The following is a 144,179-nucleotide window of genomic DNA, read 5'->3' on the forward strand; positions in this document are numbered from 1 at the left end:
TTGATTAAACAAAATCATTTTTAGAAAGTTTGGTTTCCTGTTTCCCATATCCAGAAACTAAGTCAGTGTAGCTAGATGATCTCATCTATACACTACATACATACATACATGCGTGCACGCGCGCGCACACACACACACACACACACACACAAATATATGCACATTATATAAACATATTTTTTTTCGGAGCTGGGGACTGAACCCAGGGCCTTGCGCTTGCTAGGCAAGCACTCTACCACTGAATTAAATCCCCAACCCTATATAGACATTTTTATATACTATAATGGCACTTTATCTTAAACATTAAAGTTTTTCTTTTATGCACAGGTAAAAACAGTCTAACAGCATTATTTTCTACTTGTCATGAAACAAGTGCACCTTCAACTAAAAAACCTGAGCTCAATTTTTGTCAGTAGTAACTGCTTTACAGAACATAATTCCAGTTTCGATAGAAAAACTGCTTACCAACATTTGTAATATCCAAACCAAATTTGCAATCTCACCCAGATGTATAAATGTGCCTGGCACCTGAACCATAAAGAAGTCCATTAATAATGGATGAGTATATTAAAGAAATTGGTCATTGCTCTGGATAATACTATTAGGTTAAGCATGATGTGTGCTTTTATAGAACTTTTTCTGCTACAAACAACACTGTTAGTAAAGGAAGACCCAAACCTATCACTTTAGCTAATTCCAAACAAAGCTATTCTGTGTACACTGCAGTAGCACATAGTTTAAAAACTTACTCACTGCCTCTTTTTCACACATATTGAAACACCTCAATGCTCTATGAAAAACAGCAAAGTTATTGCACCACCAGAAATACACAGTACAATATCTAACTTCATTTCAGTAGAGCATGAGACTTAATCTCAGGGTCAAGGGCACCAATTATAAAAGGAATTAAACACTGTAACTAGTCCAAACAAAAGACACACTATCCAGGTCCTTTATTTACAAGTCATAAGCCTAATTGGGCAGGTTTACAGCTATACTAACCTATTTCCATGCCATAATGTCCCTTGTTACTTGCTGTTTTTCCAGGCCACATGCTCAGGGTCCATCTCCTCACATGGTGGCTTCCTCCTCCCTTGGTCCCCTCTCTTGTTCCCCCTTCTCCTCTCTCTTGAGACCCTCCACTCCATCCTCAAGTCCCACCTTTCTTCTTCTACTGCCTAATCACAGACTCTATCTATTTTTGATGAGTTAAACTAAGAAGCAAAGTTTACAAAGCATCACTTGGGGTACTTGAGGATCTGTTCCTCAGGACTTCCAGATCTTGGGAGCCAGTATGTAGGGAGCATTTAAAGACAAGCAGCACCAGGCCAACCCCACCAATAACTTTTCCTTATCTGACCAATAACCATCAACATCTTTACCTAATACACAGCCCATACAGATATTTTCAGATCCTAGCACCCATAGCTATGGCTTCTGGTAAAATGTAAGTACGTGTCACATTCTTACAAACTCAAGACAAAGTGTGCAGATTATCCAGTGTTTTCACAACAGTCCACTATTTAATCTGCAAGAATTTAAGGGTCATCAATAACAAACCAACAGAAAATGCCACTAAACAAAAACAACAGCCATGATATATTATATTCCAAAGTTACAACCATGAATTAAGCTTTAAAAGGAAGTTACATAACCTTTATATTTTAAGGACTTTTAAAATAAGAGTCTCACTTGGAAATTATGCAAAGTTCATCTTTGACTACTGAGTGTGGGCCATGCATCCCCCTGCCCTGGCCTGAGAGGCAACACCATAGTGTTCCTCTTCACAGGGCTAGCTGACCTGTTCCACAGTGCAGCAGAGTGCATGGGTCTCTCCACAAGCAGAGTTAGCTACTCTATGTGAGATTCATGGAAATGCAAGGATACACGGTCCTCACTGGAGGGCAAACTAGACAAGCACATGGAGAAAGGATGTGGAGGAATAGTTGGAGAAATCAGAGACCAGGACACAAAATTGTGAAAGAGTAATCACTGAGAGTCAGTCAGTGACTAATAGAATTTAAATTTTGCTCTTGTAGAATGAAAAGTAAAGTTGCTAACAGGGTAGAAAACATCTGCATCCTGGGAATCAAGGAAGGGTTTGTAAAAGGCTCCAAACATGTGCAGAGATTAAATAGCTCTAAATGGGAATCATCAAAGAGATTATTCAGGAAACAGCACACAAAGGAAGTCACAGATGGATCAAATGCTCTGGTTACATTGACCTAATTTCTTAATATAAGGAACAAGAAATCAGTTTCCAAAAAAACACGAAAGATGCTTCATCTAACAATAAAGTCAATATTAGACCTAATTTTTATAGAGCTAATGTGTAGAAGTCAAAGATACTAACTTCTAAAATGACTCTTAGTACATTTAATTTTTGTGCGATGTCTAATAATGACTCATAGAATGTGATATTGGAAAAAAGTAGAAGAAAGGCATTGGAAAAGGAGTTTTAGGCACAGGTTTGGCTGTAAATTTAATAAAAGACAATCTAGTCATTTTATATCTAGCAAATACTTTTACAGGCTCCAAATGGGTCAAAGACCTTAAGATACAAAAATGAATGTCATAAAGTTAAAACAAGAATATAGTATCGGGGGCTGGAGAGATGGCTCAGCGGTTAAGAGCACCCGACTGCTCTTCCAGAGGTCATGAGTTCATTTCCCAGCAACCACATGGTGGCTCACAACCATCTGTAAAGAGATCCGATGCCCTCTTCTGGTGTATCTGAAGACAGCTACAGCGTACTTATATATAATAAATAAATAAATCTTTAAAAAAACAAGAATATAGTATCAAGGTATTATGACCACTTTTTTAAAGGAAAGGAATATTTCACTTTGTCACTTTTCAATAGCAAGTGGAACTTAAACATTTCCTCTAATATTTGACTTCTGGTGGCCCATCCAAAAGAAATGAAGAAGGTATGAATTATAAAAGGATGTTAAATATTTTAAAAACCCAGTGGCTACTAAGATGCAGCTAATTAAGTAAGCAAAGAAAATATTCTGCTGCAAAGCCAGGCTTGGCCTGCCAGTGATGGAAAGCAAGACAAAAGAAGATTAGTTTCCTGCTACTTTCAAAGAACAAGCACCTACCCAGGTCAAAATCTAGATGCAGACTACTAAAACAAGCAGCTGACTTGGAGTCTGCCCACCAGACTGAGCAACAAAGGAACTTAGAAACACCACCAAACATGCACAACAGTTTTTTCCCCCTAATTTTGACAGATGTTCACTAAGTATTTTCTTAGTGTTCAGCATGAGACACGTACTGTGTACTTCCTTCAGTTACACATCCCTTGCTTTCTAGAACTTAAATTTCTATCTGTTTAATAATATGAAGTAGGAAATTCAGAAAGAAAAAGCAACATGGTACACAAGTATGCTGAAGAAACTGACCACAAGCAATGAAACAAAGACTCAACAAGCTCAGGAAGTTATCCCAAGATCTACTGACACAAATCACTAATCTCGAAATTTTCTGAAAACATTTAACAGCTAATAAGAGCCCTATAAAACTTGAAAAACTGATACACATATAAAATATAAATGTGTGTCTACAATCACCCTTCCCGGTGCACCGTGTAAGAAGATGATGGCAACCAAGAAAGACTAATTCCAGAAAAGAAATCCAGATGGCCAGATTCTGTTTTGCCTCAACAGGGTCGTTTCTAAAATAACCACTGTTTTGTTTTTTTTAAATCTGACAAAACAGGAAACAGAAGTAACTGGGATAAAACCAAAATCTAGATCCTCTCTACTGTGCTATATGTCTTTCTTCTCGTTAATGTGTTCCTAAAACAATGATTTTTTTTGATATTTGTGGTTTTACAATTTATTCTACAAGGAAACCAATGGGAAAGACGTGCCAATTTCTTTGGAACTGTAATGCAGGGTAGTAAAACAAATGAAGATCTTGTGATTGTAAAGAGACCAATTTTCCAACACAGTTATGGAAATATTTTTTTTCTAAGAAACCAGCTCACTCAAATGAGGCATTTAGACTCTGGTTACAATAGTGGTTGTGTCCTTCCTTGAGTCGGGGTTCCCTGCTCTGTAGCCTTCCCTTGAAAGTTCTGTTCTCTTGGTGTCATCTCCTGAAAGCCGAGATTAGGTACCATGGTGTCTGCTTTTAAGTTCTAAAACATAGTGAAGAACATAAACTTCAGTGTGTGCACGGTGACATAAGCCACATCGCTAATAGCTCATCTAGTTAATATGAAAAAATCATGCTTTCACTCCCAACCTAAGTTGGGATTGAGTTCCAGGTGAACATCATCCTCCAGTTCCAGAAATCAAAACTATACACTGGTCATTGCTCAGATTTAGATTTTGTTTGGATTCATGTTGTCACTTGTAGAAGTTTGGACCCGGTTCTTCCTCCCAGCCCCATGCTCCCAGAAATAAGACGGAGACTCAAAATATATTAACAAATACCTTGGCCATAGAGCTAGACTCTTCTCTGACAAACTCTAACCCACTTACTCAAATCTACATTCCGCCATGTGGCTCATTACCTGTGCTCAGGAACCATGAAAATGTGTCTGGTCACATTTTCCAGGGCAAATCTCTCCGACCTGGCTCTGTCCCAGAATTCTTTCTGCCTCCCGGATGTCCTACCTTCTATTCTACCCTTTCCTATAGGCCATACTTTTTTTAACTGAAAGGTGATATATCCATACAAATACACAAGATACTCTCTCTACAGTCACTAGCTTTCTCAAAGCCTTCAAAGAGCTAATTATTCCAAATCTACTTTTACTTCTAATGCACCAACACCAACACCAACATTCAGAGACCATCCATGGGAGGACTATTGCTTTAAAGAACTTATAGGCACCTGCTTTTCCTTTCAGTGTATTCTGGTAATAATGCCACTCCAGCTGGGTGTTAGCATCAGGATGAAAAGGTGTTCTATGTAGACCAGGCTGGCCGGGAACTCATAGAGGTTCACCTGCTAGGATTAAAAGCTTGCTCCACCAAACATGGCTCTGATGAACTGACTCAATCTAACAGCAGCAGAGTCAGTTTTCTGTGGACTTTGATTTCTTACAGTGAAAAACAGGCAACTCAGATACCAGGTTCAGATTGTAGGAGAAGAAAATGAGACAAAAAACTACAGACTTTTGTAATTCTGGTATAAGTAGGTATAAATAGGTTTAGAGAGCAGGGGGCTCAGAACAAAGAAACATATAACACACAAAGCTCTCCTGCCTCACTATATAAGCCAGACAAAAGAACAATAGACCAGAAGGTAAGTGTCCCTAGCCTAAAATCAATTCCTTTACATTAAAAAAAATCCCTTTCAGAGCTGAGTCAAAACTACCTAGAACAAAAATAAAACCTTGTTGGGGATCTAGAATTTTCTAGTATTTTCACATAAGAGAAAAACTGACTTTCAAACGAAACTGCAAATGTAACTATCTTGTCCAGAAAGAACTAAAGAAAAATGCTAAATAAATGCTTCTAATACTAGTAAGTAGTACACACATAAACCTGAAATTTCATTTGCAAAACAGACTGCCCAGCTGACTCAACTCAATGATACAGAATTATCCAAAACCCAGAAGTTAGTATGTTTACCTACATTAAGGGAGGAGGCATTTGAACAGAAGAGAAAGTCTGAAGACACAGTACAGCAGCAAATTCCCCTTAATGAGCAATAAAATGATGTAGAAAGTATCCAGAAACTCTCATCTATGTGAGATAACAGAGTCCTCAATTTAAGATACTCTTCTCTGTATATTTCAACGTACACTAAAGCAGTAGTATTCTAATTTCCCTATACCTGTGATAATAAAGGGTAGCCAATTTGAACAAATGAATAAATTTAATTGAGAAAAAACAAAATACTTTCCAAAGAATATATTGTTATCATTTCAGACACACACACACACACACACACACACACACACACACAGACCTACAGACACACACACATTCTCTCTCCCTCTCTCTCTCTCTCTCTCTCTCTCTCTCTCTCTCTCTCTGTCTCATGTATCAATTTTTTTTAAACAAAGAAGAATACAGATCTTTAAGATCTGTTATACTTCTTACACCCAGGAGACAAAGAAGAAAACAGTATCAACATGCCTTCCAGAGCTCTGATGTCTGGGTGCCCTCAGTACTGACATATTGCCTAAATGGAAAAAAAGAGCACTCAAACCCAAACTAATTCTTCTCATTAAAAACATATTTACTCAATTTTAAAAAATCACATTTAAGAGTAATGTTAACATAATATAGAATATATTATGGACTGTACACCACCTTAATAGATGAATTTCCATTTCTTCAGTTTTCTGATAGAATGCTAAATCACTTCTAACAATAGCATATTATTATTTCCTATTCTACATTCTAACCTTCTTCCTTTAAGATTATAATTTTATAAGATAAATCTGATTATACAATTTAGTTATGTGTAGTTTCACCTATTTAGCTTTGATAAACTCCATTCTGCACAACTCTACAAATTTTATTTAATGAAACAATTACAATGGCTACTACTACCCAATGTTGTTGATAAGTAATAAAACACAAGAGGTTTACAAGGAGTTAGATTAATTCTCACAACACTATAGGGAAAAATTACTATCACCCACAACTTTTATATTAGTAATATAAGTTCAACAGCTGGTGAGTGCCCAAATTGGAATTTATTTCCAGTCAGTCTGATTTCCAAGCTCTTAAATTATCATACTTGTTGTTATTAAAATCTCGTTGTAATAAAATACCCACCACACCCATCCAAATAGAGCACACAAAACTAACACAGTTCCACTTGGTGAGATTTAATGGGAGAACAAGACAAGGGAAAGGGGCGAGAGAAAGAAGAGAAAAGAATGAAGAGAAGAGAGAGCATGAGGGCAGAAGAAGTCTGCCTTTCATTTGGAATATGACATAACTACTCCCACGTGGAGTTGGGATTTGGACCAGAGGAATACTGGGAATGTAGGGCTGTTGCCATGTCAACAGTTACCAAATGGTGTCGCTGTTCAAGGCAATTCCTGATACCAACAATACTGCTGTTATAATTCGACATATTTCAAAAAGTAGTTCACAAAAAAACAAAGTCTATATACACAGGGAATTTTTCTTTCATCATTAGCTGTTACTCGTTCTGCCACATGACCATTATATTTATGGAGATGAAAGTAAATATTATCTCATAAGGAAAATTACTGACTTAGGATAACCAGAGATTGTTAATAAGGATTATTATAATCCAACTATTAGGATAACACTACTTTATAATAATATTACTTCTAATAATCCCCCTGGTGTTCCAAAATATGATAGTACAGGTCCTAAAACTGCCACCCATTCCTACTTGTCTCAAGCTCTGGCTGAATCTTTCGTGCACTGTGACAGCCAATTCTGTGAACAACTGACTCATAAAAGGCCAGTGAAAGAAGAACACAGACTGGAAACAATTTTAAAAAAAGTCTATTCAGTCCCAAATCAAAGGACACCTGCCTGTTAAGATAAAGGACAGAGCAAGCAGTGAAGATCCAGGTAAATATATTTAAAATGCAAATTATACCAGCCCTCAACAAACACCAAGAAGTCAACAAAATGATCTAAGTATTAAAAAGAAAAAAACAAACAAACAAACAAAAAACCACAAAAACCCCAAACCACTTTTTCTCTTCAACAAGGTGGCCAAGTAGCAGATGCCAACATGCAGATCTTCATGAAGACTCTAATGGGCAAGACCATTACTCTTGAGATCGAGCCCAGTGACACCATCAATAATGATCCAAGACAAGGAAGGCATCCCACCGACCAGCAGAGCTGATATTCGCTGGCAAACAGTTGGAGGATGGCCACACACTGTCCAACTACAACATCCAGAAAGAGTCCACCTTGTACCTGGTGCTGCGTCTGCACAGTGGCATCATCGAGTCATCCCTTTGTCACCTTGTCCAGAATTACAATTGTGACAAGATGATCTGCCACAAGTGCTACTCATGCCTGCACACAGTGTAGTCAACTGTTACAAGAAGTTCGGTCACTCCAACAACCTGAGCCCCAAAGAAGCTCAAATAAAGCTGGGCCCATACCTGGCCTGTGACCCTGTGACCAAATAAAATCCATTGACTGGGGCAAAAAAGAGAGAGAGAGAGAAAGAGAGAGAGAGAGAGAGAGAGAGAGAGAGGGAGAGAGAGAGAGAGAGAGAGAATGACAAAGAAAAATATCAAGCTGGGCACAGGACTTAAACGCTAGCATTCAGAGACAGAGGGCAGGCACATCTCTGTAAGTCTGAAGGCAGCCTGGTCTACAAAGTGAGTTCCAGGACAGCCAGGGCTATACAGAAAACCCTGACTCTAAAACAAAACAAAATTCTGACAATTAGCTTTCCTGTGTAAAACCATTATGACTCTTTAGCATATCCAACAAAAATTCATGTATTGGTGGCAAGAAAATACACTGTTAACTATGAATACTCTATGCTGGTACAGCACACCAGACCAACCCACATTTGGAAAACAGCTGTGTAAGAAATATAGTAAGACACACATTTAAACAACTAACATTATTGGATTTTGTACTAAAAACTGAGATCTTATGAGTAAACTGTAGTGGTTTGGCTTGATGCTGCTTGTATATTATTGTTCATATTGGTTCCTCAAGAGGAGTTGACCCCACCCCACAAGCAGAGCATCATGTACTTAGGTGATGCTATGTGAACCTTCTCTCCACTTTAATAGGTCAATAAAAGGTTAGAGCCTATGATTGCGTAGTGGATAGGAAAGGTGGGACTGGAGGCTCAGGAGTGGGTGCCAGGTAGAAGGAGAAAAAGAGAGAAGGAAGAGGAGAGAAGGAAGCCACTATGCACCAGAATCATGTGGCTGGGAGAAACCAGAAGTAATAAGGAGTCTTAGAATTGGGAAATAAGTTAGTATTGTATTAGATATGCCCAATCTAGGCATATAACTTATAATTAAAAAATTTGGATTGTGTGTCTTTTACATGGGTTGTTAGGGTTGGAAACTTTAGTAACAAATTGACAAACCCATGTCTGGCTTAGAACCGAAGTAACCCGATACAGAAATCCACCCCCATCCACTCAATATTAACAACTAGAGCTTCACTCTAAAGCTGCTTCAGGGTGGAAATTAAGCATGAGTCTAAAGGGTGTACAGAGAGCTAACTGAGAGGCTCCCTGCCCAAGCCCCAAGCAAACCGAGGCAACCAGAGGTAGCACACCAGCCCTGAGTTTGGACACAAGGTGGCGCCAATGCCACAACATAGTTGGGGTTCCCTGAGTCTGAGAGAAAAAAAAAAAGGACAGGAAGTCAAGGTTGCCTGAGATGAGGCCTTCACAACTGAAAATTAGCAACTGAAAACACAGCAGGTATCTTTCCAAAGCTTTCTCACAGATAACAATGGGCTGACCTAGGCATCTCTCTCCCAAGTCAACCTTCCCGTGCACACTTAGATTTCCAACATCCCTCCACTTCTAAACAGGGCACAGGACACAGGTAGCAAGACCAGCTCTCTCAACTGCTTACACTGCAGGCTGTGTAAGATCAATACACAGGCTGAAGGCTATACAGGACAGTAAAAGACAAAAGCCAAGGTTCTTTGTACAGTCAGCCCCTCCCTACTAGTGAAAGAATCTGAAAGGAGCTTTATGTCCTAAATCAAACACCAGAAGGAAACAAAGATAAAAGAAACTTCAGACCAAACATAAGAATTAAAATAGTACCACTGCACTCTTTTCCTCCTTCGCTTTTTCCCACATAAGGTGCTATAGAGAATTGAGGAGTTTCTTAAGTAGTGAATATAAAAAGCAGTGATTTTGTTTTTAACATTCTTAGCTTCTCAGAGTATATATGACCAAAGTCTAAGAAATTAAATTTGCCAAGGTAAGTTGAAGAAAATGTTTGCATTTTCTACAGGCTAACTCTAAAAGCTGTACCAGGATCCACTCTGACATAACAATTTACCAGCAAAACTTGTAATTATAAACAGTATGATCTGCTCTCGTTAAGCAAATATCTTGATTGATTAGTACTTAACTTTAACTCAACGAATAAATAAAATAGTTTGATTCAGTCATCACAGAGACAACAACAGTACAATTATACAGTAATGAAAATGTAGCTCTACCTTATGTCTATATAACAAGGAACTATAGTAAGGACTAAAGAGGGCTAATATTGCACCTTCCTTAAGAGGCATGGACCTGGGCTGGAGTGATAGCTCAGTGGATAAGAGGTCCTGAGTTCAATTCCCAACAACCACACGGTGGCTCACAACCATCTGTAATGGGATCTGATGTCCTATCCTGATGTGTCTGAAGACAGCTACAGTGTACTCATGTTAATTAATTAATTAGCCATGGACCCAGAGAAACAAGGTGAAATCATATAAACCAGTATGAAGACAACCAGGCAATCAAGCACAGTGATATATGAAGAGATCTTAAATGACAAATATGTATCAGTCAACTGCACGGGTTAAAAAAAAATGACACTGACATACATATTGACAGCAACTTGCTGTCAATTGGGGGCAAACATACACAACTATGACCATCAAGAAGACTCAAAATTAAGAAAAACTTGGGTAGTAATACTCAATAAAGAAAGACAAGTGCTAAAATGATCAGAAAGGAATAAGTCTAGATTGGGTAAATGAAAAGTCAGAAAGAAATTATTTGGTATAAAAAAAGGAAAATAAAATTAATTAAATAAGTAAATAATTGGGGGCCAGAAACAGATGGAACAATCTCACTGGGCAAAAAAAAGTAGGTGAATAGGTGTCTTACAGTTTTATTGCTGTGAAGAGGCGCTGTTACTGAGTCAACTTTGATAAGGAAAACTGACATTGGGCTGGCTTACACTCTCAGGAGTTTAGTCCATTATCGCCATGGTGGGAAGCATGGCAGCATTCAGGGAGGCATCGTGCTGGAGAAGGAGCTGAGAGTTCTACATCTTCATCTGAAGGCAGGAGCAGAAGACTGTGTCGACACTGGTCATAGCTTGAATATAAAGACCTCACAGCCCACTTTCCCAGTGACCCACTTCCTCCAACATGGCCACACATACTCCAACAAGCCCCCACCTCCTAATAGTGCCACTCCTTATACGACAAGCATTCAAGCATATGAGCCTATGGTGGTCATTCCTATTCAAATCTTCACAGCAGATAAGTCTTCAGACAGGGAGTTCATAGCTAAAACTATATAAAAATTAAAATTTCCAGATATCTTCACCAACCCATAAGACAAACTACTCATTCATTCCAGAGACTAGACCCAGGAAGAGTAGATAGAGCTGGTAGAAGAGGCAACCAATACAAAGGGGTAATTTGGTGATACCCTTTCTAGACTGACAATTATGGCCCTTTCCTGACCTTCTTTGACAAATCCAAAAATGTTCTCTGCTATGTATGTACCCTTTCTCAAGCAAGAAAAAACAGATCTTTCTCTAGGAAATCACAAGCATGCACCCCAAAGGACCTCAGGGGCAACCCTAATCCTGAGTTCCTGCATGAAGACCCTGAGAGATGAAGTGAAGCCTGGGATACTTGTACAGACTCCAAGGTGTTGGAAGCGCCAAAGCTGTGATTTCTGCCAGGGAGAGTTGCTTACATGGGATAGAACCAGCCTGGAAGAGATATATTTTACAGGCAGAAAGATGGAGGGATGGTGCCATCTAAGCCTCCGATATCAGATATTAAGCTACAGCCCTGGTTCTCAACCTTCCTAATGCTGCGACCCTTCAATACAATTCCTTGTGTTGTGGTGAACCCAACCATAAAATTATCTTTGTTGCTACTTCATAACTGTAATTTTGCTACTGTCATGAATCATAATGTAAATATATGTTTACAGATGGTCTTAGGAAGCCCCTGTAAATGGGTCATGACCCACAGGTGGGACGTCTGACCTAGGGGACTTGATGTTTACATGCTGCCTTATCAGTCTTGCTTGGTCCAGCGTTTTCTGACTATGCCCCCATTCCTCCTTTTAGGAAATAGTAATACATATCTTTTCCATTGTATGTTGAAATTAATTCACTTTTCGAATTCACAGGGTTTTATCGAGACTGTGGGAGACCATGGGGACTTCTAAAGTAGGATTAAATATACTTCGTATTATAACAATGGCCTTTGGAGCCTGGGAGGGAAATGTGGTGGTTTGAATGAGAATATCTCCCATAGGCTCAAATGTCTGAACCCTGGAGATGACTTTACAGGCTATACCTTTCTAGGGGCTAGCTCTGAGGCTAGTATATATTGACTAGCCCCAATTCCTGTTCACTCTCTCTGCTTCATATTTGGGGTTTAACATGTGATCTCTCAGCGCCCTGCCATGATGGTCTCATGGAAGCCCAACCAAAATAAACTCTTCCATAAAATGACTTGGTCATGGTATTTCATTATAGCAACAGAAAAGCAAATAAGTCAGGCTATAAGTAACTGAAGATTAAAACATTTTTTTCTTAATCTTAAAAAGGTCATGATAAAATTGGGCACAAAACCAGTAAAAAGCACTCAACATCTCTAACCATTAATATAGATAGCAATTCCTCTAAATATTGCAGTGTCCCATCCTCCTGCTTAACAGAACAAACGGTTCCTCCAGCTTCTGGAACAAGGCAGCCAAGTGCTCATCCTACAACCAAGAAAAGACATTCCAATAAACAGCAGGTACAGCTCCCTGCCACAAAAATAACTTTAAAATCCCAACACACTTACAGATACAATTTCATGTTTTTTACACTGTTTTGATTAGTTTGCTTTTTTTTCTCCATCTTTATTAACTTGGGTATTTCTTATTTACATTTCAATTGTTATTCCCTTTCCCGGTTTCCAGGACAAAATCCCCCCTAACCCCTCCCCATCACCTTCTATATGGGTGTTCCCCTCCCCATCCTCCCCCCCATTACAACCCTCCCCCAAACAATTACATTCACTGGGGATTCAGCCTTGGCAGGACCAAGGGCTTCCCCTTCCACTGGTGCTCTTACTAGACTATTCATTGCTACCTATGCAGTTGGAGCACAGGGTCAGTCCATGTATATATACTCTTTGGGTACTGGCCTAGTCCCTGAAAGCTCTGGCTGGTTGGCATTGTTGTTCATATGGGATCTCAAGCCGCTTCAAGCTTTTTAAGTCTTTTCTAAGATTCCTTCAATGGGGATCCATTCTCAGTTCAGCGGTTTGCCGCTGGCATTCGCCTACGTATTTGCTGTATTCTGGGTGTGTCTCTCAGCAGAGATCTACATCTGGTTCCTGTTGGCCTGCACTTCTTTGCTTCATCTATGTGGGGCAGTCTCTGAATGGGTTTTCCTTCTGCCTCTGTTCTAAACTTTGCCTCCCTATCCCGTCCCAAGGGTATTCTTATTTCCCTTTTAAGAAGGAGTGATGCATTCGTATTTTGGTCATCCTCCTTGGGTTTCATGTGTTCTGTGCATCTAGGGTAATTCGAACATTTGGGTTAATATCCACTTATCAATGAGTGCATACCATGTGTGTTTTTCTGTGATTGGGTTACCTCACTCAGGATGATAGTTTCCAGTTCCATCCATTTGCCTATGAATTTCATAAAGTCATTGTTTTTGATAGCTGAGTAGTATTCCAGTGTGTAGATGTACCACGTTTTTTTTATCCATTCCTCTGTTGAAGGGCATCTGGGTTCTTTCCAGCTTCTGGCTATTATAAAATAAGACTGCTTTAAACAGAGTGGAGCATGTGTCTTTGTTATATGTTAGGGTATCTTTTGGGTATCTGCCCAAGAGAGGTATAGCTGGGTCCACAGGTAGTTCAATATCTAATTTTCTGAGGAACGTCCAGACTGATTTCCAGAATGGTTGTACCAGTCTGCAATCCCACCGACAATGGAGGAGTGTTCCTCTTTCTCCACATTCTCGCCAGCATCTGCTGTCACCTGAGTTTTTGATCTTAGCCAGTCACTGGTGTGAGTTGGAATCTCAGGGTTGTTTTGATTTGCATTTCCCTTGTGACTAAAGATGTAAAGATGTTGAACACTTCTTTAGGTGTTTCTCAGTCATTCGGCATTCCTCAGTTGTGAATTCTTTGTTTGGCTCTGAGCCCTATTTTTTAATATGGTTATTTGTCTCCCTGCAGTCTAATTTCATGAGTTCTTTGTATATTTTGGATATAAGCCCTCTATTGGTTGTAGGATTAGTAAAGATCTTTTCCCTATCTGTTGGTTGCCATTTTGTCCTTACAACTGTGTCCTTTGCCTTATAGAAGCTTTGCAGATTTATGAGATCCCATTTGTCGATTCTTGATCTTAGAGCATAAGCTATTGGTGTTTTGTTCAGGAAATTTTCTCCAGTGCCCATGTGTTCGAGGTTTTCCCCCACTTCCTCTTCTATAAGTTTGAGTGTATCTGGTTTGATGTGGAGGTCCTTGATCCACTTGGACTTAAGCAAGCTTTGTACAGGGTGATAAGAATGGATAGATCTGCATTCTTCTACATGCTTACCTCCATTTGAACCACCACCATTTTCTGAAAATGCTATCTTTTTTCCTTGGCTCCTTTGTCAAACATTAAGTGACCATAGGTGTGTGGGTTCATTTCTGGGTCTTCAATTCTATTCCACTGGTCTATCTGTCTGTCTCTATACCAATACCATACAGTTTTTATCACTATTGCTCTGTAATACTGCTTGAGTTCAGGGATAGTGATTTCCCCAGAAGTCTTTTTATTGTTGAGGATAGTTTTAGCTACCCTGGGCTTTTTTGTTATTCCGGATGAATTTGCAAGTTGTTCTGTCTAACTCTATGAAGAATTGGCTTGGAATTTTGATGGGGATTGCACTGAATCTGAAGGAGTCATTAAAAGTCTTCCAACCAAAAAGAGCCCAGGTCCAGATTGGTTTAGTGCAGAATTCTATCAGACCTTCATAGAAGACCTCATACCAATACTATCCAAACTATTCCATGAAATTGAAACAGGTGGAGCACTACCGAATTCCTTCTATGAAGCCACAATTACTCTTATTCCTAAACCATACAAAGACCCAACAAAGAAAGAGAACTTCAGACCAATTTCCCTTATGAATATCAACACAAAATACTCAGTAAAATTCTTGCAAACCGAATCCAGGAGCATATCAAAACAATCATCCATCACGACCAAGTAGGCTTCATTACAGGGATGCAGGGATGGTTTAACACACGGAAAACCATCGACATACTCCACTATATAAACAAACTGAAAGATAAAAACCACATGATCATTTCATTAGAGGCTGAGAAAGCCTTTGAAAAACTACAACACCCCTTCGTGATAAAGTTCCTGGAAGAACAGGAATTCAAGGCCCATACCTAAAGATAGTAAAAGCCATATACAGCAAACCAGTAGCTAGCATTAAACTAAATGGAGAGAAACTTGAAGCAATCCCACTAAAATCGGGGACTAGACAAGGCTGCCCACTCTCTCCCTACTTATTCAATATGGTTCTTGAAGTTCTAGCCAGAGCAATCAGACAACAAAAGGAGATCAAAGGAATACAGTTTGGAAAGGAAGAAGTCAAAATATCACGATTTGCAGACAATATGATTGTATAGTTCAGTGATCCCAAAAATTGCACCAGAGAACTACTAAACCTGATAAACACCTTCAGCAAAGTGGCTGGGTATAAAATTAACTCAAACAAATCAGTAGCCTTCCTCTACACAAAAGAGAAAGAAGCAGAGATAGAAATTAGGGAAATGACACCCTTCATAGTAGTCCAAAATAATAAAAAATACCTCGGTGTGACTCTAACCAAGCAAGAGAAAGACCTGTATGATAAGAACTTCAAGCCTCTGAAGAAAGAAATTGAAGAAGATCTCAGAAGATGGAAAGATTTCCCAAACTCATGGATTGGCAGGATTAATATAGTAAAGATTAGTTTGCCTTTAAAGTCAAGCTATAGGTGACAACTAGTGGTATACTTTGTCCAAACTGCAAACAACTTACTTTTACTGATTAGTAAATTTTATATGTTCCTTGTATTTTTCAAAAATTAGAAACATAAAAAGAAAATGCTTTGCTATATACAGATGATTAACTAATAACACTATGTACTAGATACTTATATGTTTTTCCTAATTCTCAGTATTACTAGCAATGCTGAGCTAAACAAAAATATATTGAATTGTTCTGTGCAAGAATATCTACTTCCTCTGAACAAAATTTTTGAGAGTAAAATTAACTTTAAAGGTTAGAATTTTTGAGCAGTGGAAATATATTCCACCTGAAGCCATATTGTAAACTAAAATGAACAAAAATTATCTGGCTATGTAAATATCTTTATTCATTAAAACAGCCTTTTTCCCAGCCATGATTTTCGGATTTCCTCCTCCAACAACACTGCCTCATGGTAGGCGGAGATTCTGTATGGAGAGAAAAAAAATCAGTTTTATACCATAACGTACTCTTCATTGATATTCTATCAAGGGAAATGGGAAACTTGAAAACTCAAATGTCCAATTAACGAAAGACAGAAGTATAATCCCAAGTAAGCCTTATGAAATGTGTTATTTTCAGGTTGCTTTATCAGTGCAGTCTGTCCAGAGAACATCCTCCCTACACTTTTAGTCTCATATTTAAACACTTTCCAACTTTCTACTTGTAATCGGGGTCAATGGGGAATCTATGCCCTCCTGAATAACACTTAATATCCACTTTGCATCAAACATCAATAAATCCAACTGTCACATACTTGTTACCATTAATTAGTTAAACAATCTACTAAAATATTCCCTTCATCATCTGACCTAAAATGACTCTTAAACTGTGTCATAGAAGCCACTCAAGAAAACACACATACTATAACACATCTGCCAAACAAAATGCACCCCCAAGAAATTCATTAAAAGATCTACATAAGGGACTTCTTAGTGTGATAACAAATTTAATACATGAGGTTGAAACGAAATACATAAAGGAGTATTACTTACTGCAGACCCATGCCAAGATGTGCTCTTGAGAAATGATTACATGCAAGAGATCAGGGGTAAGAAGGTGTGTGGGGGGGTGAGGGCCTGGAGACTGGGTAGAAGCAGGCAGACAAGAGCAGAGCCATGAGGGCAGAGAAGGGAAGACAAGGTCAGAGGACAGAAAACACTGGCATTCTTAATGCAACACTTAACTGTACTATACAACACCAAGATTATCAGATCCTGGCATGTCTCAAGCTCCCAGCTTAGGGACTAACTAGTCAGCTAGTTAAGTCATTGTTGGATCAAAAGAGGCACAAAATTAAATTTTTCTAGGTACAAGTTAGGCCACCACTGCATTAACTTTCACAAATTAATGCAACATTTACATTTATTTCTGTAATTCTCTAAGATTATATCAAAGACTATTATATGAAGCCTTCACTATCAAAGTCAAACTAGCTTTGGTAAGATTTATAAGAATCTTTAACACTTAAAACATATTTTATCCACACACATGACTCCTACTTTTTGAAATGCCTTTTGATTTGGTTTCTCTTTCTGGCATTTGTATTAACGACATATTATATACATGAAAAACGGCTAAAGACACACGTTGTCAGCTAAGTCCTAGGAGTGAGAAAGAAAATTAAATGTTTTAGGGGCATATGTAAAAGGCCCTGAGAATAAATTACTAATTCTGTGGACTTTGCTCTTAAATTTGCTCTGGGCGGGTACCAGGGTGTTCCATGGTGTGTTCCTTATCAAGCCCAGAATTGCCAGATGTATCTCATAAATTCTCCTTAAGAGGCTTATTTGCTAGTCTTCATCCCTTAAGAGCCAACAAAATTCCTATTGCATAATGACTGGTTCAAAGAAACTCTGAATCTATACACATACTTTTAACAGCAAATGACTTGAACATTCTGCTTATGTGTATGTGGCAGTCATTAAATGTAACAACATGTAGTCATATGCATGAGAATGTCCTCATAGGCTCTGATATTTAGACACCTAGCTGGTGGTGCTGTTTGGAAGGGATTAAGAGGTATGGCCTTGCTGCAAGAAACATGTCCCAGGAGGGAAGCTTTGAGAGGTAAAGATTGTTGTATATCCAGTCTGCTCTCTCTGCTTCTGCTCACCACCATGCTTCCCATCAAGATGTCTATTAAACTATAAACAAAGTTACTTTCTCATGGGAAAAGCAACAGGAAGGTCTCTTCCTCAGGTTTGCAGCTTACTTGGCAGAGCACCAGGATTCTCTGCTTGAGAAAGTCTGCTTCCTTGGTCTCAGTTTGCTTAGAATGACAAACACCCTAGGTTGCCTGCAAGCCGGCAAGCTGGGAACAGTGTCCTCATGACATTTCTCTACAAATAATAAAATATATCTTCAAACTTAAAGTCAGGTATGGTGTATTACACCTTTAATTTCAGTGTCTGGGAGGTACAATGAGGAGAATCAGAAGTTCAAGGCTAGCCCCATGTATATAATGAGCTCAGGACAAGCCTCAACTTCAGAACCCTAGTCTCAGTTCTTAAAAAAATGAATAAGTAAAAGAAAAATAAGTGAGAAATAAAAAATAATAACAATTCATTTGATTATTCATTTAAGAGCACGGTATGCTCACCAAAGTTTCTGCTGTGAAAAGCCAGTGAGAAAATCCTTATTGATGGTGTAACAAGGAGGGTATCAAGTCTGACACTGAGAAAGATGCTAAGGCTATGGATATTCATCAGGGGTGCAGCACTGGCCTGTCATTGAAGAGGCTGTGGGTTTGGTGTCAATAATTAAGGAAAAATGCAAAACCAAGCAAGCCCCACAAGAAACTAAAACTATGTTTTCTATAAAAAATTGTCCCAAGGCAAAGTCACTTCCCAGGTAGTGGAAATTAGTGAAATAAATATCTGAAGAGAACAAAATTTACAAATACCTGCTACTTCCCCCAATGGGATTCTTTCCTCTCTGAGAATAATCTGTCAACTCCAGAGGAGTCGCTGAAGAGCAGCCATAATTTTGACAAACACCACACGAAAGGAATGAGAACTGGAGTTGAAGAATCTTCCAAAAATACTGATCTCTATATTACCAAAAAGAACTGAGGCTGGAGAGATGTCTCAGTGGGTAAGAGCCCTGACTGCTCTTCCAGAGGTCCTGAGTTCAATTCCCAGCAACCACATGGTAGCTCAGATCAGCTCTGTAATGAGATCTGATGCCCTCTTCTGGTGTGTCTGAAGAGAGTGACAGTGTACTTACATACATAAGATAAATAAATTAATTTTAAAAAAAGAAATAAGAACAAACTAGAAGTAAACAAACCAAGTTTTCCGGAAATTAAACCCCCGACAACTTCTACTAAAAGGCCAAATACTAGGCAAGTGATACATTTCTCCACACTTGCATTGATACTCATTGCCCTAGTTAGGGTTATTATCACTGTGCTGAAACACTGAAGCAAGTTGCAGAGGAAAGAGTGTATTTGGCTTACACTTCCACTTGGTAATCCATCACTGAAGGAACTTGGGACAGGAACCCAAACATGGTAGCAACCTAGAAGCAGGAAGTGGTACAGTGGTCAACCAGTGGTGCTGCTTACTGGCTTCCTCAGCTTGCTTTCTTATACAGCCCAGGACCACCAGGTCAGGGGTGGCCACACCCACAACAGCCTGGGCCCTCCTGTATAAATCACTGAAATAACACCCTATAAGCTTGATAAATAAAAATAAAACCTGATCTTATGGGGAAGCATTTTCTTAATCGAGGTTCCCTCCTTTATGATGACTATAGCCTAGATTGAGCTGACATAAACATGGAGAGCATATTCATATGTACACGTTCATATTTCACTGAAACCAACAAGAATCTTGTTTCACATACTCAAATATTATCATGAAAATATATTAAATTGACATTAACTGTACATGTGATTGGGTAGCAAAGAGTGTTTCAGTCCAGCCAGGACTACATAATGTTGGGGTAGAAATCTCATTTCGCATCCAGACAAACCAAAACGGGACAACAAGGTTCCATGTGGAAATGTTTAATGAGAGAAGAGTAGAAGAGGAGAGGAGTTAAGACCGGCCATGAGCATGTGGAGGGAAGGGGGGAGGAGAATGGGGAGAGAAGGAACAAAGGGGGAGAGGGGAGGCAGGGCAAGAACAAGAAGCAAGAAAGGAAGAGAGTAAGAGAATGAGGAGGGGACAAGCATCCCCTTTTATAGTGCCAGGCATACCTGGCTGTTACCAAGTAACTGTGGGAGTGGAGCTTAGACAGAAAACTAACACATAGTGAGAACCTGTTTCCAAGAAAAAAAAACAAAAACAAAAACAAAAAACAAACAAGGAAAATGAACAAAAAAGTTTTTTCCAGGACTGAAGAGATGCTTCAGTAGAGAAGAGAATATAATACTCTTGCAGAGGATCAGAGTTTGGCCAAAGCAAACACATCTAGCAGCTCACAACCACCTTACTCAGCTCCAAGAGCTCAGACACACTCTCTGGATGCCAGCACCTTCATTCCCATGTGTGCATACCCACCATCACCACCAAGCTGCTACTACATACACATGCATATTATTAAAATAAAATAAAACATTTTTAATAGAAAAAATTCTGAAAATTCAGATTCAAACTCTGAACATATAGATCACAAATTCTCTCCTAAAAGTAGTATAGGAAAAAACTCCAGCATTTGGACCTCATTGATAGCAACAAGAACCATGTAGTATGTGGACAATTACTACAAATCATTCATAGGATTATACTCTATGAGGTGTCATGGTATAAAAGCATAAATTTCTGCTAATCCATAACGATCACCAGAAAAGAAATAGTTTATCGATGTCTCTGTGGTCTTATCTATAGAGAGGTTCCCCACTCCACAATACTTGTCTGTTTATTTAAATAAGACTTTGTCTAAAGGGAAGAGGGCAATGGATTAGGATACAAATAACATGATGAGGCATAGTTCAAAAAATGAGGTTTTTCTTCCTGTTCCAAGCAACTTTTGCAATTACAATGTGTCCTCTTTACTACGCTGACTCATTAGGAAGCAATGGTTCTGTATTGACAAGTCGTCAATTATAAAGCTAGACTTGTAGGCAAAAACCACCTTGTTTGAGGTGATTGGGTTTCCAAAGCTAATTGTATGGTGTTTGCTCATCTCAGGTGAGCATCAGTGAGAAACAGTGTCTAAAATACAAGGTACAAAATAAATCAGCGCACAAGTTCTCTGTATTCTGCAGCATTAACAGAGAAACTATCAATGATGATGTCAAACACTTAAGCTTAAAAGTAAATTAGACATGAACTCATAAATCTACAACACATTATGCCCATCATTTGGGGAATGTCCTCAAAACACTTTAGTGATTTATCACAGGATTCTATCCTGCCAGTGCAGAGCAAAAAGCATATTGGAACAGACTTAGAATCCCTCTGAAAACTATACAAAACATAAAGTCACTTAAAGCCACCATCCAACCGCTACAGAGAGACACAATGGAAAGGATTTACTAATGAAAGACCTCAGCTCAGATCTTAGTCAAAGGACTGCCACCTTAGCTATTATACAGGGTATATTCAAGAGCAGTGAGCCTCAGATCTCTTCACCTATTAACAAGAAATGTGACTGACTAGTGATCAGAAAATCCCCATGTGGGGCCATATGTGGATATTAGGTAGTGATGTGACCAGAGTAAAGAGAACTGAACGTAAATATGTCAAGCAAGGAGGGTTCCATTGTTTAATCCTGTCTTTAGCAGCCTTTTTCTTATTTAAGTTTTAGATTTAAGTTCTGAATAGAGTCTCCTCAAGGTTTAAAAGTAAAAGAGTTTTGAACAGATGAGACTGATTTAAACTAGTCAGCTAAAAATAGTGTAAAATTCCTCAGTGTAGGGTTGCGTGAGTCCCATGTCCACTCTGCCACAGGGCAAGGCTGCAATAGGCGGGATGTGGGAGATGACTGCACTTACCCCATCGACCAGTGGTTGTATGGGCAGTCAAGGGACACTGCTCTGGGGATGATGAAATGAGTCTGAGGCACAGGACCACTGGAGCTGCCTGAGGGATTGGGGAGGTTCCTTGGGCCTGCAACAAGGCAGGGGCTGTCTGGTTCTTATGTTCTTAGGCATCCAGGTGCCCCTGAATGCCACAGAAGAGTTGAGAATGGAGTTGGGGCCCATGGAACTGGATCTAGTCCCGGGCTGAAGGGGAAAGAAGGGGGCCTCTAGCTGGTCCTTTGAGGAGAGGTTTTGGGTTGGTGAGGGGGTCTTGGTTTGGCTTGGTTGTGGTGGTTGCTGTGGCTGGGAGAGCAGGGAGGCCTTCTGCAGGAGATTAGGTGCTGGCTCTGTAGTCTAAGGCCTTCTCTGTGGCTCACCATGGCGAATCCCAATAAAATGAGGCAGTCCATGGTTTTACGATATTCATCGGCATGGTGAAAAGTGAATGATTAAAACCGTACCCCACTTCTTAGGGTGGACTTGCGATTAAGTACCTTTTGAAGGGTGAAATATCTAGGAAGGAAAGGTTATTGGCTAAGCCTCCAGGCCTTTGGTACCTCATTAAAATGGAGATCTGTCTTGAGTCTATGAGACTGAAAGATCCCACGTAGAGAGACCCTTACTCAAGTCTTGGGAAATCGCGGACCCCAGACACAGAGAGACCATTTTGGATGTAATAAGCAAAGGTGAGGTTTATTACGGAGACCTATTATAGAGATCTCCGGGCCGACACGTATCCCGCGCAGGAGACAGAGGTGTCGGCCCCGAGAGGCTGGGAAAAAGAGTATTTAAAGGCAGAGGCTGTGAGCACCAGGGGATGGGGGATGTCAAAGGGGAATGCACCGCAAGTTACAGGATTGTTTTATGGCTCCAGGAGATAAGGGGACGCCAGAAGGTTTTATGGCCCCCTGGTTCTTGGAACAGAGCTACTAAATCAGGAGAAGGGTAGGGTCTTTAGGTCCTCATTATTTTTAAAAGTTTGTCAAAATTGATGGAGCATTTGTATTTGAAACACCTCTGGTTAGGCTTGGGCTGCCCGGTTTCTTGGAGTGCTCTCGGCAGGACACAATGGCTGAAAAGCACAAGTAGGGGCTTATCAGGGTCTGGAGGGCATCTGGTTAAAGTATGGCCCTGAGTAAGCTGGGAGGATGTCTGTGGATGGTTTATGGGTCAGTCCTCGATAGCCTGAGCTGGTTTTTGCATTCCTTTTCTTTATCTTTATGGCCTGCTATTCCTGGCGGCAGGGCTTAGCCCTGAGTTTGTGGCTTTGGGGGCTAACTCTTTTAATTTTATATTTCTAAACCTAGAATTCGTATAATTTTCTTTTCAAGACCACAGGCCATGTCCTCTACCTGTGGAGGGACTTGAGGCATTACCCTTCTGTGACTGATGGCCATGAATCTATGGAGGGCTGTGGGCTTGTGATCTGCCTAGTTTCCCAGGGGTCAGGCGAAATGCCTACTGTCTCTTCAGTGTCACCAGGATTTCTAGCCTTAGTTCAACCAGGAACCAGGCTGTCTTTCATGGTACCACACAGTTCTTACTTCTTGTTTTCATATGACTCTATGAAAGTTGCCCAAAGTGCCTCAACCACTGAAAGGTGCTGTAGGCTAAAACTGTAAAGAAATATTAAGGCAAAAATATTAAATGTCAGCCAATCAGTGACTATAAAGCATAACTATGCCCTGTTCCATTCAACATACCAGAACAGTCAGCCAGCTGGCTTCCCTTCAATGGAAGGGGAATGATAGAGCAGCATGGATTTAGAATGTTTACAATAGGCTTCTTGACTTACAGGATTGCTAAAGCATGTGTCATTCTTGATGGGCACAGCAGTAGCAGCTCATTCTGGACTTCAATGTACATGTTAAGAGGCCTCTCACACCCCATCAAAAAACTTCCTTTTGTCTGCTTACGTGGGCATTGGTAAGCTTTACTTAATTTTGCTTATTTTTTGGTTTTTCTGACATAGGGTCTCTATAGCCAAGGATGGCCTAGAACTCAAAGTTATCCTACTGACTCAGACTGGGTCTTGGCATGCACTACCACATTTGATTCTTAATTTTAATATTTGTCAGAGGAACTATCATCATTAGGAACAATCAGGTTTTGCAAAAGTGGCATTTCACATATTTACTAAGAAAATTACTTATACAATAAATAATAAAGAGCTCATTTATCACACCGTGACAAAATGCTCCCAAATACAGCTAATGGCATTTGTAACTCCTAAAGATATGAAGTATTAATGAAAGAAACTGAAGCTTGCTTGCTCCCCATACCCCCGTAATTTCAACACTCAGAAGACTGAGGCTGAACAGTTATGGCTGGTTTGGGCTACCTAGGAGTGGTAATGGCAGTGTTGTGGGGAGGAGACATAGGAAGAACAAGCCAGGTACAGTAAGTCACACCTGTAATCCCAGAACACAGGAAGAAGCTAAGGCAAGAGGATTCTGAGTCCAAGCCAACAGAGGCTAGATAGCTATGTAGTTAGATCCTATCTCAAACAAACCAATAACCCAAACAAGTAAGTGCAATTGCCTTTGAGTGACCTTATTCAGTCTCATTGCTGTGGTCATATACAGATACAAAGTGCTACCTTACCCTCACTTAATAGTTACAAGAAATATTTGTTAACTAAAACAAATGTACAATGAGTTCACTATTGTGCCCATTTTAGTTGTATGACATAACACATAATGTGCCACAAATGTAGAGAAAGCAACCTGGGGCCACTCTTTGACAAGGCGAGATAAGCTGGGTTTGGGCCCACACATATCTCTCTTCTCAGTACCTTTCCCCCTTACCTTAGCCATCAGTTTCCTACTTAGGCAGTTACTTACAACTGAGGACCTTAAGGTATAGTGCAATCCAGGGACATTTGTATTTAAAGGGGTTTCTCCGTAAGAAATCAATGGGACAGTCTTTTAAATGAAGAGAGTTAGTGAAACTGGGATATCACATGCAAAAGAAGATGGACCATTAGCTTACACTATATATAAATATTAATTCATAATAGATTTTAAAATGGACTTAAACATAAGACCAAAACTACTGAACTCAAGAAAAAGAAAATAGGTAAATATTTTGACAGTGGATTTGTTAATGATTTCTTGGATATGATATGAACATATTCTCACAGCAAAGTAGATAAACTAGAAAATACTCAGACGTAATACTGTGAAAGCAGAAGGGGGTCCATGACAAGAATAAATCCCATGATTTTGTGTGCCAACTAAAACTCTTAATTAAACTTTTGGGGAGAAAAAGTAAAAACTGGAGCTGAAGAGATGGTTCAGCACTTGAGAACACTTGCTTCTCTTGCACAGGACTAAGGTTTAGTATCCAGCGCACACAAGGCAACTTGGAACCATCTGTAACTCCAGTTTCAGGATATGCAACAATTTCTGGCCTCTACATGCATGCTGTAAACATACAAACGTAGTCAAGTATTCATATGTTGAATTAATAACTATCAGCACTCAAGTGCTGCCGCAGTGGAAGCAGCACACAATCACAATCCTCACCGCCCGCCAAAATGCTCTGGATTCGTGAATGAAACACACATATACACAGACACACACATACACACAGACTCACACACACACACACACACACACACACACACACACAGAGCCTTCTATTTAATATACTTTAAACATCGAAATGTCTGGACCCATCCAAACATCCCCGCAACTAAAACAGTCTCCCCTCCCATATGCTTTAATTATTTCTTACAAAAGCCTATATTCAATACTGGCAGCCACAGACCCAAGCCTGCAGCCCTCATGCGCCATGATCTCCAACTCTTACATGTTGTCAGTGTCTCTGTGTCTTTGTCTCCCTGTCCTACATTTCTCAGGCTAGGACCTTCTCTTTCCCTGGCAATGGTGATCCCCAAGCCCCGCCTCTGTCTCCCTGCCTAGCCATTGGCCACCAGCAACTTTATTACCAATCAGAGCCAACTGGGGGTGAGGACCCTCAGAGTCTTACAGGCAGACATGTGGTTCCCATGTGCTTTTGGGAGCCAAATGAACACAAATAGCATTACAACCAATCCACAACAGTCATAGACATTAAGAAAATAAATATTTAAGTTAAAACTGCATCAAATCACACAGCAATGAAAAGGCAACTTACAAAATGGAAGAAAGTATGTGAAATTATATTCAATTAGAAATAAAGATATAGGCTACTTAAAACTAATTTTATCATCACTGAAAAGGTAATCTAGCAGTTTTGATGTATGGATGGCCAATAAGCACAGGAAAATATGCTCCCAGTCACCAATCATACAAAAACACTAGGAGAGGCCTCCTCACACCCAAACGGATGGGTACTGGGGTTCAGGGTGTTGGGCATAATCTAAGTATTGAATCCAGTGTCATGTGTGCCCTAAGCAAGTGCTCTACCATTTAACTCTATCCTCAGCCCCTTTTTCCCTTGAGTCAGACTCTATGTAACCCAAATAGCCAGAATTCCTGATCCTCTTACTTTCATCGCCCAAGAGAGGAACTAGGCGAGAGGATATAATGATGCTCCTACTGTGGGAAAAAGCATGGCAGAAATCGAAAGTATTACTACAGCACTACATTATCTATGTCCACTTCTGAGTATAGACCAAAACTCAAAGTAGATGTGGCCCTTGGTGAAAATGGGTTGAGTTGCTTCCAGGGGTCTCTGGTCTGGCAGGAAATGGGCAGAGTGTTAACAGCTCTTACAAGGAAAGCGGGGGGGGGGGGGGGGGGGGGGTTGGGAGGACAATACAGGAGAGCTATCCAGGGTCCTGGGTCTCCTCTGCTACTGTGGCAGTGGCAGTGCCAGTGCCAGGGTGGCATTAGCAGCAGTAGGCTTTGCTGATGGCAGGAGGCTGTGCCAAGGTCCAGATGAAAGCTTCTGATGACAGCTTCTGGAGAGAAAGCTCTTTCCCAAGAGTTACAGCTCATTAAAACAGACACTCTCAGATTACTCTAGGCAACATAGCTTCTGTACTTTACTAAATGTGAATAGGAAATATACTTTTGGAGGAGTAGAGTGGGTTCCAAGGGAAGATGCTTGGATCCACTGGATCAGTTTGAGAAGCTAGTTCTGCTCTATTTGCATGGGGAAGGATTCCAGGTGTTTTTCCTACGTGACTAATAGTCCTGGTCTTCTCAGTGTGGTGTCCTGGTTACATGTTCTAGAGCAGGCAATGGCCTCATTCCTACCATTATCAATTCTGAGATTCATGGTGTTTGAGATCACTAAACCTTCTGAGCTCTTCTGTCTGATGTCATGGTCCACTTGCTCACAATGAAACATTTATCTGTACACCTGTATTCCCAACAGCAGCATTCATAGTAGCTAAAAGGCGAAAGCAATACCAAATATACATTGATATACAATCACAAAACAAAACATGCCACATACACACATGAAATATTATTTAGACTTAGGAAATTTAGGATGTGCAACAGCATAGTCATGAAATCAAGATGCTAAGAAAAGCAGTCATTTGTAAAGGTAAACTGCTCTCCCATCCCACTCAGACCAGATACTTCAAGTTTTTAGGAGATACTGAAAATAGGAGAGTGTGTTTTGGGACTGGGGTAATAACAGGAGAATCTTAGGTCAAGATGAAAGGGATTTACTGACAAATGGTAGTAATGTCTGTTGCACATTGTATTAATGTTACTGAACAACCCATGTAAAAATGGTTGGGACCAAAGAGATGGCTGAGCAGCCAAGGGCACTGGCTTCTCTCTCAGAGGACTATGGTGGGCTCCACTGCCAGCACCCACATGGTGATTCACAGCTGTCTTTAACTCTAGTACCGGGAGTACCCAATGCTGTCTTCTAGCCTCTGTGGTTACCAGGCAAGAATGTGGTGTAGAGACACACAAGCAAGCAAAACTACCTTTACACATAAAACGATAACTAAAAAAGGATCATCAAAATGTTACATTTTTATGTTTTAAGCATTTTAGCACTTCACCACAGTTTTAAATGGTGTAATTAATGGCTTAAAGATAAAAATGTGGATCAGAGAATGGCCACTAAGAGAATACAGAGCACTCAGGAATGCTTAAATAAATGGAATACAAACCCAGAGGTCTAAGAGAATTTTGAGAGAGTCTGTACTGTTATGTTCTATCTTCCTTTCACATTTCCTATATCTTTAATAGGGTACAGAGTTGGGAACTATGAATTATATTTCCTAGGTGACTATCAAATCAAGAGTATGCATGTTGACTAAGTTCTAGCCAGCAACATATGAACCGAGGCCACAGTCAAAATGTCTGCCATTTCCTTCTTTATGTTTACCCTCCCTAGTACTGAGGATCAAATTCCTATATTCTTAAAGAAATTTGCTTAATTTAATATCAAGAATGTATGTGTAAAGGGTCAACATCTGGTGTTGAGCATTGTCTTATTTTGGCTCCCCAAAAAACCAGGCCTGAGGCTCCTGGAGTCCTTTAATTGCAAATAAAGAGTTGCCATATAAGCAATGGCTGGGTAGAAAGACAGAAAGAAAGGGCAAGTGTGGGAGCTGTATTGGATTTGGGCCTGGTTGCTTTGTCACTGTGTGGCACAAGAAGTTTACATTCACAGAATGTTGTCAGCCTGAGCCAGACCCTTCTGGGTCTCCAGCAAGGTTTGACCCCTGCTGAGCCCTGCCCTTGCATGTGGAAGCCTTTTGTCCCCAACTGGGAACAGTCTGGCCCGGTACTTCTCACCTGAGTCAGAATTAGGCTGGCCTTCCTGGTTATTTCCCTAATTTATTCAGGCCACTTAGTCGGTCCTTTGTTACCGAAGTCTCAGCCAGGGTTCCCCACTGTGCTTGACAGATACCTGCTAAGTGGTGTTCTTTGGATATATAGTTTGGTCAATAAAGAAACAAGAAGCTCTCTTCCTCTTCTGGCTTGACACAAATAACCTGTGTGTGTGTGCTTCTTTCATCCCGCAGGCTTTCGCCCGATTCTCGGTACCGTGTCGGTGCTGGCGCCGACAGGCAAGGGATTGAGAGAGGGGAGAATGAAGAGAATCACCATGATCCATATTTAGAAGGATCAGATTTAAGAGCTGCAAGAGAGAAAGCAGCCTACAATATAGGTGGAAGGGAATAGGACCCTATAGGGAAAGTGGAGGCTTTCCCAGAAGGTAACAGAGCAACAAAGATAAAACACAGATTTATATGAGTACACTGTCGCTGTCTTCAGACACACCAGAAGAGGGCATCAGATCCCATTACAGATGGTTGTGAGCCACCATGTGGTTGCTGGGAATTGAACTCAGGACCTCTGGAAGAGCAGTCAGTGCTCTTAACTGCTGAGCCATCTCTCCAGCTAAAACACAGATTTAAACATAGATCCCTCCTGGGGTACCAGAGGGAAATGTATGCTAGATGTCAGGAGGATTAGAAATGTCCAGCCATTGGGCATACTCGAGGTGTATCAAAATTAACTGGTGTGCGTGCGTGTGTGTGTGTGTGTGTGTGTGTGTGTGTGTGTGTGTGTGTATGTGCATGTGAACACTTGTGTGTTTCATTCAGAGAACTCTTGAGCAGTGCCATGCCTAACTATGGAGCCAAAGCAGAAAAATGGATTCAATGCTACAGTCTAGTACATTGAGGTCTCAAGTGAGGTTTGCATTAACCTGGATATGGGGGGTTCACAGCCCAGTCAGCCAATGCACAGTTTATTCAGTTTCAACTTCTTTTAAAAGCAAAGCAGGATAAAAGTTTCCCACAATTTATAGTTCTCACCAGCTGCTGCTTCCCTACCAATAGCATATTTTGGATTGAAGTGATGCAAACCTCTTTGCAAACTGAGAAACTTGTCAGCAGTCCAACTCTTCGATCTGTTAGATGTGCTGTTGTCTAATTAACCTATAAACAAAGCTACTTTCTCACGAGAGAATGATCATGAAGGCCACGTCCTCAGGTTTGCAGCTTACTTGTCAGTAAGAGTCACCAGAGTCCTCTGCTTAAGGAAGTGTGCCTCCCCGGTATCTCAGTATGCTGGGAGTGACCAAACCATCCTAGCGTGCCCTGCAGCTGGCAAGCTAGGAGCAGTCGCTTCCTGTTATTTCTCTACAGTAGACTAAAATAGTGTCAAATGAAATCCGTAGAGAATGGCTAAGCAGACAGAGTGACCCATGGTCCTGAATAGCCAGAGAAATGTTGCCCTCTGCGGATTAGCTGCCTATCTTTGGACGAGCACAGGCAAGAGAAAAGTCTCAGTATTTGCATCAGATCCAGTCTTTTCCAATCGCTTGTCCTGTGCCCTAGTGAACTTAAGAACACTTAATAATTTTAGTATTAGTAATTTATTCCACATTTCAGCTACATAATTGAGATTGTGCCAAAAGGGAAAAAAATGAAACAAAGTACATTCTTAGTAATCTTAGATGTAAGAATCATGGAGTTTAGAGAATTATACAACCCTTGTCCTATAACTAAACCTTCAAGAAGACCCTCTTGGAAGGGTGGGGGAGGGAATGGGGGCTTATGGACAGGAAACCGGGAAGGAAAATAACATGGCAATGTAAATAAAAAATATACCTAATAAAAAATTTAAAAAAACAAACAAAGAAGTTCCTCTTAAACCTTGAGTGTGATCAAACAAGACTAAGCCAGAAAGGAACATTCTGTTCACTTTTATGCTAGACTCAAGAACAATCATATACAATACACGCATTGATCACAGACATTTTTTGTCCTCTCTTGCACACATAGAAAGCCATGGGGCCAGAAACTCAGATAATAAACTTCAGTCCAAACACAAGAAGCAAATTAAAATAACAACAACAGTAAATAAACCTGGTTTGGTGGCACACACTTATGCTGGGGAGACAGAGACTCCATATCCTCCCTAGCCAGATGGCCAAGTCAACCTGTCCTAATGATGGCACCTGAAGAGTAAACCCCAAGGTTGTCCTCTGGCCTCCACACATGCAAGCTCACATATGCAGAGCCACCAGGCCAAACGAGCCTGTAAAAGGTTTTTCATGAGCCAATAAGATAGCTCAATGGGTAAAGGTTCTTGTGTGGCCAAGCCTGATGTAATCAGTTCACTACCTGGGACCTACACTGAAACCTGACTCCTACCAGATGCCCCTGACCTCCTTGTTTTGAGGTTTGGTCTGTTGCTCTGCATTGTAATGCTAACAGCAGACCCCCAAGGCCTGATTGTCCCAGAGACAAGAGTCCATAAGTAGACCCAAGTGATGAGATGTGATCTTTTTCCCAAATTATTTCTGATAAGTGAATAAAGATGCCAAAGGTCAACAGTTGGGCAGAAGACACAGAGACAGGGTTTAGCATTCCAGGACTTCTGGCATCAGAGAAGAACCATGAGGGGAAAAGAATGTGAAGGGAGGAGGAAGCCTCCATGGGTCAGGTAGGTTAGCTAATTAGAGTTAAGAGAAGCCCAGACATAGGAAACTTAATTTTATAGTGGGATTATTGGCTGTGAAACAGACATAACAGCAAGAGGATCCATATCTGCCCAGCTCCTTTACTGATTAATGTAAATATAAAGTTTGTCGTCTTTTATCTAGGAACTAAGTGGTCAGAGGCAGGGGAGAAACCCTGTGTCAGGATTAAACAATTTTTACAACATTCACACATACAAATGCTGCCACACACACACACACACACACACACACACACACACACACACACACAAATAAAAATTGTCACTTTTAAAAGGGGGTAAAGGAACTTGTCATCACCCATGAGGATCCAAATTCTATCACTACAATCCATGGGGTAGGAGGACGACCTCCCCACTCATTTGTCCTCTGGTCTCCATATACACACACTAACATATATAGACATATGGAGACAGAATACGTTAATGAGTTAATTAATTAATTAATTAATTAATTAATTAAAAGCTTTTCTAATTGTTCTTGGCCCCAGCTCACTCTGTCTTTGCTTTACACAGCTCAACTCCCCACATCTGCCTCACCTTCTCTCATGCCTGTCATGCTTTCATGTGTGTTACTCCTCCCTTAGTGTCCATGTTTAAATCTATATTCGCCTCCTTATAAACTATAGTCTGGTGATTAGACAGATACTTCCCAGGATGAAAGAACTTGCTGTGCGATCATGAGGCCTGCAGTCCGAATCCCAGCGTCCTGCAAACACCAGTCACTACAGCTGCCAGGAATCAGACAACATCTTCTTAGGCAAAAATAATGAAATACTGCCAGTAATTGGGATGAACATACACTTATGAATATGTGGCAAGATGAGAAACTTTGTCCTTTTAAGATGTAGCTCACAAAAAGAGTGAGGACTGGGGTCATGAGTCAAAGGGAAGTAAACATACTGGTTTCTTTCATACCATGTGAACCAAACAAGTACTGTTATCTCTACAAATCTGTTCCTTTCTCATAAGCCAAATTTAAATAATGCTTTGGAAAACTATCCACCTGGACCTGGATCATCCTGCTCTGTTGTCCCCATCTTGATTTTCCTCACCTCTCTTTCTCCTCCCTCCTTCTTGGACTTTTCCCCACCTACCCTTCCTTCTCATCCAATGATAGGGTATGCCTTATCCCGGACTCGCCTTGCTCCATAATGGCATCACCTTACACAGAGCAGTGCCACAGATTTCAGCAGAATACAGGAGAGGGATGGACTGGGGAAATAGGATGCTCAATGTTCAACACAGTGATGTGAAGGGTCAACATCTAGTCGAAGTTCTGTTCTCAGACAGAACAAGGCCTACATTAAACTCCTGGGCTTGGCTATTTCTGTAGATTTCTAATTTCTCAAAGCCACCCATTTAGTTGAATGCTCACTTCGTTCAATCATTAATGTTTAGGAGGGTTTTTTTTTTTTACCCTTTATAATCAATATGGCAAAGTTCTCCAACAGTAATAATAGTCTTGAATATAAGATCTGTTTGTCAAGTCCATTTTCCTCATGAAGAACTATTATAAAAATTGAGGACCAGCATGAAGGCTCAGCAAAAGGCTTTTGCCACAAAGCTTGATGACTTGAATTCAATATCTGGATCACATATGGTAGAAGGAGCTACCACCCACAAGTTGGCCTCTGACCTCCGCACCCATACATGTATATACATACATACACATAAAAATGCGATGAAAATTTAAAACGGAAAGCCTAACAAAATTAATTATAATTCAGCCAAGGTACCTTTAGTGCAATTCGAGTTGCTTTATCTTCTGCTGACTTAACAATACAGAGGGGGAATGGAAAGAAATGGCCTATTGTTTTGACTGTGCCTAAAACCTCAAGCATGCCCAAGAGAAGGCAAGCCTGTAGGATGGGCAAGGTCCTAGAGGGATAGTACCAAAATATCACCACACAGTAGAGAACACATGTAGTCAGAAACTACTTAAACAGAATGTGTAAGTCCTCAATACACAGGACATAGTTGATGGCGCTTGGGGTGCAATTCTTAGGGGCCCTGCAGTGTGTAAAATACATGACACTTGTGTCATATAATTGTCTGGGATTCAGTAAATCTATATACTTCAGTTCTAGCTTTGGATTACCTCAGCGGACCTTTGTGGAGTTTTTTATCAATAGAGTAGCTCTTTACCTCCTCATAACCTTATTATGCTTTAGGCTTTTATTATTTTATTTTTCCCTCCCACTATTTAAAGTTGACCAGAAGAAAAGGGTTGTGTTGAGGCTAAGTTGGTTGGTCCGGTTTTCTTCTTGGAGGTAGGCTTCTGAACATCAAAATATCTGAATAGACCACCTCACCACTAGATCCCAATGAGGGCTTTTCTTTTTTTTTTTTTTTTTTTTTTTTTTTATTAACTTGAGTATTTCTTATATACATTTCGAGTGTTATTCCCTTTCCCGGTTTCCGGGCAAACATCCCCCTCCCCCCTCCCCTTCCTTTTGGGTGTTCCCCTCCCAACCCTCCCCCCATTGCCGCCCTCCCCCCATAGACTAGTTCACTGTGGGTTCAGTCTTAGCAGGACCCAGGGCTTCCCCTTCCACTGGTGCTCTTACTAGGATATTCATTGCTACCTATGGGGTCAGAGTCCAGGGTCAGTCCATGTATAGTCTTTAGGTAGTGGCTTAGTCCCTGGAAGCTCTGGTTGCTTGGCATTGTTGTACTTTTGGGGTCTCGAGCCCCTTCAAGCTCTTCCAGTTCTTTCTCTGATTCCTTCAATAGGGGACCTATTCTCAGTTCAGTGGTTTGCTGCTGGCATTCGCCTCTATATTTGCTGTATTCTGGCTGTGTCTCTCAGGAGTGATCTACATCCGGCTCCTGTCGGTCTGCACTTCTTTGCTTCATCCATCTTGTCTAATTGGGTGGCTGTATATGTATGGGCCACATGTGGGGCAGGCTCTGAATGGGTGTTCCTTCAGTCTCTGTTTTAATCTTTGCCTCTCCCTTCCCTGCCAAGGGTATTCTTTTTCCCAATGAGGGCTTTTCAATAGAACCCAACTGAAATTGGCTGATTGTCTCTTCTCAAAGATCAGGAAGAAACAACAGTGCCTTTTCAGACCTCTTATACAGAGAGGGGCATGTGGCTTCCTCAGTATTCTGTTGCTCGTGATTTTTGTAAAAACAGAATTTTTAAAGTCTGTTAATGTTTCACAAAGAAGAAAGCCACAGTTTGTGGTATCCTATAGTTTTATAGCTTTACATTGTGTGTTTCTTCCTTTTAGGAGAAACCCTACCCAGTACAAGCCATCACATGCACAGAATGTCCAATGAGTGAGTTGGTTCTCCACAGTCCTTGGTGTAGTACTTAGTTTAGTCATTTACATTCTTTTGTATATGAACCCCAATAGGCTTATATGATTGAATACTCAGTCATCAGGGAGTTGAATTATTTCAACTGGCCTTTGGGAAGAGGTATGGCCTTATTGGAGGAGGCATGTTATTGGAGGAGTAGGTTTAGAGGTTTCAAAGTCCAGTGTATCATTCTGGGATATATTAGGATGTATAGCTCTCAGTTACTGCCCCAGCACCTTCTTATTTGCTTCAGGCCATGATAACATGTACTGATTTTCTAAAACTGTAAGCAAGCCCCCAATTAAATGTTTTCTTTTACAAGAGTTGCTTTAGTCATGGTATCTCCTCATAGCAATAGAATAGTGACAAACACAGAGTTTATTTGACTTACAATTTCAGGTAACAGTCCATTATTTCAGGAAAATCATAGGAATTGCAGGAATTTGAGGCAGATGGCTGAAGAGTATTCACAGTCAAGAGTAAAGAGAGCATATTTGCACGGATAGTTACTTAGAAGCTTTTTTCACTTCTATATATAGTTCAGGGCCCAACCTAGGGAATGGTTCTGCCCATAGTGGGCTAGGACTTCTTCCTAGGTATTTAAACTTATGAACCTTTGGCAGCCATTCTCATTCAAGCCACCATAATCCCTTGTTCCCTAAGTTGATTCTGGCCAGGATATGTAATGACAGTAAGGCAAATAAGACTAGAACAAAAATTGGTACCAAGAGTAAGATAGTTGTTGGTTGCTGAGATTAAAATAAAAATTCAAGATATCTACCACCACCACCACCACAACCATCAAAACGTGCCTATAGTCCAATATGATCGAAACAATTCCTAAGTAAGACTCTCTTCCCAGGTGATTCAAGATTGTATAAAAATGACAGTTAAAAGTAGCCAACACAATGACCAAAACAAAGAAGAAACGCAGCCTTAGAATATAGCCCCCTTTTCCATCACTGGGAAAGTGAGAACTCACTACTGCCCAGGATAATCATGACAATAGTATTTCAGTAGGAAGAGACATGCAGTGTGTAACAAGACATTCTACTACCAGTAAACGATACCATCTCAGTGGAACCCATTTTTCATTTAGTATTTTATGTTGTGGTATAATGTGTGATGCTCATTCTCCGAAGAATTCTGAGAACTTTGCAGTAATTCTGGATGGCTTACAACCCCTGTTCCTGCTGCTGGATTAATGAAGCATAGCTATATTTATGGGTGAGGTTGCTTTTCGGGCCATTTAGATTCTCATTTAGCTACTGTTAGCTGTTGGAGCACGAGCAAGCCACTTAAAATTTCAAAATCTCAATTTTCTTATCTCATACGATGTGATGAAGATTGTGAATCCATTGCAATGTCTATTGTGTAATAAATTTTTAATAAATTATGAGAACATCATCAACAAATCTAGACTGCAAGCTTTTAAAGGGCATGGTTTCATATTTTTTCAGACTAAAGAATTCAGATATTTAAAGTCCTCTAATTTTATGAGGTATGTCCAGTTGAGCACACATAATTCTAGCTTCATGAAAATTGGGAACACAAGAACTGGCTGGCAGAATTAGAGGTTCAGCTGTTGCCCATGTTTTGAGGGAGGTTAGAGGTCAGATAGCGTTGGCTTGAAGTTTGGTTTTCACTCTTGCTGAGTGGGTTCTTGGTTAAGGCAGGTAATCCCTCTACACTCCATTTCTGTATCTGAAAATGAGGCACGATTACCAGATAAACAAAACAGTGGAAACAGTGCCCAGGCCGAGCCCTGTACGTTATAGATGGCTCAGTTAAGGCTGGCTATTGCTATCATTGACTTCAGGAACATCGTTCTGGCTCAAGTACCAAGTTCTAGAGTGTCCCGCGCTATCGTCTGGCCAGCAAGAACACGTGCGGACACCAGGATCCTTCTGTAGCAAAGCGTTTATTACATCTTGAAGAGGAGAGACTGGGGCCCAGAAAGGCGCTGCTTATAAAACCCTAGCACAGCACGTCCACGCCTGATTGGTCGCTTATCCATGATCTCACTGGCAGGTCCCAGGGTGGGTAAAGACTTGGCGCGAACACACTCTTGCACTTGCGCACACAGCTAGTTTCCTGAAAGGAAGTCGGGCTGGCACAGCGGAAGCCAGCGCCATCTTGTGATGGCGAATGTTATTGCGGTTTTCCACACTAGAGGAAGTGCTGGTGGCCAGCAGGTCACATGTAACAATAACAGGTGATTTGATTTGGGGAAAAGCAGAGCATATCTAGGCAAACAGCACAAAGAAAACCAAAGACAACTGGAAACATGGCTGCTTTCACTACCCAGTGGAGACAGCTCACACTAATGTTATATTTGGGCAGCCATGAGCTCTTTCTGCATCATCAGAAGTACACCAGCATTTATTTACAGAACACTGTGTTAGGGCAGCTGGGAAAGTCTTGAAGGAAATGAAAAGTAGAACCTAAGAGAAACAGAGTCTGGGGAGGGGAAGACTTCTGTGTGGAGGACATAGAGACTGATAGAATATACTTAAGTATAGTTTGTGTGTGGGTTTGCTTCTTGTTTTTCTTTGTTTTTTAACTCAAGTCTCATGTATTCCTAGTAACAGTCAAGAATGAGGCAAGAATGCAAAGAATCAGGGAGTGGATTATACAGGAGAAAGTGTGGGAGTTAGGAAAGCCATTCTAGTAGTATTTTTTCCTATTCATGTCAGCAAGGGTTTACTGAACATCCCTGTGTAGCAGGTCTGTGCTGTGAAAAATAAGATAAAGAGATACTATGCATCGCTGACCACATTCCAATGACTATGCAAATCCAGCCAGGAATACATTTGTAAAGCTTTCTCTTGTCCTATGATCAGAGAAACAAGCATTCTTAAGTGACTACATAAGGTAGGTAAGAGAGCAGAGAGACAGAGACAGACAGAGTGGGTCAAAGATGTACCATGACATGAAACTACAGTTCAAACCCTGGAGCCTTTGGAAATGACAGACCTAACTAGAGTACTGGAGAGTTTAGAGGAAAGGCTGAGAAACATATGCCCAAGTATTAGGTAGGCAGAAAGAGCAGGTTCTTTGGAACATCTGCAGGTGGGAATGGCAAGGAGCAGTATCTGCTGAGATATACCAGGATCCAGCTGTTATTGCAGATTCTGAGGATGTAAGGCTGGAAAGAACAGTATATATCAGAGGAGATACAGAACAGCATTAGCTTTCCAGGAAGGTGGGGAAGCTCCACCCAAGCATGTCAGACAGAGATATACCATAGATTTGTTTAAATTTTATGGACAGTGCAGGGTTAAGTGTAGAGTGTATTAATGAGGCATAGGAATTCCTACATGTAAGAAAAGTTTACGCCAGCAGCGGTGTGTTTTCTCTCACAGTGAAGGGGTGGTGACAGGAGGGCAGGGCTCTCTGCAGTTTGGCTTTGTCAAAATGGTCTCATAGAGGCCATTCTGCCATAAGAAGATGGTTGGTTGAGCACAGGACCTTGCAATTGTGTTTAATGATACAAGAATGGGATATAAGCCAACAGGTCCTTTATCATCCATCATAAAGGCCCTTCCAGAGACCAACAGCCTCAGTAGATTTCTGCAAGTCAGGTACATACCATCTCCAATGGCCACCTTTGACTGTAAGAAAAGCTAAGCAAGCAGTAATTCTCCTTGTATAAAAGGTCTGGGCATGGGAAACTCGGAATAAACAACGAATAAGTTAAGCTACCATTTCTTCTACCATAGGGAGCAGGTGAGATACAATGAGGACCTGCAGCAGGCTAATGGTAACAATACATGCCTTTAGAAGAAATGTGGAATGTAGAAATTCTTCTAGTTCTTGATGTGGAGTCTCAGGGGAAACTCAGCAAAAGGCTGGATGTAAGTTCAAAAGCCAAAGGCTCAGGGCTGGGTCTGAGACTCTAGCTGTGAGCAGGGGCCATTAGAAGAGTCTGGACACTCCAGGATGGCATGGAGCAGAAAGAGAATCAGGCCTCAGTAATGACATGCTTTTAGAGCAGAGGCGTAAAACAAAGACCTTAAGGAAGAATATAAGGAGATGACCAGAGAGGAGAGCCGGGCAGAGAATTTCTAGAAAGAGACCCCAGAAGGGCGAGAAATACCAAAGAGGTCTAAAGGTAAAAGGCTGAAAATTGCATAGAGAATTTTGTCATATGATTTCATAGCTGGTCTCGATCTGAGCCATCTATTGGTGGAAATGGAACAGTCCTTTTCCCTGTATTGTAAAGGAAGGCACCTGGCTAGTTTAAATTCCTTCTCAGCAGAGGCTCTAAAAATGCAGAGAAAAAAATCAATGCAGTAGGAAATAGAGAAAAATATTAATGGCTTGACTGGGGTATAGTTAGGGATTAGGAGAAAGGCCAATAGGAAGGGAATGGTTGAAGACACAGGAGACACTTGTAGGAATGAGAAAAGGCATTCAGGCATCGCCCTTTATCCATGGCTTTGTATTTTATTGCCTTAGTTATTCATGGCCAACTCCCTGCAGCCCCCAAACTTCCAGAAATAAATAATGCATAGGTTTTTTTAAAATAAATAAAGCATCTTGTTCCATTCTGTTTTGTTAATGCCTTTAGGGCTTACTTTTACTATGATTTTTAACTACGTGTAGGTATGTGTGTCTGCATGTCTCTGGTTTCCACGTTCCCTAGAGTATGAGACAGTCCTGAGTTGCATGAAGTAGGTGCCCAGTACCAAACTCAGGGGCTCTCTGAGAGCAGCAAATTCTTTTAACTGCTGAGCTGTCTCTGGCCCCTTCAGCTGCACCTAATTAACAACTCAATGCTGTCCTAGGGGTGCATAGGAAAAGCCCTAACACACATTTCAGACATCCAAGGGATGTGTTCTGCAATGGAAGAGGTAGCAACTGTAATCATGACTGCCGGACCAATTTTAGTTGTCTGTCAGAATGGGGGCCACCATACCTAGCTTGGCTGCACTTAGAATCTGAACAGTATGAAGCTTTTGAGTCCAAAGAAAAGAAGAGGAAGGCTGTTGGGAAAGAATCTGAATGCCCCCCCCCCATACCATCTCTGTATTTAAAATTATAGGAAACCTACATGATCAGTAACACAGATGACAAGACTGCAAGACTCACAGTCATTATACACCGTACATCTTACATCAAATACTATCTTGCGCGTGGTATTTCTTAGGCCCAACATAATTCCACGTGAGCCTCAGTCTGAGAAGACGTGCTAATTTGCCCTATTCTATTTTTTCACAGGCCATCACACCAACCTTGGAATATAGTTGGATAGCAAAGTTATGCGAAGAGTCCCTGAGTACTACGAGAGCTGGGCTACACAGAGAGTGTGCTCCCCTGACTTTGCATGGCACATGCTTGCCTGACAGTCCATGGAGCATATACTTCTGGTCTATCCTTGGAGCATGCTCATCTCACTAACCATTGAGCATGCTCCTCTGACTAACCATTGAGCATGCTCATCAGACTAAACATTGAGCATGCTCATCTGACTAACCATTGAGCATGCTCATCTGACTAACCATTGCGCATGCTCATCAGACTAAACATTGAGCATGCTCCTCTGACTGACCATGGAACATGCTCCTCTGACTAACCATGGAACATGCTCATCTGACTAACCATTGAACATGCTCATCAGACTAAACATTGAGCATGCTCCTCTGACTAACCATTGAGCATGCTCATCTGACTAAACATTGAGCATGCTCATCTGACTAAACATTGAGCATGCTCATCTGACTAACCATTGAGCATGCTCATCAGACTAAACATTGAGCATGCTCATCTCACTAACCATTGACTATGCATGGAACGTGCTCTTGAGAACTTGCATCTATCTGCACACAGAGGAACAGATGTGCTTTCATTTTCCTAAGCAAAATAACAGGAAGTATCATCATTCTTGAGGTCACAGTATTCATAACAGGAATGTGTTGAGAGTCACGTGAGATCAATTGGGAAGCATGGTGTCTGGTTCAGTCCCTATCTTGAGGGGGATAAAATAATCTCAGTTCTCAAATGGTGTCAGTCACCATAAGGACCCAACCCAAGACCAAGGACCCAACACTTCTGTAGTCCCTTAGAATCTGAGCTTGAAAGGGGCCTCTGCCTCTTCAGCCAGCTGGGCAGCTCACAGAAATTCTATCCTTGCAAACGGAGCTATAGGTACCAGAGAAGCAGCTCTTCCCTCTGATTAGTGGAACAGCTATGACAGAAATTGTCTTTTCCCCAAGACACAAAGTGACATTTTAAAGGAGAAGCCTCTCTTTTGATGCCATGGAGTCATTTAAAAATAAATGTAAAAGCTCCAAAGAATGTCTGTTTAAGTACAGCTGTAATTCAGGGACACAAGGCCATTCACTTCAGCCATCTCTCTGCCGGATTCACTTCTTGATCCTCAGATTATGTAGGAATCAAATCCAGTACTATCTTTACTTTCAAAGTCAGTTTGCCTGTTTTGCTGGTGACTACATGGTATGTTAGAGCCTTGTACGTATGCTTCAGTTTCCAAACCTAATTGTGATCGTGGGCCAGTAAGGTCGAGGACCAGGTCATGAAAGCCATCATAGCTTACCCACCTGGGTAAGCTTGCAGGAATATTGCCAAATGAATGAGAGACTGATGAAAACTACAGTAGTACAGTACAGTAGTGGGTGGGTTGCTAAGCAGCCTGGTAAAGAGGATTACAAATTAGGTCCCATTAGTAGAAAAGGTGGGGTGGACAGTGAGAAAGACCGCTGTTCTGGGCCAGCAAAACTGGGTCCTTGTCCCAGGCTGGCTTGCTGGGCTTCACTCACTCAACAAATACTCCTCGAATTTCTAGGCATTTGACAGGCTCAGAATAAGACAACATTTCTTCTCCCAAAGCATACTGAAGGTGTCTATTTGGATCACAAGAGAGATATGGGAAGACATTCCACCTTGGTATGTAAACGTGGGGTATGTGCTGAGCAAGAGGCTTCTAAATCAAGTTGTTGTCCAGGAAAACATCCTGAAGACTATTGCTTCATGCCTTGAGGGATACAAAGGGTCATTTGTAGACTGGTGGAAAAATTTACCCACCACAGGGAACGGGACTAGTGTTTGAGTTATTCTGCATCATGAAATGTAGGAGGTGGCATTTGACAGCTGATAGCATAGCCAGAGGTGAATCTAACCTAAGTTACATTGCAAAGTAAAAATGCCATTGAGTCAGTATAATTTGCAGTTGAAAGTAGAAGTCCAGAGACAAGACAAAACTGGGTTTAAAGATAAGCTTTGACATAAACCAGTCACGTGACAGTAATCACTTAAAAAAAACAAAACAAACAAGCAAACAAAAAAACCAAACACTCTTCAAGTTTAGTTTCCTTAGCACAGTGTTCTCCTGATTTGGTTATCTATTGATGTCCAGCAACTCCTCTCAAATGAAATGCCTTAAGACAACACATATTTAGTAATTCTCAGGGTCATTATGAATTAAGAATGTGTTATGGCTTAAATGAGGCCCTTGCTTCAAGGGTCTATCACATGGCTGCAACCAAAGTCAACCATGGTTGTGGTGCCATCTCAAGACTCCAGAAGCTCATTTACAGGTCTCTTGGCAGTTTGGTTCTTGCTGGCTGGTGACCAGAGTCTCTCTGGAGTTCTTTACTATGTGTTGCCCTCCTATAGCTTCCTCAGATCCAATGGAGATATGGTGTTGACTGGCAAGACAGAAAGGCCATTGAAGTGAATTCTGAACACTATGGCCCCATTCTGTTGGTCAGAATTCACAAGAAAGCCGACCCTTCTCAGGTTGGCAGGGGTGTGTTGTTGGAGAGTAGGAGAGCATGGGAGGATGGGCATTTATACAAGAAAGAGAACACTAGGAAATCAAGCTGTGGGGATTCCATCTTGGATTTTGGTTTGCCTCTAATTTGTAGGCTAGACGTCCAGTCAATGTTAGAGCTATTGTTATGCAGAATGGAGGGATGGTGAGCCAGAGGCAGAATGTACTGTGTGTGGAAGAGTAAATAAGGTGACTTTGGACAAGTCAAATCGCCTCCTGCCTCTTAGACACCATTTTGTCCTCAGCAAAATGTAAATACTTGGTCACAGGGGGGCAAATGAGAAAAAAAAAGTGCAAGCTTCAGTTTGTTTTCTGAGGGAGAAAACATAGCTCTCTCCAGCTTGCGGGGACAAACTGCTCTGGGCCTTTTCTGTTTTGTTGATTCGGAGTCTGTCAGTCTAGTATCTTCAAGGATTTTAGCATTTGGCCCCTTGGAGCCAAATAATAAAGAAATATATTAAATAATATATAAATATTTAAGAATTACATGGCTGGGAATAAACACAATGAGAAAACTGGTTTTGGGAGTCCTTTAAAGTATCTCTAAGGCTTTTTTAAAAACTACCTTTGCTTCTAAGGAGCCCATGGGGGGTGGGCCTAGCTGAGAGAAAACTGGCTGTATGTGGGAAATTTCACACTCCTGATAATAAAATGGTAATAAAATCTCATCCGGCTCCCGAGGCTTAGAGCAGAGGGGATGTTTATGGTGGAGGGGGTTCCCCAACACAGGTGCAGCTGCTTTCCAGGTTGTGAGGTTTCCAGCCCTACAGGGCAGCTGGGATTATGGACTCTGTGGCCTCCTGCTAGGGCAGTTCCTTTACTTTGGGAGAAAACACTCAGTTGTCCTGCCCTGGCACCAGGCAGCTTCACTCCAGGCTCCACTGAATGGTGTCACAACAAAGTGAGATTCACAGTCTGCGCTGGGGTGGTTTGCCCCAGGGAAGGTAAACAGCTGGGGAGGACATTTCAGAGGGTGGCAGTGTCCTCCCAAAGGTTAGCCAGTGATTGGGGATAGAGTTTGGGAGTCAGCCTTTCACAAAGGCATACTTCTCAGCAGGAAATGTGGGTGGGGCGGAGCAGTCCTGGGATAGAGACAAAGCTCCTTTGAATCTTTATCAGAAGGCCTGGCCTCTTGCAGGAGGGGTACCCGGGACGCCAGGGCAGAGAGAAAACTCCAGTGTGTAATCTCATTACTCTCCCTCGCTCTGTCAACCTAGAGTGCACAGTTGCTTACAGCCTACAGCTGCCAGAGCGCTGAGTGTCCCTCCAGCTCATGAGGTCACCTCCTGCAGTGTCATAACCCATACTGGAGAGTTGTTGGTAGCCCAGGAGTAGTTGGGACAGCCCAGACCAGATCTGGCCAACAGTCTCACCTTCCCAGGCTGGCTGCTCCACCAAACTACAGCAGTCTTAGAAAACCTAATGAGAGCCAGTTGTAGTGGCCGCTGGCAAACTTCCTCAGAGTCGTTGATTGGTCAGTGGCCGAGAGCTGTAGCCAATCAGCGCGGTGTTTGGGCCCGCATTTCGGACCAAAGGTCCGAGTAGGCGTCTGGCGGGCACAGTGGCCTGCAGAGACTCAAGGTATGGAGGGCAGAGCCAGGGAGGGGTGAGCATGTCTTGGGACCGGACAGCCAGGCGTCTGGCACCGCCATCACCGCTATCGCTGCTCCTGGTGCTGGTGCTGCTGTCACGAGCCGGGACTCTGCATCCTGAATAGCTCTTTCCTTACGGGGAGTCGTGGGGAGACCGGCTGCTGCAGGAGGGCGACGTTGAAAGCTCCGCGGCTGTGAAGCTAGCAGTACGTAGAAGTAGCTTCTATGGTGTCCAGTTCAGCAACCTCTACGTAAGTTCAGCTCCCAGAGGTGCGCGGCTTGGTGTGGGGTTGTAGTTTCTTCCCAGGGTGTGGAGCAACTAACCTCCATGTTTAACTGTCATCGCCGCTGGGGACCGGACTTAGCAGCGGTGCTGCAGCTTCTTGATCCCTACTGTGGAGGAATAAGGATCATTTCAAGGGAGAGCTGGAACCGTCCCCCTCTACTTCGACTTCGCAGGCAGGAAGATGAAATTGAGGCGGCTAGTGCGGTTTGCCTTTAGGGGCGGTGGGAGGCTGTGCACACAGGCATAGCAATCTAATTAAGGACACGGCACCCAAGGTGTGCAGTGGTGGAGAAAGATGAGCGGGTTCAAGAGCGGCCGCACCTGTGAGTTGCAGTGCACTTGAGCACTGTCACCAAAGTTGAGTTTGTTACCCCTGGATGTGTCTCAACCTGCCAAGAGGAGGGAGTCTTCTTGACTCGAGTAGAACTCGGACCGTAGGTGCGTTCGACTGGTGGTTGCCCACCACCAGTTTGAGTGACCACCGTTTTGCCCTTTTAAAAATGTTTATGTGGGGCGGGATTCACGTGCTACCTCATGCGTGTGAAGAGCAGAGAACAACCAGTTTTTTTTTTTTTTTTTTTTAATCCCACCTTCTGTCGGGTCCTAAAACTCAAGTCATCAGGTTTGACAGCAGAGTGCCCTTACCTGCTGAACTGTCTCACCGCCCTGTGGTCTTATTGTAGGTGAGCACCAATGGGATCATCTCCACCCAGGACTTACCCAGGGAGACTTAATATGTCGTTGATGATTTTCCTACTGACTTCCCAGCCATCGCCCCATTCCTGGCTGACATCCACTCGAGTCACAGCAGTGGCCGGATCCTGTATGGAGGACACCTCCTGGGCTGTGCTGAGTCTGGCTGCTTGCTACCTGTGCACAGGCTTCCCCCCTACCCACTTCTTCCTGGCCACCTGGGAGCAAGTGGGCGCCTAGGAGGAGGACAGGCTTGGTTGGGGCTGAGTGGCCTGGAGAGGTAAGCAGAGGTGTACCCTGCAGCTGAATAAACAGAAGGGTTGGGCTTGAAAAGGAAACTAAGACATTGGCTAAGAGGCATTCCCTTGATTCCCCTCCTCAACACTAAGAAAATCGCTTAGTAAAATGAGGGACTAAGGTGCAGATACCAAAGACCCTGAGGGAACTTAAGGCACTTTACAGTTTTTTTTTCCCCCTGGAATCACCTATAAGTACACAAATAGTTCTAATGATATATTCATCAAAAAATTAAAAATTTGGGAAATTTAAAAAGGAACAACTTTTTTTTTTTTTTTTGTATGAGCTGGGTGTGGTGTCACTCACCTTCAATCCCAGCAGAGTCAGAAAGGCAAACAGATATCTGTGAGTTCTAGGCGAGCCTGGTCTACAAAGTGAGTTCCAGGACAGAATACAGAGAAACCCTGTCTGGAGAAACCAAAAATAACCTGTAGGTTCGTGTGTACATTTCTATTTATTTCTTTAATATTGTTGCCGTTGACAACAGTGGGTCCACAGTGCCCATATTACTTTTTCACTTGCTTGTTCTGCTGTTTAGTATGCTCTGGTCAGTGTATTTCTGTAACATTTATTACAACCTTATAAAATCTCACCCTTCCTAGTGGTCATTAAGGTTGCTCCCGTGACATTTTTACTATAATCAATACTATAAAATGCTTTATAAGGTTTTTTTATTTTATTCGTGTGTGTGTGTGTGTGTGTGTGTGTGTGTGTGTGTGTGTGTGTGTCTTTCTCTTTGTCTGCTTGTGTTGGTAGGGCCAGAAGAGGGCTTGGGCCCCCTGAAGCTGGAGTTGTTACATACAGACAGTTGTGAACTGCTTGACTGACAATGGATACAGAGATTTGAGCTAGCATGCTGAAAGGACTACAAGGTGCTGAGCCACCTCTTCAAAGCCAACACTTTTTAAAGTGTCAAAACACTGCACAGCCTGACCTGACATCACAGGAGAGTGAGCAAGCATGCCATGAACTTCTTAGTAAGTTCCCTGTAGCTTTCTCCACATTGCCTTTGTAACAGTTTACATACTTCTGTCTGCAGGAGCCTGCTTTGCAGTCTCCCTGGAGAAAACACCACTCTGCTCTGGCTTTGGTCTTGGCAACATGTGAAGCGGGTATGGGTGGGTGAGGGTAAATGGCCTCATTCCTGGTGTAGGTAGAGACAGAGTCCTCTTGTGAAATTCCACCTGGGTGTAAAATGCCATAGACCTGGAGCAAATCTGTGTTTGCTTTAACTCCCCTAGTGCCTCTGAGCTACAGAAGTGATGTCTTCCCTAAGAGCTTGCCCCTTGTTCCTGAGTTTGTTCTGTGAACTTAAAGGAAGAGACATGTTTTCCTAAAGCCTGCACCAGCAGAGATGGAGAAATTGTTTGAAGTTACAGTTTCTTACTTGACAGGTTAACATCCAGTTTTGTTTACTGACTAGCCTTGTAATGCCTTGGCTTTGACATCTCAATTACAGTTCAACAGAATACCTTCAACTCAAACACTGCCTCCTTGGCGCAGGCCAGCCAGCTAGAGGGCTAGAGAAGACAGTCCCCACTGTTAGGTTTCATTCGCTCAGTCATTCATTCATACATTCTTTTTAAAACGTTTATCTAACATCATGTATAACAAGCTTATAGTGGAAAAAAATAAACTTTTATAATACAAGCAACTAGGTCGCCAATTCTAATATTTCTATTTTCTTACAGTCTTTTTAAAAATGTTTAATTTATGAGTGAGAGTGTGGGTGTGCATGCACATGTGTGCATATGCATGTGTGCATATGCATGTGTGAACCAGAGGTCAACTTTAAATATCTTTGCTTGGGAGCCATCTTGTCTTTCTACTCAGGGTCTCTCTGGGGCCTGGGGCTCCCCATTTACGCTAGGCTTGCTGGCCAGTGAGCCCTAGGGATCTGCTTGTTTTTCTCTCCAGGCCAGAGATTACAAGCGTGCTGCCATGACCTGCTTTTGATCTGGGTGCTGCCATTCAAATCAGGACTTCATGCACGCACAGCAAGCACTTCATAGGGTGTGCTGCCTTCCAGCTTCTCCTGTAATGTTAAAAAAATCTATGTCACAGGGTTAGAGTTAGGAGCTAGGGTTTAGGGTTAGGAGTAAGGGGTTAGGGTTAGGGTTATATATGCAGAGAGTCATATATATCATATATAATCTCTATCTGAACATAGTCGATATTTGTTAATTCAGAAACTACTTTTACACATTTTCCTTATATCGGCACTGAAATAGACATAGTCTCTAAGCGGAATGCTCTTACTCTGAATGGCCTCTCTTACATTTAGTAGGAACACCACTGATAACCTTTTGTTGTGGTAATATGGTGGACTCTCCAGCTAGAGCTTCCTCCTAACCCATCTTGATTCAGGGATTCCATTTGGGTAGGTTTCAGTGAGCAAGCAATTTCTCCAGGATAGAAGGCAGAGCATGTATCAGCCTGTGCGCTGGAGGTTAATGTACTAGGGGCATGGCAGGCACAGTGTCTTTCAGAAGAGCAGGGTGTTGGGATCTGATGCAGGAGCACTCAAGACGTTGTCCCTTCTGAGGACTGCAATTGGTTCCTGGAAGTAGGCAGCCTTGAACGATTTGAAGTGGGGAGTCTGACGTTTATGTTGTTCCTTTTGTTTTGCTTTTGATCCCCCCACCCCATGCATCTCAGGTTGGCCTCAAACCTCATAATGGAGGATGATCTTGAATCTCTGATCCTTTTGACCTGACTGACCTGTGCTGAGATAGTGGGTGTGCAGCATCACACCCTACCCATTTGATGGGAACGGAACCGAGAGTTCAGGCTGACCAGGCACTCTACTAGCTGAGCCACAGTCTTTCTGGTGACCTTAGTTAGTAAGGGTCGAAGGGCAAACTAGACAACTGTTAAATAGTCTGTTTGTTCACACCATCAGACTTCTCTTTAAATTTTTAAAATTGTGTTTATGCACATGGGTCATATGCCTACATACCGTTGCATGCAGTGCCCGTGGAATACCCTGGACCGGATTACCTACAGTTGTGAGCTGTCATGTGAGTGCTGGGAAATGAACATGGGTCCTCTGGAAAAAGAGCCAATGATCTCAACCAGGGAGCCATCCCTCTGCCCCCCTCCCCTTACCTTCTTGCAGGAGTGTTTTATACTGTCTTCTCGACACAGTCCCACAGGATAAGTACAGTAATTACTGTTTATATCACAGAAGAGAAAATAATTTCCAAATCTGCCTTAAGTGAGGCAAAGTCACCTTAGAAGACATACTTTTCCCCTTTCTTACACTTTCCATGCAAGACCCATTTCCTGTACACGAATCATATAAGTAGTTACAGTAACAATCGCTGCACTTTTTCTGAAGACATCTAATAAATAAGGTTAGCGTTTTAGTGTTCATTGCGGCTTTGGTGCTAGGACAGTTCTTGGAGCCATATTCAAAGGAAGTGTGAACTGGAGTGAAGTTGCTGTGAAGGATGCTTCTGATGATAACCTCACTTCGAAATTATGTTCTGATGCTCCCAAGGAATGTTCAGCTGAATTAGCTAGCCTCTTGCAACAGAAAAAACAAACAAACAAACAAAAAAGTAGAGCAAGGAGCATTTGCACTGAGGCTCCGGGGTCTTGAGGCTGCGGTGGGTCCCAAATGTTTTAGTGTTTATTTGACATGAAGGTTACAGCCCCAGAGAGATGAGTTTACTACATAGGATTCTCATTTCATTAGCAACCTTTCATTAGAAACAGTCTTTGACAGTTTCCTTTTGGTGTCCGTGCATGCGGTACCTGTGTCTCTGTGTGTGTCTGTGAATGTGTGCGCATGTGCAGGCACACACAGACATTCATGCATGGTTCACATTTGTGTGGAGATGCACGTGTGTGCAGACCAGAGAAGAACTTTGAGTGTCCTTCCTTAGGCACTATCCACATTTTAAAAATTATTTATTTGTTCTGTGTACGTGTGCATGCTTTGACACTGTGGTAGTCACAACACAAATTCAGAGTCAGCTCTCTGCTAATCCTCCTTCATGGGGTCTGGGAATTGAGCTCTGGTCATCAGGCTTCCGAAGTAAGTGCCTTTAACCTGCTGAGCACTCTATCCAGCTCCCTTTCAAATCATTTTCAGGCACACCTCCCTCTGACCCAGTACTCAGCAGCTAAGCCAGGATGGATTGCTGGGTGACGAAGCTCACGAAGCTGCCTTCCTTCTATGGGACTACAGATCTGGGACTGACAGACACCATGACTGTTTTTGTTCAGTGTGTATTCTAGGGATCAAACTCAGGTGCTCATGCTTGAATAGCAACTCCTCACACTGAACCATTTTCCCAGCTCTTCCTTCAATTTTGCAGTTCTGGGACTTGAACACAAGTCCTCATGAAGGTTAGCTAAGTATGTCCTTCATGAGTGAGCAGCACCCATAGGCACAGTAATTCTTTCATTACACCTTCCAGGTACTTGTGAAGTCAGGAACAAGGCAGAAAACACTTGCAGCAGTGGTCTTGGAAGACACAGTCCCTCAGGCTTCATTTTCTAAGCTGTAGATTGACATGGTAGTGCTAAATTTTTAGGGTTGTCATGAGAATTAACCAAGGCGATGTGTTGTTCCTGCCATGTAACGATCTTGTGGTAGAACTCCTTTATGTAAGGACTTGGTTGTTTTATTTCATTTTATTCTCTCTCTGTGTGTGCATGTATGTGTACGTATATGTTTACGTGCTACATGTGAATATGTATGTCTATGTATGGTGAGTGTGTATGTAAATAATCTATGTTAATGCTGTATATGAAATTGTGTGTCTGCATGTTCATGATGTGTATGTATGTCTGCATTTGTGCATTATGTGTGTGTTTGTATATGTGTGTGATGTGTGTGTCTGTGTATGGTTTATGTGTATGATGTGTGTATGTGCATAATGTGTGTGCTTGTGTGTATCTGTATGGTGTGTTTATATGCATATGGTGTGTGCATGTTGTGTGTGAGTGTGTGGTGTTTGTATGGTATGTGCATACTGCATTGAGGCCACTTGTGTGTGCATGATATATATGTGGGGTGTGTGTGTGGTATGTGTGTAGGACATGTATGGTATGTGGTTTTGTATGATTTATGTGTGCACGTAGCGGGGTGCACATGCAGAGATTGGGAGGAGATCCTCCCGGTACCAGTTCTCTCCTTTTACATGGGTTCCTGGAACTGAACTCAGATTTCAAGGCAAGGGATTTATTTACCTTTCGAGCCTTCTCTGGCCCTCTCTGTAAGTACTTTTTAAGAGGAGGGTTGTCCAAATTGCTGTTTTGGGATTTTCCCCTTTGTTTTTCTTATCTTTTTGCAGGGGAATTTGGTGGGGAAAATTCTATAGCTTTCTTGTTTTTTAACTTTTCCAAACATCCATATTGTTCCTCAGATATTGCCATAGGCTGAATGGGCTTCAGGACTTGTTCCATTCGATGAGGTTTTGAGCACAAGATGTGTTCTCAATTACTCCTGTGGAAGGCTCTTCTGAATACTTTGAAGACCGTGGGATTGAACTCTTGCTTTGATAGATTTTTTTTTTTTTATTTTTGAGGTAGATTTTGGCACACAACAATCTCCTTTGCCTGGAAGATTCTGTGATCGCTACATAGTTTTCTGACATCTGGTATAGCAATATTAATATTAATGTCACTGGAAATGACATCAGATGAATAATATCTTTACCGTGTGAAATGTTTCTGCTCTCTTCATTCCCTCCAGGATGTTCACGTTGGGTGTGACAGAGTGTTCTACCTGGCATGCAAGAATGGCATGGTGCAACTGCATTGAAAAAAAATGAACAAATAAAGTGTTTGTTCATTTAGTTAATCTGAGATTTCTTAAACTGTCACTTCATAGAGCAAAGAGGTTATGGCCGGAAGATCTGAGTAATGATGGGTACCGTATTTTTTTTGTTTTGTTTTTTGTTTTTTTGTTTGTATTGTTGTTGTTGTTGTTGTCGTTGTTGCTCTGTGTGTTTTTGGTGTCAGGGGAAGGCTGTTGTGTTCTCACTGGGGAAGAGGGTGTTATCTAGAACTGAATTAGATAGTATGTCGAAGGTTTTTGTTGATGAGGAATTTCATTTGGGTTGGAAGGACCACAGGAATGGGAACCGAGAGTGAGTGGTAGGAGAGCTTGCCCTAGTCTGGGCTGCATCCTGGGAGAGGGATGGGAGCCTGGAAGTTGCTTCAGAAAAGGATGGAAACATTGTATCTGTAGCCAGGAAGCAGAGATAGATGGGTGTTGTTTCTAAGCTTTCTTTCTTCTTTGTATGCAGTGCAAGCCTGAGCCCAGGGAATGGTGGTGTCTATATTTAGGGTGGGTCTTCCCTCCTTAATTAATCTAAACAAGATACTTTATCAGAGACATGCCTGGTGACTGTTTCCTGGATGGTTGTAGATAGCGTCAGATTGACAGCTAATAGTATGCATCACAGCTGGTCCCTGGATGCTTTAACATGGAATGGTGGGTGTTGAGTTGGTGCAGAGGTGACAGTTGTTGATCAAGAACTTTGGATTTAGCTGGAGCTTTTAATTTATGAAGCTCGAGTCCACAGAAACGGTACGTGTGTAATTTACCACATGTCAGTGAAGACAGAGAGGATAGAGAATAACTAGATATATGAAAATGGGTTGAAGAAAACTGCTTAGGTGTCCTTGAAGACTACATATGAAGGAGGATACACTATGTCGTCGTGAAAGCATTAGGCATTCTCTTAACTCTGCAGTACAGGGGTGAATTTAGAATACCCCAAGTACATCAGTGTCCCCATGGGAATGGGGAAAGAGTAACATACAAAGTGGTGGTTGGTGTTCACACCAAACATCGTAGGCCAGAATCAGTGGCTTTACACCTCCAGAGAATGTGTTCTTAAAGAAGACTGAGCATTGAACTTTGTCCCCCAGGAAGGAATCACCTCATTTCTTATTTTGTTATCATTTTGGTAAGGCTGAATAGACAAATCCCTTGTTGTAAAGATGTCATTCTGCTGGTTGATGTTTTACCCTTTTTGGATGGTATGTTTGAGAAGCCTTCTGGTTTTCTGTCTGAACAGGAAACTGGAGACCTTGCAGCTGGGCAACTCTGACCTGATCCTCTTTGTACTGCTCCCCACGCTGTGGAGAGCTCCTCTCCTAGCTGGCACTCTCTCTTTCTCTTTGGGGAGGTTGGGAGGCCATGACTCTTGTACAGGTTTTGGCAGTGCAACTGAGGGCTTACCTTCAGAACCGCTGTGGAGGACTCTTGGAAAACTTGTCTCTGGGAATGTGAGGGCCTTTCCCTTTGGAAAAGAGTCAGACAAGAGGGTGTCTCTAAGGGGGGCTCTTCAGAGCCTATGAAGTGGCCTCTTAGCGATTCTGTGTGGAAGTCTGTAGCCCTGACAAGGGGTTCATGTGTGGCAGATTTCAAGCAGCTCAACTCTTCCGGAATGTACTTTGGGATCATAAACTATATTAAAAGGAAGTTTTTGTTGTTTTCTCCTCTGTTATTTGCCTCTTTTAGTGGGGATGAGGAAATTAAAAACTTGCCATCTGAAGTGAGTGCTTTGCCAAAAGGTGACACAGAAGAGACATAGAGCAAATAAGGCACTACATGTGCAGATCTCCAGGTTAAAAGTCGGGCTCTCCCATCACAGCCTCCTCACTTCTTCCCAGACCTCCTCCCCACTGCCTTCTGATCTCCACATGTAGACAGCCCTTATCATATGGAATTTCTGTAAATTTAGAACCTTGGTTCTCCCTTATCATGTGAAGTTGATTGTGGCCACCATACCAGGAGCCTCCACAGTTGGTTATTTAAGGATGGGATTATTAGTTCGGCTTTTTATCTCCTACTTGAACTTTGCTGTGACTGAAATAAAGCTTTCGCAGCCTCTGGCCCTACCCTGACTGATGATGGATGACGCATGTTCTTCGTGTCCTTGAGTTGGAAACTTAGAGGGTTTGACCTTTCTGGGGAGGGTCAAGCCCCGCAGATGACATACTTGAGGACTACAGCTGCAACAAATGTAGAATGTGGGGACTGAATTCATGAACTTTTTTTTGAAAAACAAGGAAGGTAAGCAGACTCTTCCATTTAGAGAATACAGAGGAGCTACAGAGTTTTTTTTTTTTTTTTTTTGTGAAACCATATTAATATCTGCATTTCTTTGTCTTATTACCCAAACCTCAAAGCTATACTTTAGCATTACGTGTCAGAAAGGTAAAAGTAACCTTTGAGATGTTCTAGAACAAGGCAGAAAAAAACACAAGGACACATTCGTTCCTTGTATTCAGTTTTGAGGGTCTTGCTGCGTCAGTTTGTCTTGTTTAGCAAAATGAAGAGGTAATGATACCAATAAGTGATTTCTTTTCCTTCTTCTCATCCACCTTCTTTATAAAGCGAGTATTTGTAAGAGAAATGTCTCCCCAGTTCCCTATTAAATTGTAAAGCATATATGATCTAGTGAGAGAAGCCAACTACAGAGTCTAAGACAGTGGAGCATCCCTTAACTAATCCTTTGGTGGAAGAAGGTGGTAATGGCAGAAAAGGTCCCTTTGAAACTCAGTAAATGCAATATCAGGGAGTAATTCCACAGTCACCCTGGTGTTAATTCAGACTCCAACTCTCATCTGGGTCTGCTTTGGCTCCCACAGTGTTTATCTTCATCCATTGGCTGCCACTCTGATGCTACCCTACCCCACTCTGATGTCCTGGACACTCTCCTTTTTCTGTGGCCTCTGCCACCATGCCTGTCCCCAGTCACTCTCCTAAAATTCCAGTCCTGGCTGTTCCTCTCTCCTATAATTCAGGCTCTTGGGGCATAGTTTTTTGGCTCTGTCCTGACTGCAGCATCAAACATAATGTGGTTTAGCGGGTACCCAACCCTGATGAATTAATATTCAGATGGGTTAGTGAGTGGAGGCCAAAGCCAAACCAGACAACCAACAGGAGCCAAATACATACTGGAAAACCAACATAGTGGGTGCCGAAGGATGGAAGGGGTTCCGCAGGGAATCACAGTCCTCGACCCCCAGGAGGCAGTGCTTGCTGGTTAGGATTTTCTTGGTGCACAGCATCAAAGCACTTAGTAGGAGTGGGGACCCTTAAACACTGTGCAGAGGACTTAGTGGAGCTGAGCCTGGGAAGGGAGATTGGGTCAGAGCAGGTGTCCTGGAATGGCTTGTTTGGTAGAGTTCAGATGAATGTCTGTTGCAGGGGATGAGCTGTTGGGTCTGGCTGGCTTCCACCATCAATCATTGCCCGACCTTAAGCAAGCCCCTGGGTCTCTTTCTTCATCTGCAATGTGACAAGATAACTCGTGTTGTAAAGAGACTGAAAAGGAAAGGGAGTTTGGCTGTGAAATCAGTAAGGATGCCTTTTGATTAGCTGCTTCCTGACTGAGTGTGGCCTGCAGTAGGCAATGGGTGGATGCATAGATGGATGGATGCATGTCTTGCTGGATGCACGGATGTTGGATTCATGGATGGATGGATGGATGCATGGCTGGCTGGCTGGATGCATGATGGATGGATGCACAGATGGATGGATGGATGCATGCATAGATGGATGAATGCATGGCTTGCTGGATGCATGCTGGATGGATGCATTGATGGATGGATGGATAGATGGATGCATAGATGGATGGATGCATGGATGTTGGATGCATGGATAGATAGATGGATGCCTAGATGGATGGATGCATGGCTTCCTAGATGCATGGATGGTTGGATGGATGGATGGATGGATGGATGCATGGATGCTAATATGATGTATGGATGTGAAAGCCATTCAGACACAAAATAAAAACTGAGGGTATAGGAATGAGCAAGTCAATTTTGTTCCTTGTCCCAGAACTCTCAAAAGAGTTTGGACTGGAGAAGCTTTACAACCTTAACACTTTTAAATACACTGTTTTAATGTTATTTGTTGAGAATTTCATACATTGATACAGTATATTTCAGTATATCCACTTCACCCACTGTGTTTGTTCTAATAATCCCTTGATACAGCGAAGCCTACTCATGAGTGAGGGGCCACCACTGCAGCGTGGTCCACTCACTAGGGATCATACCCCTAAAGAAAACCCTCCCCTAGCAGTTCTCAAGTGACAGAATCTTCTCAGCTGAAGGCAGGGGCTTCAGTGCCCTACCACATCCGTGCTGGAATGTTGAGTGGTTTGCTCTTCTGCTGGACACCAACTGCACTGAGTTTGTGAGTTCAACGACCATATCATGAGAACATGTCATTGTTTTGATCCAACTCCTTCCGACCTTTGGCTCTTAAAATCTTTCCACCTCTTTTCTTTCCAATATTCCCTGAGCCTTGAGGGAACTTGATACGGTGGGAGCTTCTGTGGCTGAGTTCTCCACAGAGAGTTCATTCTCAATACTCGGACTAGTTATGAATGTGTATTACCTACCATCCACTGTATGAAGATGCTCCCCCAATGACCACCGAGAGCTGTGTTAATCTATGAGCTTGTAACTGGTATTGTTTGATACTATATATCCATTTAAGAAAATAGTAGTTATGGTTCACTCCCAGGGCTTATGAGCCTGTCTGCCATGGTTTTCCTGACCAGATTTACAATGCCAGGCAAAAGTTTCCTCTTGTAGTGCAGACCTTAAATCCACCCAGAAAATGATTGGTGATCCTCATTACATTCCTGCCATTTATGGCGCACCCATGAGTACATCTTGCCAGGGCTTTTGTTATATAGCCCTGAGTAGTCACAGTGGAGTGAGAATAGTCTGCGTAGCATCTTCTAGCATTATAAAGGGTAGCTAGCAGGGGTGGAAGTTTCCTGCTAAGTACTGTGCAGGCAGGTCTGTGTGATTTCTTCAAGTTCTTTGACCTACTTGTGTGGTGTCATCAGCTATAGGATCTTACCATCACATTCTGATGGGTAGCCCTGAGCAATGAGAATTGACAACTCTGGTATCATCTCTGTGACATCCTCGACCAACAACTTGAGAGCAAGGTGTCCTACATCTGGCTCTGGACTTTTTGAGAACTTGTAGCCAATGGAAGGAGAATTACCCACCTTGTAACGTTCGTTGTAAGTTGGCAAGTAGCTTTTCATATGGCTTTTGTATTTTAATGTTCGTGGACGTTTTACCTACTTGTATGTCTGTGTGAGGCTGTCAGAAGTCCTGGAACTGAAGTTATAAGCAGGGGTGAGTTACCATGGGGGAGTAGGTGCTGGGAATTGAACCCAGGACCTCTGGAAGAGCAGCCTGTGCCCTTAACTGTCCGTCTCTCTGGCCCTTCATATGGCTTTTTCAAATATCCTTAGTGTTAGTTAGTTCTTCTTCATCCTCTTCCCTGCAATCCTAAAGATTTTAACCCAGTGTTTCATTTATGCATTATTTAACTATTGATCTAAATTGGTAGAAAAGATTAAAAAAATAACACGTGGTTTACAAAATTATATTTGTAATTTGAAGAGGGGATTCTAAAGGAGATTATGTTCAAAACCAACATGGGGAAATCCTAAAAAGGATCTGGCCTCTGCCCCCTTGTTGGAACACCTTACCTGTGTTCTGATTTTCTTCTTTTGTTTATTTCTTTGTTTAAGGGTGTCTGCAATTCCTTTTTGTCCACAGCTGAACACTTTCCAGGCCGTTCTGGCATCCGATGAATGTGATTCCTATGCCCTCTTTCTCTATCCTGCCAATGGTCTTCAGTTTTTGGAACTCACCCCAAAGAATCCTACAGTGTCCAGCTGCAGCTTCCTGCTAAGGTGGGATTCTGCCAAGGGGAAGCAGATGACGTGAAGAGAAAAGCCCTGTATTTCAGCCTGACTAACAGTGAGCAGTAAGTGAAGAATCTCTACCAGTGAGTAATGTGGAGTGTGTGACTGTGCTATGCACTGGAAGGACATTTAGGAGGGACACTATCTCTAGTGGCCAGAAACCATTTGATAATAACCTTTGGTGGCTTCTAAGAAAGGCGCTGGTTGAAAACCAAGAGCTAAGCTGGACCTCTGGAGCTTCAGGCTGCCCAAGATTTAAAAGATTCTTTCTTTTTCCTGCACTATCTGTCAGGCATAAACCAGAACCAGAAGTGATTATATGTTTTTGCAGAACTACTGGGATTTGCTGTGAAAAACATTGTTCTTGGGGCTACATAAAAATATCCAGTCATAACTAACTGCCTCAGTGGACGCTTTTCAGGTTAATGATTTCTGGAGAGGAGGCATCATGAGTCAGTCTTTCAAACAGGTATTGTTAAGGATTAAATTATGAGTACTATAATGGGGGGGAGGTAGATGAGGCTTTTAGTCGTCTCAGGTTTCTCCTGGCACCATCACCAGAAATCATGCTGACTGGTTTACCCACAGCGTTTCCAGAGACAAATCCATTTCTTAGTCTCCCCAGTGGGTTATTCTGCTAGTGCTGCAATAGGCTATTCTGCAGGTGTCTGTCCAGTTGGTGCTCCTAAGAGACTATTGACTTCAGGTGGGCTCTTTTGTCTTTGTATTTTGCAATACTAGCTTAGCCCACAGTAGTTACTTTGTGGCTTCCCATAGTTGCTTCTCATTCAAACTAGATCGTGGGCAGATAGAGTGACAGAGCAAAAATTTGCCGATCACTTTATCTGCAGAGCATTGTGATAAAACCCTTGCAGATATTATCTTAATTAAACCTCTCTCAACTTATAGGTGGTAAGTATAACTATCTTCTCAGATTTACCAATAGTCTTACCGAAATTACGAAAGGTGCTTATGTCAGAGTTAAATGGCCGAGCCATAGTCAATACAGCTCTGAAGTATGGATACAGGGGTGATCTCTTATGCAGAGTAGATAGGGTGTTTCTTACTTGGATTTCATGTTACCTGGTTGTTTGTATTTTGGTTCATTTTATCAGTCACTCTGGTTACAGCTCACTCTGCCCCTCTCCTGCAATTTTGATATTTCTGGAAAGCATCAAAGGAAATAGTGAAGAACCGGAGTGAATGGATGACAGTGTTTGTGTGCGTGTGCGTGTGCGTGTGCATGTGTGTGTGTGTGTGTGTGTGCACTCGCGCGTACGTGTGCATGGATGTGTATGCATGTGTGTGTGAGCACGTGTATGAAGGCCTTTATGGCTCTAGACAACTGTCTCCTCACATGCTTTTGCACACACACACAGGCACAGACACACGCACACGCACAGCAGCTTCTTATGGCTATGCAGGTACCAATTCTCATTCTAATACTCTGTGATTCTTGGTCCTTCCCAGATTCTGTTGGTGTCCAGAGGCTCTGCCTTTAAAAATCATAGTATTTCAAGCACTCAGCCTTATTTCCAAGGTTCTACATACAAGTGTCCCCTCCTGTTCTGTGATCCGTACCGTGTGTAGGTCTCCATCTCACCCTAGTCTGTGTAGTCTAGACTCTAGAACAGACTTAGCAGTTGGCCTCTATCCTTTCTCCTCTAACCTCTTATCCTCTAGCTTAAAGACTCTCTCTCCCCAGGTTGTACCTAGAGCCCCTTGGAAGGAGGGCTGAGTGCTTGAAATACTACAATTTTTAAGACACAGGCATGTGCCAGAAAGGAGCAGCGTGAGACATGACCAGAGTGATTGACAAATTTGGTGTGCCTCACGCTTAATAAAATGAGACAAACTACAGACAATGGAATAACATAAAATGCAAGGCAGAATTATCCTACCACTACTCTGAGTGACAACTCTGCTACCTCCCCTTTCAGCGTGGGCTTTGCCTCCCATTCAGTGTTTGCATACTTAACACTGTCTCCTAGGCTTCTTTCCTCCAGATTCTGTCAGTATCGTTGTCTTGAGGGTTGAAACATTGCATCACACATGCCCAGCATTGAGGACAACATTTGTAAACTAAAGTAGCTCAGGATCATGGTCCTAGCTCCCTCTGGATGCTTTGCTGTACCCCTCCAAGGAGAAGAACATTTTCCTAGTCCTGGAATCTCTTCCTCCAACAGAGGTCATATATTATTCATGTTTGCAGGCCTCTTCTGAAACATATGCATATTCAGGTAGGGAAGAGAGTAGTTCCTGGGAAGGGATTAGTCCCAGGCAGGCCAGCATGGCTGTTCTGTTTTGTGATACAGTTTTCCTTTTAGGAGACAAATTCTATCTGTGAGCATGCATAAACGACCTCAGTGTGGAGGGTAAATTAACTGTTTAGATTCCCACCAGGCACTGTGGCAAACGCCAGGATATTGATTTATGTCTCATTAGAAGGCATTTATTTAGCTCCACTCTTGCATGATTTGTATTTTCCTTCTCTTTGAAGCTTTGAAGCTGTCCACTTCCAAACTCAAGAGGTTTCCCAGCTGCAATACCCTGCTGTGGGATGGGCTGGGGCTCCAGGGTGTCTTCTTACTGATTGGTTTCAGTTTTTATAATTACATTACTGTGTGGGAGTTGGGGGTTGGACACAGGTGTTGGGGAGGTGTCTGGGTCGGAATCCAGTTTGTCAGAGTTTGTGCTCTCCCCCTATCACGTGGATTCTGGGTTTGCTCTAAGGTCTTGTAGGTAAGTGGCTTTCCCTGCTAAGTCATTTTTTCAGCCTGGAGTTTTGTCTTCTGTGGTGTGTTTTATTTGCAACCCTAATTTCTATAAGCACCAACTGAAGGCAAGAGTTGAAGCTCTGCTGGTAGAACATTGCCTAGGGGACACAAAGCCCAGAGTTTTGACCTTGGTGCCACACAAACAGGGTTTAGTATCACACCTGGTATCCCAGTGTTTGGGAGGTGCAGGCAGGAGGAATAGAAGCTCAAGGTTATCATCAGCTACATGAGACTGTGTCTCAAAAAATGAAAAGAAACCTTAGCAATTGAATATAGCAAATCACAGAAGGGACGAACACTGACCTGATTGGGGAGGAGAGGGTTTATTTGGTTTACTGTCCTGGGTCACACAGAGCATTAGGGGAGCCAAGGCAGGAACTAAAGCAAGACAGGAACCTAGGAGGAGGTAGGAACTGGAGCAGAAGCCATGGAGGAACATTAATATTGGCTTGGTTCCTCTGTCTTACTCAGCCTGATTTCTTACACAACCAGAGATGGTACCCTAGGGTGGTATCACCCATAGTGAACTGCTCTTCCTCCCACCAATCATTAACCAAGAAAGCGCCCCTCCCCCAGACTTGCCTTCAGGCATGTGTGATTGAGGCAATCTCTTCTCAGGTCTGCCTCAGGGTGACGAAATCCAGCCAGTACAGCAGAGTATGGTGAATACATTTGGGTACAGGTAGTGGCTCGTGGACAGTGCACAGAATGAGAGATAGATAGAGAACTGAAGAAAACCTCAACTCTCCTCATTATTGCAGTAGAAACTGAGACTAGAATGATGAATACTTGCCCCAGTGAACAAAGATCTCGTTATATGATTCAGTGGATCTTAATACTTCTTTTTAGCCATTCCCTCTTATTCTTGATTGTTGACTTTTGAGGAAATTGCATAGTCTGGGATAATTTGAGCTTTGGTATTTCGTGCAAACACAGGATTGATATCATTGGCTAGGTCCCGTTTTCCAGAGTCATTTTTTTTCTCCATCTTTGTTAAATTGGGTATTTTTTATTTACATTTCAATTGTTATTACCTTTCCTGGTTTTCAGGCCAACATCCCCCTAACACCTTTCCCCTCCCACTCTATATGGGTGTCCCCCTCCCCACCCTCCCCCCATTACTGCCCTGCCCCCAACAATCATGTTCACTGGAGGTTCAGTCTTGGCAGGATGAAGGGCTTCCCCTTCCACTGGTGCCCTTACTAGGCTATGCAATGTTACCTATGCAGTTGGAGCCCAGGGTCAGTCTTTGGGTAGTGATTTAGTCACCTGAAGCTCTGGTTGGTTGGCATTGTTGTTCATATGGGGTCTCAGGCCCCTTCAAGCTCTTTCAGTCCTTTTTCTGATTCCTTCAATGGGGTGGTCCCATTCTCGGTTCAGTGGTTTGCTGCTGGCATTCACCTATGCATTTGCCATATTCTGGCTGTGTCTCTCAGGAGAGATCTACATCCAGTTCCTGTCAGCCTGCACTTCTTTGTTTCATCCATCTTATCTAGTTTGGTGGGTGTATATATATGGGCCACATGTGGGGCAGGCTCTGAATGGGCATTCCTTCAGCCTTCCAGAGCCTTCCTAATCCGAGCTTTCTCTTACGGTTAGGAGTCATCTCTCACATGGCTGTCCTCTTCACAGCAAGCGTACCATTGACACTGAGATAGTAGGTGACTGAGCTGGCAAGAATAGTGCCACATCCCAGCAGAAGATCTCGAGTTTCAGGATAGCTGGGACTATCTGGTGAGACTCCTCTGAGAAAAGAGATTCTTGGGAATTAACAGGGGTTCATGGTCTACTCTACAGAGAAAATGAAGATCTGTTCCCAAATACTGAGCCTCATTTTGATTAATACATTTGTATCTTACCCATGTTGAACTTTTGCTCAAAAATTGTTTTAGACTTGGTCATTAAAAAGTACTGATAGATCTATCATCCTCTGTCATTAATACATTAGTCCATGTGAATCAGAGTACACAGAGATGTTTGTAAGACAAAGTTTCTTGTTAGCATGAAATTCTTGCCGTGGCTTTGCCAACTTTGGGCTGTATGATCTGAAGATTAGCTAACCTCTCAAAACCAACTTTTTCCTCACTAAGATCTAGCACAGCTACCACCCCTATCTTGCAGAGCACAGTGACGACTGATAAGCACTGGTGTAGGCACGGCTTGTAGAAATCAGTACTATTTAAGTGTTTTAGGAATTTTAAGCTTAAGTAAGCTTGAGTCCGATTTAAGTTTTCATTCACGTCGAGAAAGCATAAAATATTCTTGCATTCCATGTTTGCTCTCAAGACAGCCAGGATTTTGACAGAATATTTGATTTGGGCTTCTGGAGCAGACATATAACCTGATGGCTTAGTGTTCCATACACAATGCCAAACAAAAGGCAGCTTATAACAAAGTTCCTGTATGGTATTTATCTCAGTTACTTAGAAGCTTTGCTTCTGTTTGACATAGCATGGAAAGTTTGGCTTTGATCGTTAAAGTCTTTTGATTTCAATATGAATTCTGAAGGAGGATGAATGGACTGGTTACAATCCACTCTTTCCACTGTTCTTAGACTAAGCAACCTGGGGATTCCTGGGGCGTGGGCTTTTCACATCAGCAGCAGGCTGGCCCTGGACAATGTCTGGCCAGCCACGGTCAGAGGTGACCATTCCACAGCCTGCTCCTCAGCGCTGGAGCACTCCTTCCACCATGCTGCAGCCCTGGAGATCTGTACTGAGGACAGTTGCAATTATCACAATGAGAATGGAGAGGATGTAGAATACCCACCAATTGAACCAGGGCAGGCCCTGGAAGGCCACAGCAGAATCGATGTATTGATGTGTCTTTCAAATCAAAGGCTAATTCGAGCTTTGTGGATGTTGGCACCACGTCTCCAGAGTCTGATCACGCTTCTCCTTTGCCACACCCAGCACCTGGTAACTGGCCATCCTACCGGGAAACAGAATCGGCTTCTTTGGTCTGTCAAATCAAACAGGGGCCACCTGTGGGAGAGGTAGAGGTCCTGGATTTCAAGGACCCAGCATTGCTTTTGGATCCAATGGGCACCAGAACCTCAGCTCCTCCACAGGCAGATGCAGCTTTCCTAACTCCAGGCAGGAAAGACCTTGGGATCAGAAACACCCAGTCCTATCCAGAGTCACGGCCAGTGCTTTCACAGCCAGATGTTCCCGTCGCTCCTTTGGAAGGAGAAATCCTTCCTAATTACCCCGAGTCTGGTACATGCCACCCCTGAGTGGAGGGAGGTATGTGGTAGGACTGGATGACCACGTGAGTTCTAAAGCTCAAGGCAAGTGCATTGAAAAACTGGGCATTTGAGGTTTTGTTTAAAGAAAATATAGCAGAGTTGACAAACTAGACATGGTCATTCACCTGGGCCCATCCCTGTACCGGGCAGGCTGGGACAGGCTGGGGCAGGCTGAGACAGAAAGATTTTCTAGGTTCAAGAGTAGCCTGGGCCATATAGAGAATTGTAGGCCAGCCTGGATTATACAGCCAGCTCTCCTCCCAAGTGTAATGAAAAATTTCGGTTTGCAAGTTCAGAGAAGGTGAGCTATGTCGAGGCTTCATAGGCATTGCAGGATGGAGGGTACAGCCATTTAGCTTTGACTGTGATAGTTAGCTGTGCAGGCTTAGGCAAACATGCTGAAGAGCCTTAGGGAGAGAACATGGTATAGACACCTGTGTCTGCTATTAATTCTGGTTCTTGTCCCCACAGCTGTGGCCTTCCCCTCCCCTGAACCACCTTAACCTGGTTCTGTGACTCACTAGCACTAAAGGTAGCAGGAAGAAGGCAGGGGAATGCCCAGAGGGAACAACCTTTCATCCACCCTGATGGACTGGGAAACTGGTCCTAGATTCATCCTCCCCCACACCTATCTCCCGCTCTCCCTGCTCAATGATCTCTGCCAGGAGGATGTGTCAGAGGTCATACCTCTCTCCACAGCATTTCAACTTCACAGTTTTTCTGTCCGTGTATTGACAAAAACATTAACCTAGCAGAGAGGACCTTCTGGTTCTGCTGGGACATTTTCTGCAGGTTCAGGGGTTGTTTAGAGAAATAGTTCAGGAGGGAAGAAAACACTTTGTGTTTAACAGAGTATAGAGTAATAGTTAGGGGAGGACCGTTGTTGTCAAGTTTGAATCTTGGCCATGCTAAGGCAAGTTATTTCACCCTCAGGTCTCTGATTTTCATTTATAAACGTATTGCCAGGATTTGTTGTTAGTATGTTATGTTTTGAGTGCCTGCATTAGTCTGTTCCTCAGAAGACAATTAAGACCATCATTACTAATCTTTAGAGGATTTAAAACATAGCAAACTGGAGGATGGGGGTGGGGAGTGAACAGCTGGGCTGGAAAACAGAGAAACTGAAAACAGAAAGTCTCATTAAAAAGCTTTGGCCTCCTGGCTCCTTTTCTGCTTGATGGAGTTTGATGAGCATTTGTTTTTGTTAAAGCCAAAGGCATGGATTTCTTTTAAAAGTTCTAGAACTTTCAAATTCTTCTAACAATCTCCTAAAATATTCAGTGTGAGTTTTTTCTATCTAAAGAGATTTAAAGGCACGAATCAAAAATTTCCTCAAAGGGATTTAGTGTTACAGATGGGTTTTTGAGTGGCCTTTTGTTGGGGGTTGTATTTTCCTGGCCCAGGAAGAGCACACAGTTATTGGAAAGTGGTTGTATGTACAGTTGTCTGAAACCTGAGGAGCGGGCTATGGCCCAGCACAAAACTGTAAACTGATGTAAAACCTTCAGAGAGTTTTCTTTTGCAATCGGTCATGGTTCTTGAAGCGTGAACTTTGTAGATGATAATGTGTCAGGTTGTGTGTGGCTGTTTAAGAGCTCAGAAAGGCCTGAAATGGAACCAGTCACTGGGAACTGAGGGTAACAGCATAACCCAGGAGGGACATGATCTGTGGTATTTAATCAGCTGCCAAATGTAGTCAATGCTGACATCTAAATGCTAGAATGGTTATGAAAAAGACTTTCAGGGGGAGATTGTCCAACTGGAAGCTACTAAGTCTTAGAGGAGAAAAATACTTTTAAATTTTATTTAAAAAAATATTTATGTGTGTTCATGTGTACAAGTTCATGTGTGGGAAAGCCTAGCCCTTAAGAAAGAATGTTTGGTGAGCTGTGTGAACCATAGAAACATGTAATTGTTATTATTTATGTTCAGAGGAAACACTGTTCTCCCGGAGGTTTATCCAGCAGCTGTGGGCTTACTCTGGGCAGCTGTTGACATGGGGCTGAGACCTTCTAGTACCAGCTCAAGGTAGGAAATTCGAGGCTTCTGGTAGTGGATGGACTTGAGTTACCCCGCAGCTCTGTTGTGTAGTTTGAAGACAGATGCTGTTTGAACCTTATTTTCTGAGTAGAGAGCACCCTTCTCAATAAATTTTAACTTCCCCTTTAAGCATATAGGATTTGCTTTGCTGAGTCAGGGAATTAGGATTTTGTTAAAGGCTCAGAAAATTTCTCTTCTTTTTAGTATTGTTTTCATTAGGGTGTGTGTGTGTGCGTGCGTGTGTGCGTGTGTGTGTGTGTGTGTGTGTGTGTGTGTCTGTGTTTGTGTGTGTGTCTGTGCACGCCTGCCTGCCTGCCTGCCTGTGCATATGTATATGTGTTGTATAGGCCCCATAGGCATAGGAATAGGAGAGGTGCTCTGAAGTGGCCCCAGGGCAGCTTATGCTGCATGATGGTATAGACAGGTTCCATGTTGCCACCCTGAGCAGTGTTTCTGTGTCCTGAGAGCGGGCTGCAGCCCTGTTCATATTGGGAGCTTTCAATTCCAGGCTGCAGTAGGTTTTTGGTTGTCACAGCAGAGAGTATCTGCATTCTCACCGCCAGGGAGGTGGACTCCACTTGCACACAGAGAGAGAGAGAGAGAGAGAGAGAGAGAGAGAGAGAGAGAGAGAGATTGATTCAGGGGGAAAGGCTGTAGCGCATTTGTTAGTCTCAGTAGACTGAGCAGCTGTGAACTTTCCCTTCACTAAGGCCATCCCTAACTCAAGCATCAGGAACTGTTCCCTACAGCTTTTACTCTGGACTGAGCTCACCCTCCCTGTTGCCTGCCCTGATCCTCAGCTTCCACCTGGTTCCCAGCAGCTACACAAACAGACCAGTTCTTTTAGTCTGAGGCAGGGATTCTGTTGCAGCTTTCAACCTGGAGTAGCAAGCGCTGCTGAGGTGCTGGGGTCCTCGCAGCTGGGAGAACTGAAGTAGAGGAGGAAGGTGTGGCCAGGTCGAAAGCTCTGGGCCAGGGTGTGGTGGTCTCACAGGTGGCCATTTCTGAGCACAGTCTCCACTGCTGTTTCTCACCCCCTGGCTTCTGATACTCGAAGGCCTCTTCTGACATTCCCATTGTGACGCAGGAAGGGGAGGGTTCTGTGGGCAGCAAGTAGACACACCACCCAATCCGGATCAGGCGACCCAAGGGTGTCTGTTAGCCCCGCCTCCGCCCCTCCCCCATGTCCCACCTCCAGACTGCTGCCAAGCTGCTCAAGTGGTTCTAGCTGTTGGTGGGGTCCTGCAGATGTGATAGGCTCCTCCTCTCCAGCCCCTCCTCCCCACCCACCTCTCAGGCCCTCCTGGGATAGCTGTCCTCCTCTGGGGCCCTGTACTTGCTCCCAGCCATGGTGGCTAGGCTCACTGCTCTCCTCCTTTACCTCGTTTTCTCCTTGGCCATCCTGGTCCAGACAGGTAAGGTGAGTGAGGGCTGGGGCACCCGGGGACCCCGCCCTGGTGCCTGGGGGTCGCTCTTTTCATGAGCGACTTTGTCTCTACCTGGCTGGCCTGAGGTGTGGCATCGGGGTAGGAATAGGGAGACCTGGCTGCTCTGGGCCTAGGGGTGAGGGTCTAAGATTTTCTGGAACTGAACCAACTCTGAATTGAAGATGAGGGATGGGACCTTCTTAGGGCTGGTATGAAAACACTAGGATGTTAAAATCCTAGCCAAGTATTAGTGATAACAGCTGTCCCCAGCAGTGTACCTTGGGAAAAACCTTGGAAAAAGCAGTCATTTTGAAAATTGGCCTTGAGGCCACCTGCAGCAAAAGCATCTGGAGAGCTTCCCAGGAGACTCTCTGGCCACTTTCATCGGGAACTCGGAGGGTTAGTAGAGAGACAAAGGGAAATTAGGGTGGGGGTGACTTGTACTTCTTAACAGCATCTTACGTGCTTTTGGTGTCTGTCCCTACACTTCTAGAGACTCTGGTCATATTTTGTGGAGGAGGTGGACACAGAAATTGTGCTGAATCAAGGGAACACGTTTCTTTCACCTTGTGCAACTCAATTTATAGACCAGGCCTAAGTGGCATCACCTGGGGTCTAAGGTTAGAAATGCAGTAGCTCCTGAGTTACTGTGTCAGATTCAATGACCTATTTAGCATAGTAATCAGATTCCCAGGAATTTGCAGGCACATTCAAGTCTGAGTAGTGTCTTCTTATGATAAATACAATCGGTGATTCAGAATAGCATCTTAAGCATGGACCAGCAGAGTGTTCTTTCATTTATTATGTCCGGTCTCCACATCAGGAGGGGAAAAATGGCTTCAAGAAAACACTGCAATTGTAGTTGATTCAAAGCAGCATTATGCTTTGAGCTTTCTAAAAATGAAGGCAAACCCAACCAGTGAGAAACATAGGCTTAGGCAAACCAAACTTGGCCTTAGCACTGACTTCTAGCAAGGTTTATGTCACATATAAGGAACACTGGGAAAGAGAACTCCTTGCCCAGGTCATTATGATAAATGAATGAATGAATGAATGCAGAAATGGTTTTCTTAAGGCAATTCTGTTGGTGTTGGTACAAGAACCTTTCAGTGAGCTACAGAGAGATGGCCAGTCTGGGTTCTGGGTTCTAAGAACTGATGCTGCAGAGGGTGAAGACAGCCAACACTTGTATCTCTGCGATGACAATGTGGTAGAGGAAGAAACCCAGCATAAATGTCAGATCTATGTCATGGACTGCTAAGGAGGGAAGAAAGCAAACAATCACAGGGATAAAGAGTGGCTCATGATTTTAGTCTCCCTTTGGGGATAAAATTTTTATTGTCTAGTGTCTTTTTGTAGAGAAAAGTATCCAGTAGCTCAACTTATCCTTGAGCTTTGTGTCCCAAACACTGCGGGAGATGCCTGAGACTGTAAATGTCAATTGTTTTTGCTTTGCTGAGTTGAATCACAAAGCCCTGTGCATGGTAGATAATTGCATCTTATAGCATGGAGGTTTTGAAACTAGACTGTGGATGCCCTTAGGTTTTCCTGCTTTGAAGTGAGAGAGATGGGGAAGCTGGTAGAGGCGAAGTCATACAGTGAATAATTGGCAGCTAGGGTTTGCTCCCAGGCTTCTGTGACTCCACAGTCACCATCTAAAAACATGCGGCATAATTCATTTAGACCTGGAGGCTGCCCCACTTCTAACCTTCTGTGGCTTTTTGAAAATGAGTTCTCTAAACCCGTTCAATCAGTCCATATAATGAGTAATAATCGCAAAAGATGTCTCTGGTCCAGGAATGTGTCCATCTTAGATCAAGTACTACTCCCTGGTGTTTTTGTGCCCATCGTATGCCTTCCATCCTTGTTTGCTTCCTTTCTTTTTTTTAAAAGATAGAGTCTCAAATTTGCTATGTGTTCAAAGCTGGCCTTGAACTCTTTATCCTCCTGCCTCTGCTTCCTGAGACCTAGGCTTAGATTCCTGATTCTCTTGCCTCTCCCACCTGAGACTTGGAGTTTCACTTATGTGCCACCATGTCTGACATGCATCTTGTTTTGAATCAACACTACAACTCTTTAGGTTAGATATCCTCACTTCCAAGTAAGGGGACTGTGGCTACAGGTCAGAAAGAATGGCAGGGTTCAACCAGATAAGAACGCCACTCTCTGACCTTTTTGTTTTGTTTCGTTTGACCTAAGAATACTGAACCAGAAGTATCTTTGCTTTAAAGGTAGGGACCTAATTTTTCTGTAGCAGGGTCCAGGGAGCTCTGCCAGTGTCCCTTTATTCTTGTTCCTGGTCCTCAGTAATGGGTTGTACCTGAACAACTCTAGAAGGCATGCAAAAGGTTCCAGAAGCACCTTGGCACTCCTGGAGGGTTCCAATGTCCCTCCAGGCGCTAGGAAGTAGCAACACATTTTAGCTCTCAAAAGTTGAAAGGGTGATTAAAACGTCACTCTATAGAGACCAAGGGGAGTTAATGTTAATGTGTTCTACCACTTCTGAAACATCTTCTGAGGACAGGTGCATCACACACATGTATGCCATGCACCAACCTGGGAAGGTTGCCACAGTTATCTGCTCTGACACTCAATGTACATAGTGAATTTTTTCAAACTGCTTTGCAATTCTATCTTGCCATAGTCAGGACCATCCAATCAGATAGACAGCTCTCAATGGACAAACTATAAATAGCTAATAAATATTTGAGGAAATGTTCAATATCCTAGGTCTTTGGGGAAATGCAAATTGAAATTGCTTGAGCTTAGAATGGTGTTGATGAGGATGGGGTGGGGGCGGCTTACTCAAGATTGGGGCAGCCACTGTGGAAATTAGTATGCGGTTCCTCAAAACCTGTGAATAGAACTCCCATATGATTCAGCTTCACCACTCCTGTGCATGTACCTAAAGGACCTTAAGTCAACAGACCATGAAGATAGCTGTGCACCATGTTTGTGATTATTCCCAATAGCCAGGGTATGGAACCAGTCTAGACTCCCAGAAGTTGACAGGTAGCTAATGACAATGTGGTACATACATGTACATAATGGAGTTTTGAGATGATTATCATTATCATTCTTTTTATTATTATTTTACTATTAGGGTATATATGTCTAGCCACACTGCAGGGTACACATGGAAGTCAAAGGACAAGTTTCTTTAGTTGATTGTCTTCTTCCACCCTACAGGTCCCAAGGATCAAACTCAGGTTATCAGGCTTGATGGCAAGTGCCTCTACCTACTGAACCATTTTACCAGCCTCACAATGGATATCATTCATCTGTGAAAGAAAAAGTTATATTCCTTGCTGGAAAATGGATAGAACTGGATATGATCATGTTAAGTAAAACACGTCACCCCGAAAAACAAATACCCAAGTTTTCCCCTCATGTGCTAAGTCTATATGTGGATCCATGTATATATTTATATGCATAAGACATGGAGATAAAGCAGGACTGTTGAGAAGAGGTAAGGGAGTAGTAATGTGGCAAGAAAAAGAGGAGGTTAATAGGGAAAAGATAAATAGAACCTTTTTCTCAGATGTGAAATCAGAAGGGAGACTAAGTAGTGGATAATGGGGACAGTGAGCATGAGTGGAGTATGAAATGTCATAATCAAGCCCATTACTTTATATGTTAAGTTTTAAAACAAAATAAAAGAACTGGTCAGTAACAGTAGGACTGTTGGTCCTATGTAAGCAACATGTAGCTCCAAAGGCTTTAGCAACCTTTTGGGGACATTACTATTCGTTTCTTCAGTAATACCATGGGGATGACGGCCCTTTTCTCCTGGTGTGGCAGTTATCAGGATTAAATAAATGTGTCTAAAGTGCTCAGCACAGGACCTACCTTCCAGTGGCCCCTTTCAGATTAGTACAAATTAATCTTACTTCTTCGATGTTCCCAGCAACATTTTAATAAATACACTTTGCAAATCCTGACAGTGTTGTCTACATGAAATGGTCAGAGATCTCACACCTATACAAACAAAAAGGGGGAAGGGAATGATGGCAAGTGACAGCTTAAAGGGCAAAGGCTTTGGGAAGTAATAAAAACCTTCTAGAAATAGAGAAAGGTAATGCTGTATGTTCTTAAAGTATCATAAAAATCATTGAATTAGACACATTGAAAGGGTGACTTGTGTTATGTGAACTCTATATTCATTTAAAATAATCCCCAAAGGCTGAAGATGTCGCTCATCGTCAGGTAGAATATATATTTAGCATGTGCAAGGCCCTAGGTTCTATCTTCAGTCTCAGAAAAAGAAAGGAATGAGTAGATAAATGTAAGTTTTTTAAAAGGTAAGCTGGATGTGTTGGCCTATGTCTGTAATCTCAGCATTTGGGGATGATGCAGAAGGATTGCTGTAAGTTTGAGAGTAGTCTAGATTACGTGATGAGGTCCACACTAGCCTACGGAAAGGAAAGGAATTGAAAATACCACATCATGTCCAATAGAAAAAAATGCTTTCCTAATTATACCCTACATGGTGACACATGCCTTTTAATCTCAGTGCTCCAGGAGCTGAGTCAGGAGGATCTTGAATTTGGGGCTAGACTCCCCTCAGCAAACAGCCAACCAGAATAAGGTGTACATAATTGTGGGTAAGAGCACAATGACCCCGGTGCTAATTATACTGAGTGGACAGGCTGGATTCCTAACAGGAACTTGTGCACTGATTTGGGGGTATCAAGCTTTATACATGTGCCCCAGAAAGAGTGTGGGATTGGCTTCAAGCTCCTTGAGTGCCTTCATCAGTCCTGGGAATTGGGCATCATGAGGACAGAGAGAATTTTCTTTCCCTCAGTGGTACTGGGGTCACCATTTTGTCAGCTAGTCCTCCACAGGGTCTAGAGCCTCATTCTTGAGACGTTTGATAAGTTTTCAGCCCCTCCTTTGGTGGTATAGGCCACGTCTTCATTTTTCAGTACAAGACAGACACCAGGTACCTGTATCAAGTGTACAGAAGCCATTTGAATGGATATTTGTGGGTAGCAACAAAAATAAAGTTATGGTTGGGGGTCTCCACAGCATGAGAAATGGTGTTAAAGGGTCACAGTGTGAGATGACAAGAAAAAGGCTGCTCAGAGGGGCCTGAAGCCAGGATCTTCACTGGGTTCTGAGAGTAGACTTTCTAGACACACTGAGTTTCCTGTCTCCAGTTGTGCTTCCTACCTGATGGTTTGGCTTTCCCAACTTTATGTCTACTGTCACTTTGTACATTTTTAATGTTGTTCCTCTGCTGCTCTTGGGTTCCCAGAAAGCCTGGCTCAGAGGCTCCTGAACCTTTGTTTATTCTAGACTCAGCTCTCCCAGTAGCCTTCTCAGAGGTCCAGTGACTGAGGATTTGTTGTTCTAAAGTAGGTATATTATAAGATCACCATTGGATTTCTGGTGAATGTCTGTAATCTCAACACTCAGGAGGTGGAGGCAGGAGAACCAGGACTTCAAGGCTAGCCTCAACCACACAGCCAATTAGAGGCTACCCGCTGGTATATGAAACCTTGACTCCACTTTTCCATACATCTGCATATCTGCCCTTTGTGGCCTTCACAGTCACACAGTGTTGCTTTCATTGAACTCTACACATTGTAAGTCCCATTGGATGGTGGAGAGTCTAGGTCACGGTACATATTCCATCATGAAAGTGGAGGAGTGTCCAATGAACTTTAGCCCCAGTTTCTCAACAGGCACAATCTCTGGAGTTGTAGGGTCCTGCTGAAATGCTGCACCCCTAAAGTTCTCCCCAGTCTTCCCAGTGGCAGTGACTGTATACCTCTAGCATGAAGCTGGTCCCTTTCGTTCTTTGAGTAGCAATGACCATTAGAGGTATTTGGTGACCTGCACATCTCTTTATTTCTAGCACTTTGAATGAGGCCATGATGTGTCTGTCAATTGTCGGTTGTCACGTTCCCTCTCCATTGGGGTTGGGCGTGAACTAGGTGGATCCAAAGATTTTTCTAGAATTTTCTCTATGGTGAGGCTTCATACAGAGAGTATAATGTCCAGTGGGACAGCTCCCTTAGTGGAATTGGCAGAGCATCGGTCTTCAGAAGTCTAGATCAGGAGCTGGGGCAACCTGGGGGCCCTTGTTTATGACAGAGAAAAGTTACTTAGGTTTGCCTGTTTCTAGATGCAGACAGCAGAGCAGTTCCTTAGCACCAGGCCTTTGAATTTTAGCCTGGAACTTGTATGTGGGTTGGGGTAGCATAGTGTGAGAAACCTGTCTAGCATATACGCGGTTCTGGGTTCCAGGAAGTAGTGGTGGGGCAATAACAGGAAAAGGAAAGTTGGTTGATTGATAGTAGATATCTTATAAGCAAGGGAAACGTGGGTGCTGTCCTGTGTGGTGTAAGATGTTTGGCACATAATCTCTTGCCTTTACCCAGCAGGTACAGCACCCTGCTCACTTGCCTTGCAACCTGAAGACGACTGCAGAGAGCGTCCAGTGTGTGCCAAGCAGTAGATTTCTACTGGTGGAGCACCAGTGATACCGACAAAGATGTCTCTATCTCATGACTCTTGAGATATCTCTAAATGCGTGTGGTTCTAGGGCTGGGAAGGAGGAGAGCCTTGTACATATCATGCAGGTGCTCTACTACTGCCAAGACACAGCCTAGACCTTGGTAGAGTTTTTCAGAGACAAGATCTCTGTGTGTATGTCAGGCAAGTCTTGAACTTATAAGCCCCTCCTGCTTCTGCTCTGAAATGCAAGGATAAAGGTTTCAGACAGCTTGCAGATGTGTTTTTGTTGTTGGTTTTTGTTTTTTTTTTTTTAATAGTTCCCTCTGTTGATTTCAATATACTCAAACACCAAGGTTTTCTGTTTTCCTTGCTGCCTTAGTACAGATGTGTTGGAAGAATTGAGGTCAGGGGCCATCTTTGTGGGTTGGTGTCAGCTCCACTCATCTCAGACCTACCCTGGACTCTGGTGAGCTTTGGCTGTCCTAACTGTATAGCAAGTCACTCAGATGGGTAGATGTTAGGTCTCGCCAGTCTCAGTGCATGATGACTTTTATTTTATTTTTGGTTTTGTTGTTGTTTGTTTGTTGTTTAATTTGAAAATCTTTTATAACAAAAGTTTTAAAAAAATGTACTTTGATGGCTAGTGGAAGATGCACTCTGTCTTATGCCTTAAAAATCTATTTTAACCTGTCATATGATAAATATCAATAGTCAGAAACCATATTTAAAAAGCACATGAAGGTCTTCAAGTGTTTTAGCATCTAGGGTTGCAAGACCAAAAAGTTTGATGCTTCCTTTGGCAAAATTATACTCAGGAGAGTGGTTTCTGCTGTGCACAGTGTTTATCACTTTATTGTTATGAAGTGATACCCGACTGTCTCCTGAAGTGGCTGTTTTGGTTCTGGCCACCAGCAGTGTACTAAAGTACCCATTGTGTAATGGCCTTGTCAGCACTTGTCAACTTTATCATGATCTAAACCACAAGATTTAGACATTTATTATACAATTATATTATAATTATTTATTTGTAATTATATTTAGTTTACATGCTTCCACTTACTACGGGGTTATCTAAGATAGTTTCTTCTTTAATGAATTGCCTGGTCAAGCCTTTGTCTCAGTTCCTTGTGTATATTTTCTCCTGGTTCCTGCTCACAATGCTCTTTTTTCCTGTTTCCTTTGCTGTATTTTTCATTATCATTACAATATCTATCTATTGATCTGTCTGTCTATCTATCCAAGTCATTCCCATTGTTGGCCCTAATCTTAAGTAGTATATGAAAGGACTGATAATTTCTTTATTGACTTATTTTAAAAAGTCAGTATCTTTTGTTTATCAAGTCATGTACTTTGTGTTAACAGACAAGGACGTAAAATATTCTTCTTTGCTCTCAGTTTATAATCTAGTACAACAAAACCAAGAGAATATAATATAAACAAGGGATTGAACCTAGCATAGTCGCTTACTAGCCAAATGCTTCTGAGCTCTATGCACAGCCCCAACCTTGTCTTTCTAAAATTATGCTTTATTTTTGAGATCTACTTGCCTGCAAGTTTCTGCCACGTACAGCTGAGAATAAAATTTTCAAAGTTTTAAATGCTATTAGGATTCCTCCCCACTGCCGTTGATTTTTTATTTTTTAGAGAAGATCTTCCTGGGTAGCTCAGTCTGCCATGAAATCTCAACCCTCCGCCTTAGGGTTTACAGTGCTGCCACTGGAGGCCTGCCCCACTATGCCTGGCCTACCTTGGGCTTTAAAATATTGTTTTAGATTTATTTTTTACTATTTAATCACTAGAAATATTTTTCCTACATGCATGGATGTGTATCATGTGGTGCTTTGCGCCTTCAGAGGTCAGGAAGGTGTTCGATCCCCTGGCACGGGAGTTACAGATATAAGCAGCCATGCAGATGCTGGAAATCAGTTGCCAGCACCCCGGTCAGGTCACTTACAACCACCACAGCTCCAGGTCCAGAGGATCTAAGGCCCTCTCTGTAGGGACTGCACTAATACAGATTTAACCCCTCGGCCCCTATATGCATAATTTAAAAAATCTTATAAGATGTAATTTTCTTTTACATTATTGATATTTCCCATTCAAATGTGATCTATGTGATTCTTTTAACTTTGGGTTTATTTTCATAATCTTATTCATTTTCATTTCTCACAGGGCTGTTGCCAAGCATTGTATAGTATAGATTCCTGTTATGAATAGGATCTTTTCCTCCTCCTCCTCCTCCATTTCTCTAACTCATGAATATTGTTGCCTGAGAAAACTTAAGATTTTTTTCATATATCTGAAATTAGCAGCAACACCCTTAACTACTTTCTAAAGTTTTGTGTGTGCATGTATAACATGAACAGCTTCTGATGATGGATGACCCATAGTCTCTAGTCTATACACGCATGCACACACACACACACACACACACACACACACACACACACACACACGAGAAAGAGAGAGCTAGAGAGGCAGAAAGATAGAGACAAAGATAGAGAGACAAAGACAGAGAGACAGAAAGACAGAGAGACAGAAAGACACAGAGACAGAGACAGAGACAGACAGAGATGGAGAGAGGGAGACAGGGAACACTTCACTGACTGAGCTACATTCCTCCTCCCATGTTTTGTTTTGCTGTGTAGCCTAGGAATGTGTCAGGATGCTTGGTTTTGACCAAGTTTTTGAAATGTATAGTTACAGAATACTATCCATTAAGTCCAGTTGAATATATGATTCGTACACAAACAGGTTTTTTGGTCTGCTTTATTTACTGTTATATCCCTAGGACATGCAAGAGGGTAGGTGTTTTTCAGTTCAATGGAAGGAAGAACAGATAAATACCAAGTTTTCCATTCACAAGCACAAAGCTATAGTGATTTTGTTTTGAACCAGGCATAGTGGGGAAGTTGAAGTAAGAAGATGGTTTGTGTGTCTTCTTATTCTCTGATTCCTTTTATATGGTAGCTCTCTGCCTCACCAGGCTTCTTATTCATGAATTTTCCTAACAGCTTTATTTGAAATTGCCTGATACTGGAATGAACGCATATGTCCCAGACAATGGAATGAACTGTAACAATCACTTGGTGCACTCCATTGGGAGAGATGGCTTCACAGTTGGGGTGAATGGACTCAGACAGTGTTAAACACTTCAAGCAGTACGATGCCACAAGTATGACTTTGTTGGAATTACCTCACTATGGAGGCAAAAAGCAAATTAGTGGTCATTTGGGGTCTGAGGTGGGTAGTGGATGGAGTCCTAGGAAAGGTAGAGACAAGTATGTGTGTTAATCGGAGGTGAGGAGAAGGGGCCAGTATAGTGATGTAACTGTTCTTTGCCTGGACTGTGGTGGGGTCACATGACACATTTGACAAAAGTATGGATGAGCAAACATTCTCCAATGAACGAAGGTAAAACAGCGGAAGTCTAAACCCAGTGTATGGTTGTGTGAATTTCAGTATTTTTATTGTGATGATAGACTATGTCTTGCTATAATGTGACTTTTGGAGGAAACTGAGCAAAGCACAAGAAACCTCTTACGTTGCTTCTTACAACTCTGTGAACCTGTAGTTATGTTGGTAAACTTTTGAGATCCTGTGGCTCAGTAATTCTGAAGACATCTGCATACATGTCATGGGTAGAGGGCAACACCATGTGTCTTCAATTGTTCTCTACTTTAAAAAATATATGTATTTATTTGCACTTTTGTGTCTGTTTTGGCTGCTCATACATAAGTGCATCACTCGAATGCAGTCCCAGAGGAGGGCGCCAGATCTCCTTGAACTGGAGTGCAGGTGGTTGTAAGCCAGGTAACACATACCCAGTGCTAGATTAACAGCCGAGCACCACCACATCCGGCCTTTACATGGCTGCTGCACACGTGAACTCAGGCTCTTATGCTTGTGCAGCAGTAACGGTACTCAGAGGTCTCCCTAACCCCGTTTGACTGCTTGAAATAGAATAGGCTTTTCTGACATTGGAATTGTACCGCCCAGTTCCTCGTGCTCATGTGCACAGCTGGTTTCGTGCTTGGGCAGTCAGACTTAGGTTTTGGTTGGAAGCCAGGTATATTTATGGTCCTTAAGACATAAGACCTCCCTCTCTCCATCTCACACCCTGAGTACTTGGCCATTTCTCATCCTTCTTCTCAGCACACATTATACAGGGCATCACTGATGCAGATGGGAGCTGCAGAACTCCTGATCCACTAAAATGTGAGACATGTCATCTGCTGACTCCTGTGGTTCCTTACCGAGCCACTCTGTTAGGCTTCCCTCACCATGATGCACTTTATCCTCTAAGACTCGAGTCAGTGTGAGGCCTTCCTCTGTAAGTTGCTTCTGTCAAGTGTTTGTCCCAGCCACGAGACTAGAAGTCCGAGAGTGGAGAGATGGGCTGGGCTGTTCCTCACTTGGTTCAGAACTTGCTTGGTCCCTACCATCAGATAATCCCAGGCACAGAGACTGCAGTTACACACGCTGTCAAGGTGCATTCTAGCTGCAGCATGGCTCAGGACTCTGTGCCTTTGCACCTGACTGATAGCCCACTGCGTACTGGACTGCATCATAGGAGATGACCTGTCCTCACCTTTCTCTAGTATTACTTCTCTCTTCTTTCCTTCTCCTCTCTCCCCACCCTGTTTCTTCTTGTATTCCTTTCAGCAGACTGGACTGCCCCAGTGACCCTGCACTTCTGCTTGTCATGCAATGGAAGATGGCTGTGTTGCTGTCTGCTCAGTAGTGTTACAAGTGATATGTGATTGGCCAGCATCACCCTTTTCATTGTTCTTGGGTAATTTTCCGTATTCCACGTGTTTCTCCTGAAAATAGATGCTTGAGTTGCTTTGTTTTTATTACAAATGAAACATGTCTGAGAGACCAAGGAGGGGCATTCCTGACTAACGGAGCACATATATGTTTAATGTCTTAAGAAACTTCTGGGGGTTTCTAAAGTGTTCCTACCATGTTACCCTCTCAGCAGCAATGCATGGCACATTCCATCCTTCCTCAGAGTAAGAGGAACTTCCAGAGGAACAGAAGTGGCTTAAATCAGAAAAACAAATTCACTCAAGAAGAGCTTTGAATCACTAATGAATGTTGACTGAAACACAGAAACATGGTAGAAGCACTTTGGAATGCCTCCTGTGTCTAGCTAGTGTCTGTGGACACCCGTGTGCTCTTTTTTTAATTTTTTTACTCTTTCCCAGGTGTTTGGACAGACCAAGGATACAGACATGCATGCCTGAGGACATAATGTTTTAATTATACAGATGTGTGTGGCATCCAGCTTGAAGTTCTCTGTAAACAGGGCCAGCTGTTCCTGACATTTTCCTCTTCTCTGCTTTTTCTTTGTATAGATGCAGACAATGAAAAATGATGATTTCTGTTCCCTCTGATCAAAGACTGTTAACCTTTCAGCTATAGCCTTATCACAAAGCCAAGAACTACTCATTGAAGGGGGGAAATGGGCCTGTTGACATTTTACAGGATATTTTGAAATGTTAAAGATCTTTTTGAGGGTGGGGCCAAGGGCACAAACACCTGTAATGTGTGCACTGTCCTGAGTGTCCTTACATTCTCAGGAAACAGGCGGCTACTGCTTTGTCTGTACTCTTGGAACAAACACATACCCTCCTGAAAGGACCAGAGTTTGTTGTGCTGATAGAGGGGGCATGTGGTAGACTGGGCTGAGGCTTTCACAGCCTCTGTTGAGGGAGTAGTACTGGAGGGGGGAGCCTTTCTGTCTGGTATCATTAAACAATGCTTGTCATTTGGGGCTTTGATACGTTGCTTAGGCTACGACTTGGCAGGACACTTCCATAGAGCAGGACACACAGATTGGTATGGTACCAAAGTGGCAGGAAAGCAGTTTTTTTTTCATTTAAGAATTTAAGAGGAGGGCTCAAAACCTCTGCACTCTGTAATTTTGGTCAATCGTCATTGGCTATCTGTTAGTCTGGCAGGCATGAGTTTTAAAAACACGAAAACAGTGTTGGAAAAGGATGTTCCGGCTCAGGGGGAAACCCAGGCTTTGCCAACCTGACTTTAAACATCTTTTTTCATAGAACTTAGCACAGCTAGTGATGCTGGGGGTGGGTTGGGCAGTGTAGGGAAGAAACTTAATTATGCAAATTTTGATCTTAATGCTTTATTCGTATGTTTCCTGGCAGGCTGTTCTTTAATCTCTAGAGCAAGATTGCTCAGAATTACCATATATTCTTATTAATTTCATTAAAACTATAGCAAAGGTTGTTTTTGCTATAATCAAGAGTGATTTTGATTAATACTTAGGAAATCAAACCCCTCGCCAGCAGTGGGAATGAGAACAACCTTCTCAGTCAGTCGTCCTTTCTCTTCCTTCTCACCCCTTCTTGCAAAAGGCCAAAGATACAAATGCACCAGAGGGATTTTTCAGTCTGTTTGCTTTTGCAGATAGTTCTACGGAAAACACTCCAAAATGGGAGTCCATTTTCCTCTCTCTTGAGTGTGAAGAAAGAACACACGTGTGCACACCAGCCTGCCTTGGCTGGCAACAAACAGTGCCAGGAGCACACACCCTCTCTTACAGGCTGACTGTTAAGTCAGCAGAGAATGCTGGGAAAATCTAGAAGATGGAGCAGGTAACATACCCATGTACCCATGTAAAGAGGACATGAAAATTGCAGACAGGTATTAGATAAAAACTAAAGGACCAGTCGAAGATGATCTATCTTTGCTTTTAGAAACGATACCTACTGAGGCATCCCACATTATAACTTGTTCTGATTTCAAAGCATAGTTTGACATGTGTGTTTTTGTGCTTATGATCTGTTCATGAGCGTTCATTAGTACACTATGTACAGTGTGAGGAGCAGCAGGTCATTGAGGGAGAAAAAGATACTGGAAAGATAGTCATTTGACACGCTATAGTTTCTAATGTTTCAATCACACCCTCCTCCATTTTCCCTCCCTTCTTTCCATTCTTTTGAGTACTGATGCTGGAAACCATGACCTTGTGTGTGCTAGACAAACACTCTATCAATGATTCTCTGTTGCCTCCTTATTGATCTGTGTAATAATTTTTGGTCACAGGATAGGTGTAAAATAGTGTATCTTCACTATCTCCTCCTTCAAGGAGTGCTCAGTACTCTAATCAAAGACAGAACCCATTTGTCCATTGTCTTTTTCCTTGCCAACCTCTATGGTTCCTGCTTTTAGGAAAAAGTGGGGCCAGCTTACAGGTTCAGAGGTTCAGTCCGTTATCATCAGGGTGGGGGCAGGACAGTGTCCATACAGATGTAGGGCTGGAGAAGCTGAGAGTTCAACATCTTCCGAGGGCAGATAGGAGAAGACTGGCTTGCAGGCAGCTTTTAGGAAGTCTTGTCAGACTATTTCTTATGTTTGGACACTGTAGGTATCTGTGTTGCACTGCTTTCTTAGGGCTACTGGGACAAAGTGGAGTTAAAGTATACATTAACAACTGGCCACACAGCAACATTTGATCCATTAAAGACTGAATACATGACAGTATGTATTATTTACTTCTTTATTGCTTTGAAAGACACCATGGCCAAAGCAAATTAAAAATAAAATTAGGATGATGTTTCCAGAAGGTTAGAGTCCATGATGGCAGAGAGAAGCCATGGTGTCAGGAGCAGCTGAGAGCTTACATTTTGGGTAATTTAGTGTGAGCATGAGTGAGTGTGTGCGTGTGCGTGTGTGTGTGTGTGTGTGTGTGTGTGTGTGTGTGTGCGCGCGCGTGCATGCACAAGAGTGTGTACATTTATGTGTATGTATATGTGTAAGAAGAGAGAGAGAGAGAGACAGAGACAGAGAGACAGAGAGACAGAGAGACACACACACAGAAAGAGAGATTGATATGTACCATGGTGCCTGTGGAAGTCCAAGAAAAGTTATGGAGTTGATAATTTCCCATCTCTCCATCGGTTCAAGGAATTGAGTTCAGGTTATCAGGGTTTCTGCTTTTTATGCAGAAGATAACTGTACAATAAACTGGATAACTTAAAATTTGAAAAGAAATAATAATATTTTCCAGTTCCCCAGAGTAGAATTCCCCAGAGTTCAAAATATCAGCAGAGCCATGCTCCTGAGTGTTCCTGGATTTGAATGGAATCCTTCCTTCCTTCCCCCACCCCATTCTTAACTACTTTGTATCTCACTAAAATATAAGAACAGCTAACCAGTTTCCTGTGGATAGATGTGATGACTTGGAAGCCTTTCTTCTGGATTTAGATTAGTGTGAGCAAAGGATGTGTCCCTCAGGTGAGTGGAATGCCATTCTTTGTCACCTCAACTTTCACAAATCCTTTGCAATCACAGTAATTGCAAGAAGCTGTGCAGACGACAGGGTCATGGTACAATGCTCACAAATGCCAATGTGTAGCAAAGGCCTAATAATACACTAGGTGTGAATTATGAACCTTAATTAAGGCCTTTGCCAGTCATATTGCCCGGTTAGAATATACATAATTGTAAGTAGGACTCCATTTTTTTTTTTACAAAAAGAATATTTGCTTGTTAAAAGTGTGACATTCAAGAGTCAGCTTAATAGGATGTGGAAAGATTTCCCAATGAATACTGCAGACCTCAGAAGAACAAAGGCGAGCACATGGTTTGTTTTAAACAGATGTCACCTGCTGTGGAAACTTCTTTCAGGCAAAGAATACAATGTTCTTACTGTTCTCCAGGCCTGTGATGGACTGTTATATACATAGGAGAAAGGGGGAGATAGTCTCTCTATTTCTGCCTTGAACTTAGATGCCTAAAGCAACACAAATCCATCCATTAACATTTTGGGTATTAGGCAGCTGAAAGATTCCCACTAGAATAAAGTTCAGCTTTAGCAGCGTTGTCCTCCTCTGAAGGCTCTAGTTTTCTTTGCCTTTCCTGAGTTTGTTCTTATTGTTTGTTTTGTTTCTTTTTGTTTTGTGAAATGTGTCTTCATCTCATGGATCATGGCTCCTTCCCCTGATCCACTGACCACATGTTGTCTGATTATCACTCTTCTTTTCTTATCACGACCCTAGAATTCACTTTGAGCCTGTCTAGATAATACAAGATAATAACTGTATCTCCAATACCTTAGAAGCTAGCTTAGTTACATCTTATAGTGATTTCTGCCTCATAAAGTATCAACTGTGTATGCCCTGACACTCGAAATGAGAACACCCCTGAGGGATTGCATGCATTACAGGAAATTGAACATTATATCATTAGCATTGTGTCGTGATGTCACACTGTTTTTATTTTACATAAAACCACAATAGATTCTCAGAAAAGATCATATCTAGACAACTTCCATATATGGTTTTAAAAACAGTGTAAGATCTTTTGAAAACCAGAAATGAAAATTCCACAATATGTGTGTTAAGTGCGGGGTCAGCTGAAATGACTCAGACCCATTGCAGGGGCCTAAGTACTTTTTCCTTCCACTAAGTGGTGGTTAATGAGCACACAGTAAGCTAAATGGACTGTGCATGCAGTCTTCTTCTTTTGTAGCCTGGGTTCTGCTATTTTGCACAGGTCTGGTATTCATGTTTTTGCATGTGTCTCATTTGGTAATATCTATGTTACTCACAACGCAGGTCTAAGTGTGACAAACATGTTGAGTGTACAGTGGGGTTGTGTCTCAGCGGCTCTACCACAGGTGTCTTGCCTCAGGCCTCTTGGGCATTCTTTGTGCAGAAATGTTAGAACTCATCTACCCAGTGATCCCACAGGGATGTGGGGTGATAGCCAGGACATAATGATTCTCTGGTTGGGGCGGGAGGGACATGATTAAGTGTGTCTTAAAAATTATCACTTTTACTTTTGAAATTATAACATAATCCCATCATTTCTCCATTCCCTCCACTTCTCCTCCCACCAAACCCTTCCATGTGGGCTGGAGAGATGGCTCAGTATTTGGAAGTGTATTTTACTCTTCCAGAAGAACTGAGTTTGGTGCCTAGTACCCTTGGCAGATGGCTCACAACTGCCTGGACTTCTAGCTCACAGGCTCTGATGCCTCTGGTTGCCTTGGGCATTCACACATACACAGGATGAAAATAAAATAAAATAAAATGTTAAAATGACTCCCATCTACTCTTGCTTGTTCTCTTTTAAGTCCACAACCTCCCTTTTCATTAATTGTTGTTACATGCAACTATGTATAGATTTTCCTGCATACATAAATATAACCTATTCAACCTGTCTAATGTTGCTTGTATGTTTATGTTTTCAGTACTGACTACTTAGTATTGGGTAAAAATTGACCTGCTCTTCCCCGGGGAAGACTATCAAAGTCTCAGCATTTCTTAGTTGCATGTAGTTCTTTGTGTAGAGTTGAGGCTTCACGGGCTTTCATCCACTTTGGCGTGTCTATTAGCTTGGTAAATCAATTAATTTATTGAGGCTTAGTTACTGAGAAGAAACTGTGACTGAAAGGCAGCTGCATCACCAAAAGCTCACCACAGAGGATGGGGAGAGGGTTCAGTCCGTAAAGTGATTGCTGCATAAACATAGGAATATGAGCTCAATACCGAACACCCACGTGACAAGCCAATGCCAGTGGCACACACTTGTGCTCTCATTGTTGGTGAAAGGGGGAGAGCAGATCCTTGGCAGTGAGTAGCAAGCTGACTTGACTAAATTGCTACGTTCTGTGTATGTATGAAAGATTCTGCCTCAAAAATAGTAGGGCCTTCAAATACCCACAAAGGAGTGTGTGAACCTAAACAAAGAAACACACACACACACACACACACACACACACACAGACACACACACACACACACACACACACACCTGCACATACATCTACAAAGTTTGGTTTTGAAGTTCCACCCCAGCATGGGTGATGGCTCACCAAAGCTGTAGACATAGAGCGCTCTGAACAATTTACAGGTAGCCCGAGGAACCAGAGGCATTTTGTTAAGTTTTATGTGCCCTACAAGTCTACCTTCTCACTGTAGGAAGGGATTAGCAGTGACTGACTTTATGGAGGACCATACTTTGAGCTGTTGGAAGGGACAAAAGTCCTTAAAGAAAACGGTGTGCAGTAAAGAGTCACAGGGTAGGTTGTAGCTGGACTGGAACTAAAATCCTTGCCCTGCCTTGTTTAGAGCTGCTTCACTCCAGTCCGTTTCTATCTTCAAGAGGCCTCCTTCATGATATACCTTCCTCCTCTTCTTTGAGGTAGGGTTTCATCGTATAGCCCTGGCTGGCCTAGGACTTGACACGTACACCAAGCTGTACTTGAAATCGCTGTGCATACCAGGCTCGCCTTGTGCCTGTAGTAGAACGTCTGCTGACTCCCAGTTTCTGGGAGTAGAGAGGCTCTCGAGAGGACCTGGATTCAGTTCCCAGCATCCACACGATAACTCGCAGATGACTCTAAGTCCAGTTTTAGGGGATCCGATGCCCTCTTCTGATCTCCAAGGATTCTTGCACACTCATTGATTTTATGTGTGTGTGTGTGTGTGTATCATATTAATAACATATTAAATAAATAAAAAATATATTTATTTCTTGCCTACGTAGGTGCAGAGTATCACTCTTTGCCTTTGCTGAGGAAAGGTTTCCTCTTTCAAATTAGCTGCCCCTAATCCATCATCCAGCTCACACACAAGTCTTGAGTCTCCTTATGAGCAGCAGTAATTAGATGGACCAGAACATGAGAAGGGGAGTGGAGCAATAAAACAGGCGAAATAATTTCGCATTACTTCCAGACTGGTATCTCAGGGAAAACTGCTTAATGGACTGCTTGTTCTGTAAGTTGGGTTAGCATTCAAGTGTGTGTTTCTGGGGTAGTGCTTTGGGCCCAGGGCTAGAGAGAGAACTGTCGATCTCTACTGGCTTATGGTACTGTTAGTGTCGGTCAAGAGGATAAGATCTCCAGTCTGAGTGGAGACTGGTTCGATCCCTTTGGTAAGGGATCACCATAGAAAGGTTGGCTCACCAGCTAAAACCTTGCTGAAAAGATAGAATGGTTTTTAAAATGAGACACTGTACTTTTCTTTCCCACGATTCCCACCACCATTGTTCAGAAGCTTACCGACCAGTCATGTAAAAGGTCCTAAGTCCTACCCTATGACCAAGTCAGAAAAGCATACATATTTTTCACATTTTCTAACTCTTTTCTAAGTGTTCTTTCCTTAGTACTGGGGTCTTTATCCCCAGCATTTTGGGCCTCCCTACTCTTTCCTTAAAACCTGTAACCCCACATGTGGCTGCTTGCTGGCCATGAGTCTAACCTCCATGGCAGCTTAAACAGCACGGCTTGGCCCTTCTCCTTTCTCGTCCTCTGGGAGCTGCTAGGGCTTTACAGCTTGCCAGTCCTGGGGTTCTTCTTCTGAACTCTAATAAATCGTCCTTGTGGTTCTTTGTGAGTCTGTTTTTAAGTCCTGTTGTCAGTGTGACTCCGAATCCCAGAGGGGACCTTGATCTCCCCTGTGTCACTGTGGGAGGAAGATTATAAGAGTTGGACTTGATAATACTGAATCCCATGTTCAGGATTTGGAAGTAATATGTAAAGGACTCTGAAAAGAAGCAAGACTTGGCTACTAGGCTGTAAGCTTTTGACTCAGAAACTTTTTCGGTGCATTTGTAAGCTTGGCACTAGCAGTAATCGCCAGGTTGTGGAGAGGGTCCACATGACCCTGTAACTTTGGGCAGGTTGAGTATGGTACACTGGTGGTTCCATTTAAGTGGAACTGACAGTGCTGTTTGGAGGGGTATATGGGAAGATTTGGAGGGAGGGAAGGGAGAAGTGTTGTAGTAATAATCTCAAAAATAAAGGGCCTTTTGCACACACCAAGTACGTGTGCTATCACCAAGACATTTCCCTAGTCTAATAACCGTTTTCTGTATTCATTTACCTAGATAAAGCTTGAGTTTTTTTTCCCATACCTTGGCTACTGTGAATAGTTTTGCACTGAGCGTGAGCGTGCAAATGCCTCTGGTTTACCAACCTCAGTTCCCAAGCTTCATATAACTGGATTATAGGATAATTCTATGCTTACTTTTCAGGAGCGTCCATACCATTTTCCATGGGCTAGGATTAAAGCTAGCTTCATTGCACTTGCAATTTTTGTTTCCTCAAAGATTAGACTTGTCGTACATTATCTTTTAATTCATCGGTTGACCATAAACATCATTTCTTTGTGGAAAATGTCACTTAATTGCATGGGTCATTCTTTAGCTGTGGTGAAGCATTTTGGTTGGACGCATGTTAGTCTCCTTGTTTTGTGGTGCTGGGAATTGAACCCAGGGCTTTCCACTTGCGGAGTGAGCCCTTGGCCTGTAAGCTCCACCTCACTGCTGCAGTTTGCTCTTTTGCCTATGCTTTGGGAATGCTCTTCAGGAAACCATAAGCCAGACCTATGCCCGCTACTTCTTTTAGTACCTCTTCAGGATTGGGTATCACATTTAATAAATTGCAAATTAATTATGATTCAGTTACTGTATTGGAATAAAGGTCTAATTTTATTCTTTTGTGTTTTCCCACCAGTGATTCCTGAAGACACTATCCTTAACCCTTTGTGCATTTTCAACTCTCCGTAAGAGTTACGTTCGACTTTATTTCTGGGTTGTGTATTTTACACTACTATTATTTTGCTTTTATTTTTGGCAGCTTTGTAGCATACAGGTCAAGTACCGCTTATATGGATTTTAGATCATTTTGTATTTCTGACTTTTATATTATCTCCAACTTGTAGTTCTTGCCTGTCACTGACCAATGTTGGCCCTGTCACTTTCCTCACTGGCCACACAGGGCTTTCACTTATTCTGAACTGCGTCCTAGGATTTGTGATGTGTGATTTTATTTGTTCTGTTCCTCAAGTGCTTGTTTAAAATCTAGGCTCAGACTTGAAAACTAGCTTTTCATTAAGATTTTGGTTCCCAGCGTCCATGGCGGGCTGCTAGCTCTACCTCCTAGGGAACTGACATTCACTTCTGGTTTCCAAGAGTACCTGTACCTATGTCCACAGATACACATATATATGTAATTTTTAAAAATTAAAAATAGGGGTTGGGGATTTAGCTCAGTGGTAGAGCGCTTGCCTAGGAAGCGCAAGGCCCTGGGTTCGGTCCCCAGCTCCGAAAAAAAAGAACCAAAAAAAAAAAAATTAAAAATAAAAAAATTAAAATCTAGACTCTCCCATTTGAGACAAAGTGTGTGATATTCAGCTTTCTGAATTAATCCTTGTATACAACCGCTTCTTCTGTGGGGTTCCAGAAATGACCCAGCAGTAAAGATCACTGACTGCTTTTCCACAGGACGTGGGTTTGTTTGATCCCTAACATCCACATGACAGACCACAGTCATCTGTATTCCAGTTGTAGAGGACTTGACACCCTCTTCTGGCCTCTAAAGGCACTGCATGCATGCCATGCAGAAACATACATGGCGCGCCAAAACATACACAATACACACACACACACACACACACACACACACACACACACACACACACACACACACACAAAGGAATTTCAATCGTTTCCTTTAGATTACCCACTTTGTTGTTTTTTAAACATGCTTTGCTCTGCTTGGCTTTCCCTTTGTTCTGCTTTCTAGCTTTCTGAGGTGTAACATGAGGGCTGATGTATTGCAGGCTTCCAGTCAGGACTGCTTTCCATTTGAATGTATTGTGATCCCATTTGCCCTTGTCTCTGGATCCTGTTTGGTTTCCGTCTAGTTGGTTTTCCTTGACTTATGGATTGTTGAGAAGAGTGCTGTTTAATTTCTACATATTTGTGAGCTGTCTCTCTCACCATTCAGTTTTAGTTTCATGCTGTTGTAGTCAGAAAAGAGACTTGATATGATCCCACTCTTCCATAATCACCGCTGGAATGTGCTTCATGTATTAGCACACGATCTATGATGTTCCCTATGTGTGCATTTGCAAAGAACACTTGTAAAAGCCACTGTTTCTCCCCATGGTTAGGTCATCCATTTGATGATGGAAGTTTCCTATTACTGTGTTACATTCTATGTTCATATCTATTAATGATTGCCATATATGTTTGGGTGCCTGACAATGGAGACACACACACACACACACACACACACACACACACACACACACACACATGCACATATCACAAATGCATTTGACTTGTTGCTGAAGTAGCCCTTTTGCATTTTGTAACGATCTGTTTCTTTCTATCAAAATGGAGTGTTTGACTTCTGCTCTATTTTTTCTTGGCGTAAGTGACCAGTCCAGCAGGTCCAGTTATTCAGGGTCCCGAAGAGGCCTTCTACCTGTGTATCAAATGGGGGTGAAGAGAAGAAGGAGACCAAGCAAAAGTTCTGTTGTCAAGGTCTCGTTTATTGGGGTGAACGTTACAACTTTTAAGGTTTTCAGGTAGGGGGAGTGTCCTTATTGAAACACAAAGGATGGAGGGAGAAGGGCATTCCAGCAGCGAGAGCAGAAGGTGAAGAGGTCATGTGATGGAGACGCTGGAGACGTCTGGTGTTTGCTCAGACTGAAACATCCTGTGAATGTTATCTTCCTGTGCCGTAAATTCATGGGAGAGGCTTTTGTCCAACACTCTCAAGACTTATGACAGTCATTTCAAGGTTGAACATCTGTGGCCATGCAGCCAAGAGTCACGTAGACACTTTGAGCCACAAAGCGGCCAGGCCCAAATCCAATATGGCTCCCTACATGTAAGTATAGCTACTTTGGATTTTTGTTTTCCGTTTGCATTCACATCCCCCTTTTTTTTTTAAATGACAAACACCATGTCAAGAGTCTATTTTAGCATCAGCCTCAGTGGTGAACACTTGCCTAGTACATTCTAGGTCCTAGGTTCAGTTCTCAGAACCACAAATTATAATGGTAAGGACAAAGAAAATATTACAATCTTTCCTTCATTTTAAAAACTACCTAAACTTAAAATTGTCTTCTTCTTTGCAGGATATGGAGACTTCGATGATTTTAATCTGGAGGATGCACTGAAAGAAACTTCCTCAGTAAAGCGTGACTCAAACAAACAAGTCCACCAAGCAAACACAAGTGGTCGGCCATGCACCACACTGACAATCTTGCCTTCAGAAAAGTACACGCATATGAGACTAGCTGTGCCTCCATCTACCTGTTTGTTCTGTTGTGCAAGGCTTGTGTCGTTTTGTCATACGTGTGTCATCTTCCTTTTACATTTAGAAAATTTCACAATTTTCATTATGTTGAAACCACAAGAGAACATGCATCTGCCTTCGCCTTTTTTCTGCTGTACAAAAAGAGAACCCCGACCCGTTTCATTCCTCTCACTGTTTTGTTTTGAGACAGGGTCTCTTGATTTAGCCCGAGTTGTCCTGAAATTCTCTGTGCCGACAAGGCCGGCTTTGACTTGGGTCCAGTGCTAGAGCAACAGTGACTCTTGGCCACTGATGTGCATTTCTAGCTTCAGAACCCATGACTTTTTATGATTCTTCAGTGTGATCCCCACAATGGCCTCGGGGACCTATACTGAGACCATTCTCACGATGTGACTTCTGTAAACCATAAAGCAGCCACTGTGTTTTACAATCTGCTTCCTTTCGTCCTCCCTTCTCCCTTCAGAGAGCCACTTTAGCACCACGACTAGAAGGACAGGAACAACCAGAGCCTCATCAAATCCAGCAGGTAATGAGGTGTGGGAAGTGAGGAAGGCCAGACTCACCTGAGAAGGGACACAAAGAGGGACTCATTAGGACTCCATCTGGGACAGGGTCAAAAGGAGCCATGTAGAATTTTTAGCTGCACATATGAAAAGTTAGCAAAGGCACCCATGTGAATGTTAGATTTAATTCAACAGAATCCCATCTGGTTGGTCACTGTGCCTTACGTGAAAGCCATGCGTTTCCACTTCCCTATTGCTTTGGGTGACGATAGCTGCCAGAATCCAGGTACAGGAGGCGGAAGGGGTGAGCTGAAATTGACTTAAGCCCCAGCCTATCCCCATAGCTCCCAGGTTAAACATGAGCCATTCATAGTCGAGCAGAGTTGGGCAACCTGAGGCCTAAGGAGAAGTCTTCAACGAAGATATTCAGACGTTTTCATGATATTCTCTAAGTTTTTGAAGATCTCGGGAGAGTTTGTGTATGTGGGTCACATCTATAAATACTTCTCATCTGAGAACTTAGAACTAAAAACTGATATTAATCCGAGGAAAATAAAAAGCCATATGCATTGACATATGTGGTGCGCTTTTATGAGAAGTAACTGTTCTTATAAGGTGAAAACATAATTTAGAGTAATGAATGACATTATTTTATAGTTTTCTGTAATGTCTGGCTTCAATAGAATTCATCTGGATTCTTGGTGTGTGTGTGTGTGTGTGTGTGTGTGTGTGTATGTGTGTGTGTGTGCGCACGTGTGCATGTCTGTGTCTGTGTGTGCCTCTGTGTGTGTGTGTGTGTGTATGTGTGCGCGCCTCTGTGTGTGTGTGTGTGTGTGTGTGCACATGCATGTCTGTGTGTGTATGTTTGTGTGTGTGTGTACATTTCTGTGTGCGTATATGTGTGTGTGTTTGTGTGTATGTGTGTATGTGTATGTGTCTGTTTGTGTGTGTTTGTGTTACTCTGAGACAGACGTAGGAATCACTATGTAGACCACACTTTACTAGACAGACCAGACTGGCCTCAAATTCACAGAGATCTATCTACCTGCCTCTACCTCCCCACCCCCCGACCCCTGTGCTGGGACTACAGATGTGTGTTACCACTCCTCCTGGATTTTTAATATCTGCATCTGGACTGAGCAGTTATAGGTTCCTGAGGTTCAGTACAACATGCGGAGAAAATCCAGACTCATGCAAATGTGTAGGAGAAAAGGGGAAAGAACTCAATGTGCTTTTTTTCTTTAGTATTTTCTTATTTATTTATTTACTCCCTTTTTGTCCAAATGGCTGCCAGTTTCCCTGCTCCCTTACACAGTCTCTCCCTCTATCTCGCCCCTTCTCCTCAGAAGGATGGAGCCCCCAGGGTATCGTCCCCACTCCCCACCCCCGACACCTAGCTGGCACATCTAGCCTCTTTGGGGCTGGATTCATCCTCTTCCACTGAGGCTAGTAAGGTAGCCCAACCAGGGAAACAGGATTCACAGGCAGGCAACAGCTTTAGGGACAGCCCCTGGTCCAGTTGTTTGGAGCCAACGTGCCCAAGCTGCATATCCGCTACACATGTGTGGGGACCTAGGGCCAGATGTGCATGCTCCCTGGTTGGCGGTTCAGACCCTGAGAGCTCCAAGGGTCCAGGTTAGTTGACTCTGTTCATGGTCCTTTGGAGTCCGTGACCTCTTCTGGTCCTTCAGTCCTTCCTCCAGCTCTTCCATTGGACTCTCCTATTCTTTGAATGGATCATTCACAGTTTGCTAGCGCTGTGCACTGGTCACTTGGAAACACTGATACCCCAACCAATGCACAATGTAATATATTACAGAATCACACCGAATCCTGTTGCCACCTATCTCATTGAACAAAGCGTTCAGTAGTCATACAGGGTGGCACCACCTGTAATCCCAGCACTGTGGAGGCAGAGGTGGGGAGAATACCAAAAGTTTGAGGATAATCCTGTTCTGTATTGCAAGTTCCAGGGTACTCAGGGTTACAACAGCAAGATCTCTTGTCCCAAAACAAATAAGCAAATAAATGATGAGTAAAACAATGATTTAAAAAACCACCTAGATATTGAAAAGCTGCTCATATCACAGCCACCAGCAAGTTTTCGGAAAACTGTCTTAAATTCCAAGTTTCGTTACTGGCAGCAGATATGATCAAGGGAGGCTGCAGGGATAGTTCAGTGGCGCAAAGCACTAGTGCCTGTGTGGCAGCATTCCTCTTGGAGGCTCTGCGGGGGAGTTATTTCTCTCCTTTTGCCATACACATTCTTTGGCTTATGACTACTTCGTTCATCTTCAAAACCATGGATATGCCAGTGTTTCCTCTTTCAGTTTGTCTATTTTTCCGTATCTGTAGCCCAGGCTCATTTGAAATTTGTTATATAATTCAGGCTGCCCTCCAAGTCCTCCTCCTCCTGAGTCTGCCTGTCAGATTCTGGGTTCATAGGTGGGCACCACCACACTTGGTTCTCATGGATCTTCTGTGCATACAGTCCTGTCACCTACAGACCGTTTTCAATATCCTTTCCTCATTCTTGCTAGGACTGCTGGTACTGCATTGAATAGAATTGGTAGATTGGACACAGTTGTCTTGTTCCTCAGGTTAGAAGGAAATCTTTCAGTGTTTCCCCCTTGACTATGTACCCTGGTGCCTCATCCTGTGTGGTCTTCATTCCGTTGGGTGACTCGCTTTCATCTTCGTTACCTTTCTAGTTGCTGTAAGAAAGCACCAGGGTGGAAGTCGCTTAAGGGAGAGTTATTTTTGCCCAGTTTGAGTGATGATGGCATACACTCAGCTCACTCCATCACCTGTGTACAGGCTAGGATCTCAGACCGAAGAACCATGTCATCTGCCGTAGGTGCTTCTTTTCAACACAGTTTACCGAGTCAAGATGATCTCCTACCATATTGCTGGAGGCCTCTCTCTCAGGAGGTTCTAGAACTCATTGAGTTGACAACTCGCGCTAACCACTCTAGCTTCTATGGCTGATATGTGGAATTGTCATCAAAAAGATGTTAAATTTTGTCAATTTCTCTTTCTATACCTACTGACATGATCACATGGTTTTTATGCTTCATACTTTTAATGTTTAATGATTTAATTTATGTTGAGCAATCCTGTGTCCCGGGCATAAATCCAGTTTTGATTATAGGGTGCAATCTTTTAAATATGCTGTTCATTTTCTTTGCTAATGTAATGTTTCCTTGATTTTTGCCTCTATTCATGTAGTTTTGCTTGTTTTTGGCATTCTTCTCTGGCTTCGCGTGAGGGTCATGCTGTTCTCATGAAGTGAATTTGGAATTCTTTCCTCCTCTTCAGATCTGCAAGGATTTGAGAAGGATTAGCTTTAACTTTTCTTTGAATTCATTTTAATAACCTTCTTTTACCTGGATATTTCTTTGTTGGGAGGTTGTTAATTATTCTAATTATCATCCATCCATTTATATTTTGATTTTTCATAATCACCTTAATAGTTTGTGTGCTTCTAGAGCTCTATCCATTTCCTCTAGCGTGTCTGATTTGTAGGAATACATTGTCCATTGTAGTTTCCTTTGTACCTATTTAGTATTAGTTGTAATGCCTCCTCTCCCATTTATAATTTTGAGTCATTAGAACAAGTTTTGAATCTTGTTTTCTTTTCTCAAAAAGCCAACTCCAGATTTCCTTTCTTTCCTCTCCTCCCCCTTGTTTTTCCCCGTTTGTTCTGAGGAAAAACCTAGGACCTCTAAGTAAATGCATGCTTGCTTCTGAGCTACGCCACCAGCCCACAAGAACCTTAGCTCCATTAAAGCTTCCTGATGGTTTTCTTGTCTAGAATTCTTTGTCCTCCCTCCTTTCTACACATCCTATTCCTATGCCACTTCTTCCTCTTCCTCCCTCTTTTGAGACTGAATCTTACTATCTTGGCAAGCAGTCCTAGCTGGATCTCAAATGCCAGGTCCTCCCACCTCAGCTTCCTGGATCGTGGCCGTGCACCAGGTGGCCTGCTCTTTCCAGCTTCGTAACAACTTTTCCTCTTATGGGCCATGTTTCTGTTGCGAATATCTGAACTCTTTACTAAGCATTCATTCTGAAACATTCTAAGCATTTCCTTCTGAAAATTTAATGGTTTAATATTTAAGCAAATAGAACCTATCAATTTGCAGTTAGTTTTATAAAATGAAACCCATTGCTTTTTGTTTTGGAAGTTTAATTATTCCAGCACCTTTTGCTGAAAAGATTTCTTCCTCCCTTGAGTTACTTTGCATATGTATAACAAAAACCTCTTGAGCAGATCTGAGGTCTTTTGACCTCTTCATTCTGTTCTGTTGCCTATATCTATCTGTCTGCCACATCTTTGATAAATGTTAACTATGAAATATTAGGTAGAGTGATTCATCCCACTTTATTCTTTTTAAGGTTTAAAAAAGACAATCTCAGGTTCTGCCTTCCCCAAAAAGTTTAGATCAAATTTGACTATTTCTGGAAAGAAACAATCAGTGGGACTTCTATAGGCTTTCATTGACCATAGAGAGTGTGGGAGCTGATGTTGCCAATCTGGTGTGTTTTCTGGTGTGTGTCTTTATTTGGATCTTCTTGGTTTTATACCTTTAGGTTTACTTTACGTTTATAGTAATTTCCCTCACCTCTGCTTTAAATACTTTGCTTTCTGAGACACTGCTGAAATGAGTTCAGTAGCATCAACATGTAATAGTGATGACAAGGCAGTATCCAATCCATCACTTACAAAATGCCACAGTAGTTCTCCTTTACTCTTAACCTGGGCCCCATGTGACCCCACTGCTCACGTTGGAGTGACACGCAGGAAGCACAGAGACAGAGACAGGAAGTGGATAGTAAACCTTACATGTCACCTTCCAGTGACGTATTCCCAACAATTGGCCTGTAGGGTCGTTTCACGTTTGACTACAACACCCATTTGTTTGTTGTTCTGTGACGGTGCAAGTGAGTTGTTTGGAAATCCTTGTTGTTTTTTCTTTTCATTTCTTTCTCTTTTTGTTTTTGTTGTTTCTTTAATGCAGGGTTTCTCTTGGCTGTCCTGGAACTCACTCTGTGGACCAGGCTGTTTTCAAGTTCAGAGATCCTCTTGCCTCTGTTCCTCGGAGTGCTGTGATTAAAAGAGTGCATCGCCATAGATCACATGAAACTCAAGAAGGATGACCAAAATGCGGATGCTCCACTCCTTCTTTAAAAGGGGAACAAAAGTACCCTTAGAAGGGGATAGGGAGGCAAGGTTTAGAGCAGAGTCTGAAGGAACGGTCATTCAGAGCCTACATGTGGCTCCACATGTGGCCCATACATATAGAGCCACCAAACTAGATAAGATGGATGAAGCAAAGAAGTGCAGGCTGACAGGAACCGGATATATATTTTTTCCAAAATGTTTTCTGCTGAGTGTTTAGAAACTAGCTTTTTAGATCTTTGATCCACTTTTAGTTGACTTTAATGTATGGTATAGCATGATGGTCAAATTTGCTTCTTTAACCACTTTCAGTTTGTAAAGCAGTTCTCTGTACATCACATAAATGCTAGCTTATAAAACAGTTCTCTGCACATTACAGACAACACCAGCTCATTCATCTCTGGGCATCGCAATCTGCTGTTCAGTTCTTGCACTAACAGTGGAGGAAACTGTAGCTCAAAGGTCTCGGGGATCGTCTAGAATTCCCTCTCCATGTGTGCAGCAGATCTGGGCTCATGTTTTAGCTCTGGTCAAGTGGTGAGATGTGGGTCTCTCGGTCCCCAACATATGAAGAATGGTTAGACTCTCCCTCACTTAAACCTGTTCCATCTCTTTGCCATCTTTTTCCGGGTAGTCATGAGGTTGTATAGGAGCTTTAATAAGTACGAACGATGGCCTATTCACGGTGTGACTTCCTTAAACTATGATGTAGGTATGCATTTTATTATTATTTATTTTTTTTTGCTGTTTTCCCTCCTACTGTCAGAGAGAGGGGACCACATCACCACTACTACAACGAGAAGGCCAGGAACAACTAGAGCACCGTCAAATCCTATGGGTAAGACAAGCTCTCAGAGGAAAAAAGGAAGGGAGGATTTTCCACATCAGCTACCTGTTTCAGTGGGTATCCTAGTTTGTGTTTCTACAGTGATAATTAAACACCATGATCAAAACCAACATAGAAAAGAAAGGGTTTATTTTATTTGGCTTATGACCACCAGTGTAGGGATGGTACCTTCCACGGTGTACCGTGTCCTTCCCCACTGATCGATCACTGAGAAAATGCCTAACAGCCTGAGCTTATGGAGGCCTTTTCCTAAACACGGTTCCCTCCTTGTAGATGGCTCTAGCTCATGCCGACATAAAAACTACCCAGTACAGCAGTGATTATCTCTTTTGTTCTGTGGTCCCCAGAACTTGATGGGTTTGACTTGGAAGATGCCTTGGATGATCAGAACGATCTAGATGGCCCCAAAAAGCCAAGTACAGGAGAAGGAGGAGGTAAGTTCTAGTTGCTCAACATCACAGGCCAGTGCTATAGTTCCTGGTATGGTTTGTCTTATACCTGCAATGGCGTTCTGAGACATCCAGTGTACTGTAGATCTGGGCCAGATCTGGGCCACGTTGAGCTGCCGGAGAATCCCACAACAGTAGTACTGATATATTTTGGTCTTGGGATTCTCCGAATTACTGGGAATCTCAATAACTATTGTCTGTGTGTGTCATATCTACCTCTGTTTATCATCTATATATTTAATTTTTAAGAAAAATCAGTATTGTTCATATAAAATGATAATACTAAACCAATACATATTAACATAAATAGCACATTGTATGAGTCTGTGTCGAGAGAAAAACAATTTGTCAGAGAGTGGCATTATTTTATACTTCTTAGAAATTTCTAGAATGTCAATCTTGCTAGGAGATGCCTGGATTCTCATATTGAGATATGCAGCTTGAAAGCTGTCCTCTGACCTACACACACACACACACACACACACACACACACACACACAAACTTAAATACAATTAAATTCAAAAGGGTTTAAAACATACATATAAAGGAATAATACATTTTAAAAAGTGTTTAGTACCTTTCCTCACTTAGTTCTCCTTTCATTACTGTTCTGGTTGCCCTGACCAAGTACCTAGCAAGTGAAGAGAAGAGGAAGGATTCTTTCAGTTTATCATTTTAGAAGCGATGAGGCCCCGATATATCTCTGCTGCTCGAGTTGTATCCACACACAGGAAGCAGAGAGACAGAGACAGGAAGTGGGCTAGTAAAACCCAGATGTCACCTTCCAGTGATGTATTTCCAAAAGCAGGCCTCAAGAGTCCCAGCACATGAGCCTATAGGGACATTTCACGTTTGAACTACAACACCCGTTCAATGGACTTGTGCCCATTTGTAGTTTTCTAGCATTGCAGGTTAGTCTTTGGAAAACCTTGTTCTCTTATGGTTTATAAAAGTTCAGTGTAATGCTGCGTGCTATAATAAAAAAAAATCCAACTTGCTGCTAACACCACCCATACCACTGGAAAAGACTCACGGTAGCTTACAAAGGCTTCACCCGAAATCTTGTCGACAAGCACCATCAGTGGCTGTCCTGGACAGACGGATTCATTTCATTCAGTTTTAAGAAATGCTTCCCAAGTCATCCAGTTGGTATGACATTCATTCTGCCTGGCAAAAGTGGTCTCATGACACAAAGCAGACAAAGCCAAGTAAGAGAAGGAACAGTGACGCCAGGGGCTTAGCAAATCACCCCTCTGTCCTCTGGAATAGAGCGGGACGGCTTTAAGCACACTTTGCACACAGAGCATAGGACATTCAGGAAGATGTGCACTTAATCACTGAACTATGGTTAATAATGATTCTGCTTCTTGTATTAGTCATCTGTGATTGTGTTGCAGATCGTGAGAAAGTTGAGACTTATTTTTGCAGAAAGGCATTAATCTCCTTGGTTCAGTTAAGAAGCAGAGTCTTCTATAGAGTCAGAGCCTCAGAGAGCTGCCATCGAGGCAGGGGGATGGCGTCTCATCTGAACTTAATTATAGGATTGTATTTCTTCTCTCTGTGGTCACACAAACACTCAAGATGATTGGCCGTTCTACAGAACATATACGTCGGCAATGAGCTGTCTGAGGGGCCGGTTGAAATTTTGCCTACCCCCTTTCTTCCTTGTTCGTTTCCCTCAACATCCTTCCCTTCCCCCTCCTTCTCCCCCTCCCCATCGATCCTTAGTATGAGCACAAGGTGTGGTTCTGAGACATCTGCTGTGCCACTGAACCACACTCTCAGTTCCATGAAGAACACTCACGTGTCATGGACAACTTTGACTAATCCAAATGTTTGCTGCTGAGATTTTTTTCTTTTGGCCACTGAAATATGTGGTTTTTCTGTAGGTTGGTCAGACAAGGATCTCGAAGATATCTTGGGAGGCGGGGGATACAAACCTGACAAGAATAAAGGTAGGAATGTTGCTTTGTTTGGCAACACATGGATTCTCCTTAAAATGCTAACCATCTGGCCGCCAGGTAAACATGTCACTCTCAGCCTCTGGCAAATCAGGCTTTGACATGTGCACCTGTCATGTGCAGTGGGCTCTCATTCTTGTGGGTGGGGGCTCATTTGTGAGCCATCCTGGGATGCTACCCATTTGCTCTGTTGCTCTTTAAGCCTGAGCTGGTGTCCCCACTACCTAGGTGCACCTCATAAGCCAGTTTTTCATGCAGTGCGAGGGTTCAAACTTAACATGGCACACATTTTAAAGAAGCCCCTAGCAAATCAGATGTTTACAAAATTCCTTTGGATTCCATTTCCCCTTCCCAGGAAGATTCACACTTCCCTCCTATTGCATCCCAGGAAGTGGAAACTCTCCTTGGGGTATATCGTGTGAGCGAAGAAACTATTTTCAATTAAAAAGACAAACAGTTGGGGGAGGGGAAGGAGAGGGAATAGGCGCTGATGGACAGGAAGGCAGGAAGGGGAATAACATCTGAAATGTAAGTAAAGAAATATATCTAATAAAAAATTAAAAAAAAGAATATACAAAAAGCAATTAATAAAAAATTATCTAACGAAAAATTAAAAAAAAAAAGAAAGACAAAAAGTCCCACATCGTTCCTTGCTGGGTCCGAGCCCCGGGTCCTGTTTATCAGCTGATAGAATCCATTCTTACCTTAAAGATCATGGGAGCTTTGCTACTTTGCAACAGAATTTCAAGGTAGCCATCCCTGAGGTTTAACTGTGTTTAAATGTGTAGGAAAAGTAAACCACAGGATCAGACTGTCTAGAGGTTTCAATCCAGTCTGACACACAAAACAAAACACAAAACAAAAACAACCAACTGAAAAAAAAAAGCCCTTAATATTAAAAAAATAATGTAGCACTGGTTCAGGAAAACTACGGAATCTTCATCCAGCCTCGCCCAAGGAGCCTCCATTGTAGAACCATAGAGCTGGTTGTTCTAAATCGGAAGTTGTTATCTGTGAAATAAAGTCACCTATTGACATTTTGGAAATTATGTTAGATCTCATTTTGTGTGTGTGTGTGCGTGTGTGTGTGTGTGCATGTGTGTGTGTGTCTGTGTGTGTCTATGTCTGTGTGTGTCTGTGTGTGTCTATGTCTGTGTGTGTGCCTATGTGTGTGTGTGTATGTCTGTGTGCCTGTGTGTGCATCTATGTGTATGTGTGCCTGTGTGTGCATGTGTGCCTGTGTGTGTATGTGTGTCTCTGTGTGTGTATGTGTGTGTGTGTGTGTGTGTGTGTGTGAAATTTTCTCACATGTGTAGATTTCAATAGCCCTTAACACAACCAGGGAGAGATTATCATAAAATCTCTTCTGCATGCTGCCCCTTGAACAGTCATGTCCTTCCCAAGCCTCATGTTTGCAGTTTCCACAGCTGTTCATGACTGAAACCTTTCTTCACACATCTGTCAGATGGGATCTTAAGCTTGGATGGGGTGAGGTGTCTGAGTCTTGTGTGGTGAAGTACGTTCCTGTTGGAACCCATAGGTGTCACATGCCACAGTTGTGACCTTTCACATAATCACTTTTGACAAGATGTTGGAATGTTGTGGTGTTTGAAACCCTTTGTTTATTATTCATGTTATGATGGAGAAATTGTAGCAGGGTCCGAAGAATTCAAGCTTTGAGTCCATCAAGACCCCTCTTTCCGAGTCCAGGCTGAAGTTGAGCATTTGCTTCGTTCTTGCAAGTGCTGTGCCTTGCATATGGGACCGGTGTTCTATTGCTTAAAATGCCCCGCAGTCATGTTTGTTCCCAGAAACACCTTTCCAGATGGTGTCATCTCAAGGAACAAGCTGTAAAAGCCTCTAAGTTAAACTTCCAGGGGTCAGGAGGACACGGAGCATTTAAAGGGTGACAATTGGTATTTCCAGACGGGGAGAGAAGGGCAGTGGTTACCTCTGTAAGCGTGCACGGGAACGAAAGCCTGAGTGACAGGCCGGGGGCTTCAATTCATTAAATGTACTGGTTTTAGAAAGGAAGAGGTGTCCGGAAATTCTTTAATTGGGCTCACGTTGGAGCTCATCTTGTAAAGAATAATTAATTGTTGGCTACGGTTACTCCCTCCATCACCCATCACTGTAGGTGTCAGAAAAGAAGATCAAAGGGGACACGGGAACACGGGTGACATTCACAGACACCGTCCCTTCCACCAAAAACCAAGCTCATGATGGGGAGCGAAGGGGAAGCATCATATAATTTCCATACATTATAAACTCAATTAGCAAACTTCCTCGACTCGAGTCTTTACGACGTAGCTTCAGTCGTTCTGGCGTGGATCTGTCAAGTAATATGTTATCCGTTGTGTATTTTTTCCTCAAGACAACATTGTTGACACACTGCGAGTGTGTACCTAAGTCCTGGAGCATTTCTTGAAGTGAGTGGCTTGCAAACCCTCCATTCTTCCTCCTCCTTTGACCTTTCAGGACTCACACTGTTGCCATTTTTTGCAAATGGCCTTGTTCTTTTCGTAGTGTGGATGAGAGAAGGTCCAAAGAGGTTTCTTTGGAGTTGTTTCCACAATATTTCTGGCTTTAATGTGGGGAAATACTGTTCTATGGTGAGGAGACACATGAGACACCCACAGTCGCTCCAACAGATCAGGGAGTGCAACATGAACGTAGGGAAGTTGTTGAGCTGCTCTTCATGTATAACATTGGATGTTTTGATGTAGATGACAGCGCATTACCTACAGAGTAGTCTCAGTTTTGTGGTAGGAAATGGATGAACATGGCTGTGAGAGATTTTGCAACTGCAGGAATACTATATTCCCTGGTCGTTAGCTCAGATAGTACATTTTGGAGTAATTTTTCTGTTTGCTCTTATTTAGCAATTATAAGTTTTTTGCAGCAATATTTTCCTCTTTTTATTACTTTTTTTAGTAATTATAAGCTTTTTACAGCAATATTTTCCCCCTTTTTATTACTTTTTTCTGTTCTTATTACTTTTTTTTTTTTTGGCAGGGTTTTGTTTTACAGCCCCAGCTTGCCTGGATGTCACAAGCTTTCTGACTTAGCTCTCTAGGTTCAAGGGTGGCGCCACCTGGTATAGCTTTATTTATTGACTTTAAAAACACCGTACCTCTCTTGCTATTTTTTTGAGACAATAAAAACACATTTTAAAAATATTTAAAAGCCCTTGCTGTTTCTTGCTGGAAGCCTGGGACACTCACAGTGTCCCCAGCAGTTGTCGACATAATCACTCCACCATCCCATGATTCTCTGTGTCCTTGACAACCAGATGTGTCAGGCACTTGATGTGAGCCACAAGCTAGGTGGCCATCAGAGAGGGGCAGACTCCTGCCTCATGTCCCTGCCTCTCCCAACAAGTAGCTCCACAGGACTCGAGGCTGACGTGTGTGTGTGTGTGTGTGTGTGTGTGTGTGTGTGTGTGTGTGTGTGTGTGTGCATTGTCGTCTTTGTTTCTGAGCTGCCGAAAGTCTGACACTTCTGTTAACAGCAGAGATTATTCATCATTTTTCAACCCATTGTCTTTCCCTATAAGAATAATAAATAATAATTAATAGTAATATTAATAAAGGAAAGATGCTTATTTACCTCCAAGTTCTGGGAGCCGGGTGACCAAGATGGGTGGCTATATCTGGTGAAGGACTCACGTTGCACCCTAACATGGCAGAAAGACAAAAGGGCAAATGGGCACAGATCCAAAAGACAACACAGCCTGCTCTTGTGGCACCGAACGGAAGCATCACGCTTTTTACCGCAAGTTTCCGTGGGGACAAGATTTATTCAAACCACTGAGCACAACTTCCTCACTGAAGTAATTCCTTATTCTATGGGGTCCATCCAAGTAAAGGTGGTTGCTATAGCGACAAGGTCCCTGTAACCTCAATCGGGCAAGCATCATAGCTTTGTAATCTTTGCATTCAATCAGAACAGGGCATTTGTCCTGGTCACAGTTTCATGTCTTTGAATATATGTGTTTTTAGAAAGTCGGTATATATCGTGATCTCATGTTCATGCCCTTGTCCCAGTTTCTCCTCATCGTTTAATAATAATTTATATCACCGAGCCCTTTTCCATATATCACCAAACATTTTACTTTGCTATTTGTCAGTGGATGGACTGCCAGACCGAAGGCCGTCATGAAAGAACTGTGCTGCTGTGAACATCTGTATATGGGTGTATAGAAGATTTCACACAGGCATAGTTTTTAACTGTCTTGAGTACATGTGGGCATTGGCATCTGCTCAGCATCTGCTAGGGCCTCTGTGCTGGGTCCAGACATGACTCCGTTTCACTTGTGGGTGCCCCTTTAATACCCGAACAATATATTATATATTGCCTCTATACTAATCTCCCTGCACTTGCCCAAAATTCTCCTCCTGAGACTTAACCAGAGAACAAAGTCTCTGCTGGGACTTTCTGAGACTTCCTTTGTCTCTGCAATGAATCTGAGTCTTCACCTTAGCCTCAGGCAGACTCTTCAGACAGGGGCAAAAAGCAGCCACGTTCTTCACCAAAACACCACAAAAACAATCTCCAGGCCACACACTGAAATTATTCTCCCCTGAAGCCTCCTGGGCCAGGTCTATGCAGTTAAATTCACTCACAGCCACAAAGTCTTCCTGCCAGGAGAGCTCATTGGACCCCACTCAAACCATTTCGTGGCTTTCCAAATCCAAAGTCCCAAAATTCATGTTCTTCCAAACAAAAGTATGGTCAGGCTTATCAGTAATACCCAGGGCTTGGTATCAACTTCTGACTTACTTAAGGTTTTACTGCTGCGGACAGACAGTGTGACCGAGGCAGCTCTCACAGGGACAACATGTGACTGGGGCTGGCTTACAGGGTCAGAAGTTACCTGAGTGCCCCTGAGGGCTTCAACTGATGATAAAGAGTTGCCATAGCCAATGGCTGAGCAGAAAGACAGAAAGACAGGTCATGGGGTTGGGAGAGAGGAGAGGATGAAGAGAGTCACCATGATCCAGAGTTAGAAGGATCAGATTTAAGAGCTACAGGAGAGAAAGCAGCCTATGATGTAGGTAGAAGGGAATGGGATCCTATTGGGGGAGTGGGGTGTTTCCCAGACGGTAACAGGGCAGCAAAGATAAAACATAGATTTAAAGGTGTGAAACCTTGGATGCTGGGTGGAAGGGAGATGTATGGTAGCTGTCAGGAGAATTAGAAATGTGTCTTTCATTCTCAAAACCAGAGAACTCTTGGGCAGGTGCCATGACTGTACTAAGGAGCCAAAGTTGTTTAATTAATTCACTGCTACAGTCTGGTACATTGAGGTCCCAATTGAGTGTCGCATTATCCTGCAAAGCAGGATAAAAGTTTCCCACCGTTTCTAGTTCTCACCAGCTGCTATTTCTCTAGCAATAGCACATCTTGGATCAAAGTGACCCAAACCTCCTTGGAGACTGAGAAATTTGTCAGCAGTCCAACTCTTAGACGTGTTAGAGGTGCTGCTGTCTAATTAAGCTATAAACAAAGTTACTTTCTCATGAGAAAATGACCATGAAGTCCACGTCCTCAGGTTCGCAGCTTATTTGGGAGACAGAGCACCAGGATCCTCTGCTTGAGGAAGTTGCCTCCTCTGTATCTCAGTGTGCTGAGAGTGACCGAACCACCCTAGGGTGCCCTGCAGCTGGCAAGCTAGGAGCAGTCGCCTGATGACATTTCTCTAAATTAAAGAAAAATAGTGTCAACCCTAATCCCTAGAGAATGGCTAAGCAGACAGAGTGACCCATGGTCCTGAATAGCCAGAGAAATGCTGCCCTCTGTGGATTGGCTGCCTACCTTTGGGCTATCACAGGCAAGGGAAAACTCTTAATATTTGCACCAGATCCAGTCTTTTCCAATAGTTTGGCCTGTGCCCTAATTAACTTAAAAACACTTAATAATTTTAGTATTAATAATTTATTCCACATTTCAGCTACATAATTCAGTCTGCCTAAAATGGGAAAAATGAAAGGAAGTAAATTCTTAGTAATCTCAGATGTAAGAGTCAGGGACTTTAGAGAATTAGCCAGCCTTTGTTGTATAACTAAACCTTCAAGAAGTTCCTCTTAAACCTTGAGTGTAACCAAGCAAGACTGAGCCAGAAAGCAACATTCTGGTTCACTTTTATACTAGACTCAAGGACAATCATATACAATACACACATCAATCACAGACATTTTCTTCTGTCCTCTCCTGCTTACATGGAAAGCAATGGAGCCAGAAACTCAGATGATAAACTTCAGTCCAAACACAAGAAGCCAATTAAAATAACAACAATAGAGAAACCTGGTTTGATGGCACACATTTTTGCTGGGGGGACAGAGACTCCATATCTTTCCTACCCAGCTAGCCAGGCTGGTTATTAAGACAGATCAATATTCCTAGTCAAATGAAAACTCCCATTTTATAAAAACTGGTGGATGGCACCTGAAGAGTAAACCCCAAGGTTGTCCTCTGCCCTGCACACATGCAAGCTCACATATGCAGAGCCACAGGACCAAACTAGCCTGTAAAAGGTTTTTCATGAGCCAGGAAGATAGCTCAATGGGTAAAGGTTCTTGTGTGGCCAAGCCTGACATAATCAGTTCACTACCTGGGACCTACCCAGAAACCTGACTCCTACCAGATGGCCCTGACCTCCATGCTTTGAGGTTTGGTCTGTTGCTCTGTATTGTAATGCTAACTGCAGGCCTCCACGGCCTGATTGTCCCAGAGACAAGAGAGTCCACATGTAGACCCAAGTGATACTATGGAAACTTGTGTCCCCAAATTATTTCTGATAAGTGAATAAGGATTCCAACAGTCAACAGCTGGGCACAGGCAGGGTTTAGCATCCCAGGACTTCAGGCATCCAAGAAGAACCATGAGTAATAAAGAAAGTGAAGGGAGGAGGAAGCCACCATGGGTCATGTGGGTTGGCTAATTGGAATTAAGAGCAGCCCAGATGAAACACAGCAAATTATATAGTGGGATTATTATCAGGGAAACAGACATAACAGCCAGAGGGTCCATGGCTGCCCACCTCCTGTGCTGGTTAAGGCTTAATGTAAATATGAAGCTTGTGGGTGTCTTTTATCTGGGAACGAAGTGGTCAGAGGCAGGGGAGGAAACCTGGGTTGGGATTAAATAATTTCTACCACATCTACACTCACAATTCCTCCCCCTCTACACACACACACACACACACACACACACACACACACACACACACACACACACACACACACATGTAATTTTAAAAAGGGGGATAAGGAACTTGTCATCAACCATGGAGATCCAAGTTCTATTACTAAAACCCAGGTGGTAGGAGGATGACCTCCTCACTCATTGTCCTCCGTCCTCCATATGCACACTAACACATATATGCATATGCACACAGAATATGATAATGTATCAATTAACGGATTAATAAATTAATTAAAGGTTTTTCAAATCATCTGTTCTTGGCTGCCGCTCACTTCTGACTTTGGTTTACACAGCTCACTTCCCCACATCTGCCTCTCCTTCTCGCATGCCTTTCATGCTTGCATGTGTGTTTCTCCTCTCTTAGTGTCCATGTTTAAATCTATATTCACTTGTTTATAAACTACAGATCTGGTGGCTAGACACATGGTTTCCTGGTTAAAAGAACTTGCTGTGTGATCATAAGGCTTGGAGTCCAAATCCCATCATCCTGCAAACACCAGCCACTACATCTGCCAGGAATCAGACAACATCCTCTTGGGCAGAAATAATGAAATACTGCCAGTAATTTGGAGGAACACACACTTACAAATATATGGCAAAAATGCAAAATTTGTCCTTTTAAAATGTAGCTCACAAAAGTGTTAGGACCTGCGTTATGAATCAAAGGGAAGTAAAAATTCTGGTTCCTTTTATACCATGTGAGCCAACCAAGTATTGTTATCTCTGTAAACCTGTTCCTTTGTCTGTACGCCAAATTTAAATAGTGCTTTGGGATATTAAATGGGAAACCACTTAGCAAAGAGTTCTGGAGCATAGTGCATACTATGGAATTCACCAATTATTATTAAGTTTTGGAACGAATGTTAAAAAACAAGTAGGGTTTCATGTTCATTTTTAAGTGTCAGGCACAAGGCTTACAATCCTATGATATAAGGTTGAGACTAAAAGGAATTACAAAACATTATTTGCCAAGGACAAATGCTAAGTAAAAATATGCTCCAACTTGAGAACCAAAATACAACATGTGGGAAAGCTCCTTGTACAAAATGGTAGAAAACATCACACTAAAGATAATAAGACACCTCTCCTTCCTGAACACTACAAGAAACAGAATTCCCTGAGATCTTCTACGGTTTTCCTGTCTGCATAAAGGAAGCCCCAGTAAGTTCTCTCGTCACCACAATCGTATTTCCAGTAGAACATCAAAGCAAAACCTAGGAAAGGCATCTGTAGCTTTCCCATTCTCAGCAATTCATTTTTATTTCATTCTAGACTTACCGATAAACTACTTAGAAAGGCAATCAAATTTTGGTAGGCAGCAAAATTTCACTCAAAAAATAAATAAAAATGAATTCTATTTTATCTTTTGACAACAATGAAAAGTGTCAGAGAACAAGAAACGGTAACACACCTTTAATCCCAGCACTCTGGAGACAGAGGTAGGTAGGCAGATCACTTGACTTTGAAACCAGGCTGATCTATAGGCTACTCAGGAAAAGTTTGTGCATCACTGAAAAAAATCCAGCCTCCAACAAAAGGAGAGAGAGAGAGAGAGAGAGAGAGAGAGAGAGAGAGAGAGAGAGAGAGAGAGAGAGGAAGAACCGATTTTATTAAAAAGTTTGGATTATCTGTTTATGTTTCTTTGCTTGGGGACTGGAGTGCAGAGGGTTTTCTAGCAAAATAAAGCAAGCAGAATTTACTTATGAAGCCTGCAGGCTCATTTCCCACAGCAGTACTATCCACCCCACTGCTAAACTCTGCAGAGCATCGATGGAGTGGGTATGAAACTCCTCTAGTTTTCTTTCAAGCTGTAAACTGCAGGCCAGTAGCATCCTCAACGCTGCCTCCCAAAGTGGCATCTCCATCTTATATCATCTCATCCCATGTGGTTAGGGGAATGAGAAGGATATGCAGGCTCTGATGCTGTTTCCACTGTGTTTACTTTCCAAATGCTTTTATATTCTTTCTGTTTTCATGTTCCCCTTATAACAAAAGCCTCTGTGGCACTATTTCTATGTAATTGTCTCTAGCTTATCACTACATGAGTACATGGTGTCCAGACTCTGCTGACTTTAATAGATACCAGAGAACATTCGAGATCCACACCCCAGACCCCTCTGCCTTTATCTTGCTAGTTTCCACCTCAACTCTGTAGTGCATCGTGAGAGGATTCTCAGAGAGGTGTGTGGACAGTCTAGTTTCTGATGAACAAGCTCTGTCTACATCACTTCCTCAATGACAACCCCTCAAACCGTAGGATATGCATCCTAGTAATGTGAGACAGCCAGTATGAAGCCCCTGACTTTTGCTTAGGGCAAACATTTAAGAAGGGCATACCCTGATCTCAGGTGCAGGGAAGTTTGTCTGCCTGACAGGTGGCTTACGGAGGTGAGTAATCCCTACTTAAAGGTGGACTTGTCACAAGAAAGAGACCAGAGCTGAGTCTTACATTCTTAGAACTTCATATCTTATCAATTACACTTCTGGGCTGCGTGCTTTCAGTCGCCACATATTCAAGTCACCAGTTTTGTCTGTTTATTTGTTTGTTTGTTTCCAGTATTGGACAGAGAGAGGTAGCAGTTCTACTGTGTTCTGTGTTTCAGACATATGACTGGATGGTTGCCTTTCTGTCTCTACTTCTGCAGTTAGACCATCAGGCTGGCTTAGTAAATTGGAATCCTCATTTTGTAGTTCAAAAGTGATTTTTTCCCACTTCTAATTGTAGCATCAGCATATCAGTACAAGTTTAGTTTATACATAGTCTAGGATTTCTTAACAGAAAACATATTGATACCCTCAGCTTTAGAACTGAGACATAAAGCTTGGCTAATTTTCAGTTCCTGTTCTTGAGGCCATTGTATTTGGGGAACATCATGTGATTAGTAATTGCACGTCAACTTGGTCAGGCATAGGATGCCCAGGAGATGACTAAATAGTATGTCTTACTATATCTGGAAGAGTGTTCTAAAGAGCTTAGCATCCACACTGGTGGACTAAAGGACATAACTGCTCCTGTGTGTGTGTGTGTGTGTGTGTGTGTGTGTGTGTGTGTGTGTATGTGTGTATGTATGTGTGACATCTGGCCAGTTGCTGGCTGAATAGAAAGAGGAATATAGGTGAAGGTTGATTCCTAGCTTGATTTGGGGGATTGATCTGTCAGTGACATTTTTAATTCTCAGGCTGTCAGGCTGACTAGATCTCAACTGTGAGCTCTACTGTTTTGAGATTTCTTTCAAACATAACACTGGCTTTACAATTAGACACACATAGAGAGCCACATGTAAGTCAAGGGCTGGAATGCAGACTGAGAAAACTGTTCCTAGGCAGTTTTGTAGCTTGAGTGTGAAATACACTATTGAAAAAAACATTGTGCATCATATGACTGTGTATACAGAACACACATACAGAGAGAGACATATACAATCGGTTCTATTTCTTTCATTTCTTTGAAGAACTCTGACTAATACTTAGTACTTGAAATCTGAAATTCATTGTTTTCTTTATGGATCTGTAAGTCAGAGGCTTTGGAAGGCAAGTTACTTGCTGTAGGTCATTCTTCAAAGGAAGGCAAAGATAAACATGAAGGAAAGGAGAACGTCATGGAGGATGTTAACACTGGGCTTGCATAGTTCTATTGGCAGGACTCGTGTCTTTCAAAACACTCAGTCTTTACTTCCTGATTTCTACACATGTCTAAATGTTTTCAAAGGGAGTTCTAAGAACTCCATCTTTGCCTGGTAGTAAACTAGACAAGGCTCACACCATTCACTGTAGCAAACAGAAGTCACTGAAACCTGGAGATTGGATTTAAAGGATGTGCACTGTCATCCACACAGTCCACAGAGTCCTGTGAAGTTTCTATGTTGCTGACTATTGGATGTTTGCTATCCTCCAGCACCATCAGTCACTATCCTTGGTTCTTGTTTTGAGCCTCATTGAGGACCTCTTAGAACGGCAGTCTGAGTATATCTCCGGTCATAGAGGATAGCAAGAAAGATGAGAACCATGAAGGTAACCTAAAACTCACGAAGGACTGAAGCCTTTGAGGATACACTGGATGTGCACATGTCTTACCGTCTCCAGCCTTAGTAGCACCAGTATCGTGCAGAGGAGCTCAATGATCTGAAAATGTACATGACTTGAGACTTGAAGAACCATTGGTGGAGACCGAGGAGTTCCAAGTGCAGATGATGTCCTATGCAGCAGGATGAGCCAGCAGGTCAGGGGGAGTGTGGGATGCCACCAGCATGCCCAGAGACTTGCATTTTGTTTTTAGAGTGGGGACACAATGGTGATGCTTCTCTGCTGCCTTTCAGATGACAGGCAACATGACACTTGCTCAATCGCAAGCGAGTGCTTGTCACAAGGATTCTGGACGGTATTTTCTTCTCCTCTGGAAGATACAAGGAAACTCTACCATTCAGCCCCTCCAAGGCTTCAGGCATCTGCATGGAAGGCACAGCCAGAGGAGAGACAGTGTCAGTGCATCCACTGCTCCACCACAGTCTGCTTTCTCATTAGGAAAACAAAAGGCCTCCCAGGAATTCTGAGACCTGCAAAGAAGGAGGTAGAAACAGCTTTCGAATGACTCAAATGAATTTTTAAAAAAATCTATTGAGTGAGTTCTCATTTGAAGTTCATAGAACACTCACACTTCCTAGTTTGAAAATTGGTATTTGAGGAGCAAATTAAACATCCAAACTTCGTAAAATCTTCCTAAAAATGTATCTTAAGGAAACCAAATAGGTCCAAATGATGACTGTTCTACTGTATAGAAGACTGGGATATTAAGAATATGGAAAGCAATACAGAATCAGAAAAGCCCACATTCTGTAATTCCTATTAAATTTAGCAATTTAGTTACTATGTTGAATTCTAATTAAAATGTTTAGCTGTTGGGACCTAAGAAAGTCACGTAGGACCAAAAGTAACCCTGCAGAGATTGCTTTCTTGTGGCTGATGGGGAAAGAGGGGCTAAGGGTTCAGTGAAAGCTCAGACTGGACCAACAAGCTCAACAGGTAAAGAAACTTGCTACCAAGTTTGGTGACTTGAGTGTGATCTCTGGAAGCAGGTCCAAAGGACAGAACTCCTCCCAAAAGTTATCCACTGATGCCACACAATGCACAGTGGAATTCATGTGCACAAGTGCACATACACACACACACACACACACACACACACACACACACACACACACAGAGGGGGGCGTAAATAAACATAATATATTTTGCAAAGGCTCAAATGTCACAGTGCCTAAGAATGAATCTTAGCATCCAGTCAGTGTTGCAGAACAGAAGGCAGAAGCAGGCCAAGTCTTCAGCAAGCTAGCAAGTTTCTAAGAATGTGGATCCTGAGGCAAAACAAGGTTTGGAATCAGGGTGTGTCCAAACAGATGGACCATAAAAGGATTTTTTGAGAACTTCATGCAGACATTTGCACTTGCACCAGAATGTTGGCATTCATTCTACACTCCACTGAGCCAAGCTCCCTGGGCAAGCCATCCCCAAATAGGACTAGGAAGTGCCATTTCCACATCTAGCTACTAGGATAAAGAGTCCCACCTCTAAATCCCCTGCCTGTGAATTCAGAGCATTCCAGGGGTATCTGAAAAGATCTTCCCAGTACAGGCCCAATACCTCTGAGACCGTCTCATGCTCTTCCTACCCCAGCTTTAGTCTCCTTGATGGTGACCTGGGCCCTTGAAAACAAAAGAAGTAAAAAGTTCTTAAGAAGCCGTGGCTTTTTGTTTAGCTTCTGGTTCTTAGTGGCTTTGAGAAAAGCTGAATTATAGGGTTAATTAATTAATTTGGGATCATAGAATTCACATCCAACAAACTGGGGAGACTGGGCTCAGAGCTGGAGAGGGGAGACTCAGATGGAGCTTGAGAACTGTCCAAAACTACATCCCATTTCCCTTTGCAACTGCAAGAGCGGGAGAGACCCATTTCTGAGTTGTGCTGATTTGTGCTATAGTAGACTTGGTAATGAGAAAGCACAGTGCCTCCCTTTGTAGCCTCAAACTCCAGGCTCTCCTGTCTCAGTTCCCCAAGCATCAGGAGGGCAGGTGTGCACTGCCACAGTGCTAGCAGGAACAGGAAGATTTCTGTGTTCTGTTATCTTCTTCATGGCCTGAGGCTGAGCCTGGAGTCTCCATGTCAGTAGCATCTTTCAAGGCTGTTCCTCTGCAGCTCTGAAACCTTTTTTTTTTTAAATATAAACCAAGTTTATTTTGCCTTTTAAGTAGTGTTCATATAGCACTAAAGCTAGGTAAACAGTGTGAATTAGTATACGTCATCTCAAAAGCCAGAGTTTTGTTATCATTGTTGTCATTTTTTAATGAGTTGCGAAAATGATGCAGCCTATTCTAACAGGATAAATATTTTTAACCATTTCACTTTGAGTTAATGAAGGCTCACAAATGAACAACACTCCTCATTGAGGAAAACAGAAAGCTGTTCTCGACAAGGGGCAACTCACTCACACAAGCAAAAAGAACTGTGTAAAAATAACTAACTGATCCCATATTAAACGTTGACCACTGGGGAGATGCCTGGGGAGGTTCACTGTCAGATTATTCAAGCACTTGGGCACCCTCTAGAGGCACAACTTGAAAACCTTCAAAACTTCGTTTGGAGAGGTTCACTGTCAGAATATTCAAGCACTTGGGCACCCTCTAGAGGAACAACTTGAAAACCTTCAAAACTTCATTTGGAAATAAGAAAAATCTGATTTTACCTAAGCTATGAAATTTTAAGCTCAGAGGTACCACTTGGACATTTTTATTTGGAAACCTCTTCAGAAGGTGTCTTGCTCTAAAGCACCCATAAAATGGGCGCAGCCACTGTCTTTGCTACTGTTCCAGTCCTTTCTGTACAGCAACACACGGACAATCATCTCCAGTTTCTGAACTGCAGTAAACTGTAAGCACTGCTACAGTGTGGGATAGCTAGCTTTCCTCCTGTTCTTAGGGATAGCATTCTTAACATTTGAATGCCTGTAACATCGCTCATCTTTGGCCCTTCTTCCTCCCTCCTTCCTGTCCTTCTATTTGTCTGTGCTGGACAAAGTTCTGCCATTAGACTGTCACCCCATATCTGAGTTTCTTTTCATAGGATTAAATCACCAAATCATATAAAGTGACATCCCCTGAGATGACAGCTTGTTTCCATGTCACTTCCTTATGGCTGTTCTTTTGAGAAAGGCTCTCAATGTACAGCCCAGACTTAACGCAACCTAGAGATCCTCCTGCCTCTGACTCCCAGTCCACATCGCTTTCATCTGAAATGAGATTAAAAGCTCAAGTTTCAACTTTTGTCCCCAGTACTGGGAGCTTTCTCTCTTGAAGATGCTCTGATAATTTAGTGGGCCAGCGTTGATTTGAATCAGTTTGACTTTGGGTCGATAAAAATTTTCACTGAGTTCATGGACTTCATTTCTTCTCTTTGAGAGTCTCTGAGAACCTGGTTCTTATTTTATTCTTCAGGGCCCAAGAGTCCAGAGATTAGAAATATACCAAAGGTGAAGATTCTAGCAAGAAACCTTGTCCCATAAACTCAGGCCTTAAAGAGAAGGCTAAGGATGACTTAGAAGTAAAGGCAATGTATTTTTACACTCTGTTCATAGGGAGAATAAAAATCAGTAAGATAGACGGAAAGAGGACACTAAAGAAAACAGAGACCTGCCCATGAGACCTTACAGGTATCTGTTGGTTGGGGTTCTCTGTGACCTTGTAGCCCCAACATCATCTCACCTGGATGTTCTACTAACATCATGCCTGGTTGAGTTTACAGTTGTTTAAGATCAGACATATTACCAGTGTCGTAGTCAATGTTCTATTGTTATGAAGAGACACCATGACCATGACAACTCTTACAGAGGAAAATTTTTAATTGGGACTGGCTTAACATTTTCAGGGGTGTAGTCTATTATTGTCATGGGGGTGGGTGGGAACACAGGAAGCCATGGTACTAGAGAGATAGCTAAGACTTCTACATTCCAATCAGCAGGCAGAAGGAAGGGAGCAAAGACATTAGGCCTAGCTTGACCATTGTTAGATTCTCTTTTTGATCACCGAGAAACAAATAGATTTAGGTCTGTGGAGATTTCCAGGCAAATGTGGTAGTTAGGCCCTGTAATTCTAACAACCTGGAGACAGAGAATAAGTCATGGTGAAGACAAACTTCAGCCCAGAGTGAGATCCTGTGTCAAAAACAAAACAAAACAAAACAAAACAAAAACCAAAAAAACCAACAACCTACAAAGAAAAACAAAAAACCAAGAGCCTAAAGAAATGTACCACATCTTGATTACATAACCTTCTGGATACCCTGAGAGATTAGCTGGGGTCAGGCTAGTTGGACAATAAATCTTAACAGTGAACAGCACTGATCAATCAATAGGCCTTGACTGTATATAAAGAGAAAGGGAGTGGAGCATAAGTATTCATTGCTCTCTGCATTCTCAGAGAGGATAATATATAGACAGCTGCTCAACCTGCCATGGTGGACTGTGGCCTCCAATTGTTGGCCAACATACACCCATTCATTAAGTTGATTCTCGGGCATGTGATTTAGTAATGGGGAAGGAACTCATGTGGTAGGACATCTACAAATCTGTGTGACCAGGCAGGCATGTTAAAAATAGGGAAAGGGTCCAGAGGAAGCTTCATAAACAAGAGAATCTCCAAATTGCAGTCTTTAAGTATACTGTATGTACAACACCAACATTAACATGTAAAACATATCCAGACTTGAAGGAGAGACATTCTAGTCATGGTGGCACATGTTTGTAATCCTGGCACTGGGAAGATGAAGCAGGAGGATCTCTGTGAGTTTGGGTCAGCCAGGACTACATAGTCAGTTCAAAGCCACCTCATAGTTTGTCTAAAAAGAATTTTTTTTTTCAGTGAGATAACAAGTCCAGAATAGAGAAACAGAAAAGTCCAACAATAGAAGTGTTACTGAGGACGCAGACTGATAGGGGGCACTCAAAATCCTGGGATGTGGTGTAAGTTGGAAAACATTTTTATGCCAATAAAACTAGGTGTGCACACACCCTGTGATCGTGAAGGCACTTGCCTGTGTACACTGCATTAGAGGATCTGCCTTCTCAGATCCAAATCCTCCATTTCAAGATGCAAGAAGCAGAGCCACACTGACTGCTGGGTGAGTCTACAGGGTGAGTCCGATCCCTGCAGTGGATCCCCCTCAGTCCTGCAATTCTTGAGGGAACCAGCTACTAATGGTCCAGATTTGGCTCCTCAACACTTGGGCAAATTGCTAGTGAGAGCAGGGTATGTAGTCTCTGGGGCCTGAAAAACATTTGACTGTCATTCTTGGAATTAATCTGCTGTGCATGACTAAAGGAATCTGCACCCAGGAACTACTAGCAGGCAGCTTGGTAACATTAAATATGTACCCTTTCCCTGGAGATGCCCCGGAGTGACCTCAGATTGGTCCCATTTCTAGCTGATAGAATTGGAGGTAGCACTTAGATTGGCTATGAGCTCCCTGCTTCTGATCTTTTGGATTATCAGGGTTTAATGTCTTTCCTACAAAAAAAGACAACATAAGAAAAGTACAATTTATTGAGGTTGGAAGCCCACTGTGGCTGGCATCATTACCATGACATCATTCTGTGAATAGCATATGAAACTGGGCTCTAGCATTCATGTGGTAATTTGTGCCAAAACAAGTTTGCTGCGTGATCAAGACAAGAGAGATGAAGTAATAGAAAATATTTGGTAACTTAAGAACATATGACTTTAAAGTTTTAAGCTTGGAAATTTGTTATAATCATACAAATATTATTTTAAAATGATTATGTGTTCAAACATGTATGGCTTAATTAAACGATTAATGAAACATATAAATCTAAAGAAAATGAGAAAACTATCATTATAAGAACTGTGTCTGTTTTGTCTTTAGTGGGTTAGAGACTCTGGTGATGACCTATATTCTGTATCCCCGTTTAGCAGGGTGTGGTGACACTGGGTGCTGAGGACCACAATGTATGGGTTTTCACCATTGGTTCCAAGCTCTGTGTCAGGATCCTCTCTGTCCACATAAGATTTCCAGTCTGGAACTTTTGGTCAAGCTCAGACATGAGCAAGGGCTCAGCCTTGTGAATATTCCTCTGGGTCTGTTGCAGGGTCTTTAAGAATGTGACAGGGGAATGGCTAGTAACTTTTGCCTAGTGAACATCTCAATATGGGGGGCATCTGACCCTTAGGGCAAAAAGTAGGAGGTTAGTCCAATTTTCATAGCTTTCATTGACACATTTATTTTACCCTTCCTGATTTTTGCAGCCTCTATGCACAATGTAATTTTAGATGAACATTTAGGGCCTTTGCCAGATTTAAGGGAAAGTTTGATCATGAAGGTGAGGGCATTGTCAAATCTCAGAGGTAGAGGCAACCCATATACAGAATTTTTTGTCTTCTGATAACAGCAGAGAGTATGGGTCTCTTGTTCGACAAGAACTGCCATCCATTTGCCTCCTGTTTCTTTTTGTCACTTGGTTTCTTCCTGTGTTCTTTCTGTCAAGGTAAGGAGTCCCCTCTCTCTAAAGAGGGCCTATGGACACTGGCATTGGCAAATGCATGTCAACTGTTTGCAGTATGCATGTCTTTGCCCTTCTCCCAGCAAAATGAATGGGATAAATCCAGAAGGTCAGCCCTTTGTGTTGAAGTCCCTTGGCTGAGGGACTGGGCCTGTAACATCCTGGGTAGGTGACCACTGCAACCTAGTATACCTGATTTCATGTTGAACAAAGCTGCTCCATATAAAACCTCTTCATGCCTGTAGGAAGTGCAGAGTGCAGCTGCAGTGGAGCCCAGAGTGGAAGCCAGAGGCTTCCAGCCAGCCCCAGAGCAGAGCAGGATGCAGCAGCCACAACTCCAGAGGTAGCAGCAATCAGGCCTGGGTTCCTGCTTAAGACGGGAGATGAAGCTGATCACATCCACCTTCTACCACAGCTATGGTTGTTTCTGTATAATCAGACCCTGCCTGCAGAATCTGAGCTTTGAGCTCCTGTTGATCAGAACTGGAGGAGCCAGAGCCTGGGCAGTTCCTGGAGTACATTTCCCCTTATGAGGGTTGTTATGGGGCCTCTCCACATCCACGGCTATGTCCCTCCTCTGTTCGGGGGAGTCTGATGACCTGAACTTGGCTGCTGTCTTGGAGTGGCTCCTTTGGGTTATCATCTGGTCGTGGGCTGGGTGGGCTGACAGCTATTTTATTAAGTCAGATATGGGTCTGGCCCAGAAGACGTGCCTCATAATGGGTTATTTCAATGTTATGCATCCACTTACTGCAGTTCCCCTCAGGAGGTCCATTACAATGATGGAGATGTAAGTTAATAACAGTTCCTGGCACAAAGTCAATGTATTTATTAGTACAGTTGTAGCAGCAACTGATCACAAAAAAGCAGGCCAAACAAGATCAAGTCTTTTGGATAGATAGGCCACTAGCCTCCTCCAGGGTCACAGTGCCTGAGACATCCCTCATAGCCATCCCAATCCACAAAACTCCTTCTGGGCCTGTGTCCACCACCCACAATACTACTCAGGAGCCCCTACTGCTACCATCACCATAGCAACAGTAGCACCGACTTGCACCCACAGTTGCTGCCAGAAGAGGGGTGCAGCATGGATGGGCCAGCATGACCTATGAGCCTATGGGAAGTTGTGTATCATCCCAGGGGCAGCAGTAGCTGTTGTCCCAGGCGGGCTCACTTCCCTTCTCTTTTAGATCTTTGACTCCAATCAATAGAAGTGACAGAAATATACAGAGAGATAAATACATAGAGAAAATTATCAGGGTCCCAACCATACATTCATGCACCTGAAGAGACCATATGGACCCCAGTCATAGATCCTGACCACCTGCAACTCATTGGCATCCTAAACAGAAGGTGCCTTAACCAAACTTAACTCTAGAGGTGACAAACCAGGCAACTTTCAATTTTGATCCATTTTTGGGCTGGAGGTGTCAGATTCTTTAAAAGCATTGGCCATCAAAGAGATTTCATGAGGAACATCTCAGGTTGTACAACTCTCAGAGTTCTTGACCATTACATTCTTTCCATCTCCAGGAAACTCCAAGACCACCAGTGTTTCAAGGTCTGGACCCGAGATGGAGGTGTGTTACTGGGAGTGGATTTTGAGGTTTCAAAGGCCCCCACCATTCCCAGTTAGCATTTGTTTTCTTCTACTTCTTCATCAACGTCGGAGCTCTCGGCTGTCCATGCCACATGTTCTTGCTCTAAAACTCTGAAATTGCAAGTCCCCAATTAAATATGTTGTTCTATATGTCGCCTGGGTCACCTGTTTAGTCCTTCTTAGTTCTAGCATTCTGTTAATAGAAATAACAACAAAAATCAAGCTTTCTGATTTTGTAGATTCTTTGCCAGGGCATGGTAAGATCTACCTACCTTCATTGTGATGATTTTCAAGACTATACTGATTTCTAAATCTTGCTTTTCTCAAAGACTGGAATGGTCCCCTTGTCAATAACAGATCGGGCCTGCTGATTCTTTTTACTAAGTCAGGTAATAGTCAAGGGCAGGAAAAGGAAGCTCCAAACACCCAACTGCAATTTGCTGTGAAATTAGCTCTGCTGCACATGGAGGCCATTCTGGGAAGAGAAAGCCATCCATTCCAGGCAGTCCAATGAGAGGAAGTGATTGGCTTCATCCAGAGAATAGGTTGAGTAGAGTTAAAATTTGCATTTCTGATAATTCCCAAGGAAGTGAAGTTACTGGTACTTGTCCAGGTTACAGTTTCAGAAGTGTTGGTCTAGCATGCCTGACTGGTAAGTGAGGAGGTTGTGCAGGTTTTGATATTTATGGAATTTCTACTTTCCAGAACTTCTAGGAATACATGGCAAGTAGGCTTCAGTCTAAATGAATAACTTGTCTTCACAGTTTGCATGGTGGGTAATGTTTGTTGATCATCAACTTGACAGCACCTGGAATCTCCCTGGAGACACACCTCTAGGCACCCAAGTGGATGATCATTTGATTATTAGCTCTACTATATAAGGCATTGCTAGATTTAGGTTAGCCTCTGGACATGCCTGTGCAGAACTATTTTGATTAGACTAATTGAAGTGGGAAGACCCACCCTCCATGGTTGACTGGGATAGTGGACTGGATATGGTCGATGAAGTGATTTGAATACCAGCATCTCCCTCTGATCTCTGCTTGCAGTCAGTACAAGAGCTCTCAACCTCCTGCTGTCTTGACTTTCCACTATGGTGCATCTTGCAACTATAAAACAAAGTAAACTTCTCTCCCTTAACTGTTGCTTTTGTACACATATTTAATCAGAGCAACAGAGAAGTGACAAAGCGTAGAGGGCCGCTTTAACATTCACCACCACAAGATGGCGGTGGCTTCCACTACGCCCCACGTGGAAGGCCAGGATAGCTCCCGCCATTACAAGATGGCGCTGGCCTCCGCCGCGCCAGCCGACTTCCTTTCAGGAAGTTAACTGTGTGCGCATGTGCAATAGTGCCTTTGTGCCAGGTCTTTGCCCACTCCGGGGCGTGCCTAATGAGATCATGGGTAAGCGACCAATCAGGTGTGGATGCGCCGTGCTAGGGTGTATGTAAGCCGCGCCATGCGGGCGCGCGGGGCTCTCCTTATGATTTCAATAGAAGTTTTGCTGCCGCAAGGATTCGTATGTCCCCGCGTGTTTTCTTGCTGGCGAGGTCGCATGTGGGACAACAAAGCCAATCAACTTTCACTTAAGCTCCTGAAAATCCACAGGAATCTCAGCCAGGAGTCATAACGTATTCTCCAGGAAAACTGGAAATTCAGGAGGAAGAGACACTCTTTCACAGTGCTTCTCCATTCACAAGCATTTTATGGGAACACAGACACTCAAGAGACAGAAAGTGGTCAACTGCAATGGAACTGAAAGGACACAAACCCCAATCACATGGTGGATCCCATGAGTCACATGGTGGATTCCATGAGTCAGAGGGCAGATCCCATTTGCTCTGCTTCCTAAGCCACCGTGTACTTACCTCCTTTTTCCCTGCTACCTGACTCCAACCTCATCTTGCCTGAATCTTTCTGCCATGTGTCATGGTATTACTACTTTGATTTCCCATGATTCTGTGCTTTTCCCTTTGTATTCTGATGGCCATGGTGCCTGTTCAAAAAACACCATGCTGTGATGGATTTACTCCTGGTAATACCCTATAGCCACAAAGTTGAATTCAATCATTAACCTTAGTGGTTTGAATTCTGCTGTGCCTAACACTAGTTTTTGTTCACATTTAGAGGACAGAACCTTTGACTCCTTTTTATCTTTGAGGGGAGTCTTTCGACTAGGCTTCTCTGCCCCTGCACATAGAGTCTCTATGTCCCCTTTCAAGTACATAAATCATAAAATACCCCTCCCTCTGATTCGGTTGGTTTCATAGCATGAAAAACCAGGGCCAGGCTCTTTACAGATTCATTGCTTCCTTACCTTGTCCAGTACAAAGACTGCAGCACTGTATCAGGTGTGACACATACTCTCATGCTCTCTGGTGCCCCTGCCCTCCCCGGTCAGAGTCCACATCCCTGGGTGAGCCCCCAACTCCATCCTATCCCTAGCCTGAGCCTGAGTCCTAGCCTGAGCCCAAGCCCATGCCTTAGCCTGAGCCTGAGACCGAGCCCATGCCTTAGCCTGAGCCCAAGCCCTAGCTGTGACCCAAGCAAGAACCCAAGCCCCAGCTTGAGCCCTAGCCCAAGACCTAGCCCTAGACTTGGCCGTAGAACTAACCCTAGTCTGAGCACGAGCCCGGGCTCCAGAACTGGTCCGAGTCGGAGACCAAGCCCTATCCTGAGCCAGAGCACAAACCCTAGCCCTATCCCTGGCCCAAGACCTCGCCCAAGCCTGAACCCTAGCCCTAGCCTGAGCGTGAGCCCCAGTCTGAGCCTGAGCCCGAGTTTGAGCCCGAGCCCGTGCCCTAGCCATAGAGTCAACTAAAATACCATTTTATTAGTCTGGGCTCTTAGTGTGCAGCACATCTATCTAGGCTCTTATGACTCTTAGAGTCTCTAGGGAGAAGTAGTGTGTAATTCTTATAGGCGGACTGCATTTATGTTTCTAGTCCTTTTCCCCTTCCAGGTTTTATTACACTTTATTTGTTCGCCATGCTTACTGGGTTAGGTAATATATGCCCAGGAGTATTCTTTTTCAACTCCAGGCAATTTCATACTCTGTTTGCTCCTTTCACTTTGATAAGTCTCTTATTTAAGTTAAGGACATTTTCTTCTGTATTTTTGTTGAGAATATTTTTTCTTTGTTTTGTTTTTTGGGTTTTTTGCTTTTTACCCGAGTTTCTTTTCCTCCTTCTTATATACTTTATTGTCTTTATCATTTTATTATTATATTTGTTATTTTGTAGAAAAGCCCTATCTATTTCTTGGATGTTTTCTTACAGGATTGAATTTCTTTATTTTTCCTTCCTTCCTTCCTTCCTTCCTTCCTTCCTTCCTTCCTTCCTTCCCTCTTTCTTTCTTTCTTTTTCCTTTTTTTTCGGAGCGGGGGACTGAACCCAGGGCCTTGCATTTGCTAGGCAAAGGCTCTACCACTGAGCTAAATCCCCAACCCCCTCTTTCTTTCTTTCTTTCTTTCTTTCTTTCTTTCTTTCTTTCTTTCTTTCTTTCTTTCTTTCTTTCTTTCTTTCTTTCCATTTCCTTTCTTCCTTTCCCCCTCCACTCTTTTCCTCCTTTTGGATTTAACATATTCCTTTATCTATATATCCATTCCTCCTATCATCTCTTCAATGCCTAAGATTCTCTATTCTATCTGTTGTAGTCTGTTATTAAAATCTGCCTCTGAGAGACTATTTGAGTTCCTACATTTTACTCATCCACATCTCTCTGTTTAGGTTTTCTTTATTCGTTTCCTTCCACAGTTAGGGTTTTCACAGATTTCTTTATTTTTCTCTTTAAAGACCTCTATCATATGTGCAAATGCTGTTTTACCCTCTTTTTTATTCTCGTTCTTCAGTCATGTTGACATATTCAGGGCCTTCTGTGATAGTGTTGATGGTCTCTAATAGACATTTTAATGCCCTGGCTGTTACTGGTTGTGTTTTTATACTAGTCTGTAGGTATCTGGGATTGGGAAGATTGTAATTCTAGGTGCTGGAGGCTGGTTTTGTGTGATAGATAGTATTTGATCTCAACCATGAATTTCTACCCATCCTTTGACCAATTAGTTTCTGGATAAAAGATGCATACAAGCTTTATATTTATGATAATCCTTAATTAGCACATGAACTGTGCAGATAGCTATCCTGTACACTATTATGTATATTTCTCAGCCAATAATTTCATTACATAATTTGCCATGGTTTTGTCTGGACTGCTTTTAACCCCAATTAGCCAATTCACATGGCCATTATCTAAAGATTCTTACCTCATGGTGGCTTCTCCTCTGCTCTGTTTACCTTCTTCTATCTGCCCCTGTCATGGTCTCCTCCCACCCCCAAGCTGGGAACACCAGGGAACACGGATCTCAATTCTGCACAGCTTTTGAGTGTAGGCATTTTTATTTACAATTCAGAAATAACTTGGGGGTGAGTTCACTTAAGAGTGTGGATTAGTGTTTTCTTTCTTTTGTTTTGTTGTTGTTGTTTTTCATTTGTCTTTGTCTGTCTGTTTGGTTGGTTAGTTGGTTTTTGAGACAGTGTTTCTCTATTAGTATTTTCAAAAGCCAATTTTTTCATTAAGATATCTGGGGTCAGAGAAAGGATCACCCATTTCCTGAAATCTTGTGTATGGTAATCAAGAAATTCTACTAAAACTTCTGAAGGGCCCTGTTACCCTTCAGCCCCAGGGTTATAGGTACCTCTGGATATTCTCTAATTTACTTTATTGATCAGGATGGTCTTAAACTCAGAGATCTGCCTGCCTTTGTCTCCCGAATGGTGGAATTAGAGGCGTGTGCGAGCATGCCAGGCTAGTGCCCTGAATAATTGCAAGAACTGAGTAGTCTCTCCCTGCTAAGAAAGATTTTGATATGCATGCTGTGCAGACATTTTCAGGGAGTCATGAAATCAGTATATCTTGCTGACTCATGCCTGCTGAGGCCTGCCTGGCTCTGCCAGGTAGTCCCAAAGCTGTTTACTATCTAGAGTCTACCGAACTGGATCGCTGATGTATCTGTGAAGGGTTTGTGAGTAGATCAAGCTGCTGCTGCTGACCTGCCAATTTTCCATCTGAAAAAACAGATGGGAGTTGCTCTAAAGAACCATTTCTAAACAAGTCCACTCCCCCATATCCTTTCTTTCCCACTACCTCTGGTAAAAATGGCTAAAAGGAAAGTTAAAATATGTAAGAACCATCATTAAAAATAGGTTTTAAAAAGTTGCAGTTATACTCCTGCGTTTTAGTTCCTGAGAAACATCCCTGGCTCTTCTGCAACTTGGTGTGTAGACCAGGGTAGGTTAAAACTTACAGAAATATGTCTGTCTTTGCCTCCTGAGTGCTGGGATTAAAGGCATGTACCACCACCCCATCCAGTCAACAGCTCTTGGAAAGTTTCACTCACACATGTCATGGTGCTGTTTCTACCACATGAGTCACTAAGAGATAATGACACTCTTACCTTCCCACTCGAGTGGTTCTGTTCAGTACCTCTATTCCAACACACATGATCCAAATTATTCTTCTGCCCCTAATGTTGTTTTACTTTTCTTCTGTTGCCATTTGGAAGTTACTGTTGGAATTAAAAGCTTTAAAAGTCAATAAATAAATCGCAAAAGTTAAAACATGCACATGAACGATAATCAATACTTTACATAGCACAATGGTCAAGATATTTCTAAATTTAGAAAAATATGAGGGACATCTATCATGTTAAAGAAACATAAGAGTTATCTCTGGTACCTCTTCAGTTACCTACTCTAATAGGAACTAAGGTTGAAAGCACCATTAGGAAATCCGTACTTTCCTGACAAAGACCAGTTTTGGCATCCATCTGGTGTGCAAACTGAGGCAGGCAGCCACTGGGGGTCAGTGCTTAGAGCTTCTGATGGTTGGATCCAGATACCTAAAGATGCTGCTGCCAAAGGAAGCCAGAAATCAGAGAAGTTACTCAGCAGACCTTTTTATGAGGGAACAACGCTTAAATTACTGGGGCTGGAACTCCCTGAGTGTACTGGAAAAACTATGAACTTTTTCTAATTCCTTGGGGCCAGGAAGAAAGAGAAGGAAAGAGAGAAAATTCTCTCTCTCTCTCTCTCTCTCTCTCTACACACACACAAACACACACACATACAAACACAAATACACACACGAACACACAGAGGCAGGAACACACGCACTGAGTGGATGAAACAAAAGACAAAGTCCAATAATTTCATATACACAAATATATGCATACAAACACACAGACGTATATGCATAGAGACCTATAGACAGACATATGTACATTCACACATAGATTAGTTAATGCAGACCTCCAGCAAGCAGGCTTCAAATATTTCATACCTGGATGCATAAGTACACACAATAGGTGGCCTGAGAAAGCAACACACACCCAGAAAGGCAACAACCTTTGCACATATACCTACCTACATACATACATGTTGATGGGTGAAAGGAACAATATTCCAAACTACCATAGACACAAACATTGCACATACACATATGTGGTGAATGAGGGTGGAAGCTCCAACCCTCATTCATGCAAACTCTGCACATATACATATATACATACATACATACATGCATACATGCATACATGCATACATGCATACATGCATGCATGCATGCATACAAGCACACACAATTGATAGATAAAAGAACAATGCTCTAACCATCACACACACACAACCTTTACACATATTCACACATACCCCATTGTTTATGTTAGAAGAAATAATGCTGCAGCCCACCACACATGAACCCCAACAGAGACACATAGCTGGTGGATGCTCCAATCCCCACAATTTATTCTTCATTTCATCCAATATATATCCCAGCAAAATCTTTCATGCAGTATTAAATTACAGTGTGTTTCTGTTTTAGTTTTATTGTAGAGAATGGTTAGTGAATGATGTGTTTTTCAATACCTTATAAGAAATAACATTACAAGTACAGGTAAAGAACAAAAATTAGTACCAAAAACCCATGAACCTTCATAACAAAGCAACTTATCATAGATTAACAAAACGTAAGCAAGCAAGATAGTTTTCTCAGCAAGTTTCTCTTACTGGCAGGCAGCAATTAGCAATTACAAAGAAATGAGTAATTATTTTCTTATTTTTCTTAAAAGTAATCTTTTAAGAATCTTAAAAGAATCACACTAAACTTTTATATAAAAATCAGTCATATCTTCCTTAAGTCCTCAGAATGCATATTGACTTATCAGAAATTCGTAGTAAGTCTTATCAGGATGCTGAGGGGAAAGTGGATGTAAGAAATCAATTATCACCAGTCCAGCCTGAGTGAGAGTCATGTCAGCTACTAGTGCCATTGTACTTATTTCCTGATCATAAAGATCCTAACTTAACCCACACGAGTGTGCCTTTCTGAACTTCAAATTATTTCCTAAGATTTTCTACATCATAGCCAATAGTAGAAAATATCTCAGCCTAGCTTCACTAACAACTTTTATTCCCAATATTTTGTAAGGGTGGAGGTCATTGCTGACAATCTAAGTATCTAAGTTCTTCACAGGTCCAAAGGCTTTTCCTCCTATTGATGCTGGACAGTGCCATCCTCTGCCACATATGTGACTAGAGTCATGGGTCCCTCCTTATGTACTCATTGGTTGGGGGTTTAGTGCCTGGGAGGTCTAGTGGGGTTCAATTGGTTTATATTGTTGTTCTACCTATGGTGTTGCAAACCTTTTCTGCTCTTTCAGTCTTTTCTCTATCCTCTCCATTGGGGTCCCCTTGTTCAGTCCAATGGTTATCTGTAACCATCCTAATCTGTATAGTAGGGCTCTGGCAGAGCTTCTCAGGAGACACCCTTTATCTGGCTCCTGTCAACAAGCACTCTTGGCATCAGCAATAGTGACTGGTTTGGTTGCTGTTTATGGAATAGATCCCGAGGTGGGCCAGTCTCTGGATGACTTTTTCTTCAGTCTATGCTCCATTCTTTGTCCCTGTATTTCCTCCCATGAGTATTTTGTTCTCCCTTCTAAGAAGAAATGACACATCCACATTTTGGTCGTCCTTCTTCTTGGGCTTTCGGTCTGAATGCTCTCTGAGTCCAGGGAAACCAAGGATGGGGATTGGAGCTAACTTCAAAGAGTTCTCTATTCTAGGTTTAGAGTGCCTCTTGCCCCTTACCACCACCCTAGACACTTATCTCATCCCCTGACTCACATGATAATGACTGGGAAACCAAGTGGACAGGTGCTTGAGAACAGCTATCTCAATTCCTGAAAGATCACCCTGTGGCATCTCTCCTTGGGTGCTGATAACAGGGTCCAGGGATTTTGGCCTCAGCCCAAAAGTAACGGAAACTAAAAAAGAACAACCAGGGAAAGGGTAGGAAGGAGAGCCTGGTGCACGCGCAGAGGCCTGCAAGGACCTGTCCTACCCAGTCTTTGTGCCCTTCCCCTTTTCAGCTTGTCAGCGGGGTTGCCAATGTCCAAGTGACCTAGCCAGGTACCTCTTTTTTTTTCTTAAATTTCTTTTTTTTTTTTTACTTTACATTTCAAGTGCTAGCCCCTTTCCTGGTTTCCCCTCCATACACCCCCTATCCCATCTTTCCTCCCCCTGCTTCTTTGAGGGTGTCCCCCAACCATCCACTCACCACTTTCTCCCTCCCCGCCCTGATATTCCCCTGCACTGGCAGGACCTAGGGCTTCTCCCATTCGTGCTCAAAAAGGCTATCCTCTCCTACATATGCAGCTGAAGCCATGGGTCTGTCCATGGATACTTTTTGGATGGTGGTTTAGGCCCTGGGAGATCTGGTTGGTTGGTATTGTTGTTCTTATGGGGTTGCAAACCCCTTGAGCTCCTTGAGTCCTTTCTCTAAATCCTCCAATGGGGACCCCATTCTCTGTTCAAGTTCGCAGCCTCTGTTATTTGTCATGCTGTGGAAGAGCCTTTCAGGAGACAGCTATATCAGGCTCCTATCTGCTTGCCCTTCTTGGCATCAGCAATATTGTCTGGCCTTGGTAGCTGTATATGGGCTGAATCCCCAGGTGGGACAGTCTCTGGATGGTCTTTCCTTCAGTCTTTGCTCTCAACTTTGCCTCTGTATTTCTTGCTGTGAGTATTTTTGTTCCTCCTTCTAAGAAGGACTGAAGCATCCACACTTTAGTCATTCTTCTTCTCGAGCGTCATGTGTTCTGTGGATTCAATTCTGGGTAATCCAAGCTTTTGGACTAAACTCTTAAGGGCTCTCTCTCTCTCTCCTCAGATTTACCCTCAGTCTGTGTCATCGCTGGGTTGTCCCACTTCAATTGTAGCTGCTCTTCTGCACATATTGGAAACTAGTGCTTATTCCTTGTGAAGATGAATTTCTTTCTTTTTGTGTGTGGTGGGGTCTGTGCTTATGTGTAAGGAACTGCTGACTGGCTATGCACATGAATGGATAGCTAGTGTCCATAGACTGCAGCCTGCTCCATCTTCCCCACCCTTGCCTGAGGAAGCTTGCTAGGGATCCTGGCTTCTGAGGGAACACGTCTTTCCCCTCCATTCACTCTACACTATTTTTTGTTATTTCAATTATTTTTTTAGTGAAGCTGAAAGTGCAGTTCAGTAATAGATTCCTACCTATGTAATAGATTCCTAATGCTGTAGGAGTCTGCAGAGTTAGAACTTGTTTATTCTTGGCAGGAAGGCTGCTCCTGTGGCCTGGGAAAGAGCAAGGCCTTTCTAAAAGAATACAATGTAACATTCTTTTGGAAGTTACTCAGGACATGCTTAGCTACTGCAAAAACACCCTAGAAAAACTGATAGGTGTAAATGTAAAGTGGATCTAAAACTTCATAATGAAAATTTCCTTAATTTTACCAGAGTTTGGGGTTAAAGGACAAAATTAAACATAGGGAAAATACACTAGAGTGCTGGGAGCTCTGCAGCAGCCTGGGAGGGAAATAGAAAGGAGGGGCCACAGGGGGTGGGGTTCCGGTATAGGTGTGAGGCCATGTGCTTTCCCATTGCTTACCCGCCATTGTTCACCCCACTGCTCACTTTGGACAGACTTCCAAAGAGGTGACACAGGTCAAAAAGAGTCACATTAACCAAGACAAGTAAGTGTCCCTACAACAATACAGAAAAAATAATTCAAAGAAGGCATTCTTAACTCTCATTCTTAACTCTTGATCTGGAATAAAATAAGAAGCAAATGGAAATGTTTATTGGAGACAAATATTTTGCACTTTTGCAAATAATTAATAGGTGATGCCTAAATGTTGGGTATGGAATTTAGTGAAAATGCTTCTGTTGATATTATATATAATAGCAGAAACCAATTGGCAATAGTATGAGATTGACAGGCAGGCGAATTTTAGCAGGGTTTGTTGAGGATGCTTCTAAAACATGTCATACTTGCCAGTGACACAATCCTGGTGGAAACCACTTAGGCAGGACATGTGTGAGCATCAAGTCTCAAGGCCCTCTGAATACTCAGATGGATTTTATACTGGTGTTGCTTCAACTCTACATGTTCTGCACAAGACAAAGGCAACATATTACTAAAAAAAATATTTAATAGCCTCCTCTCCTCTCTTTTTCAGGCCCTTCTTGTTAGTTTGCACCTCTGAGTGCAAACATTAAATCAACTATAAGGCATATCGTCTGGAGACATTATTGAAGATTTGTGCCTCTGTAAAAAGTTGATTTTCAAACGAGGGTTTCCCAAACAGCACAAAATAGGACAGAGACATTAAATAATCATTGCAATACTTAGTTTAAAAAATAGAATGATGGCAACGCAAACCTGATGGATTCTGTTGTAATGTGGGAGATGTAAACATAGAGTGAGCAGTCAGAGAGCAAGAGAAGCCCATGGTGTTTGAGATGTCTGAAGGAATACACCACGGAAGGTCTACAGAGTGCTTAGTTCTTGGAGTATTCATTCTGTATGATACTAAAAAATATACAAATATTGTGCTGGGTATTTTGGCACCTAATCCTTCTAAATTCCTTTCAGACTAATAATATTCTGGCACAGGAGTACATTTAATGACATTACTCAATTGGTACAAATAATGAGCCCATTTTAAATACTGTCCAGCAAAAATCTTTTGCTAAGTATCCAAACATGTTGATCATACCCCAAATATAGATGTTGGTATTCTGTTAAGCTTGTGGCCTGGTAAAACTCTTTTTCAATATTCCCGTGAAGCTTCAGTAGACTTACTCAGTAAGCCGACACATTGGGTAAATACATATGACAAATCAGCTCCCATCTGAAGTTCCACTTCCTTGGCAATGGCAACAGGCACCCCAGATTTATTGATTACAACCATTGTTTCTATGACTGTTGGAATCCTTAAAGGGGAGCCACATTTTTAGGACGGAACTTCTCCAGAACGCCTTCTTTCTCCACAAGAGCAGTGTTGTAGGCTGCTTCACATACTCTTCCTATTAGGGTAACGCCATAACTGTTAACTTCCTCTATACAGTTGTTTAAGGTTGCATTGGTTGTATTGTGCATAATAAGAAATCTCATGTTCTTGTATGTGACTTCTACAAGAGCAAGGCATTTCATTCAAGTCATATGAATTTAGTTTTTAAAAGAAACATGGAATAGGGTTATGAAAGAATTAAAAAATTGAATACAGAAATGATTCCAAGCAAAAACCAAAACCAGCAGTGGGGGGTGGGGGGAGGAGAAACTGAAATCTGCTTCAATATTTATATACTCCACTTAAAAGTTTAAATGGTTGAGGACAGGAAATCAATGTATTTGTCCATTGGCACAAAAGATGTGGTATAGTGAGTGGTGAACAGAATGCATTCTATGACTAACTATTGGGTTACAATGATTTTGGGAACTGCGTTGTAACGTGTGTATTTTTCCGTCTCACAGATAATGTTTTGTCATTTGTCTTAGTGAAAATAACTGCTGTACGAATAGATTTAAAAAAAATAAAACATTCCCCCAAACTTCAGTTCCTTTTCCCCCCCACTGTGGCATTTCAGGACAGGGCCTGCTGGGGATGCAGCTAGTGAGGAGCTCTGTCTGTAGCTCCTGAAATAAAGCTGTATCTATTTTTCATCTTTTCAGATGTGTGTCCAGAGAAACAAGCAACTTTCTAGGGGTAGGAATGGAATGCTGAAGTTGAATTCATAAAGGAGAGCGAGAAAGAGGGAGAGAGAGGGCGATTTTTACTTGAATATCTGTCTTTCTGGGGGGAAAGCACAAGTTTGCAAAGTAAGTTTTGAAGAGTACTGATTGTTTCTTGTGTTTGCAAACTCTTTTCAAATGTGTAAGATAGGGGAACGAAAGTGTTGAACTTCAGGAGAGGAATTGTTTGGCTTCATGTTTGAGTATTTTGACAATAAGGACTATTGTAATAGTTTGTAATATTCATTCAGTTTGCCAGGTCACAGGTAGGCTGAAGGGTGGGGAATGGTGCTAAGCTGAGCTGATTGGTGCATCCACTCTTCCACCTTTTGCAGATCATGGCAGAGGCACCCATGGCCCACACCAAGGTTCTCCAGCTTCCCCTCTCTGCTCATCCCCCATGTACCCGCTTCTCCCACCATCTTGCTCTTAAGCATCCTGGAGTCAGTTTCTGGAGACAATGTTTAACAAACTCCCTTTTCCTTCTTACTATCTGTCCTGTTTCCTATGCAGGTCACCTGTCCCCTGTGATGCTACAGATGCTCCATTCACACTTGTGTGTACTGTTAAAATAGCAGTCAGTCTGGGCAGACTGAGAGCAGAAGTTGTAGCTGTCTGGAAGAACATTCTTTTGTGTGTCTGGTTTGGAAAGCCGACCATCCTGTAGGAAGTTCCTTAATTGTTTACAAAACTGTACAGTTGATGCAGGTCTAGGACTTTGCTCTTTTTCTTGGGCAAGTTGTAACCTAGAATTACCATTCTATGAGTCTGCTTTCTCACACCGACTGAGCTTTGCCCTGGGAAATCCTGCTACAATACCCTTTGTGCCCTTCCAGTGCTGCAGTTCAGACACTTGGAAACTTACCTGAAGCTCTCCATCCAGAAATTCAGTTTACCTGAGTGCACTCAGCTTACTAATTAGCCTAGTTATTGGCCATTTTTCCTGAATTACTCTGTTTTCTTGTTTGTGTCATTATGTACAACATTGTGTTTCACTATGTGAAACTTTACTTCTTTTTATGATGAGTAGCTGTTCATCTTTTAAAAGTTGGGATTCACTTTGAATTAATTGCTATGTTGTCTCAGGTAGAAAAATACTAATTTTCAAAGATAATGTATTTAAATATATACCTCCATTCCCTTATCCCCAATTGACAACTAATAAACTACATAGGAAAACAACCTCTTCTCGACAACCAATCACTGTTTTGTGTTTGTTTGTTTGTTTGTTTTTAGACATCTGAAAGGGGTCCTTTAATGACTGACAGTGGTGAGGCAGAGCCACACTTGACAAAAGCTCACAGGAACCTCATGAGTATTCATGACATACTAATGAGGGGAGAAACAGGGCTGTGATGAGGGCAAGGCTTGAGGTGGAAGTAATGAGTTTACTAGGCACATAGACAGTAACTATGATGTCTGAGGCCGGCCTGGGCAGCGAGTGATTGAGAGGGGGGAGCCATGACTGACACTGATCCACCTTCAATGACTGACAGTGGGTGCTGTGATACACTTGATGGATGGTTCCCATGGGCGGAGTCTCTGGGTGTGTGGAGGGTAATGATGACACCTGTAGCCATCCCTCAGGCAGGGCTGGGACCTCACATAGTCAAGAAGTGTGTGTGGGGGTGTGTGTATAACAACACCAGCAGCGGAGGCCGAGCCCCAGTGTGCGTTTGATGTCAGGATTGCCCCAGAGTCATGCACGCAGACCCGCCCAATGCTTTCACCATTTAGTATGATGTTTTCTACCATTTTGTACAAGGAGTTTTCCTACATGTTGTATTATGGTTCTCAAGTTGGAGGGTATTTTTACTTAGCATTTGTCCTTGGCAAATGGCGTTTTGTAATTCCTTCTATATATCAGTCTCAACCTTAAGTCATAGGATTGTAAGTCTTGTACCTGACACTTAAAAATGAACATGAAACACTACTTGTTTTTTTAACATTTGTTCCAAAATTTAATAATAATTGGTAAATTCCTGTGTATGGCCTATGCTATAAGACTCTTTGCTAAGGGGTTTCCCATTTAATATTCCAAAGGTCTATTTGAATTCAGCATACTGAGAAAGGAACAGGTTTACAGAGATAACAATACTTGGTTGGCTCACATGGTATAAAAGGAACCAAGATTTTTACTTTCTTTTGATTCATGACCCAGGTGCTAACTCTTTTGTGAGCTACATTTTAAAAGGACAAAATTTTGCATTTTTGCCATATATTTGTAAGTGTGTTTTACTCCAAATTACTGGCAGTTATTTTGTTATTTCTGCCAAAGAGGACGTTGTCTGATTCCTGGCAGCTGTAGTGACAGGTGTTTGCAGGATGCTGGGACTTGGACTGTAGGCCTCATGATTGCACTGCAAGTTCTTTTAACCTGGGAACCATCTGTCTAGTAACCAGAGTGTAGTTTATAAAAAGGTGAATGCAGATTTAAACATGGACACTAAGGGAGGATAAACACACATGCAAGCATGACAGGCATGAGAGAAAGAAAGGCAGATGTGGGGAAGCGAGCTGTGTAATCCAAAGACTGAAGTAAGCTGAGGCCAAGAACAGATGATTTGAAATACCTATAATTAATTAATTAATTAATACATTAGTGTATTCTGTGTGAAAATATCTATATGTGTCAGTGCGAATATATGGAGGACAGAGGACAATGAGTGGGGAGGTCATCCTCCTACCACATGGGATAGAACTTGGATCCTCATGATTGATGTCAAGTTGCTTAACCCCCTTTTGAAAATTACATTTATTATTATTTTTTATTAGATACATTTCTTTGTTTCTCCATCTTTATTAAATTGGGTATTTCTTATTTACATTTCAATTGTTATTTCCTTTCCCAGTTTCTGGCCAACTTCCCCCTAACCCTTCACCCTCCCCTTCTATATGGGCTTCCCCTCCCCATCCTCCCCCCATTAAAACCCTTCCCCCCAAAATCACATTCACTGGGGGTTCAGTCTTGGCAGGACCAAGGGCTTCCCCTTCCACTGGTGCACTTAATAGGCTATTGATTGCTACCTATGAGGTTGGAGCCCAGGGTCAGTCCATGTATAGTCTTTAGGTAGTGGCTTAGTCCCTGGAAGTTCTGGTTGCTTGGCATTGTTGTTCATATGGGGTCTCAAGCCCCTTCAAGTTCTTCCAGTTCTTTCTCTGATTCCTTCAACGGGGGTCCGTTTCTCAGTTCAGTGGTTTGCTGCTGGCATTCCCCTATGTATTTGCTGTATTCTGGGTGTGTCTCTCAGGAGAGATCTACATCCGGTTCCTGTCAGCCTGCACTTCTTTGCTTCATCCATCTTATCTAGTTTGCTGGCTATATATGTATGGGCCACATGTGGGGCAGGCTCTGAATGGGTGTTCCTTCTGCCTCTGTTCTAAACTTTGTCTCCCTATTCCCTCCCAAGTATATTCTTGTTCCCCTTTTAAAGGAGTGAAGCATTTGCATTTCAGTCATCCGTCTTGAGTTTCATGTGTTCTGTGCATCTAGGGCAATTCGAGCATTGGGTTAATATCCACTTATCAGTGAGTGCATAACATGTATGTTTTTCTGTGATTGGGTTACCTCACTCAGGATGATATTTTCCAGTTCCATCCATTTGCCTATGAATTTCATGAAGTCATTGTTTTTGATAGCTGAGTAGTATTCCATTGTATAGATGTACCACAATTTCTGTATCCATTCCTCTGTTGAAGGGCATCTGGGTTCTTGTTTATAATAGCTTCTGGCTATTATAAACAAGGCTGCTATGAACATAGTGGAGCACAGGTCTTTGTTATATGTAGGAACATCTTTTGGGTATATGCCCAAGAGAGGTATAGCTGGGTCCTCAGGTAGTTCAATGTCCAATTATCTGAGGAATCTCCAGACTGCTTTCCAGAATGGTTGTACCAGTCTGCAAACCCACCAGCAATGGAGGGTTTCACCAGCATTTGCTGTTACCTGAGTTTTTGATCTTAGCCATTCTCACTGATGTGAGGTGAAAATCTCAGGGTTGTTTTGATTTGCATTTCCCTCATGACTGAAGATGTTGAACTTTTCTTTAGGTATTTCTCAGCCATTCGGCATTCCTCAGCTGTGAATTCTTGTTTAGCTCTCAACCCCATTTTTTTATAGGGTTATTTGTCTCCCTGGGGTCTAACTTCTTGAGTTCTTTGTATATTTTGGATATAAGCCCTCTATCAATTGTAGTATTGGTAAACATCTTTTCCCAATCTGTTGGTTATCACTTTGTCCTAACAACAGTGTCCTTTGCCTTACAAAAGCTTTGCAGTTTTCTGAGATCCCATGTGTCGATTCTTGATCTTAGAGCATAAGCCATTGGTGTTTTGTTCAGGAAATTTTCTCCACTGCCCACATGTTCGAGATGCTTCCCCAATTTTTCTTCTATTAATTTGAGTGTATCTGGTTTGATGTGGAGGTCCTTGATCCACTTGGACTTAAGCTTTGTACAGGGTGATAAGCATGGATCGGTCTGCATTCTTCTACATGCTGACCTCCAGTTGAACCAGCACCATTTGCTGAAAATGCTTTCTTTTTTCCATTGGATGGTTTTGGCTCCTTTGTCAAAAATCAAGTGACCATAGGTGTGTGGGTTCATTTCTGGGTCTTCAATTCTACTCCACTGGTCTATCTGTCTGTCTCTGTACCAATACCATGCAGTTTTTTATCACTATTGCTGTGTAATACTGCTTGAGTTCAGGGATAGTGATTCCCCCAGAAGTCCTTTTATGGTTGAGGATATTTTTAGCTATCCTGGGTTTTTTGTTATTCCAGATGAATTTGTATTTTTTTCTGTCTAACTCTCTGAAGAACTGGATTAGTATTTTGGTGGGAATTGCATTGAATCTGTAGATTGCTTTTGGTAAAATGGCCATTTTTACTATATTAATCCTGCCAATCCATGAGCACGGGAGATCTTTCCATCTTCTGAGGTCTTCCTCAGTTTCTTTCTTCAGAGGCTGGAAGTTCTTATCATATAGATCTTTCACTTGCTTGGTTAAAGTCACACTGAGGTATTTTATATTATTTGGGACTATTATGAAGGGTGTCGTTTCCCTAATTTCTTTCTCGGCTTGTTTCTCTTCTGTGTAGATGAAGGCTACTGATTTATTTGAGTTAATTTTATACCAAGCCACTTTGCTGAAGGTGTTTATCAGCTTTAGTAGTTCTCTGGTGAAACTTTTGGGATCACTTAAATATACTATCATATTAATTGGCTATCCTCCCAAGTTTGGCACCACATTGCCCTGGCACATCTTTCAGGGAGGACAAATTGTGGTTCAAAGGATTTTTGGCTGCGTTGGTGCTCTCGTGTCAGTTTTGGTACCCTGCAGAGTACCTCCCTGTACCAAAAAGGCTAGAATGTAGGAATTCAGAATGAAGGAAAACATGCACGACTTGACCTTTATGAACTTTGTAGATGCTGTCTTCGGCAACGCGGTCATGCTGTCAGTTTGTGGAGGGCATCCCTTTGTTCTGTCATGATCATGGGTTGTTTGCAGATCCCTGTAGCCAAGTTTAGCCACTGTAAGTCTTCTTTGGCTATAAGAGATGGCCAAGTCAGAGTTTGTACTCTACGAAACTTGAAGCCTTCACTAGAATCACCTTCAATGAAGTTTCCTCTGAATGAGATTTCCACACCACAACTGTATATGCAATTCCAATTATCTTAATCCTATCTCTCACTTCATCACTCCCCATGAACTCGACCCCACCTATTCCCATCCCACACTCCCTTAATTCACCCAAAAACTGTCCTTTTTCCCCTGCCCGAGGAGATCCATGATTCCTCTAGCCTATTTCTTTATCTAACCTTTCTAGGTCTATGAATTGTAACTTATTATTTACTTAGCAGTTAATATGCATGGATGGTTGAATACATATTATATTGTTCTTCTAGGTCTAGATTACCTGCCTCAAGATTTTTTTTTCTGGTTACATACATTTTTCCGCAAATTTCATAATGCCATTGTTTATATCAGTTGAGTCATACTCCATTATACAAATCTACCTCACTTTATTAATTTTTGGTTGAGGAATATCCACATGGTTTCAAGTTTATGGTTATTATGAGTAAAGCCACGATGAATATAATTTAACAGGTGTCCTTGTGGTAGAATGGAGCATCCCATGGGTATATGCCCAAGAATAGTATGCTTGGGTCTTTTAGAAGATTGATTCCTATCTTTCTGAGAAACTGCTATATTCATTTCCATTGGAGCTGTAGAAGTTTGCACTCCAACCAACAAGAAGTTCCCCCTTGCACCACATTCTCACTAGCATGAACTGTCACTTTTACTATTACTCTTAGTCATTCTGATAGTTATAAAATAGTGTTTCATGGTAGTTTTCATTTCATTTCTTTGTTGGCTAAGGAGGTTGAATGTTTCTTTATGTGTTTCTCAGCAACTCAGGATTGCTTTGTTGTAAAGTCTCTTTAGATGTGCACCCCATTTGGTAATTGGAACATCTAGTTTCTTAAGTTCTTTATATATTAGGGATATTAGCCCTCTGTCAGATGGGGAGTTGGTCAAAATCTTTCCCAAATCTATAAACTTCCATTTCCTCCTACTGACAGTGTTCTTTGCCTTACGGAAGATTTTCAGTTTCATGAGGTAACATTTTTTCTCAATTATTGATCATATTGCTGGTCTTATTAGTATTCTGTTGAGGAAATTCTCTCCTGTGCTAATGCATTCAAGACTATTTCCCACTTTTTCTTCTATAAAGTTCAGTATGTTGGGTTTTATGTTGAGCTCTTTCATCAACTGGGACTTGAGTTTTGCACAGGATGATAGATACAGTTCTATTTCTTCTGCTACATGTAAAAATCCAGTTAGAACATAAATATTGAAGAAGATGCTTTCTTTTTCCACTGTGTATTTCTAGCTTCTTCATCAAAAATAATGTGTTCATAAGTATGTAGATTTATGTCTGGGTCTTAGACTGGATTTCATTGATCAAACTGTATGCTTTAATGTCCATAACCTGTGTCTTTTTAAAATTTATATTTATTTTTACACTCCAGATTTTATTCAGCTCCCGGTCCACCCTCTTGACTGTACCACATCCCATACCTCCTCCCTGCTCTCCCTGCCTCCAGGAAGATGTCCCCACCCCACCCATCCCACCACATCTCTAATGTTCCTGGGTCTTCCAGTCTCTTGAGGGTTAGGCGCATCTTCTCTGATTGAACCCAGACCTGGTATTTCTGTGCTGTATATGTGTTGGGGGTCGCATATCAGCTGGTGTATGCTGCCTACTTGGTCATCCAGTATGTGAGAGATCTCGGGGATCCAGCTTAATTGGGACTGCTGGTCTTCCTACAGGGTCACCTTCTTCCTCAACTTCTAGCTTTTCCCTAATTCAACCAGAGGGGTCAGAAGCTTCTGTTCATTGGTTGGGTACACATATCTGCATCTGACTCTTATTATTTCAGCTGTGTAATAGATCTTGAAATCAGGGATTGTAATAGGGTTGGATTTTCTTTTATTGTACTGAATCATTTTAGCTATCTGGACATAATGCTTTTCCATATGAAATTACATATTGTTCTTTTAAGGTCTGTAAAGAATTATGTTGCAATTTTTATGGAGATTTCATTAAATCTGTAGATTCTTTTAAGTAGGATGGCTATTTTTGCTATATTAATCTTACTGGTAGTATAAGCCTAGGGCATCTTTCCATCTTCTAATATTTTCTTCATTTTCTTTCTTCAAAGATTTGAAGTTTTATTATTTTATATTATTTGTCTTAGTTAGGGTTCTATTGCTGTGAAGAGATACAGGGCCCATAGCAACTCTTTTAATGGGAAACATTTATTTAGGGCTGGCTTACAGTTCAGAAGTTTAATCCATTATCATTGAGGCTAAAAACTTGGTAGTGAGCTAGCTGGAGAGATAGCTTAGAATTCTATATCCAGATCCAAAGGCAGCAAAACATAAAAGTGACATTTGGCATGGCTTGTGCTTCTTAAACTTCAAAGCTCCTCACCCCTCTCTGCCAGAATAAAACACTTCTTGCAAAAGAGAGAGCCACACTTGCTCTAGCAAAACCAGACTTCCTCATATTGACACTCCAGAGTAGCCTACAAGGACCGTTTTCATTCACACTCACACATTTTATTCTGTGGCCCCCATAGTCCAACTTCAAGGGTCTATCATAGTGTCTGCACTGTTCGAAAGTTCCAAGTCACTTCTGAGACTCATGCAATCTCCTTACTGTAATCCTCTGTAAAATCAACATGAAAATGCGGATCGCTTACTTTCAACACACAGTGACACAAAATATACATTACCATTCCAAATGGGAGAACAGGGGACATAATATGGAAATACTAGAGGAAAGTAAGACTAAAACCCAGCTAGACAAACTCTAAATTCTGAATCTCCATGTTTAATTTCAAAGCATTCTTTGGATCTCCAACTCTTTTCAAATTTATTGACTACAAAACTCATCTTTCTTTTGAGCTGTGTTTATTCCCCATTAGCAGCATGCTTTGGCAAGCATACAAGACTACTTTGACATTATCAACATCTTAGAGTCTCCAAGGCAATCTAGGCTTCATCCTCACAGCTTAATACAATGACCTCTATGGATCTTCATTCAAGGTTACCTCTGCCACAACCTAGGGGTTATTTACTTGTTTAAGTCACAGACGGAGATTCCATAACGCTATTCTTGCATATTTATCTCTAAAGTTATAAGCATATACCCAATGTTGTCAAGATTTGTTGGTTTCCAGTATTGGGACATGGATTATTGTTCAAGTACAGTTTTACCAGCCTTTTGCTTTTGATGGTTTCCTTCAATGTTTAATCTTGGCTGTACTTGAGTTGGCTCTGTAGACCAGGCTGGCCTTAAAATCACTCTGCTACCTCCTCAACTCAAGGGCTGGTATAAAATGCATGTAGCAATACAGCTATTTTAAAGTTTTTAAAAATTCTTTTTCAAAAATTGGAAGATGACCTGGGTGGGGTCTTGCCCTGAGGTTACCACACCCTTTCCATGAAATTTTTCAATTTTTCTCCTCCTTCTTCTCTTCTTCCTCCTCCAATTCTTCCTCTTCCTCCTTCTCATTATTATTATTTACTATTATTGTTGTTGTTGATTTAGGCTTGTTTTATATACAGTCCAGTCATTATCCTCCTCCCGGTCCACTCTCCAGTGGTTCCTCATCCAATTCCTCCTACTGTCTCCAAAAGAAGGCTTACATACCCCTATCCACCAGAGCTTTTCTAGGGAACCACTAAACTGATTTCCAGAGTGGGTGTACCATCTTACAATCCCACAAACAATGGAAGAGTGTTCTACTGTCTCTACATCCTCTCCAACATCTGCCTTTAACTGAAATTTTTATCTTAGCCATTCTAACTGGTGTTAGGTGGAATCTCAGGATTGTTTTGATTTGCATTTCCCGGATAACTTGGGATGTTGACCACTTCTTTAGGTAATTCTTTGCTATTCCATATTCCTCAGCTGAGAATTCTTTGTTTAGCTCTGTATCCCACTTTTAATAGGGTTATTTGATTTTTTTGGAGTCTAACTTCTTGAGTTATTTGTATGTATTGGACATTAGTCTTCTATCAGATGTAGGATGGGTAAATATCTTCTCCCAATCTGTTGGTGGACATATTGTCTTAAGGACAGTGTCCATTGCCTTACAGAAGCTTTGCAATTTTACGAGGTCCCATTTGTCGACTCTTGATCTTAGAACAGTCTTAAGAAATGATCTTGAAATTAGTCTGTCATTTCCTCAGAAAATTAGATACATTTCTATCTGAGGACCCAGCTATACAACTCCTTGGCATATACCCAAAAGATGCTCTAACATATAACAAGGAAACATGCTCCACTATGCTCATATCAGCCTTATTCATAATATCCAGAAGCTGGGAAAAAACCTACATGTCACTCAACAAAGGAATGGATATAGAAACTGTGGTATATTTGGACAATGAATAATTACTCAGCTATTGAAAACAATGACTTCATGAAAGTTTTAGGAAAATGAGTGGAAGTAAAAAATATCATCCTGAATGAGGTAACCCAATCAGAAAAGAACACACAAGATATGTACTCACTGAGAAGTGGATATTAACTTTAAAACTTGGCATACCCAAGATACAATTTACAGACTACATGAAGCTCAAGAAGAAAGACAAAAGTGTGGATGTTTCAGTTCTTCTTAGAAGGGGGAACAAAATAATCACAGAATAAAATACGGACACAAAGTGTGGAGCAGAGACTGTAGGGAAGGTCATCCAGAGACTGCCACACATGGTGATCCATCCTACATGCAGTCATCAAAACCTAATCACTATTGGGAATGCCAAGAGTTGCATGATGACAGAAGCTGTCTCCAGATAGGCTCTGTCAGAGCCTGAGAAATTCAGAGGCAAGTCCTTGCAGCCAAACACTGGACTGAGAATGGGGTCCCCATTGGAGGAGTTAGAGAAAGGACTGAGGTATGTGAGGGGATTTGCAACCTCATAAGAAGAATAGGATCAACCTACTAGATACCCCAAAGCTCCCAGGGACTTAACCACCAACCAAAGAATACACATGGAGTGACCCAAGTCTCCAGTCGCATATGTAACAGAGGACAGTCTTGTTGGGCAGTAATAGGAGGAGAGGTCCTTGCTCCTATGAAGGCTTGATGCTTCATTATAGTAGAATGCCAGTTTGGGGAGGTAGGAGGGAGTGGGTAGGTAGGTTGCGGGAGCACCCTCATGGAGGCAGGGGTGTGGGGATGGAATAGGGTTTTTTTGGGGAGGAGAAACCAGGAAAGGGGATAATATTTGAAATGTAGATAAAGAGAATGTCCAAGAAAAAAAAAAGAAGTGGTCATTCTACCAAAAGTATTCATTAGATTCAGTGTGAGCCCCATCAAAATTCCAGTAGATCCACAGATCTTGAATGGACTAATCTCAACTTCAAATGAAAGTAAACACACACACACACACACACACACACACACACACACACAGAGAGAGAGAGAGAGAGAGAGAGAGAGAGAGAGAGAGAGAGAGAGAGAGAGAGAGGGGTAGATATCTAAAACACTGTGATATAATAAAAGTATGGTTGGTATTGGCAGAAAACAGACACAGTGATAAAAAGAATTGACCTGATAAGCCAGACACAAATTTACATACCTATGGTAGATTTCATCAAATGTCTGCATGCAGGAGAATTAAAATAGGTTTATACTTACCACCCTGTACAAAACTCAACTACAAATGCAACAAAACTACAATAATAAGCCAGATATACTCAATATGATAGGAGAGTATGTAATGAATAACCTTGAACTCACTGACAGAAGAGAATACTTTCTGAACAAGACTCTATTAGTGAAAGTGCTAACACCAAAATTTAATAAAAATGGGACCACCTTAAACCAAGAAGCTATACATGCCAAAAGACACTGTCATTAGGCAAATCAAGAGCCTACAGAATGGGAAAAGATATTTAACCAACAATACATTCTGTAGAGGACAAATATACTAAGTACATAAAAATACAAAATTGGTTTTCAATAAAAATATGCAAACTTTTTCATTCTCTATGAAAATCAGTATGGAGGTTCCTCAGAAAGTTGGAAATCAATTTACCTCAAGATCTAGCTATACCACACTTCAACATAAACCCAAAGCATATTTCATCATATCAGAGAGAGACTTTCCCTACTATATTTAATGCTGCTCTATTCCCAATTACCAGAAAGTGGAAATGAGCTAGATGCCTCTCTAAAGAAGAATGGATGAATAAAATTTGATAGTTTACATATTCCAATATTACACAGTTGTTAAAGAAAATGGCATCATGTAATTTGCAGGCAAATGATGGAACTGGAAAATTAACATCCCAAGTGAGGTATCCTCGACCCAGAAAGACAAGTATGTCCTATATCACATACACATGGATATTAGCTGTTAAGCAAATGAGAACCAAGCTTCACTGAATGTATAGAATAGAAACAATTAGACTTTTAAAACATGGAGATAATTTCTATATGGGAAAATATGATTTATCTTTTGCAGGGCAGAGATTTTCCTACTTACTGAAAAATTAGGTTAAATCTGGACTTTAACTAATGTTGTTTTGAAAGGGATTGATCTCTAAGAGGTAATCCAAAGCTTGATAGAAAAGAAAATATAGAATTAAACATGGGTTCTTACATTTAACCAGAAGCAGCATATCATGGAAGACATATTCCATTGAACTTCTCATACAAAATGAGATTAATATAAGCTGACTATATCATCACTTAACTGTTTTTCTCTTGATATAATCATTATCAACACCATACTCCAGAATGTCCTTCTATACGCCTGATGTGCCGGTTATGGCAGGATTACTGAATTTATGAAACTTTATAGTATTTTATTAAGTGAAGCTTCAGTTAATTACAAAAGTACAAAATTATAATTCATTTAAATTACTTTTAAGATGTGTTACTATTTTCTATGACTAAGGGAGTGCTAATATTTTTATAAATTATTTTAATTTTTATATAAAAGTATGGCACACATGGAGCTCTCTATGATGACCAAAAGAGGATGCAGGGTGAGTTGATGATAGGGTTATAAGATGTGTGAGCCACCAAAAGTCAACAGTAGGAACAAAATCTAAGTCCTTTGGACAGGCAGAAAATGCCTAGACAAGATAACCTGTGGATGTTAATCTTTGGACACAAACTAGGAAAATCAAGTTTCCCGAGAATTTCAAAAGTGTATGCTGGAGAGACCTCACCGCCTGGTCAGGTGGGCACTACTGAGGCTGCAGAGCAGAAGAGACCACCAACACTGCCCACCCCTGCCCACATCCCTGGCCCAAGAGGAAACTGTATAAGGCCTCTGGGCTCCCGTGGGGGAGGGCCCAGGAGCGGCAGGACCACTGCCTGAGACACCGCCGGAACCTGAAGGAAACAGACTGGATAAACAGTTCTCTGCACCCAAATCCCGTGGGAGGGAGAGCTAAACCTTCAGAGAGGCAGACAAGCCTGGGAAACCAGAAGAGACTGCTCTCTGCACACACATCTCGGACGCCAGAGGAAAACACCAAAGGCCATCTGGAACCCTGGTGCACTGAAGCTCCCAGAAGGGGTGGCACAGGTCTTCCTGGTTGCTGCCGCCGCAAAGAGCCCGTGGGCAGCACCCCGAGAGCGAACTTGAGCCTCGGGACCACAGGTAAGACCAACTTGTATGCTGCAAGTGACCTGCCTGGTGAACTCAAGACACAGGCCCACAGGAACAGCTGAAGACCTGTACAGAGGAAAAACTACACGCCCGAAAGCAGAACACTCTGTCCCCATAACTGGCTGAAAGAAAACAGGAAAACAGGTCTACAGCACTCCTGACACACAGGCTTATAGGGACAGTCTAGCCACTGTCAGAAATAGCAGAACAAAGTAACACTAGAGATAATCTGATGGCGAGAGGCAAGCGCAGGAACCCAAGCAACAGAAACCAAGACTACATGGCATCATCGGAGCCCAATTCTCCCATCAAAACAAACATGGAATGTCCAAACACACCAGAAAAGCAAGATCTAGTTTCAAAATCATATTTGATCATGATGCTGGAGGACTTCAAGAAAGACGTGAAGAACTCCCTTAGAGAAACACAGGAAAACATTAATAAACAAGTAGAAGCTTACAGAGAGGAATCGCAAAAATGCCTGAAAGAATTCCAGGAAAACATAAATAAACAAGTAGAAGCCCATAGAGAGGAGACACAAAAATCCCTGAAAGAATATCAGGAAATCATAAATAAACAAGTAGAAGCCCAAAGAGAGGAGTCACAAAAATCCCTGAAAGAATTCCAGGAAAACACAATCAAACAGTTGAAGGAATTAAAAATGGAAATAGAAGCAATCAAGAAAGAACACATGGAAACAACCCTGGATATAGAAAACCAAAAGAAGAGACAAGGAGCTGTAGATACAAGCTTCACCAACAGAATACAAGAGATGGAAGAGAGAATCTCAGGAGCAGAAGATTCCATAGAAATCATTGACTCAACTGTCAAAGATAATGTAAAGCGGAAAAAGCTACTGGTCCAAAACATACAGGAAATCCAGGACTCAATGAGAAGATCAAACCTAAGGATAATAGGTATAGAAGAGAGTGAAGACTCCCAGCTCAAAGGACCAGTAAATATCTTCAACAAAATCATAGAAGAAAACTTCCCTAACCTAAAAAAAGAGATACCCATAGGCATACAAGAAGCCTACAGAACTCCAAATAGATTGGACCAGAAACGAAACACCTCCAAGCACATAATAGTCAAAACACCAAATGCACAAAATAAAGAAAGAATATTAAAAGCAGTAAGGGAAAAAGATCAAGTAACATATAAAGGCAGACCTATCAGAATCACACCAGACTTCTCGCCAGAAACTATGAAGGCCAGAAGATCCTGGACTGATGTCATACAGACCCTAAGAGAACACAAATGCCAGCCCAGGTTACTGTATCCTGCAAAACTCCCAATTAACATAGATGGAGAAACCAAGATATTCCATGACAAAACCAAATTTACACAATATCTTTCAACAAATCCAGCACTACAAAGGATAATAAATGGTAAAGCCCAACATAAGGAGGCAAGCTATACCCTAGAAGAAGCAAGAAACTAATCGTCTTGGAAACAAAACAAAGAGAATGAAAGCACACAAACATAACCTCAC

At 42.2% G+C, this 144,179-nt stretch overlaps 1 protein-coding gene and 1 pseudogene across 15 annotated transcripts; both read left to right on the forward strand.

The window, feature by feature from the left end:
* The first annotated feature begins 7,692 nt into the window (after positions 1-7,692).
* On the forward strand, positions 7,693-8,101 carry LOC148006406 (ubiquitin-ribosomal protein eL40 fusion protein pseudogene; annotated as a pseudogene).
* A 35,871-nt stretch (positions 8,102-43,972) lies between these two features.
* Positions 43,973-117,527, forward strand: LOC147995368 (CD99 antigen-like protein 2). Of its 15 annotated transcripts, XM_087655077.1 has the most exons (9): positions 43,992-44,276; positions 44,995-45,284; positions 56,143-56,325; positions 56,873-57,083; positions 88,886-89,593; positions 95,519-95,590; positions 95,947-96,033; positions 97,939-98,004; positions 117,311-117,527. In XM_087655077.1, exons 6-9 carry the CDS (start codon positions 95,587-95,589, stop codon positions 117,490-117,492), a joined length of 339 nt encoding a protein of 112 aa, XP_087511203.1. In that variant the 5' UTR covers positions 43,992-44,276; positions 44,995-45,284; positions 56,143-56,325; positions 56,873-57,083; positions 88,886-89,593; positions 95,519-95,586; the 3' UTR covers positions 117,493-117,527. The 15 variants fall into 15 exon arrangements, 5 of the variants coding, with proteins under 5 accessions (XP_087511203.1, XP_087511204.1, XP_087511205.1 ...); XM_087655078.1 differs by lacking the exon at positions 56,143-56,325; XM_087655079.1 differs by lacking the exons at positions 43,992-44,276; positions 44,995-45,284; positions 56,143-56,325; positions 56,873-57,083 and adding an exon at positions 66,418-66,500.
* The last annotated feature ends 26,652 nt before the right edge of the window (positions 117,528-144,179 follow it).

The sequence above is a fragment of the Rattus norvegicus genome, chromosome 3 (genome assembly GCF_021556685.1).
Source record: "Rattus norvegicus strain SHRSP/BbbUtx chromosome 3, alternate assembly SHRSP_T2T, whole genome shotgun sequence".
In the NCBI taxonomy this organism is placed as follows: domain Eukaryota; kingdom Metazoa; phylum Chordata; class Mammalia; order Rodentia; family Muridae; genus Rattus; species Rattus norvegicus.

Bases quoted from the DNA above. Each gene is read 5' to 3' on its own strand.
- LOC147995368 (XM_087655076.1), top strand. From the start codon at position 66,434: ATGGTGGCTAGGCTCACTGCTCTCCTCCTTTACCTCGTTTTCTCCTTG. The intron at 89,594-95,518 runs GTAATGAGGTGT...TCCTACTGTCAG, and splicing joins AGCCTCATCAAATCCAGCAG to AGAGAGGGGACCACATCACC. The intron at 96,034-97,938 runs GTAAGTTCTAGT...GTTTTTCTGTAG, and splicing joins AAGTACAGGAGAAGGAGGAG to GTTGGTCAGACAAGGATCTC.